The 144,179-nt window shown below is 41.3% G+C and overlaps 7 protein-coding genes and 2 long non-coding RNA genes across 12 annotated transcripts; 6 read left to right on the top strand and 3 right to left on the bottom strand.

Moving 5' to 3' along the window:
• The first annotated feature begins 5,445 nt into the window (after positions 1–5,445).
• Positions 5,446–6,107, top strand: LOC142948189 (uncharacterized). The gene is made up of 2 exons (XR_012953461.1): positions 5,446–5,785; positions 5,859–6,107. It is a non-coding gene; the product is annotated as an uncharacterized LOC142948189 (long non-coding RNA).
• Positions 6,108–7,991: 1,884 nt separating this feature from the next.
• Positions 7,992–11,470, top strand: rtn4rl2a (reticulon 4 receptor-like 2 a). The gene is made up of 4 exons (XM_076090691.1): positions 7,992–8,129; positions 8,644–8,870; positions 9,053–9,286; positions 9,506–11,470. The coding sequence occupies exons 1-4, from the start codon at positions 8,072–8,074 to the stop codon at positions 10,364–10,366; spliced, it is 1,380 nt and encodes a 459-aa protein (XP_075946806.1). The 5' UTR covers positions 7,992–8,071; the 3' UTR covers positions 10,367–11,470.
• Positions 11,471–32,341: 20,871 nt separating this feature from the next.
• LOC142948576 (uncharacterized) lies at positions 32,342–36,956 on the top strand. Its single transcript, XM_076090690.1, has 7 exons — positions 32,342–32,488; positions 32,607–32,732; positions 33,811–33,909; positions 34,014–34,796; positions 35,009–35,151; positions 35,958–36,067; positions 36,159–36,956. Exons 2-7 carry the CDS (start codon positions 32,627–32,629, stop codon positions 36,295–36,297), a joined length of 1,380 nt encoding a protein of 459 aa, XP_075946805.1. The 5' UTR covers positions 32,342–32,488; positions 32,607–32,626; the 3' UTR covers positions 36,298–36,956.
• Positions 36,957–38,515: 1,559 nt separating this feature from the next.
• LOC142948679 (calcium-binding protein 1-like) lies at positions 38,516–55,538 on the bottom strand. Of its 3 annotated transcripts, XM_076090813.1 has the most exons (8): positions 55,479–55,538; positions 54,824–55,006; positions 43,523–43,744; positions 40,724–40,754; positions 39,693–39,827; positions 39,465–39,574; positions 39,198–39,345; positions 38,516–39,011 (listed from the first exon to the last, which is right to left on the bottom strand). In XM_076090813.1, exons 1-8 carry the CDS (start codon positions 55,536–55,538, stop codon positions 38,986–38,988), a joined length of 915 nt encoding a protein of 304 aa, XP_075946928.1. In that variant the 3' UTR covers positions 38,516–38,985. The 3 variants fall into 3 exon arrangements, with proteins under 3 accessions (XP_075946928.1, XP_075946929.1, XP_075946931.1); XM_076090814.1 differs by lacking the exons at positions 54,824–55,006; positions 55,479–55,538 and adding an exon at positions 44,053–44,100; XM_076090816.1 differs by lacking the exons at positions 43,523–43,744; positions 54,824–55,006; positions 55,479–55,538 and adding an exon at positions 44,053–44,100.
• Positions 55,539–59,595: 4,057 nt separating this feature from the next.
• On the bottom strand, positions 59,596–71,927 carry LOC142948572 (prostaglandin D2 receptor 2-like). The gene is made up of 7 exons (XM_076090688.1): positions 69,116–71,927; positions 68,696–69,018; positions 68,199–68,281; positions 67,441–67,607; positions 67,143–67,338; positions 62,160–62,242; positions 59,596–59,945 (listed from the first exon to the last, which is right to left on the bottom strand). The coding sequence occupies exons 5-7, from the start codon at positions 67,242–67,244 to the stop codon at positions 59,717–59,719; spliced, it is 414 nt and encodes a 137-aa protein (XP_075946803.1). The 5' UTR covers positions 67,245–67,338; positions 67,441–67,607; positions 68,199–68,281; positions 68,696–69,018; positions 69,116–71,927; the 3' UTR covers positions 59,596–59,716.
• LOC142948573 (von Willebrand factor A domain-containing protein 7-like) lies at positions 66,243–75,658 on the top strand. The gene is made up of 17 exons (XM_076090689.1): positions 66,243–66,425; positions 67,214–67,350; positions 67,469–67,613; positions 67,827–67,920; positions 68,214–68,342; positions 69,399–69,585; positions 69,719–69,888; positions 70,131–70,243; positions 70,368–70,484; positions 70,593–70,766; positions 70,881–71,013; positions 71,160–71,312; positions 72,125–72,217; positions 73,432–73,703; positions 73,870–74,003; positions 74,419–74,578; positions 75,278–75,658. The coding sequence occupies exons 1-17, from the start codon at positions 66,243–66,245 to the stop codon at positions 75,656–75,658; spliced, it is 2,775 nt and encodes a 924-aa protein (XP_075946804.1).
• Positions 72,800–87,786, bottom strand: LOC142948575 (uncharacterized). Its single transcript, XR_012953528.1, has 8 exons — positions 86,678–87,786; positions 83,284–83,450; positions 83,112–83,202; positions 80,660–82,989; positions 75,252–80,440; positions 74,425–74,590; positions 73,398–74,017; positions 72,800–72,814 (listed from the first exon to the last, which is right to left on the bottom strand). It is a non-coding gene; the product is annotated as an uncharacterized LOC142948575 (long non-coding RNA).
• On the top strand, positions 86,679–90,595 carry LOC142948571 (uncharacterized). 2 transcript variants are annotated; one of them, XM_076090687.1, is made up of 4 exons: positions 86,679–88,115; positions 88,455–88,579; positions 88,887–88,995; positions 89,258–90,595. In XM_076090687.1, the coding sequence occupies exons 1-4, from the start codon at positions 87,851–87,853 to the stop codon at positions 90,421–90,423; spliced, it is 1,665 nt and encodes a 554-aa protein (XP_075946802.1). In that variant the 5' UTR covers positions 86,679–87,850; the 3' UTR covers positions 90,424–90,595. The 2 variants fall into 2 exon arrangements, with proteins under 2 accessions (XP_075946802.1, XP_075946801.1); XM_076090686.1 differs by having other exon boundaries at positions 86,681–88,115; positions 89,252–90,595.
• A 1,988-nt stretch (positions 90,596–92,583) lies between these two features.
• On the top strand, positions 92,584–97,077 carry LOC142948570 (uncharacterized). Its single transcript, XM_076090685.1, has 5 exons — positions 92,584–92,767; positions 93,385–93,652; positions 93,752–93,894; positions 94,013–94,112; positions 95,629–97,077. Exons 1-5 carry the CDS (start codon positions 92,681–92,683, stop codon positions 96,831–96,833), a joined length of 1,803 nt encoding a protein of 600 aa, XP_075946800.1. The 5' UTR covers positions 92,584–92,680; the 3' UTR covers positions 96,834–97,077.
• Positions 97,078–144,179: the final 47,102 nt, after the last annotated feature.

Here is a 144,179-nt window from a genome sequence, read left to right as displayed (position 1 = left end):
ACATTACACCTGGAGTGAAGTGTTAATGAGTAAATGTACTTACACGTAGATACATACGCAGACACAGGTGAAACACGTACAGATAATCTTTGTGGAGCGGATAATGACGGGAAGCAAGTCAGTGTGAGAAATCACACTGTGTGAGAAGCAGTAAAAGAATAAATCGATCAACTTAAGCTGATCCACTTACAGAGTGCTTTGGCTCTGCTATAATCATGCCAGTAAAGACTCAGATAAACAAATCAAACAGATGGAGAGACAGACTGAGACGGAGAGGACGTTGAAGAAAATCAAACACTGCAACAGAACAGAGGAAAGAACAACAGAAATGCTATTTGATTCGACATAGAAAATAGGGTACGACCTGATTCTGATCCCGTCGATCAGAGGATTAGTGATCACCATCTCCCTCTTTTAAAAGCAAATATTAAAATGACAAAGCTACCAAGAAGGGACTGTGTAGATTGTCTCTGCATAATGAGGAAAGCACTCTGCTGTGAAACACATTTGTCTCTGTGGGAAACGTTCAATGATAAAATCAAGCTATTCTGTGGGGCAGAATAGCTCGTGAGCCTCGTGGCTGAAGGACCAACTGCTGTAATCGCTCTAAAATACAATGTCCTCGAACAAAACTAGGGTTTCTGTGTGACCTGGCCTTTATTTATTTTAACATGTTTTACATAATATATAATATAAAACTGAAGTTGTTTTTATATATGTTTATTACATTGTTACTGAAGAAAGACCTTCTGTATGGTTCAACAATATGACGCAGTTTCTAGGATGGGAAGAAACGGCACAAATATTTAGAGAGGAACTGAATGTCTACGGGGAAATCTGGAAACCATTTTATCAGAACTGACTGTAAGATGTGGTCATAATTTATAATTATATATATATACAGTATATATATATATTGTTTTTCATGTATGCCAGATTGACTGTTCTAACGTGAATGATTGCCTGGATTTATGGTCAGAAATTGTGGTCGGCTGTTTTTCTAACACTTCCAAACGTTGCTTTTAAAACATCAGTTTTACTGTGTTGTGAGCAGTATTTTGTGTTGTTAAATGTAGCTGAAACAACTCTTGACTGAGACTGCTGTGATAGAGCTTCAGACCCTTGGACAGTTTGCATCTCCCATCTTCAAGATCAATAAAGACACAGTGTCGGCCCAGTTTCATGGAGAAAAGGCGTCCCATGGAGTTTCTCTGTAATCAAACAAAATGATGTTTTCATTCAATGCTACTCACTGAAATGCATTGTCTGTATCCTTGAGACCTGACAATCACGTTGAATCATTACCTACAGGAAAAACAAATATGATCTTAAAAATGATTTTCTAAGGATTATTATTTCGCATTTACCTTTAATGGACAGTGACTGTAGAGATACACGGGATAATGGCTGAACTCAAACCAGGGACATTGTCACATTGTTATTACACAGAAACGTGGCTATTTAATACATAAATAAATGGATTCTGCTATGCACCTGCCTGTAGATATTACTTTACGTTTACTTTCCCATGTTTTCAGGTCATATTCAGTTAGAAATCGTAGACCTTATAAAGTGAGTGAGAGATCTGTACATGGAGAGAGAGTGTGGGGAAAAAGCTTTTCATGTTTTTGGAAACGTGCAAGAGCTGTGAGAGGACACTGAGCACATAAGCTATGAAGATATGAGTGAGCGAGTGAGTGAGGGATGGAGTAGGAGGAGAAGGAGGGAGAGTGGACAATATTGATCTGAACACATGCAAACACATATGGCTAAGTGTTATACAATTCTTCTGCTGGTGATAAAAGAGGAGGACAGGAAGTTGCATTGACCAAAGAAAGCAGAGTGAGTTCATCTCACTGTTGTTGAAAGGCTTTTACAGGAGAATGCACCTTTATATATAATATGTCACAATGTAAAGAGGTTATTAGGTTCATCATGGGGAGTCTGTATTATGTATAGCCAATTGTTTGCTTATAAAGCCGTCTATATTAATCTACAAAGATATCTGAGACAAACTAAACTACCTCCACAGCGGGTAGTATTCCAAAATATTTAAATGCAGAATAAAATGAAGTTGCCATAATTAGTGGGCTTTCAGATTAACCCGACGACACCATCTCCATCCAAAACCACCGAAGATGTTATACAACAGTTTGTCATATTCTGTAAGAACTTTGCATCTATTTGGTATTTTCTTCACCTTGTGGTCATCTGGGAATAATTCAGTATCATCTCGCTAACACCCTGCTGTTGTTTCCATTGGTTGTTTTAGTCATGTGACACAGCCAGGTCATAGTTCAGAGATTCCAATCAGAAAATTCTTGAGTTGTTATGTTGCAGCTGCAGCTAGCTTATCCTTTCCTTCCTCTGTTTGTGCCTTCCAAAGCTTCACTTGTAAGTTACATTTACACCAATAGATAATTAAGTACACAAATGTCATGTGATGTATTCTGTTAAGTTATATTTAAATACTGTAATACCTTTAGTTTATCTACATGCGAACACTTCCCATGTTGAACTAGCTGTGAGTAGCTATGGTATTTCCTTTTAATGGCTGTTTGATATCTTTCCTTCTGCATTTATGTCGGTACTGTTTCTATTAGTGTTTTAAAGCTGTTGAAGTTCATGCACATTATTTACATGTGCATGAGTGTATGCCCCGTGTACCCAGACAGAATCCTGACTGCAGTGGCCTGTTTGAATCTGACCCACAGCCTCTTGGTGCATGTCGTCCCCAATTCTGTCTCGTCTATCTCATGAAGGCAAAAATGGCCATTTGTTTTTATTTGGCATTTGTACGCTATCATTTTTATTTAGTCTTATAAATAACGTTTAAATAGCATTTAGTAATTGGTGCCATCTTTCTGCATCATTTCAGTTAAAAAAAAAAATCCTTTCATGAGAATGACAACAGCGGTAAAGATCATTTACTGCAGCCTTCAACTTTCTCTTGAAGCCTGTTAACTATTTGTGGATTTGTGTACAGACACACACATTATGGAGGGAATAGTTTTCACAGACCGAATACTCTTCATAGTAAACAAAGCTTCCTGTGTAACATCCTGTGCGGCTTTAAAGACAACAGAGTACAGGCTCAATGCACAACATGTGAACAGGGGCGTCTGTAGGGTCCAAAGATCATGTGGCCCTGTACAGTGCTCTTCAGAGGAAAATTCATTTTATTTTGCTCAAAAAGTTTCTCTTGGTGAATAAAGATAAATCCTTGAAAAATGCGAAATGTTAAAGTGCTCTTAAGAAATATGAAAATAATAACACAAAAGTGATGACCTCATCCCTAAATGGCTGTCTAGCATATTAGAAACTCAATAACTTGTTGCCTTATAAGAAGATAAGAATTAATTACTGTTCCTCTTCTCTTGCCATTGTTCTGCAGACTGTGTGTCAGTGTGTGGAAAGAAAGCAGCAGTTTATGGTCGAGCGGAAGTGATGACGCCAAGGGACAGAACAAATGAAAGACACTGGCAGAAAAGGGAGGGAGCATATGAAGACAAAGAGAAATGCGATGTAGGACAGGGGAGGTGAGCTGAAGAATAGCACGAGCGTCTTTGTCGGTGACAATTAGACAGACTCTGAAAGATGCTACATGTGTGAGTAGTAGATGGGCCGTGCCAATGAGAAATGTGTTACTAATATGACAGCCTGGGTCACCATCCAGAAGTACATGTCCTGGTTTGCTTTGTCTCCCTGGTTATGTGCGTGACACTACGCTGCCATGTGCTGTTTACTTCAGAGTATGTCTGCGTCTGCATTCATCTTTTACTGCATGCACGCCACACTGTCTGTTGTCCTCCTGTCCTTCCGTACCTCATCATTAGTGTCGCCCTTAGGGGCACAAATACACTGAGCGTCCAAGTTGTGCTTTGTGTTGACTAATGAGATGAACCGTGAACATGTAAAAGCCATTCCCCGTCACTGAGTGACCTTATTAAACCGACAGCACTCCAGGATATTAATAAAGAGAAGCAAATGTTTTCAAGCCAATGTGAATTGTGCAAAAGGGGGCTGCAGTTCAATAACAGGAAGATATTACCTTTTATTTAATAGCTTCATCACAGGCCAGAGTACAGAGGGATGTGTGTTGTTACCTTGGCAACAGACACACCTCTACTACAGTACCCCATCGCCCTCACTAACACGCTCTCCGACCTGCTGGCAGTGTTGACGGAGTTGATGTCACGCGGGAAAGAATTGCGCAGCCACACTTGCATCAATGAATCCAGGAGGCTAATTTACATCAGCTGATTGAAAATGCAATCAGTTTATCTCCGGTTGTCTCACAACACAGAGAGAGAAATAACAACTGTGTGTGGTAGTTGGTGCAGTGACGCACTCCTCAGTTGGTAACTTACAGTCAATAAAGTGAAGGACAGCAGGATGCAGACAGAGGGACAGATGATGACAGACGTGCAGATGGACAGATAGGCAGGCAGATGTGCAGGAGTGGGTGCGGCCCGGGGAAGTCTCCTTTTTTTTTCTGTGTGGGGATTACACAAACACAACGTAGCTATCATCACACTCATTGAGGAGACAGTGCCCACACAGTACCGCAAACCTGCTGTGTGGGTGACTGGCACAACACTGATTGACTGACACTCAGTGGTGGCATTTAGACAGAGTTGCGCCTCAGCAGGCAGGAATGCAAGCACACGCACTTGCACATGCAGCTGGTACTGTGGGTGTGTGTGAAGGGGAGGCCTGTGAGGTGTTGGTCCCGGATGGCCAGTGGGCACCAAAGCTCGTCCACAAGTCCAGATAAGGACAAAGCAGGAGGTGTGAGGGAACAACAACACATACCGTGTCATGGATCCCCTCAATTACTCATTTGTTTATGATGCCTGTGGCTCAGTTGGCTTCATGCAAAATGAAGCTTGTGTGTACATGTGTGTGACATGTGACTATGTTGTCCCTTGTATACTCATCTGTTGAGCCGCCTGTGTTACAGTATTATGAATGGGATCACTACTGTTGTCTACCTCATTGTGACTCTCAATCTGAGCAGCATTCAACATTTATTTTCAATGTCAGACATTCAAAAAAAGAAATATTATCCGAGGTCGACTATGCTATTTTTCTCTTCTTAGTGTTGCTTGTCTAATCTTAAACTAACTAAATGCTCTTAAGAAACTGTGCCTACAATTTTGAGGACATTTACAGCTCTTTATAGCCCCTCCTGTAGCTCTTGGCGTAACAACAGAGCCTACAAGACCAAACTAACCGATGATCGATACAAGCAAGTGAGTGCAATAAAGCAGAAGGAAACAGGAGAGCAAACAAGTGTGTTGTAAATTGTTTGAGTGCATGTTTACTTTTATTGTGAAGAGCATGAAAACGGAAGTGATTTTACTGTGAAGAGACAGGAAGTAGCATGATACGTGCTTCTTCACGACAACAATGATGATGATAAGTGAAAACCTATATGTCAGGTGCAAGAGCGCGGTCTGTTTACTGTAACAGTTGTTATACTGCAGTTTCAGGAAGTAAAGTGTTCCGTTCAAAACCAGATGCGTCTTGGTCGTCAATTAGAAGCTCCACTTCACAACATTTTGGTGCCGAAACCTGGGAAGTCATGACTGTGAGACTTTAAACTTTATTGAACATGTCCTGTTATTATTAATAAGAGTGTAGCCGGCAATGAAATGTCCCTCCTGGGCTACTGTGGAGCTGGGTAGGCCTTAGCCCCTCCTACTTCCCAATTTGTTTGTTCCACCATAAATAGCCATACCATGAGCTGCGTCTTTCCCTCTCTCTGACCTCCAGGCTCTCGGTAGGTGTGAACTTTAGCTTTGTAAGTGAGACATATTTGCCATGGGTTTCACCCTTGTCTTATTTTACTCTAGGTCCAGCTCCAAAGAGACTTCCACTTCCCCGTCAAGCCCTCCAGATGGGTGTTGTGCAGTGAGCAGGCAGGAGACGTTGACTGCCACTGCTATTTTGTTTAACTTATCAATTTAGTTGTATTCATGGTTTTGTTTTGCTTGGTTTTGCCTCTATTATAACCTGTGCCAGGTATATTAGATATATACCTTTTTATTGTCTAACATATTAAATTGTTGTTTGTTGCAATAAATGTTTTAATCTTGGGGTAATCCTTGGTCTCAGTAAGTCATTCACTGCCACATGTACCCTTAAATATAATCTGTGGGCTTTTGAGTGGTTTGAGCCGGTATTAAAGGTGCAGTGCACGGTAAATACGAAACCCAATCCGGGCTTCGTCGTGGCCCGTGGTCACAAGAGGAACCATATCCCGTTTTTTTTTCGGGATATGCGGTTGCAATCTCTGACTCAAGCGCATCCGTCTCCGTTTTCGTCTTCAATGCCTTTGTCTAAGTCGAATAAACTTTCTTCTCTCGTTAACAATAGTGTTATCAGCTCATGGAGTCTCTCACAGTGTGCAAAACAAAGAGTACCATTTTCGAGAGGCCTTAACAGCTGATGGCATCTTGAAAGCCTCCCCAAGTCTCAACTAATCATTTCTCAGAGCATATCCTATACTTCATTCTAGTCCGTATACTGTAGCTGCGGTTGCTCCTGCTGGTCCTTTGCATTGCTGTATGTATTTAGAGCGATACTGATTACGGGTCACTGGATAATGAGATGAAAACATCTACAATATAATGCAATACAATACATTAGCCTTGCAAATAATACAAACTTGGTTTGTTTATTAACTCAAACTTGAGGCTTTACAGTGCTCCTGTATCAAACTAAAGTGTTTCTAATATTTTGTCCACCCTATTCACAATGGAGGAGCAAATCTTTAGAAATACGTAATGAAAGCACCACGCCACAAACTGAACTTCAAATTGAAATATATTTCAGGGTCAATACAATTAAAAGTGTCATAAAGGTATAACTATAGTTAAACTAACATTGTACTTCACTCAGTCCATTAAAGTAGTAAAGTACTTCAAATTACATTCAGTCAACGAAAAGGCCAATGACAAAGTTGTATTCATCACACTGTATCATTGTCACAAAACATGCTATCCTGCTGTCTTACGGCTGGTGGTTTAACACAAGCGAGGACAGCTTGAGGCACACACACAACAAAACAGACTTGAAGTGCTGTGCATCTGTTGTGCTTTGCTGTCTTTCTGCTTTCTGGCTTAATTACTAGCCTCTTTCCCCCATTTATAAACCTAATTAACAATAGATGAACAGGTGCAATAAAACCAGAGAAATATGCCTGCAATTGACAAGTCCCATTCAATTCTACAGATTGTGTTAAAAGTGATCCAAATCGAATTAAATAGTATAAAAAAGTGCATTTCCATCGGACCACTCTTGCCTTGTTTAGCCACTTATATCTCATCTTTAAATAAATGATCTCAGGAGCTATAATTGTACAAACAGCGTAACTGGACCATGTCGTATTTAACCTCTACAAAAAAATACTACTCTATCACAGTTGCTTTGAATGACTCTTCTGGCACCGAATTTTCCAATGTTGACTCATAATTCGGGGGCATCCTGCTTTCCTAAGGCATAACCATCTAGGCCCATTTTCTGTATCTTTCTGTCTGCAGCGCTCCGGAAGCATGGCCATAACAGTCTCTGAGAGAGCCAGCCAGGAAACGAGCTGTGCGCTCTTCTCCTACTCGTTCTCTGCTGCTCCACAGTCATCATTACCAGGCACCGTGCCTTGCCCCCCCCTCCTTCCTCACCCCTCCCTTCACTGTTTCTACTTTTACTCTCTCACCCTCCCTCCTTCTATGTGCGTCGAGAAAAGTCTCCTCCTCTCATAGTCTGAGCGCACGTCTCCAACCAGTCTTTGCGCGCGTACAAACTCTCCAAGAGAATCCCCACGGTCGGCCCTCCCCTTTCCGTTTTTTGCCGCCCTCATTCATTCATGACCCCGGATCGATGACGTAGGAGATTCCTTGGTGCCCACTGCCGTAGGCAATAACGGGATGCTTGAGTATATATGAGACACTGGTAGCCACCAACCGGCACACTCTCAGTCGCTCCGACTCGGGAACCAGGGCATCAGCGGAGATAGCAGGCTTTAACTTGCCCTCTTAGGCTAACTCGCTTTGGGCTTTGGTTCAGGATGGACACCTCTTCAATTTCTCGGAGCCGACGATGCTCCATCATGCGCAACTGCAAAAGTAAGTTTGTCTCTATATTCTTTGGTTTGGGATACATGGACGCAGACATAGATCTAGTGCAATGCTGCTTTTCATAAGTTTTGCAACAATTTCTAAGTTTTTAATCCCAGAAAGCTTGCTAAAGATAAATGTAACATCGACTTTGATATATGATTGGATAAATGATTAAAATTAGAAAGGAAAACAATGTGCGACTTAAATGGTTTAATGTGAAATGGAATATAACAGGAACTTTGTATTAAAGCAAAAAAAGAGCTGCTAAGTTTTGACACTTGTGTGATTATGCTGTGCGTAAAGGTCGGTGCGTAATGCCGAGACATAAACTTAAGTTATTGTAGAAACACGCAGCTGTAAAGTTTAGACAGTTGAGATTTAATGCCAACCGAAAATACCAGTGCAGAAGGCTCAAATGTACACGGGTTTGCACTCAATATGCTGGTGTGATAAATGAAAACGGATGATTTCAGCACCAGACAGCTCCCGCTCACCTCCCTCTCTCCCTGCTCTCCTTCAGGCGGTCTCTCCCTCTGGCTGGTGGTGTGGCTGGTCCTCGGCAAGCCAAGTCCGGCATCGGCGTGCCCGCACCTGTGTGTGTGCTACCCGACGCCCATGACCGTGAGCTGCCAGGCGCAGAACTTCACCACCGTCCCGGTCGGAGTGCCCTATGAGTCGCAGCGTGTATTCCTCCAGAACAACCGGATCACGGAGCTTAGAGTTGGCTCTTTTGGCTTCGGGACTCAGGTAAGAGAGAGTGTGAAAAGAAAAAAAAAAACCTTTTGCTGGAAGGGAAGGGGAAACGTGAAGCTTAAATTGTAGGCATAGAAAAGTTTTATTGCAGGATGATTTTGAAATGTTCCACATTTACAGTTAATATCAACTAAGAAGAATAATCACCGTTCAAGTCATGTGTTTATTTGCTTTAGGTGCTGTGGCTGTTCGCCAACAACATCACGTGGATTGAGGGAGGGGCATTTAGTGAGCTGAGGGACTTGGAGGAGTTGGATTTAGGGGACAATCCCAGCCTCCACAGGCTGGAGGGGGGAGCCTTCCGGGGACTAGAGAAGCTCCAGAGCCTCCACATGCATCGCTGCCGACTTAATGCCCTGCCCCATGACATCTTCCACAAGCTTTACAGCCTGCAGTTCCTCTACCTGCAGGTAGGAGCGCTGGAGAGACATACATAGCATGCATTTAACTCTGACACACAGTTGGCACACACGCACTCGCACACAAACGCACACACACATATGCACAACGAAACACATGCAGCCACCCACACATACACACATCTTCACAATCGTCCAGTTACAATTATTACAAATGATGTCTGTTCTTTTCATGCTAAACCCCCTCCCTTCCTTGATTTTCTTCCTCAGGAGAATAATCTTCACTTCCTGCAGGACGACATCTTTTCTGACCTCATCAACCTGAGCCAGCTTTACCTGCATGGCAACCGTATCCGCACCCTGTCAGAGAACGTGTTCCGCGGACTGGTCAACCTCGACCGCCTTCTCCTTCACGACAACCGCGTCAGGCAGGTGAACCGTCGCGCCTTTCGTGACCTTGGTCGCCTGACCATGCTCTTCCTCTTCAATAACTCCCTGGCTGAGCTACCAAGCCAGACCCTGAGGGACACTCAGGGCATTGAGTTCCTCCGCCTCAACGCCAATCCCTGGTCCTGCGGGTGCGAGGCCCGCGCCCTGTGGGAGTGGTTCCGCGAAGCCCGTGTCTCTTCATCGGAGGTGATCTGCGCCTCTCCTTCCACCCGCCGCAGCCAGGACCTCCGCTTCCTTCGTGAGATGGACTTCGCCCTCTGCCCCCTGCCAGACCCTGGCTCCATCGCCGGCTCCACCACCACCACCTTCAGCACCAAAACCCGCTGGTGGTTCCACAAGAACAAGCCCCAGTCATCAACGAAAGGTCTCTTTGAGAAATCCTCAGAGACTGTCAAAGCTGGTTTGTACGGGAAAGGCCCATCCACAACCACCTCAGTAGTCAAGTACGAGTTGGGGGAGGAAGAGCTGGCGCTGCCCAAACTCGACGAAGAAGAGTACTGGGTAAACTACGGCAACGAGGACTCAGGTGTCACCCTGCGATGCGTCGAGCTCGAGTGTCCACCTGACTTCGACCTGCCTCCTTCTTCCTCCTCTCCCTCATCCTCCTCGCCGTCTTTTTTCACATTACTAACCCTTTCCGTTTTCAGCCTCTGCCTCAACCTACACCTGCTATTCGGCTGAATTTAACTCTTGGTACGACATCCTTTCCCTTTCCAGCCTGTTTTAAAGGCTGTGAGGATACCTGTTGGACTCTACACCCCCTTTGCCCGCTTTGCTGTAAGCCATTCCTCAAGGAACAGCGAGGGAGATAGGGGGACGGTTAGATTCTGAATCTACCACCTACAGGGCGTAACACTTTTCCGGGCTGATAAGAGTTCTTCAGCGAAGCTCAAATATATCGACAATACTCTACAGGTATGGCTTTCTGTGTCTCACCTGTATAGTGTCATATTATGATTCCCTGCAATCAGGGCTACGAGGACTGAGTCCATCACTAATGTCAGTGCAATTTGATAGCAGTCGTGAATGATGTTGTCAATTTTGTCACTTCAACTTAGTTATAATTGCTATTAGTGCATCCAATTAACTGGCTGCTAATACAATTACTGTTAGAATCAGTGCTCAGTAATGACAATACTGTAACCACTTAAAGTGTCATGTAAATAGGTATGTATTTTTGTGATATTTGATATCTGTGGTCCACTACAATCACTTTCATCTTCATCCAGGAGAGAAGGCTAGTGCTTCTACAGGACAGAGCACAGTGAGGTTTACGATGAAACAGAGAAGAAAAGACAATGTGCTGTGAGGCTGGGAGGGAGGGAGAAGAAAAAAAGGAACGCAGGAGGGATGTCAACAAAGAAGGAAGGGAGGCAAGGATATGAAAGGGAGAGAAAAGGGAAGGGTTGTTCCGAGAACTAGCATTACAAAGAGGAAGAGAGAAAAGGAGGGAGGAGGGGGACAGTGTCCATGCAGCAATAAGAAAAGAGGCAGTTAGAATACAGCGAGACGCTGTAAGGACAGTGCTGGCAGTAGAAGCAGCAACTTGCAGGAGATAAGTAATAAATCCACTCATCCGTGGTTGTCTGATCCATCCAACTCACACCACTGCACCATGTTCTGTAAACATGGTGTCGTTTGAGACAACCACAGGGAAAGAATGCTTCCTGTCAGGAAGCTGGAGATTTGGGTTTTTGGATGTCTTTCTGTGACATATTGATATACTGTGTAAAGATTGTTGATTTGGATGCAGATGAAGATCTTGATAAAAAAATTCTCAGAATATTTCTTGAATCATGCTTTTTCTTGGGGCAATATTTGCAGAACTTACTCAAAACCAATATTTAAGGTTCTTTAAATGGCCATTTTGTGTTGAAAGCAAAAGAAAAGAAAAAATTGTGGGACAAAACAACTAAAAACAAGAACACATTGTGACCAAACCGTGAAAACTGGAAGGACTGGCCACATAGACCTGATGTCACAGTAAGAGGTGTTCAGAATGGCTCTTGCTGTGATGAGTATCTGTCTTTGTGTGTCTGTAAGGATTCACAAGCTGGCACCTCTGCAAAAGGCAAATACGTCAGTAAGTTTGTCACTCGACTGACTCATCGGTGGGCGATGCCAGATGGACAGACGTGGTGGAAATTGGCTGACTTGTAAATACACTAAGAGAGCAATTAAAGAGTCTGGTGATTGTCAAAGCCAGAGGGAACAGGAGACAAATTAAGACTGATAGACTGCCATGCAGACAGAATGATGGAAACATAGTGTGAAGCGGTAGAGGAGTGGGCTTAAAAGTCAAACCTAGCAGGGAATTGGTTAATGCTGAGACTGCAGAAATAATAACAAGAAATGTTCTGAGCGAGCGAGCAGCGGAAATAGTGTGAAAAAAGGGAGGAGGGGGAATTACCAAATATAGGGATCCGCTTTCTCCTTCAGCAGTGGTTATTAATCTTTCCCTCTTCAAAGCATGTGCCCACATTGCCATAGGAAGCAAGATACAGTAGGGGTGCTGATGTATGGCAACTCCTTTTTCTTTTTAGATATGCACAAAGATTTCCAAAAGCTTCCTCCATCACTCAAGGCCAGATATAGGATGGAAGGAAAGGATCCGTAGCTCCAATAGAGGTGATGACCGTAAGGCCGAGATGTAGTAGGAGTGAAAGAGTAGGAGGTAATGTTAGAGGTACACACACACACACACACACACACACACACACGGAAATATTCAGTGGCATCTCTCTGTTTAGTCTCTTATTGAGTTGTATGGAGAAGGTCAAACTGAGCCCATGGCCATGACAGTGAGGTTGCTGTCAGATGACCAAAGTGCCAGTTATACCATTTGTTTCCTTGTTCAGTTCATGTTTTGTATCTGAGAAAGAAGTCAAAAAAATATAGGATAGATTGGCTTGTTTAGTATTTATTTTTACAGTAAAATAAAGAAAAAAAACTTCATTGACAAATGCAACATCAAGAAAGAATGAATTCATACTTGTTTTAACAAAATGTGTATTTGTAGCCGTTTCAGTCTGTCTTGGCAATTGTCCAGTGAAAGCAATCAAAACACACACACACACAGACACAGACACAGACACACACACACACACGCACACACACACACACACACACACACACACACACACACACACACACACACACACACACACACACACACACACCATTATGTAAGTCCTCCAGGCAGTTGTCCAGCTTTCTCAACTGTGAAACTGTTGAGCTGCGAAAAAAAGGAGAACAGGAAGTGTGGAATTGAAAACTGCACAAGCACAGAGATTTCGAGCACATTGACCCTGTAAGTTTCAGTGCTCCAACGACATGAATAACACCTGCTCTTGCCAACTATAATTGTAATTAAATATTGATTGTTGAGCATCCCATGTAGATATTAAATTATAAAGATTTTAACTAGTTGTTTTTTTAAACACAGTTTGATCCAAACTCACTATGCCACAATCTCTTAAAACTCTGATGTAAATGTGATTATTTCTGCCTAAAAGTAAAGAGAGACTTGATGACAACTTGCATTGAGTTTTACACACATGGAACCACCAGGTTCACATTGTAGTACTCTCATGTGCACATATGTACATCGTAAAGGTTGTAGTCTGTTGTAATCAGCATTCCTCTTTGTCACACTAGTCGTCAAGAGATGCCTTCTTAACGCAATCCCAATGTAAGCAAAGGGGGAAAATCCACTGTCCTTACTCTGTGCAAAAATGCATTCAATAATTGAACCGAAGCTACTATGAGGCTTTTGCAGTCTGACTTAGTCAAATCAAGAGGATACTTGTGGTGCTGGACCTTCATAGAGTCATGTAGCTAGCATGTCTTCAAACGCAATAGCAAATTGTTACAATGTCCAGGTTTTTCGTAGGGACTATTTATTCAGTAGAAAGTAGTTCTGATGAAAACTGTTATTATGATAGGGTGAGGGTTAGGTGATATTTTCAGTTCATTTAGTGGTTAACAAGTAACATTTGATTTTGTTGTTGTCAAGGGAACTTTACATCCTGCCTAGAGTGATTGGGCAGGCAGGTAAATATGCTAACACAATTATTTGGCAGGCAAAGGACGATATATGCTAAAAGAACATGTTATAAAATTATGGGACCAAATCCTTACAAATTTTCACTTTGTCAAACAGTATGTCTGTACCAGACTTCAGTCTGAGCAGACGGACAACAAAGCAAACTGAAAGCTGTTGCATACAAAAGTCACAAGCTCTCACACACACACACACACACACACACACACACACACACACACACACACACACACACACACACACACACACACACACACACACACACACACACACACACACACAGAGCTCACTCAGTGGACTCTCAGCTTGTCATGCCCATATAAGGATGAAACAAACCCATCAAACAGCTCGTCCTCCTCATTCCAATTGGTCTCAAAGCATTTGTGTGGCAGAAGAATTCCATGACGCACCTTCTTCATCGAGTACATATAAACTGTTTGGATTCGATTGGACAAATTCCATGTCACTCACTCAGACACAGTCGAGGGCGGGATGTGAACGTATCTGTGGAAGCTACAGTATCATGAATATGAATGATTCCCAGTTTATTCATGAGAAGACCGGGAGCCCAACAGAGATGAGAGGGGGCTGGTTGCTGCGAGCTTGTTCAAATGCGTCACTACTTTGTCACAACTTGCCTCCACCTGCTGCGCCATCATCCCTCTTTATTATTTTCTCTCTCTCCCTCCCTCCCTTACACACACACACAAACATATTCACAACCGTGCAAACAACTTCTCACTCTCTCATGCACATACGCAATTTGCATGTTGTTCACCCTGTTATGTGTTCAGGAGTTGATTTTTGCATCCTCTCAGACGCTTGTATAAGAAATCTGACATCTCTTTCACTTTGTGTCACCAGGCCTCTGCGTTCTTGCTTTCACACACACCCTCATTCTCTAAAGCGCCCTTGACGTCATGTCCTCTGCTCTCCACTTGCAATCTTTTCAGTTTGTCTTTCTAACATATATCCTCCAACATGAGCCGACAAGCTCTTCTGATTCATTGATTTTCATTCACCAGTTCACAGAGGAAACTAGATATGTGTCACTTCTATCCTCACATTTGTTATTTGCCTGTTTGGTTGGCTTAATTATGTCTATGATCCCTTTCTACATTTCTTTTTAATTGTGTTTTCTTTTTAAATTATTCACATAATTCCATTGCAATTTCTTCAGGAAGGAGCCCTTAGTGCACACATCTTTTTCATAGTTCTCCTTTTGTTCTTTTTCAAAGTTGGTAGGAATCAAACTATTTTCCATATCAGAGAGATGAGAACAAAGGTTGGTTGCTGCAACAAGCAACATGAGAGAAATTCTTTTGATCTGGTGTGCAGCCATGAAGCACTGTCGCAGTTGGTGCATGTTATTTCTTGTTTATGCAGGTGAATGGATCCATATAAGGACATATGGACACATACACAAGGGGTGGATAGTATACACTTATAAACAACACCTGTCCAATAAAATGCAACTCAAAACAACAAACAGCATCTTAGCTATTCAGCCCTATCCTACAGATAAAAACGTCTAAAATAACTTACCCAAAATGAATCAGAAATAGCTTCTCAACCATAAGGCTTAAATGCATTTTTCTGGTCTCCTTTTAAAGGTAAGGAGCTAAGGAATCTAAATGAATCCACTGTAAGTAAACCTATTTTCTATTACCTTTTCAGAGTAAATGGAGATGCAATAAATGAAGATTTTAAAGGCAATGTCACCATTACAAATACACTAAAATACAACATTTATGATACAATTCATAAAGATCTACTGAGGCGGTCTCCACGTTTACAGTCTACATGTTGATTGTTTTACTTTAAAACATGAAACATATAATAACATAAATCTTCCAAAAACATTGACATAGTAATTATCACAATGAGTCAATATTTATATATGACCAAAGAGCTCCATGCTATAAGACAGATACATGAAGAATGCCAGGACTCTCTGCTTATGAGATATCCACAGATATAAGACAGAACACAGAATAATATAAGGCTTGTTGGTGAAAGTGCTTCGGCACAGCCACCAAGTTGTAATGAACAGTCAGAGCTCCCACCAATGCAAGTCAGTCAAACTTAACTAAGATGGATGCTGACTCACTTGTTGACGAATAAAGATAATTGGATAAACCTGTTCATTCCTTTGAAAGTTGCTCAGACGGGTATTAAGTGAAGAAAGTTTGACATACAAGTACAGAATTCAGGTGAAAATACCCGGATCTTCCGGCGATCTTCCCCATCACTGGCGATTCCTATTGAATGAAGGCTAAGACACAGTCTTGAGCTATAGAGGCATGGCACATGCACAGTGTTACTGGAGCTGCATTGTTGGAGGCTTACAGCAGACGGTGCTGTAAAAAAAGGGATGGTGTCCACTCAGTTGCTCTTTGGTTGCGCTCAGCCTGACTTTTTGGTATGCTCGAATAGATGGCGGCCGATATACAATAGAACATTTTAAAATAGAAAGCATTTGTTTGACTATTCGTACGACGTCTTTTACCTCTCCTTGATCACCGGGCCCATAAAGCAAGTGCAATAGTGCTTCCTTTAACCCTGGTCTGTCCAGCCTCGTTCACATGAACGCAGCGAGGTAATAACTTTGGCTGATATGCTATTAGTTCATTTTACCACCTTTAGAAGCTGATGCTTTAAATGAGAGCTATTCATGTGTTCTTAGTGGGAAGTTGAATTACCTAAACAAAATGATCAGCTGTAGTTAAACATTTTGGCAAGAACATAGATTTATATGAAATGTGAAGTTTGACTGCTTTGTTTCAACGTTAACAGCAAACACTGTGTGTTCTTTTTGTAACTATGCCACAAGTCAGGCTTTAACGAAGCTCGTTATGTTTCTACACTCTATGGTGATATCTGACGTTGTGTGTGATGGTTATTATCCCACCCACAGATACACATGCGTGATTGTGTCTAAGGCCATTTACTGTAGTGTGTGTGTAACAAAAAGGCAGAAAAGGGTGAAAAGTCATTCATGCCAATATGGGATGGAAAACAGAGCTCGCTGTTGACAGAATGAGCTGAAAATGAGTATTTGTGTAAATGTGAGGGAGACAAAAAGATAGCAACAGAAGAGGTGTGATGTTTGAGTCATGTACTTGGATCTCTTCGCAGGCGAGAACATTTGGAAGGCTTAAGTGTGCAAGCACAGACACGTGCAAACGCACCCTCCTTGGCAGCGCTTGGCGTTGCTGGTGACGTTACGCCTTGAGAAAGGCCCACTGGGAGACAGACGTTCCTCATCGCATCACACAAGCGGGATCCATGCACATGCGTGCATCCACACACGCACTTACAAAAATGCTAACAAAATACTGTTACTTGCATAAGACTCGCCACATTTTCTCAAACCAGGTGGCCGCAAAATATCGGCATGTTTTCCAAAACATAAGCATTTGCATTTCAGTGTGTATTTTTATGTTTCTGAGGAGATCAGTACGTCATGAACTCTGCTGTGATCCTGTTCCTTCTGCAAATTTATATGAATATATACAACATATATACATATATACATATATATACATATATACATACATATACATACATACATATATACATATATATATACACATATATATATATATATATATAAATAAATAAATTACAAAAGTCTACCCTTCTACAGAAGTATTGACGTGCGCAAGAAAACACTCCACACAGAGGGCTGAGTGCACCAAACACACGCATATGCTAACATGTACCAGCACAAACACAAAGCAAACAGATGGGACACACTTGTATACAGATGTCTCGAAGGGATTCTGACATCATATGTCTGGTTGTCGTATGAAGTGAGATGAAAGTGAGTGGATAGGCATAGGACACAGGAAAGAACAACAGCAATGGCCTGAAGAAAAATACAAGTAGCGAAAATAAAAGGAGAGGGCAGAAAGGGGAACAGGACAAACTGAAGGAGAGTGAAGAACAGGCAGACCTAGCTGTCCAGCTCTTGCTGCCCCTCACATGGTATCTTCCTAGCTGCAGTAACTGTGACTGTTACATTTTTTACAGGCGCACATGAGCTACAGCGTAGCCTATGGCGTAGCTACAAAGCCTGTGCACCTATAGCACCTAGTTGTTGGTACGACGTAACCCCTTAATTAGGGCTGTCACAATGATTCAACTTTAACTTTGTTTATTGGTCGTTTTGTCCCATTTTGGCAAAATAAATTACACTTAAAATATGAGCGTAAGGAGGTGGAGAGTCAACTGTATAAATAAAATGATTTAAGAGACACTGGATTATTAACATGATACTATCAAAACTGTATTATCAAATGTCATTATTTAGTTTTTAAATATCACTGTTATCGGCAATGCTGGTATATCGCAATAACACTACCCTTAATACAGAAGTACCATGAATGTGTAAGGCCCTGAAGCTGTTTTTTCAACATGGAATAATCCTGACTAAATCCACAACAGTCTAAGTAAAAGTTTCTCAATATGGAATTCAGTTTATATCTATTGCCTCCACAGACTCTCAATGTGGCGAAAGCTAAGCAGGCAGCTAGCAGCTAACGGTGCTTACAGCAGGGATAGTGCAAACAACAGCAACAGTGCTAACAGTGTTTACCTGAGTGTGAACCGCTGTGTGGGCGCTACGCTTGGGAAGGCGTTCTCAGCGGTAACTGCCATATGAGTGCAGTGCAGAGCAGCGGCCATTAGAGCCACTGAGACACAACAGAGAGACTCACTTGCACTGGCATGCACGGTTACCGACCCGGCTACAGTGAACGAAACACAGCGAAGGTCAGATAACACACAGAGCGAGAGCAAATTTTTTTTTTTAAATTCACGTAGAACCATGAAGCTAATTAGGAAAATCATTTTTCGGGCCTTTGTGGTAATAAGAGGTATATTACCGTAAAGGCCCTGTTGCCTGGGCACACCTCGGGTTTGATCAGGACAATGAAACATGACATAGATAGACAAGTTATTGTGAAAGACAAATTTCACCCCTTTCTCCCGAATTGGATACAGTTATTTGGAAATGAACACATTCATTATTTTGAGGAAGCGGTGGTTTGTCCCACAGTCAATCATTTATTGGCTAATGTTGATAACTGCCACAGGCTGAAAAAGCTCACAGAAAATATTTCTGGAAACTAAGATAGAGTCTGATCTCTCTCTCATATAATCATGATACAACACCAATACATCAGCCCTCCTCCCCACAGTCCCCAGTCCTCTGTGTCCTAATTTACATCTGTGTCTCACCGATTAAAACTGTCGCAGACCAACTACATCACAAGCCTTATCAAAACACCTCCACCAAAATCATTGCCTCCTTCTTTCTCTGTATTCAAGTCCACGTTTTTCAGACTCACATGGAGCCTCTCCACCTGTTTTCTCCTTATCACCCCTCTTTCTTGTATTCTGCAGCACAGAATGAAACAGTACATCTTCCCACATCTTTGTCTTTCTCTCTTCAACTCCCTCCTTTCTCACCCTGTTCTTCCTCCTCTTTTTCCTTCTCAGCCTCCTCTGTCATTCTCGGGTACGTTCTGCTCTGTTCTCTTCAAACGGTGATGACTGTCCGTGTCACAGAGATGTCACCTCATTCAGCAGTCATTTTTACTCATCTTTGTTGTTTCTTCATTTTTTTCCTCTTGATTCAAACAAACATTTTATTTATAAATTGAAAGAAATGTCTGGAGGTGCTCACCAGACTTTTTAGGTCCATCAAATTGCAATTTGTGGTGTTCATACAGTCATTTGTAAGCCTTTTGTCCGCAAATAACCACATTATTATATCCTTTTCTAAAAACTTAAGTACCAGAAGATAGAGGTGGGACTAAGTCACTGTTTGAAATTGTCAAAAGTAAATCTCAAATCTTTGCACTCAAGTCCCAACAGAGTTTTGAATCCTAAACAAGTCATAATGCCTTACATCTTCACCAAATGTACTATCATTTCAACAACAGTGTAAATTGGTGCTCAGCAATGTGATTTTAGTCCTTTATGGTTTTCTCCTTCAACTTGATTGGATGATTTAGTATTGGCTCAAACAAAGTGCATCTTGGGACTTAAAGGTCAACATGCTGGGAATGAATAGCGTGAACGTTAGTTAATGCAGTAAATGAAGGGGAAATACATTGATTCATGGTGGAGATGATTGTCTATGTTCTTGGGGTGGCAGCTGGAGTTTCCTTCGACAATTTGATTAGTTTTTTTATGGTCAATCCCCCACATGAATACATGAATCACTGGTCCATGAACACTTAGATCTTAGATCAGTAACACCAGACAAAATGTTTGCAAATAACAAGAGCAACAATGCAAACTCATGTGAAACCACTCTCAACAAAACAAAATGTCCTTTGCAGACAAGTTCTGATAATCAAATGAAAATCTTAATACTGTTCTTCTCTACGTGGCTTGATAGATTTCAGGGTTCATGGAAAAGTGTCTGCAAACAGCTAATGCTACAATTTTCTTCTTTTAAAAAACAACGTTAATGCTTATTAGTGCTCAGTATATCTGAGCTTTGTAAAACAGCAAAGTGATGTTGGTTCTCTCTCTTATCAGGAGAAGTGTCCATGGATTGTGATAGTCAAGATTTTTACCATCCATTTTTTCACATAACCCTCGAAACACCACAGGAAAGGTGGCAAGGTCTGACTATAGGCTCACTGAAGGCCAACTCTATCAATATATCGCTCACATTACTTACTCGTGTTGTACTTAACTCAATACCAATTTTCCTTTTTATTAAGACAAAAAAATGTCGACAAAATATGCAATAATCACATTTAATAAATTACAGCGATAACTCATAAAAATACTTTTGCTCATAGATGGGCTTATAAACTAATTTATATATAATTAGACTGTAGCCTAACCAAACATAAAATAAAAGACCTGGTTTTGTTGAGACTGGCTGTCTATCGATCTCCTTCGCTGCATTTCAGCTCCCTGTACAGCGCCTACACACACACACACCTACACCTACACACACACCCACACACCCACACCCACACACCCACTAAATGTTGATGCATAATATAAAACAACAACAAAAAAAACAGATGCATTTGAATACCGAGTTGGACGTTGATTTCCATGGTGACGGTTGAAGCTTGAAGGACATGTACTCAATTCTTTGTTTCATATTTTGAACTAGTTTCCAGTCGTTGCATGTAGCTGTTGAATATTGTACAAAGAAGCACACTTGTGCTTAAGGGTGGGCTAAGATGGGAGAACAACCTCATCCTGGTTCTAATAAATCACAAGTCAGACTGGGACTCACCAACAGAGACCGGCTTTCATTTTCAACTGTATCACAAATCACAAGAGAGTGGATACTCATGTTGTCCTCAGTATTGAACCCTTTGATAATGTGGCCTGGTAAGGATACAGCGAGAGCAAACATGCCAAAGAGTCTTAAAACCAATTGATTGTATTGTTGTATCATAGACTGCACTGAGATTTTTATGGCGAGAACATAAAATCTAAGAGCAAGGAGTGAAACCTGGTCAAAGTATAAGCACCGAAACACAGCTATCTAATTGGAATAACACCAACAGGAGCTACATCTTTTTTCTCTGATGGGGGGTGAGGTTGTACCTCTGACAAGCTAATAACTTTAGATATGACTGCAGCACTCCAAGGGCTGTGTCAACCACCAAATGGTTGTATCTACTGGTTGTTCTTGATGCATGCACTGACGATATGTTTTAAATGAGTTTTAAATGCAATCTAATGAAGGCAACATAATGTAATCAAAATGAAATGTATATTTGGCTGTCAAGGGCTCACAGAGTTCATATCCTGTTTCTGATGTTGTATCTGTGGTTGCATTTGTGTAAATGGAGGCAGAGCAGCGTTCGGACATACGTTTTGAGAGCCTGGGGATGTAATTGAGTGTGTAGGAGGAAATGTATATAAGCAAATTAGTGAAATCATTACAGGTTGCATGAGTTATGAAATAGAATACTTACACTGCATGACAACTTCCACAGAATGTTTGTCAGACAAAGAATTGCTTGGTTGGAAGAAACACTATTATCTGTGATTGTCACGAGGCATGATGGTGGACTCCAACGCAGACCAGAAGTAGAGTGAAATGGAATTTAATAAAACACTTAAATCAGAACGTGAACACTACAAGAACACAGGGAATCTAGGGACGAGACAAGAGACGAGGGGGCAAATCCAGCAGGACGAGGCAGACGTGGGAAACCGGGAGCAGGACAAGACAAACAGGCGGGTACAACACGATTGTACCCGCCTGGGGCGATTGTGGCTAAGTGGATAGCAGGGCCATCTTTCAATCAGAGGGTTGGCGGTTCGAACCCCGGCTCCGACTCCGCTAGTCGCATGTCGATGTGTCCTTGAGCAAGACACTTAACCCCAAAATTGCTCCCGTAGCTGTGCCTACGGTGTAGAAATGTGATAGACTCTGAATTGTAAGTCGCTTTGGATAAAAGCGTCTGCTAAATGACTGTAATGTAATGTAATGTAATGTAATGTAATGTAACACAAACAATGAGCTGGCAGTGAGTGACTGAGAGACAGGGGTTTATAAGGTGACTTGAACAGGTGAGGAGAGTTGTGCTGATGAGGGAGAGCTTGATTACTGATCAGGGACAGGTGAAGGGAGTTAGGCTGATGCTGAGGGAGTGAGGAGGGTGAAGCTAAACAAAGACACACAGAACACACGAGGCAAAGCCTGATCGTGACAGTGATACTAGACTCAGACTAGATAACAACTTTAAAGTTGGCATGTGGCTGGTTCATAATAATATTATCAATATTGTCTCTTTGTGCTCCAAGTTAGGCTATATGATAATCTATGTTTCTCAGTTTTTTTTCAGTCTGGCAATGCATCACTGTCTGCTCATGACTGTAGCCTACGACAGAGCATTTCATTCATTATTAGGTGTCTGCACTGAATACATTAAGGGCACAACCACGCTTTCATGTTATAATGCTTTTATTTTACGTACATGTCTTCAGAAGCTTCGAGGCACTGCAGAAGTGTCAGTCATTACGCATCACTTGTGGCTGAATAGCCCGCAACCAGTGTTTCGCTAGTGTTGGGTGAGGGAATCATGGCTTTTTGGTCAGCTGAAGTTAGTTTTATTCAGTTTTTGTGGCTCAACTTTTTTTCTGGACATTTCCTTCCACTGATTTGGTTTGGACAAGCAGGCAACCTCCTCCTCGATGCGTTTCCGCCCTGATGGCTCAACTTGGCACATAATGGCTGCTACATTACTGCCACAACAAGGGAGCTGGAGCGATAGATGGGTTGCAAAAGTGAGTTACCCTGCCATGCAGGTTGAGTTAGCTGTTATGATGTACCCATGGTCACTATGCAGGTAAACCCAGGCATCATGAGCTTTAGTCTTTAGGCCTTGTCTTTAGCTAAGTAGGACACCTGCCCTCAAAATGCAAATCTCTGATTCTGTGTCAAAAATCTCTTACACATGACCACAAACTACCTAAAATAAGGTAAGATAATCCTTTAATAGCCCCGCAGTGGGGAGATTTACAGGATTACAGCAGCATAGTGGATAGTGCAAACAAGACAAAAAACAATGTATCAAGTCAAATATTATAAATAAGTAATAAATAGTAAAGAATATTAACGAAGTAAAAATACACAATAACTAAAATATAACTATAACTAAAAACTACAAATATGATATATACGGACAGATTAATTGTTGTTGTATTGCACGGTGACTGCACGATACCTAATAGTTTACATATAATAGATAACATAAACACTGAAATATGAGATAGGTGTATATGTGAAATCCATTTGTGGTTTGAAATAGCGTAGGGATCTGGTAATGTCTCACCACCAAAACTACTTTATTGATGTAATCAGAGCAGTATAGGTCTCACGTCTTGTTCAGTATTTTTACAGTAGCTGTCACATTTCTTTCAATTGTGGCAGGTTGTAAAGTAGCTTTGTTGTAAACGTTTTTACTAACATTACCACCAAGATCTTTTTATTGTCAAATAATGAGAAAATCAAATCAGGTAAGTTCAGTGAAATCAGGACAGCAAGCTGTAAAGATTTTATTTGCCTAGCTCCTTTTAGCTAAACATTTATTTGATTTGAATAGACCTGATGACTATACTGATATTTTACAAGATGTTGTATTAATATGCAAATTAAAGAAGAACAGATCAAATTTTGACTTTTTACTATTGAGTCAACAAGAATATACAAGCAATCCGTAAACTATGTTAATTACAACGGTTGACTCCAATCTTGTGAGCGGTAACCGGATACGAACCCCCTAAAGCAAGATTGATATAGTGTGCCTTCTAATCCAATGTGCTGGAGTCAAAACTATAAAAAACACATCAAATTTGAGGATGACTAACGCTCACCAGGAAGCAGGAGATGCAGCAGCAAGCACAACGTTACCAGAGGCATGGCGGGGGAACAGGAAAATGACGGACCAGGACAGAGGCCCCCACACTGTGTAGCCCACTCAGCACAAATCTGAACAGCCTGGGCCACCCCGGGATTTGACTCAGTGCAGCACTCGCTAACAAACATAACAAGGACAGTTGTTTCCCTGGACTGTAAGTGAGAAAACTGCCTCTACTCTGAAGAGGCTATGATCCTGGCTCTTGTCCAGTTCTCTCTTCCTTTCCAGGCAGAGCAGAGAAATTAGCATAAATGACTGAAGTCTTAAATGGCTTCAACGAGTTCACTACCTCCTGAATCGCCTGGGGATACGGCTTTGTTTTGGAGTTTTATCGAACAGACACTTTTCTGCTTTTTTCTGCGTTTCTGTATTGCCTCAGCAATATGGTCCTTACTGAAACAACCGTAATGGCCAAACAGGCCATGCGAATAGTCTGGACCAGCAGGACACTGCACCTAAACTGTTCTCATTCAAAGGTGTGGGTTGTGTAATTAGATTTTGTCCATATAAATTACAGTGTATTTACATACTCTGTGGGAAGGTTTTATGGATGGCAGTGCCCAGTTTGCATGGTTCACATTTTAATATATAAAGAAAATGTTCTCTCATATAATCAATAAATGAGAGAACAATCAATACAAACTGCTATCATTCATGCCACTGCAACTCAAGGATAAATAAATGAGAGCAAATGTTAATGTGTCTGGGGATCACATAAGGTGGATGATCAAAGCATCCATCCATGCATCAGTCAGATGCTTCCATTTATTTTTACTTCATAAAGGAATCAATTAAATTGACAGTTGATTCTGAATGTTTATTATGGTAATATAAATACTTCATTTCTTACAAATTGTTTAAGTTGTTTGATTATTGTTTGTTATGAAACTCACTGATATGTTGTCTTTTTATGCAGTTCAACAGAGATGGAGGTCCAATTTGTGTTTCACCTCATCTCAGGAGATTTATTTTGCCATGTTGATGTAAACATTACCTAGCTAGCTACAACATGGAGTGACTTAAAATTCACAAAACAGCTAATGCTGTAACCTTATCGAATTAATGATGTGCATATGTAATCCATTTTGGGTGATATGTGTGGGTGTTTTGATAAATCATAAATATTTGAATGGCCATACGAATGGCCAAAGGGGGCAATTGATCATGTTCTTTTAGATATAACTTGTATCGCTTCAACCTAAACCCAATCTAAACGAGTCTAGAACCACAGCTAGTAGTTAAAAGAGCCAGAGAGAGTAAATTTAGTACGTTAGCTAGTTGTCAACCGATTCAGTAACTATACAGTGAAATATGACAGAGAAAACATGAGGAAAAACCTAGGACAGTAGCAGGTCTACAAATGCAGGCATAATCTTTTTATTATGTTAGATAACTGACCAATGAAAATTGAAACATAGAAGAAACAAAAGCGTCACTCAAGGGGGGAATGTGGGAGAAAAATGTATTTGTGTCTTGAAGTATATTTGTGTAAAATTAATCATATTCATAATTCGAAATGTACCCATGTATATTCACATTCATACTGTGATATTGGCCCGTATCATTGTCATAGGTTATTCACGTCACTGAGACAGGGAGTCTATAGCGGCCTTGGAGCCCGGGTAAAGATAGAGGGGGGGTGAAGCAGATAAAAAAGTAGAGCAAGATTTCTAACGCAGGGGAAGAACGGGAGCCGGTCGCTGTGACGGTCAGCCTGAGGTGGAATCAGGAGAAGACGAGTGGGGAAGGAGACTGTGGCTAATCAAAAGACCCTCTGTTATGACTTGTCTGAGGTGCACAGTGTAACTTGTCTAGGTGAAAGTTCAGAGGAGGAGGAGGACATCGCCGAAGGGGGGGAAGACTTAGGGTAGAATGGAGGTATAAAGTAATGAACAATGCTATTGTGAAGTGAGTTGACTCCGGACAGCTCGGTTTACTTGTGATGCAAACAAATCTGCCTGAACTGAAGAAAATCCAATCTCTCTTGTGTTCTGTGGGTGTTCGTTACTGAGTTCCTAATAGTGAGATCCTGTCTCACCACGAGTCAGATGGAGAACAGTTACTGAGCCAGTGTTAGGTAAAGTCAAAGAAGCGGCTCATAAACAGGAAAAAACCACAACACTGCCTGAACTATCTGAACTATAAATGACATCAGAAACTGACCTTTACTTTAATGCCAGATTGAACACTTTCGTATCTGTGAGTTAAACATGCAGCGAGAGCCAGCAGCCTGTTAGCTTAGCTTAGCACAGAGACTAGAAATGGAGGGAAACAGCTAGCCTTTACTTCGTCCGAAGGAACCAAAACGATGCCGACCAGCACCTCTACAGCAGGTTATAACTTGTTTGTTTAATCCGTTAAAAATTAATTCGTAGGACAATATCGTTTGTTTCTTCACAACAGAGAAATTCTATCAATAAATTAAAAAAAATTAAATTATTGTTGATTTTGCCTTTGCATGAATGCTAATCGAAGAATATGGATAAATAAATTAGAATAACTGTGATAGTGGTAATATGTATCATATCATAAGAAAAGTGAGTGTTGAAAAAGGTGTGTGGGAGGCAGCATGTGCTCATAGTATGTATATTGCAAAAAGGAACGAGAGATGAAGACGAAGAGAATATGTGTGGGTGTATTTGTGGTCCTGTATTCTTAAGGGAGCATGTTAAAAGCTATATACGGTTAATTAGTGAGATACAGTTTAACATTACTGAGAGATGTAGCTTCATGTTTATAATTGTTGCTTTTATTATTATACAATCTCTATCTATATCTCTCTATCTCTGGTTTTAGCCCTTCATTCATGCTTTCCTCCACTCCAACATTTGTGTCTGTATCATTTCTCAAGTATCACATCCCAAAGGCGTCATCGCATGTTAAAGATAGAATCCAATTGATCCCACCCTTGTGTCACATTTGGCATGCTTGGTCTTGTCTGATGTAGACTGATTCTTTTTGATCTCAACAGACCTTTTGAGTTCTCAAATCAGAAGTGAGTCACTTCCCGCTAGTTTCCCCGTCTCCTCCCAGCCCCTTGCCTTCTGCCTTCTCCGCCACGGCCTATTTTCATACTGCAGAAATTGTTAGAAAATGACTGCATTGAATTAGCTACATCCCTTTTCGGGGCTCATGGATAAACCTTTGTGTCTTAGTCTTAAACCTTGAGCCAACATAGAAGGAGTTGGTGTTTGGGTATGATCTTTGTTGGACTGATTGAAAAACCTGCTTCTATCATTCGCCAGTGTAATTCTTTAAGAATATGAAATCTAGTGGTGGATTAGGAGTTTCTCTGAACCATTTGTTGAATTACACACCAAATATGGTGTGTAATTCATTCTCTCTTATTATTGTTCTGCTATTATTGGCGCTACTCCTGCTATTATTACTCTCATATATATCTCAATGTTTTGAACTTCTGGAAAGTTCTATGACATCCAGGATAAACACACTTGAAAGAAGCTTTGGGTGTGCAACTGTGGGTTTGCACGTGCCTCACATATGTTAACATATCAGTGCAAGTAACACGACAATACCACACAGTTCAAATGAACAGACTATGTGATGAGCTGATCACGTTTGGTGAAGAAATGAAGCTAAGACAATGGACCACAATGGACTGACGTTCAACACTAAAATGAGTTTGATCTGGTGTTAATGTTGCTCCTGGGATAACACACACGTAACGTTACTGTTAGTGTTACCTCAACTGTTCACTGTCTTGAACACACGTCGGTGATTTCTGGTCCGTGCTCCATTTTGATAATCGTCCCGTTTGCGGTCCTACAGTCAGTTTCTATAATAGCACAAGTAAACACAAGTTAGGTTACTAACGTTACATCTCCTTTATTCCGTGATTAAGCTATCACATAAGAATGGCCGTCTGAACATAAAGATTAGGTTAGTGAGTGTTTTCTAATCCTGCACAGCCAAAGTGTTTGAACCCAAAATGTAGACTAATATTCTTGTATATGTCAGACAGTTTAATATAGTGTAAAATCAAGGCATTGTCACAGACACTAAAGCTTGTAGTCCAGTGAAAAATATAAACTTCTATCATATCTTGTTTCTTGTAATTGTAACACTACTTTAAATTTCCATTTCATCAAAACAAGGCCTCAAAAGGGGAAATAGTTTCTGCAGGTGAAAAGAAAAACGTTTTATCTTTTTATCGGTTATTACTTTGAAAGTTGTGCTTTCAAATGAAAGCTTTGTTTGCCAAAAGTCATCTACAAAAGTGCAACATTTTAAAGTAAGACACAGTGTAGCTTTAACTTGTCCATACTGGCTGCAACCTTGGACAAGAAGGCTTTTGAGCTCTACAAAAGGATTGTCATTTATTTCTTTTGGTTTGGTTTATTGACAACATTTTGATATATTTATGAATTACAACATTTAAGACTTTGTGGGATTTAGAATAATCAATGACGTCCTTGACTTATTTCCATTTTTGGGAGAGGCTACAAGGCAGTGTGTGGATCCAGAAGCACTACAGATCATTGTAGAAATACAAACCAAAATAAACAACTCAACCAGCATTGTCACTCACTTAGTGATAATCTCTGACCTTTCTATGCCTGTCAAAGGCCAGGTTTTCCTTGACACAATACATGTAATAATGTCAGACTGAGAGACTCACTGAAAAGGAAAATGTGCATCTTGTGAATGATTATTGTGATAACAAGATCAAGTTCGTTGTGGAGGCCAATTGTCTCTTGTTGAAGTGACTGTGTGAAAAAAATATAAAATGGATTATGTTTTAAACTGAATGATTTTCCTTTTGTCACATCCTTTATTAATGTTGTTCATGTTGTGACACTGCCCTCCACTTTAGACTCCTGTCTGTGGGTAGCAGTGCTGGAAGGCAAAGTGGTGGGTATCGTAGCAGCAGTCAGCCAGCAGAAGCCAGGAGGTGCTGTTGAGTTGCAGCGGACGTCTGTTCAGCGGAGCTGTCGGCGGTGGGGAGTCGGCGTACACGCCCGCGGCCCACCAGCTCTACCAGCGTCTGGGATTCCACTGTGTGGGGTTCACTAACGGGTACGTCACACCCGGTAGAAGATGGTGCTTACTGGAACGAATCTTCTACAGGGTCCGTCATCATCACTACAAACTAAATGTGCAAAATAGCAAGATCACTGAAAATGGAAAACACTGACTTAGTGGGAGTGCAGACGACTAAACTGAAGTAACTCAGAAATGGCGGCAGATGTCGTCTGTTCAAATGCTTATCTTAATCTTAAAGCATCACTGAACTTGTTTGTGCAGAGTTCAGCATGGCTGACTTTGACTATACAGTCAGTGGTTTACCTCTATCTCATACCAACATTCAATTGTTGTTTCTTTTAACCATGGCAACAATCTTTCTTACCCTTAAAGGGACAGTGTGTAGGACTTTGGCATCTAGCAGTGTGGTTGCAAGTTGCAGAAGCCTATATGAGTTTTTTCATTTGAGATGCTATGTGATGAAAGTTCAATGTGTGTGTAAGAAGCAATACATTTTTATTTCAGTACCTTTTAAATTGTAATTGATTGAGTTTTGATTCAGTTTGAAATGCCTTAATATGACTCTATTTTCAAGTATATAATATATATTTATATAGCATGTCTATGAGCGCACTGGCTGGTATTAACGGGGTAGTTCAGCAATGTATTTAATGATGTCTGTGATTGTCTCTGATGCTTTAAATGCCTTACATGACAAATTAAAAAACATACCAAATCAAAGCAGCAGAGGCCAAGATATTATGACCTAGCTCCAAAGAAAATGTATTTCCCGTAACAGCGTCTTTCATTAGACCCCTTTGCCACCTAAATGTCCACTTCTTTTATACCCTACAATGCATGTTTTTACAGTAACAACCTTGGATGGCTCCTTCCAGAACCACAGAGGACATTATATAGCTGTTTTCACAGTAATGCACTCATTGTGATGTGTAACCTTGAAATTAGTGCAGTGCCCCTTTTAAAGATGCGAATAATTTGAAAATGAATATCTCATTTGCACGGCTTTGCTCATATTCATAAAACCTGCAGGCTTTCTATTTTAAGCCTTTACTCTGTTATCAATCATTGTAACATTCAAATGAACCACACAACTTTTATCTCTGGGTGAACAATACTTTCTCTATACTCCATGGGGAGTTCATCTCGGTTTTTTCATGATTCTCTGTCTGAGGCTCTTTCTCAGATATCAACCGATCTTGAAAACACAACTGCTCGTATGAGATAATAGAAGGCTGTAGCAGTTGATCCCAGCTCTAACAACTCCTCACTTCCTCTTAGTTTCTTTTCAGTTGACTTACTCAGCACCAAGATCCTCAGCACCTGAGGGAAGATGCCATCTGTTATGGTACTGTAGCTTTCATTTTATCCTCCCAAGTCCTTATAAAGGTACACAAATGACCATTAACACTATATAATTGAACATTTCTACAACTTTCTATTTACCCCCATAACAGTTACTATAACTAGCATTTAACAATTCAGTTCAGCTGAATTTATTTGAAATGTTTTGTCCCGTGGGAGAGCCTTTGCCTGCAGCTAGATACAGAAACATATGAATATGCAAATGAGCACACTCTGAGACGGACTAACTGTGGATCACGACAACATCCAAGACCTTCTATCCTGAAGGAGATATACTGAATTCATAGAACACAGTGTAACGCTTCAGAGCAGGGGTCTTCAACGTTTTTCAGGCCAAGGACCCCCAAACTGATCGAGAGATGGAGCAGGGACCCCCGACTATATATATTGTATAACATTGTGTTTTATATTAAATGGGCCTAGTACTGTGTATAAACCTACCTCTTTATTGTGCATTCAATACTAAGCTATTCAAATAATACACCGGTTCATATATTCATGTTTTTATTTTAAACATGTGCAAGGTACAGTGAGCAGGGAGGCCGTGCCACTGCCTTTCATAAACACACCTTGTCAACTGATACCAATGCCAATATCAACATTGTCTGTCAATTGCATGATAATCATCATACAACATATTCAGATTGACGTTTTTATTTTAAATATAAATGTGGAAACATAAATGAGTGATGGCCTATTAGTGCCACTGCCATACATAAACATACCTGTTATCTTTCATACAATACTGAACTATTAAAATAATGAACACATTCATGTTTTTTGGTCGAGTTACAAAACCATCCATTTTCGTTCATAACAATGTCCAAACACTTATAATAATATACTGACCTCAGCAGTTGTGGAAAGGAGCTGCAGTGTTTTAGCAGAATATCTTGCAAAAATGATTGCACAAGGATTTGTGGGGGAAGTAAGTGTCGTTGTTTTTTCATTTTGTTTTTCAACGGTATCTTCTTCTCAAATAATATTGCATCCTCAGTCAATCACGGGGAACCTGACAGAGTCAGCATGTAACATGCGGCCTCGTGATTGTCACAGCAGCGATAGGGGCGGGTCCTCCTCTTTGTGTGCAGGAGGCCTGGAAGGACAGGTCCAGGCTAGTCTCGTGCTGTGAGTGAACCGGTGCCCAGCTTGAGAGAGATCCTGTGTGTCGCTGAATGTGTGCATTTCTGACTGAAAGATAACATCTTCTGCCTCCATGTATCCATTCGCTATGATATGTTGGATTCATGTTAATGTGCATTTAAAGACATTTACAAAAAATATGAAAAATTGTCTAATCAACCAAAAATGTCACGACCCCCTATAGAACTATGTAACTATGTTCATTTGAAAGTGCCAGGAAACCTTCAGTGATCTCCTATGTCCATTTGGGTGCACAAAGTCCATGGTCTTTGCAGAATTAATGAATTTGATGAAGACATTTCTTATTTTCCTCTAATACATTTTATGAAACATAAAGCAGAAATTTTATATAAAAATGAATATGAATGGAGACATCCTGCCACTGTGGTCCAGGGTGTTCTGTGGGATTGAGTTCGGAACGGATGTTTTGCTGAGAATATAAACTGGAACAAAACTTGAGTAATCGAACTGACTCAGACTGTTCCCCAGTATGATGATATGAAATCTGCATGTTCAGCATCTTTGTGTTTTGTGAAATCTGTTCTTCCTCATATACGTTCATGTCAGCATGTGCTTCATGTTGTGAAATTGGCAAATAGTTGCTGCTGCTCTATGTAGATCACGCCAACTGAAAGTGCTTTATTTTCCATGATCTCACACAGTCGTCTTAATGCCCTCATGACCGAGGAGGAGGCAGGTTTCTTCCCCACTGAAGACAAGTGTGAAGTTACCCTACAAGGATTTAAAGTCAGTGTGGCACTTATTGAAGCAAGTGTGATGCGTTTGCAGGGTGTAGTTACAGGAAGTCAATAGGTTAGGTTTTACTCTCCAAGATTTCCTTCATATTTCCAATTATTTCATTGTGTCATGATCTTGTTTCATTGTTTCAGAATCTAATACCACTGTTTTTTATTTTTTACTAATACTCTAGCTCATGAATCAGATGCAAAGATGACTGTCGAGTACCGCTCCTCTACAGTGACAAACATGGACATTGACAACAGTAAAGTTGGCTATAGACAACTTTTAGGAGATGGCAGCAAGCTCCGGTATTCAGGTAAGAAAATAAGAACTTCATTCCAAAGGATGTGACAATATAAATCATATAATCCATGAGACAATAAGCTCAACAGAGCTTTAAATCATTTTTCTGCACACTGATTTGGATTCACAGCCAGCAACTGTTTTATATATTTCACATTCAAAGCTCTGATCAACAGAAATCAGAAATAATATCTTATAATAACCTTATATTTGGAAAGGCACACTTCTGAAACTTGTAGTTAAAGGTCCAATAATACATTTATTGGTACATCAGAATGAGCGTTAATTACAACATTCAGACTTTTAACAGTTCAACCTTTCATCTTATAAAATTGATATGGTGAATGTGTATTGCCTATTTACTCAGCCAATATATAACAACATTAGTGTACATTTGAAGTCATGTTTTTGGCAACAGCTAGCAGTTGCAGCAGCCAGGCAGATTTAAGCAAAAGATTTAAACAAAACTTTATGAGGTAAAACAAATCCATGATTACTTCTTTAATCCAAGTGTATTACTCTTAAAACAGGACATTTTGGCAGGATGTAGTGGAAATACTGAGACAAAAGAAACTAAGCAAGCTACATCTACATAACAATAGTACTACCATGAAACCATAAAGGAAAACTGTCATCCGTCAGTGATTATGGCAAAGTGTTTATATTGAGGTATATATCAGGTCTATGGGAAAAGTTGCAAATCACTCAGCCGGACTTATTAATATAGGATTTATACAATTGCTGCATTATTATATTGCAGATATTTCACTCTCAATATTTTTTTCCGTAACCACTTCCTGACTGTATCTGTAAAGATAAAGTTACGATACAGCCAAGGTTGACATGGTTTTCCTCTGGTTTGCTAGACATTATTCAACTTTCATTTGATTTATGTTGGAATCTGTAATCTGTTTTTTTCAAAAAATAATAATTAATGATGTGTATTTGTAAAATAATTAATGAGTCAGCGCTTTGGCTTGAAACAAATGTTTTCTATAGTATTTTGCAACACCACTCGATATTGTAATACAAATGACGACAAGTTCCTGAGAACACTTCATTGATTTTAAGTTTCTGTTTCTGTCTTTCAGTTTATGCATTGAGAAACAGCCCTTTCAAGGCTGCTACAGTTGTTCTTGGGCTGCTGTGTGCTCTCCTGTTGTTTGGGGTCATAGGTCAGAGTGTCCACTGTGAGCCTACCTCTTTGTTTTCACTATCAAATAGCCACGTTTTAGAAAGTTTTCTGATGTCATGGTAAAATCACTGACTAACCAATATCTCTCATCTCCCACAGACCGAAAAGTAGAGCAAGACCATAAGAACAACCTAAAAGCTGCGAGTAACGAGAAAGAGAAACTACAGGAGAACCTGAAGAAGGTGCAGAATGATGTAAAAAAGCTTGAGACTAGCCGTAGTCTGTTAGAGCAAAGTAACAAAGTCTTATCTACAAGGAAAGAGCAAATACAGACCAATATCAGATTGCTGACAGAAAATACAAACACACTTCAACTTAGCCAAAACACGTTAAAGGCCAGTAACAGCGCTTTCAGCAAAGAGATAGAAGAGCTAAAAGCAGATATAGACCTGTTACAGAATAACAGCAAAGCTGTAACTACAGCAAAAGGCGTGTTACAAGATCGATATGATTCAGTTTTGAAACGCAAAAATGAGGTACAGGCCAGTTTTGAATCAGTGACCAAAGACAAGAACAATTTACAGAACAAATTAAATAATGTAACTAGATCAAGAGAACATCTGCAGTTGAGCTACAATGACTTGATTAAGAAGGTAGAGCATTTGCAGGTCAGATACAACTTATCTAGCAGTGAGAAAGAGAAGATAGAAAGCAGTCACCAAAGCCTGACAATATCAAAAGACACTCTGCAGGACTCTTGCAACCTACTGTCAAAAGCGTCAGATGAGCTGCAGGTTTCTTACGCGTCCTTGGTTCAGGAAAAAGAAGAGCTTGAAAGCAGTTGCAAAAATGCAATTGTGGAGAGAGACCAGTTGAAGGCGAAAAATGACAACCTGACTGCTGTACAGGCAGAGTTGGACAGACTGAAGAAAATAGCCCCAGGTAAGCGGAAAGTATTAAGACAAAAGATATATGTTTCATATAGCAAGATGTTTTCCAGCCTGGCAAAATGCATTTGGCCTTCTTCTTAAAATCATGCTGGAAAAAGCTGGAAGGTCCAGTGGCATCTAATCACAACTCACGACAAACCATTTTAAAAATGAAAATCATTGCTTTTAAACACTTATTGATCAACACACATTTTGCATTTTCAGCTAAGAAGTGCCCCACTGGCTGGACAAGGTCTCAGTACAGCTGCTACTTTACCTCGGTTGGCAAAAGTAACTGGACTCTGGGCAGAGACTACTGTCAAAGCAAAGGCGCAGATCTGGCTGTCATAAAAAGTCAAGAGGAAATGGTTTGTTTAGCTGTTTGCATTTGTCTGTATCTGCATGACTGTAAGTGTCACCATAGAAATTGTCATAGAAGCACACGGGACAAATTTAAGTTGGTTGCAATCTGCAACCCTAAACCCACTAAATCCTGCACACCAGACCTTTAACACTGATCAATGTGAAAGGTGTCACTCATAGTGATTAAGCCACAAATAAATATCACCATTCTCATTCTACAGCTCGCCTCAGCTCCACAAAGATGTTAAGCTTCTACCTGCTCATTGTTTTGATTGTACTACCTGCAACTTCGCTGGTTTGGTTCAGTTGTCCTTAAACAAAAGGAAGTTTCGGCATGATATTTTTTTAACAACAGATTTAGAACAAAAGATTAACAACAAAAGTTTTAGTCACACTTCAATTTCATACAAAGTAACACTACTGGAACTTGTAGTAAAAGCTGCATTGAGTGCTTTTTTGGGGTTTATCTGGGCCAGTGGAATCATTTGTAAACGCAGCATTGACATAACCCTACAGAGTTTATATGGCAAAAGTGTTTGGACACAATTTATACACAGCAACCTCAGAGTCTTTGACCACGCTACGATCTCCAATATTCCCTCTCTTTTATCTCTGTTATCTCCACCAACTCCTTCATTCATTACATAATTTCATCCATTGTTAAAACAAAAAGAGTTGCAAGAGTTGCAATTTATTATTGCAACTATTTGTTCTGGTTAACACAAGCAATAATATACATGACATAACTGGATGTAACTGTATTTGATGAAACTTCTGCAATAACTTTATTTTTATGTTTCTTCCTTCATAGCTCTTCATCAATGGCTTGTATGGAAGTGACAAAGAAGTCTGGATTGGATTGACTGATGGAGGAGTAGAGGGGCAGTGGAAATGGATAGATGGGACACCAATGACCACAACGTAAGAAGCTATGCTCAAATCTCTTGGAACCTGTGGGGACAGGGTAGAGTAGTATGTATTCTTATTGTGGATGTCTCTCTGTGTCCTGCAGGTTCTGGGGCAAAGACCAGCCCAACAGCTTTGACGGGAGGAACCAGGACTGTGTGGAATTCTGGCACAGTGCGAAAGGGAAGGGCACCTGGAATGATGAGATGTGTAACATAGAACAACAGTTCATCTGTGAGATGTAGTATGTACAGAGGTGTTGAGGTCTGGCTAGCCGTGCTGATGATCATTATGTATCAGTGTAATCCTAAAGTATGCATATTGGACTGTTGTAAATTGGAAATAACAGAAATATCAGACACAATTTGTTTAAAAATGTATATTATGTGACCAGTTAACACACAATGACTGATGAGTATTATGAAGTTAAATTTAGCAGATGGCCTATTTTGTGCTGGTGCAAACTGTCTTGGTAATGTAGAACCAGCTTGGTTCAAAGGGGGCTGGGATTTCCATAGATATATTTACATGCTGTAGAAACAATTATGTGATATTTGTGGATTTATGGAATTTGAGCTTGCTTTCAAATGTGTCCTCTGGCACCAGGCACTGGTCTGCCCAAAGCTAAAAGCGAGGCAAACATGGTGAGAGTGAAATATCTCTTGGTTTACTGGTGTTGGCTATTTTGCATTCAGTTGTGGCTTCTTGTGTGACCGGTGCAGGGAGTATGAAGGTTCACACATAATCTAACAACCGTTCAATCTGTATTCTATATAAATTAACAGATGGAAAAAAAGCTGCTTGCATTGCAATTAAAATGCTTTTTTTGCTTATTCTATATTCTTATAAACACATTTCAATGTATATTCATGTAAACACAGTTTGAATAAAATAATTAATCTTGTGCCACTAATTTAATGTATCATACTAATAGTTTACTCAGAGTTCATTCATATGCTCCAGTAGTTTGGAGCATATACCTAAAGCTATAGTTATTAGAAGGATATTGCTATTTAAGAAATAAATAAATCAGAGTATTAGTAATTACCTGTGTTGGCTCTCCAGCAACACTTTCCTTTGTATGTGTGAAATTGTGAACAAATTCCATACATTAATCAGTAGTCACTAACGTGATCCAGGTTATGGATTAGGTTATGGGATGTCATTAAGAAGTATTAGTGTGTAAGGCCTTGTTACGGGAATACATCACCCCAAAAATCCCCATGATCATTTATCAATTTCTCACCCTGTTTCCTTTTCTTGCATGCCTCCAAGGTGAACGAAGAACTCAAAACTGAGAAAAGTCTTAATGAACAGAAGTAAATGGGGGCCACGTTCATAACAACTGCAAAACTATATCAAAACATATGTTCACCAACTCTCAAACAACCTGCGCAGTGTAATACAACCCTAATGTATCCAGCTGTATGCTCACTTCATCCCAAATGTTTGCTAAAATCTTACTTTTTCAAATACTACAGCATAAACAGAAGGCCAACATCACTAAGAATTTACATGTGATGGAGTTTCAGACACTCGCAGCTTCTACATTCGTCTGGTTTGGCAAAGAAATCCTCCGATGGCTCAGCGTGAGACTGCACATGCATTGAAAAGAGACTGATAGCGGTGGACCTCAAAAAGTGCCAGGAAAGAGGTCATCTGACACATTTGATTAGCAATTAGATCGATTCTGGAAGTTAAGATACAGGAAATTGATGTGAACACAGAGAAAGTGAAGCTGAATAATTTCAGGGAAGCACGTCCCCATCACCAAAATGCGAGTTCAATTTTGATGGAGAAATAATACAGGAAAGGTATTTGGTCAATAAAAACTAGTTTATTGTCATTCTTATTCACTTCTGTTTATCTACAATGCATTTCTTAAAATATCTGACCTCTCGAAGACTGTAGAATTAAAACATTCAATATGTATATATGATTGCATAAAATAAACATGTACTTGGAGACAGTCTGTCGATTAATTTCTACCCGTGAAGGAAAACAGGACATAAAGTGTATAAATGTGTAGCAGACTGCAAAAATCCACCCGTTAGTGTCATCAAATATGTATCAAAAAGATATTTGACACAAAAAATGACATCTGCAATAATTTAATTTGCCTGTATTGGCTGAATATCATGGTAAAAGTAATTGCTATGAATTACGTTTGGACAGAAATAGGTATATATAATCTCATACTTTTGCTATCTACACCAATAATATCACAAATTCACAGTCCGAATGGTTAAAATCAAGTTTGAATTTAAGGTTTTAGATGTGGCATTAATGAACTTGTGAGAATAAATCCTCAAATTAATGAGTTATTAAAACATTCCAGATGCAAGTCAGATAATTTAGTAAACTGCATATTTAAAGGGTCAGTTCACCCAAATAAATAAATCTTAAAGGGGCAACACGACACCTAAATTTAGGATTAGAGTAATCCTATCCCTAACACACACACACACACGCACGCACGCACACACACACACACACACACACACACACACACACACACACACACACACACACACACACACACACACACACACACACACACACACACACACACACACACACACACACACACACACACACACACACACACACACACACACACACACACTTGTTGCTGGTTTGGGATTCTCAGTACAAATATTTAGTGTAAATTCACCTCTAAAGAGAAGCTTTGGTTGAACTGTCCCCTTGCTGAGTCTTCACTCTATAATCTCTCATTACATGTTAAATACATTCACACAACAGTAACACATTAAAGGGATTCTCTTATACTTGAGAAATGGTGGAAGTAACATAAAACTGAAAACTACAAACCCTAATAAGTCTTTGTACATCAAGAAGAATTACAAGAACATTAACAGTGTGCAGTCTGGTCCATGTTGTGTTTATGCAGTTGAGTGAGGTTTGGTGAAGAGTCAGCGAGACATCATTCGCACAAACTCTGTGGAAAGAAAAGATGTGTTGTTACTATTGGTTAAGAAAAAGGATAGTGTCACCATTAAGTGTATTCTTTCTTCCACCATCTCCTTTTACTTCTTTCCTTAGCCTGAACATCCACCTACTAGCTTGATTGAAATTCACACTCTGCTACCTTTCTGTTCCCTTACCTAAAGTATCAATCACTCACCTTCAAAGTCCACCTCTCCGTCCCCATTGAGGTCAACGTCTCGCAGGATCTCGTCTATCTCGCGGTGGGTCAGCTGCTCCCCCATTAGCTTCTTCATGGCTTCCCTCAGCTCTCCAAGGCTGATCTGACCATCGCCATCAGAGTCAAACTGGGAAATGAAATCGATGGGTTTGAGAAAGCACATGAAAAGAAATGCATCAGAAGTGAAAGTTGGGGAAAGGGGGTGGTCTATTTGGCTGTAAGTTGATAATAAATGATACTGCTTACCTCTTTGAAGGCATCTCTCAGCTCCTTCACTCCAATCATATCTGCAGTCTCAGCGAGCATCTTGGGACCCATCAGTTCAACAAAGTCCTCAAAATCCACTTTGCCGCCACCTACACAGGGAGGAAATAAGTACGTACAGAAGACACTGTTCACAGATCTTTTTTGTGTCTTTAACAAGCAAGCAAATGAATGACCAGACTGATAGGTTAGGAATCGCAGATCACTCACAGATCTGCTGGCTGAGTTCTATCAATTCCATCTCCGTCGGCATGTATCCCATAGTCCTCATGCACTCGCCCAGGTCCTTACAGCTGATGAAGCCATCCTTGTCTTTGTCAAACTCCCTGAAGGCCTCACGCAGCTCTGCAGGGAAGATGTGTGAAGAATAAGTGCAAGAAAGACAGAGGTATTGCAGTTCTAAGTGTACTTGTTATGTAAAAGCCCTGTATGTAGAATTCTTTACACGATTGTCTTTTCTTTCTAATTGATCTGATGGTTATGTAAAATCACTGGAGAACTCTTTTAACTGCATTATTACCGAATAGAAAGAATGAAAAACACTGCAATAGGGTTTTTCCACAGCCTGACAACCCAAATCTGTTCTTATGAATGGCTTATAACATTGCTGAACTACCTTCTCATTACCATTATAACTTATAAGACCTTTATAACAGCTGCCTTATTTGAAAGTCGTACCCTGATGTTTTTTTTGCGAGTCTCCAAAGTTTTTATGCATTTCAATTTAAATGAGATATTACTGATTACATTCAAAGGACTGACAGGCCTCGCCCCAAGTTATCTATCAGATCTCTTGTTGTTCTGTTTTTATTGTAAAGCAATTAAATCATATTTACTGTTGTTATTAATATTATTATTATTATTATTATTTTCATTGTACTGAGTTTCTACATAAACAAATAAAAATGTCAAATCACATATTACATTTGTGTGAATGCAGAGTGTGAAAGTCTGAGCCAGACCTGAGGGATCAGAGAGTTAAACAGTGCTTAAACGGTCTATATTAATCTTTCTCTTTGATTACTAATCTTATACTTTGATCTTCCACAGTTCAAAAAAATTCATCTCTGCTGGTTCACATTCAATTGTTGGGCGAAGTCAGGAAATTTGACCTATACAGTAAAGCACCATTTTTCAAATTCAAACAGAAGGTTTGAGGTTTGATAGGAAGAAAAAACTAGAGAATGATGACGATGGAGTGAGAGTGAGGATTTTGAATTAAGCTTTTGATATCTCCGTACCTTCCATTTCCTCTGGTCGTAGATCTCTGTCCTGCGGTGGTGAGGATAGAAGACACACATACAGAGAAATGGACAGTCAGTCAGGTCACAAACACACACTTTAAATCTCATGTGTCTTGTTCCGTTTCTCATACGCACATTTGTAAAAACATCCAAAAAACATTTTTTTAGTTCTTCAGCTTCTAGCGGTTACTTCGCTCGTGTGAAGCATTTTTGTTCCATGTTCAATCGCCTGAGCGGGGATCCTATTGGTGGATTATTTGGGTTTTGATCTGAGTGACCCAAATAACCTTTTTAGTCGATCTGCTACACAAGCTTATGTCCAATATCTGGTGGAGAAGCTTTGAAGGTCTGCTGTTCATATGCTCCACGACAAGCATTCAAAACGCATCATAAAAAACTGCTTTTCTAAACACACAGAAATAAGGCCTGCCCGTCTGTTTGCACACACACATGCAACAAAGCAGATGAAATGGCACTTGCAAAATGGGGCCAGAACCTACATTGTTTTTCGAAATGAGTTTCAACAGGAGCACTTTTAGCTACAGCCATACACAAAAAAAACAATCGACATTATATTTCGAATTGGCCTTAGCGTGTGGTGGCATGAACAAAAGGTAATGCCAGGGCACGTTTGTTCACAACATGCTCAGCTGCAGGAATAATACAGGCCTGGATTAGAGGACGCAGGGGAGAGAACAGTGGCAGGGAGATTACAGCTGTAAATTCTATTACAAATCACAAAGGATTAATGTTTTTTCATTTCCCAATCTGCTGATGCTGATTTTTTTCATCTGCATCTGCACTGCTATTCGGCCAGGACTTGATTAACGGACCTTAACACACCTGTGCAGGCTCAACATGCGACAAACACACCACCTACCAATTTGTCTTTTTTGCTAAAATGAGTGACTGTCAGGTTGAGCCAAGTTCAGGCACAGAGGAAAGTATGCAAATGTTTTCCTTGTTGTTCCCATGTTTTTTTTAGTTTTCGGCTTTCATTCCCAAACTATTAATACCACTGAGTGCTTATTAAAGTTGGTGAAGGACAAATGCTGTGGCTTTAGGAAGGATTCCAGTAAGTCTATCATGTAGCAAAATCTAGATGCCACCAACACCAAAGGAAAGAAAGAGTGTAAATGAGAACTAGAAGCTGTCTACTGTGCTCCTGAGGGACTTCAGTTTACCATTGTAGAGAACAAAGGGGATTATGGGGGATTAAAAACCAGTAAATGCTTTCAACCTCACACTATCCATCTCATAGACTAATCTGTGTACTCTATTGAGGAATCCTGTCTCTTTCCTCCATCCATGACTGTAAGTATTAACAGAAAGTTGTCCTACAAGTGCAGGACTGTGGTGACTGTAGTGACAGATGCTGTTGGGTTTCTGGATGCAAGAAACTTCTAACACTGATCATTATCAACAACAAGAAATGTAAAGCTAATTCGAATGGAATTGAACATATGGAAAACAACGTTCTGGTGTATTACCGCTATTAACTGGATGGAGTGTGGATTGGGAAATGCGCGTACGACTTGCACCAAACCGGTACAAGTCCGCAGCTGTCCGCTTTAATGAAACGCAATGAAATGAAATGTCCTAAGCTTAAAGCCATGCTAGTAGCTTTGTGAAGCTGTACCATATACACATCTTTGAATAAAGTCAGCATGTTAATATTCCTCACAATGACAGTATTTACATGCTGATCTGATTAAATTAGCTTAAAGTATATTGGACAAATATTTACTCCCCTCTTAGCTCAGCTCTTGGTGTCCACTAAGTCCTAACCCTTTTAAAGTTCATCAGAGTGATGAGAGAGAACCAACAGAGTCAGGCCAGAGTCGTAAAACCAAAAAAAATGAGTTAAAAGACGTTGAAACACTCGATAGAGCTGCGATAGAGCTAACATAGAGCTGAGGGGAAATGCAGAGTCAAGTGATTATTCGCTGTGGGCGTGTCATTGAGCAACCCCTTTCACACTATATATACTCACTGTGTCCGTTCATCTCTACAGAAAGACATTAGCTCTCCATGGCCGTAGACAAGAATAGTGTCAGTGGTCATAAGACTGTTTCAACTTTTACATTGAATTACATCCAGTCACCAAAGCAGGTCAACTACAAAATACAGTAAAATAATTGAGTCTTATAATCAAATTCATCATAAATCAATTATATTTCGCCCGTGTGATGAGTCACTATTGTTACATTTTGGATGCCATGTTGCTTTGTCATTATAGTACAGTGTGTTATATTACCTATTATAGCTTGTGACTCCTGTAGGGTGTACAGTATCTGGAAGAGGTCCCTTCCAACAATCATTTCTTTCTTCCTTTGTTCCAAGGTGAAAAACATATTGTAAAATAATTTATGGTTGAAAAAAGTTTGAACCTTTCCAAGGTTATAATACCAGTTTATTTCATATCGTTTTTCCCCCCACGATAAATCATATTATGCAACAAAGGTCATCTAGCACAATCACATAAACTCTGATGAAATGTGGTGATATGGGGGTATATATATATATATATAGTATTGATGGGGGTTGACACTCACAGGGTGAAATTATCATGGAAAGGCTGTGATGATGTCACGCTGAACTAACGGATGGCCACAGCTTCACCTTCCCTTGAACAGGCACTGTGAAAACGGATGGATAAAGAGATTCATGAGAGAATTTGGCTTTCATAATGATGTACTGTGTGTGCATGTGTGTGTGTGTGTGTGTGTGTGTGTGTGTGTGTGTGTGTGTGTGTGTGTGTGTGTGTGTGTGTGTGAGTGTGAATGTCATACATACAAGCTGGCTCTGTGCAAAGCCCTGTCTGAGGAAGATACACGCAGGCCCCACTAAGTTGTGCAGCATGTTGCAGTTCTTAACCAGAGCGCACAGGGGCTCATCAAAGTCCCGCTCGCTCCCTCCCTCATCCTCGTCATCCGTGTCCACCTCACCTGCACCACCCAGGCCCCCCAGCATGGCGGCAGCCAATGGGGCGCTGCTTCGTTCTATGGGCAACTCCCCCTTAGAGGAGAAGAACAAACTGAATTCGGACCCAGATAAAATTACCACTTATATTCATTGCAATGAAACTAGCTAATTCACACCTGTTTATACTGTTATGCTAAACATAAGTCAAATAAAATATAATTTAATATGTTAAAATACAAAATCCATTTGAATGGCAGTTGTGTCCGATAGGACAGTTGTTTGCAGCTCAAATGTAGTTTGGACATTGTCAGATGTATTAAGCATTATCTTACATATCTATCAGTTCAAACTCTTTGATAAATTGGTTTTTCTCAGCTCAAAGGAATTGAATGAGTCCTTACCTTCTTCCTGTTACTGTTCTTTTTAGAAGCCTTGTTTATGTTTCCCATCTCCCTGCCCTCTTTTTCCCGTGTCCTCCTCCTCCTGTCCCCAAACTTCTGCCCTGTTTCTCTTCCTCTTTCTCTCACTCTCTGGTCAATTGTCACATAAAAGTCCAAAATCCATACTCAATCCAATGCATTCCATGGGGCAACGTCTTTCCCACCCAGTGAGGCGAAGGCAAATGTTTCCACTTGCACCACTACTCCTAAAAGCGAAGGAGGATCCCTGTCAGTGCTCGTGCTACAATCCAAGATCCTGTTGGTCAAGTGAGAGGCAAGGTATATATTGTGCATTAAATCCTAAACTCCTCTAGGTTGTTGAAAGGCTGTCATGATGAGCTTTGAGAGGTGTAGTGTGATATTATGGAATAGCAGCAGGGTGTTGGAGATTGACGGGGTGGGGTGGGAGAACTGGGTCATATCTGGGCTGAAACAACCTGCTGCCGGATTTTGGCTCTGATTGCATGACTCGACCATATTCTCCCTCCCTTTCAATCTCTCTCTGCCTCTCTCTCTCACACAAACACACACTTTTCCCCACCCATTTATCCGTCAGCCCCTCTCGCCACGGGTGATCCCTTGAATTTGACCCAACTTAATCTAATCCATCCCACCCACCTTCCTCTCCCTGTCTCCCAAACATCATGCTTATGGTCTCAAAATGACTATTCTGGCAGAGGCAGAGAGAGAGAGAGAGAGAGAGAGAGAGAGAGAGAGAGAGAGAGAGAGAGAGAGAGAGAGAGATGAAGGGGGAGGGCATGGTAGAATTATGGATGGAGAGTTGGCTGCCTATTTAATCCCTGGCATTTTAGATTAGAGGGAAAGAGTTATGTTGACAGGCGATGGGACTACAGGCTTGAAGAGGGAGGAATAGAAGAATAATTATACTACGTTAATGTACAAAACAGATCAATGTACTTCCAAGTCACTTCTGCAACATGGAAACAAACACAACAATGGAGCGAACACACCTGTATTTTGAGAATGGCCTCAAATATAAGACGGAGACAATTAGCTAGCACACCCCACGGCCCCTCCGCCCCACTCCCCGCCGCTAGCAGACTACTTCACCGGGAGGAGAGCGCGCTGGAGCTCCGGTGAGATGGACCGTCAGTTAGCGGCTGTAGCAACGGCCAAATGGCAGCAACATCGCGTTTGCTGATCCCAGACCGGCCTGACTCCCTCGCAAAGCAAACTTTCTGTTGCTGCTCCTCCACAGGTTAGAGCCAGAGCTGCCGCTGGTTGAGTTTGAGTTGCTACAGCCACTAACTAGAGGTGCGTTGCCAGAGCTGTCATAGGGACACTAAATGAATTTGCGCGAGAACACAATAGTTTCTTAGGAAAACACAAAATTATTTATATATTTTTTACACGCATCTACTTTTTTTCTCCCCCATGAACCCTAAGGGGCTCCGCACCAACCCCACTCTATAAAATAATAACACATATATATGTTTTTTGAACGATCACTTTTTATTCAATCATTCAACTGTTGTAACAGTTATATCTTCTTTTATATATATTTTTCCCCTGCTTACTTCTGATCACATTAACCCAACAGCTGAATGGAAGATCTGTCTTGACCAGCTTTGCCCACTAAGGTTGTTTGTCATCAACCGTAAACTTTAGCAGACATCATCCCTGCGTTACTGGAAACAATTGAGAATTTTGAAAAATATCTAGTGACGATTTTTTACTCTTCCTCCTTGACAGTTTAGAGGGAAATATTTTACTTTTTACTTACGACATTTATCTGACAGCAGTAGTTAGTTATGCTAGATTATATATTTAAAGTCACTATTGGTAGAAATCCTATGTTATCCTATTGCATATTTCAAATTAAATGAATATAATAATTGTTTGTTTGTGGAAAGGTTAGATAATTCTGGTTCCCAATTCATTGGGATTCAGGTCAGTAGGTCAGTGGGAAGGTAGAGGTGTGGATCACTGTCCACCACAGATCAATATTCATAAAAAACACCAGATGACCCACAGAAGGGACATTTCACATCATGCACACAGTGGCTTTAACATGATAAATGAAATAGAAACACAGATTTTTTCTGGCAAAAATCATAGTTCAAATATCTTGACCACCCAATACATTTTAGGTAAAATATAACATTTTTTATTGTACATTTTTTGTATTACTGCCTCGCCGCATTGGAATCACTGCAGCAGGCTTTGATACACGTGAGCTCGTGGACTGTATGAATCTGTATGCTGGTCATGTGATGCTGAATGTGTGCCAGAGATTAGCAGCAGTGTAAAGCCAATGCTGAGCGCCTGCAGCCCTAATCCTCTGGGGTCAATTTAGGAGAACTAACACATTTTTGGTGTCTCTCTATTTCTCCATATCTTTCTATGTGACATGTCATGTTTCCTGAGATTCACCTTTTTACATCTCACACATTACTACTTCTTAATTATGTTTAAATACTGCAGCCTCCTTTTCAGTGCAGATTTCTTGTCAATCTTTTTTTCTTCTGACTTCAATATGACCTGGGCAGGTACACACTATAAACTAAACTTGTGATATGACAGGCCTTTACACACTTTTTAAGAAATTCATCAGATGCTTTTGCAGAATACAGACATTTATCCATGAGCGTCTTTCTGATACTTCACACTGCCAATGTATCACCAGCAGAGTGCAGCAAAGCTCAGTTTACTGTTACAGCAAATATGAACTTGTGCTCAGCTGTAAAGCTTATGCACCACCACTAGATGTCAGCCTCCTGCCTTGCTATCCATTTCAGTTACAGGAATATTTGTGCATCTTTTTGTTTCTGGATAGGTCACTGAGCAGAAAGGTAGACGAGAGATACGGCAGGGTGGAGTAGTGAGATGTTGAACCGGATTTCATGGCACAATCACTGAACCTCAGCTTCACAGACGTGATTCTCCAGCTGAGCCTGCACTGTGACCTTTCTATGGACTTGGGGGAATTAAAAAAAATAAATACACTGAAAATCTATTAAGTAGAGAGGACAGAGAACGATGAGATGATTTGCAACAAAGGATTTGGACGCACAGTGTCTCGGTTATATAACAGTTTGTGCCTTAGCCCACTGATCTAGCTGGACACCCACCAGACCAGTATTGGAATCCTCAGTCCTGTAACGTTTTTTTGATTCCTGCATTGTTTCCCATCATATATTTTACAGACAAAGCTTAAGATTCATTTAATTGGAGTCTTCTTTTACAAATACAAAGGGAAACAAAAAGTAGTAGTAAGTAGGCACATGCACTTAAAGCAGATCTATGCACACAGAAAGAAAAAGAAAATAATCAATCAACAGCCCTGTGTTTCAGCTATGAAACCCAGAACAGAGCAGCTGGGTGAGAAGTTGTGCTCTATCCCTCGACAACAGTAAGTACACCAGATGCCTGAACAACGAGGATAGAAGACAACAGACAATCCAGTAAACAGCATGATGGACACACTCCAAAGTCAGGACTTTGCATGTGATGCAATGACAACAGCTTTAGTGTTGGTCAGGTCAAACATTTTGGTTGAGATGGTGTGCGTCCAAGTGTATTTGCATGCTTATATATGCATGTTGACACACAAACACACATTTATCGCAAATGCTTCGATCACTTCAAATGAGGCATACAGGGCCTACAGATGAAAATATACAGATACTCTCTTTAACCAACCATAACTGAACAGAATGAAGGCAGCTGGGCAGACATCATCAGATTGTGGCTATAAACGAGTTACAGCCAGCACAGATAGTATCCGTGTTATCACTTCAAACTTGCATCTACTACGAAGTATTTACCATAATCCGAAGTCAAAGACAGGTAACAATACTACATATGTGCAGAATACTGAGCGTGTTTGACGTCAAACATATAAAGTGCTCATCCCCTCATTCAATCTTTGTCCGTATACTCTCCATCATCTACACATAATGAACAATGCCTTCTGACCAAATGATTGTACACCGTATATCTGCTAAGAAATCTGTGAGGTGAGTGGCAGGGAGTGGGATCAAGCTGAGGTGGATTGAGCTGAGCCTGCGGAGTTAAGATTGGTTTGACTTGCCACACTGACAGATAAAGACTGCAACCACTTGCCAGATCCACATTTAGGAGAAACAACACAACAGGGCATTCAACTGTTGACATAATGACTGAAAAAGACAAACACATTCTGAATATCAGCTCTTTCTACATAGGCACAAACAATGTATATATATTTAATAAAAGCACTATATTTCAAATCATAATGGTAATCGTTAAAAGGGTAATTGATGAATGATAAAAAACACCTTTTACACCTAAGTGTAATACGAGATGGTGATTAGTAGTGATGAAATGACAATTATCACTCAACTTTCTAGTTTCCTTCGGCTCTACAAAGCGTTTTAGCATCTTTCAGCTTATTGTTTTGCGGCCCACAGCTTTACAATGTTGGTTTCCTCTCACTGCTCTCTGCATGAGACGCACCGAGCCTTCAACTAACTCCAACGTAAAACCATCTGCATCATTATTAGATGTTTAGAGCAACCAATGTGGTATAAAGAGTGAGAAAGTCCGCTAAGGTTGGGGCGAACAAACCAACAGACGTGCCCTGCTCACGTCCCATGTGAAACCAAGTCAACATTGACTTATTTCACTTTGCTATTGTTACGTAACCTAAGTCGGTGGCGTTAGGTAAGTACGTAAGTTACGTAACAAGTGGATTTAGTAACTAGCTGGTGAACATAATGGAGCGTTTATTAAGCTAACAAGACAAATGAATGAGATCAAAGTAGAGCTAAAAGGAGAGTTAATATTCATCTTGTCACCAGATATATAAGTCCAAATGAATGCTACAGTTGCTGTGTCTACTGGATATTCAAATAAGTAATTGTTTGCTAATATGTCAACGTTGTGTTTACAGCTTGTTCTGCTGCCCCCAAGTGGACAAACACAAATCTAATCTAGTCCAACTGCTGAGGAAGAGGAACATCGCAGAACGCATTCAGAGCCAGTTCTGTTTCAGACGTGGACGCACTATTTAAATATTTAACAGCTGTTCAGCAAATAGTCTTTCAATTTAATACAGAAACATTTTAAGAGTGAGACAAGGAGGGGAGAGAGATGATAAATACTATATTATTACTTTATGAAACCTTTATCGTATCTGAACTTAGATCAAAACCCAAGACAGAATAGTTCATTGAAGAAACAAGTGATGGTACAGTCAACGGAGCATTTCAATTATACCTTACATCACTTCACAGACTGCAACCACATATGGCGGTCTCGATTGTCCCACATTCCCTAATCTCATTCTCGCCCACTTACCCATTCCCAAAAGGAGGATAATGGCTCTCGCACCTGTCTAGATTTTGTTCATGCATTTAAATATGACCTAAAAGTTCCCAGAGGTCCTATGGATTAGAGATTCTCTGCAAAAATAGGACGAAGGGATAGAAAGTCAAAGGAACATTGGGAGTGCATGTTCTTTATCTCCATCCAGGAGTATAGGACTCAACTGTTGCTGCTAAGCGTGCCATCGTGGTAATGGTTCAACTAACCCTCTTTCAACTCTGTCTACTAAAGCTGTCATGTTTTCTGTTCTCGTTGCATTGTATGCACTGTCTACAAATACAGACATTTAACAATACAGACATTTAACAATACAGACATTTAACAATAGAGTTCTGTAACTCGATGTGTTTTCTGTCAAAGACTGCAATACGAACTCAATCTGTTTTCTAGATATGTATTTGTTTTTACTTTAAAATGTAGAGGGCAATTCTTATAAGTTTCAGAGCATGATGTACTTTTTATATGACAAAGAATATTGAAAATGTACCTTTATGAAAATGTATGTACATAGTAATCATTTGTAATTAAAATTCATGTAATCAAAGATTGAATGAGAGATCTTGAATTCCACCAACAGAATATGTGGAAAACTCTTTCATGTGATTTTTGTGGATGAAACGTGAATGAAACAGAATCTTTTTTTTATTTCAGTGGACAAAAGTGCATTTTGTGCAACGATATCAATTCAGTGGAGGAATATCTGAGAGTCAAGTGTGCCTGACTGGCAAATTGACAAAGGCTAATTTATAAAAAGATTAGAGTTTGTATAAAAGGATTTGTGATAACTATTTTACATGTGGTAGGGTTCACCCCCGTTCTTATTTTAGTTTGCACGCATATTCCAGGTTGCCTTGATGTTTCTGGTTGCGAGTTGCAATTCATGTAGTTATTTAGAAGTCAGATCTCCTGCTCAAGTAATTACAGCAATAACACAGTGTAAAGATATGAAATATCTTTGCACTGTGTTATTGCTGAAAATATCAAGTCCAGCCTTAAAAATGTAACTTTAGTCAAGGTGCAGTAAACTTACACATTATGAAGAAAGACCAGAGTGTGAGTTTGAGCTGCATTTTAAAGAGTTATTTAAAGAAAAATAAGTTTTAAGGTTTTTGTGTTAAAATGATAGTTAAAGATAAATAACATTTATTCAGGACCAGAGCTGTGAAGGTGCTATAGAAAACATAGGGTTGCCTAGTCAGAGAATACTTCTACGCGTAATTCTGGAGGGCATGTACAAACATGTTTTTCTGTTTCATTTGAACAATGTGTTGCTCTGTACAGTGACACTCTTAATTAGCTTATCAAGCAGGTGGACAGCTTCATGGCTCATGTGTCCACTGTATTGGTGGTGAACGTCATGTCACTTTCATGCAGCTATAAACAATGTTGTTTATCAGCTGCTAGCTGGAGTTTGACTTTTGATTTTGAAATGTTTGCATTTAAAGCTTTTTCATTGGTGAAAACAGTGATGCATTTTATGAATCAGTGACAGATGACCACCTAAATGCAAACACCAGTAAAATACAACATGGACAAAGAATACATTACTTCCGAGGCTTAATTTTTAAGGACGTCGCCAATGCTTCATTAAACGAGTTCAGACAGGAAGACTATACTCTCGCATGCCTAAGCCCATAGCTTATTCACCATACATCTGCCATCACTCCTCATGCAGGCACACTCATTATTTCCTGGCTGTTATTGTTCGGGGCTCATATCAGCTGTCTAGATCAGCTGGTCTCTCTAGCCAATAGGACAAGGACACAAGGACACCGTTAGCCTATCATCTGGCTGCTGTCTCTCTTTAAATATGATTGTGTCTCTACCTTCAGTTTGTTCAAGCTGATGTTACGCAACCCTCCACCTCCCCATCTCCGCCCAATCTTCGCAGATTCATCAACTTCATCAACTCATCATTCTATCAGCCTCATCAGCACCACCACCAGCAGTGTCCGGACTCCACGGGGGGGATTTATATTGTTGCCGCTCAGGGCAATCACAACTCGATCACAACTCTCCTCGTTGAGTTCAAGCGCCAAAGAATTTCTGTGTAACTCATTAACGCAGCATCTGTCATAATAAATGTTAACTACTAATCATCCACTTGTCTCTCCTGATTGAAATACATTCACCAGAATATCCTGGATTATGTGGTAGGGAGGGCTAAAAGCATGCTTCTCTTCAACTCCCAAATTTGGGCAGAAAGGTTGAGAAGACTTTGAAATGGGAGAGACATTGTTGATCTGTTCTGACATATTGACACATCTTCCGCCTATTCAACTACCATAATGGACAAATGCAAGCAGCGTGCATCAGTTGTACAGAATGACTCAAACTTTATGAAGACATCTGAAATGACAAAACAAGGCGAGTACATAAGCCACAGACAGAAGGAGTGAAGGAGTGAAGATGGAGCTGCTATCATAGCAAATATACGTTAAGATTCTGAGTTAGCAGCAGCAGTATGTTCATTTCATAAATACATCAACTGCCATTCACTTGCCCTATAAAGTGACTGTAATGTTTGACTGCAATAAAAAAAACGCTCAACTATCTTGCATAGGAATATTCAATTTGCCTGCTCAGTAGTAACTAACTGTTACTAAATGTTACTAACTGAGTCATAAGCCATGTTTTGCATTTAATAGTTAGAAATGAAGCAGAGTAATTAAACTGCTGTAAAACGTGGATTAGCTTGCCGTCGCTGTGAGTCTGATTAAATCTCTCACTGACTCTGACTGAGCCATTAATTTACAGTTGGATGTGCTGTATCTGTCAAACACATTCATGCTTGTCAGCAGAAGGACATCTGGTGCGTCAAGTGTACTCTTGAGTGATGATGTTTAAGGGATGTACGTCTAACCGACTCTTGTCCTCTCACTCGTTTAAGCTGTAATCTCCCTTTGCACCGCAATCAATCTCTCTCTTTCCTTATGACATCCATCCATCCTTCTTCCAGCACTCCCTTCTTTCAGTTTCTCATCATTTGTTCCATCTGTTGCTGAGTGTATGGATGACTCATCTGAGCAATGAGAGCTATAGAGGGTATGAACAGAAAAGCAGAGGAAAAGGATAAACACAGAAGCAGCAGCAGAACTCTCACTCTTCATGGTGGAGTTGATGAATTTCTTGTGATTGTTCACTAAGCCCTGTGCCCTATTGTGCTCTCTGCTTGGTCTGAAATCCCACGACTCTAAAGGCCCGTTGCTCTGAGATTACACTCTGTGAACTTGAAGTTCAGTGACTGCCGGCCTACTTTCCAGACCCTGTTATATATTGCTAGATTTAACAGATAATCTTTAAATTATAGCAGAAATCACAATGTATGGCTTGGTACGACTCCCCATGAAATATGTTTCATTTTGGCCGATATTCAACTTTAACAGCTTTTCTGTGAAAGTAAAATAAACAAAAGTGGGAGTTAGTTTTCAGGATAATGGGCCATCGGACTGAGGGCATGGCACCTTCTGCTCTTACACACAATATATGCAGTTAACAATGATAACAAATAACAATTTCAAAATTCTCTGTATTTTTTGAAACAATGGATTCTGGATTCAAGACAGAAGACAAAAAACAGCTTCTCGTCTCTAGCTGAGAACTCTCGATTTTTCTGTCTGAAATGAGCTTTTGTTGGGAGAGTTTATCAGCTGTAGCTTGCTAGCTTAAGTTAGGTGTCGCTAAATGAGGCCCATTAATTATCTCTTCAATATTCATAACAAATGGCTTAAATTACAGATTTTATATATCAAAAAAAATAATGAAAACACATTTGATACAGTTATAAAAGTTCTGTGTATGTGCAGGTGGTTAGGTAGCTAGATCTCGATACCTCATAAAGCTATGGTAACTTATCTCCAAATGTTCCACCCTGTTAGGTTTATAGACCAATTCAAAACCAGTCAAGCCATAAGGATTATTATTTTCCTGACAGTTAGACATGTTTCTATTCCTAAATAAAAGAAGAAGAAGAAGCTCTCACAGAATACATCACTGATGGATTTTGAAACGTATTTTACCGTTGAAGCCTTAATTAATGACCATCTTGGGTCACTCGGCCCCATTCTCACAGTGACTCCACTGATCAATCATCATGAATTTCATCATTTAAATGAAGTCATTAGAGAGATAACTCTGCTGCCTATTGTTATACAACAGTTCACAAACATTAAATGTAGTTGGATATGTTCAGGGTTTTCAATGGATATTCATTTCGTCATGAATGATTATTAAATATTGAGAGGGTTAGGGTTGAGTGCTAATACTAGGGCCAACCTTGGGAGACTGTCATCATGATATTTATGTAAAAGCAACTTGACCAACATTTAAACTTGCCATCCTATTTACATACAGAGCTGCGTGCTGAGAGGGGCTGATAAGTGGAACAGCGTAAAACTGGTAGCTGGACTCTGTGCCGATCACATGCCTGCCTTGCATGTGTGTGCGCCAGGCGGCAACTTCCGGGTCTAAAAATTGAAGCCAATGCGGATGTGCCTTAAACTTACATTCTTTCTAATCACCAGCAGGGGGCAACTCCTGCTGGTACAAAAATAAGTCTGATTTTTAGAAAGAAGAAGAAATGATCCTACTTTCCACTTGATTTGACCTCAGTGAACACTGTAAACATCATGTTATGGTCCCATTAGAGTGAAGTAGACAATGAATCAGGGTATGTTTTAGTGCGTGGCTACCTTGTTACTGACAGGTCGCGACCACGACGTTGTCCTGTCTGGGTCTTGTCTACATTTTCGTCTCACAACTTTAACCATGTCACAGTGTGTTTTCAGTTTGTAAAAGTTAATTGAGATATTTTGATGTCTTATACATAATTGGGTTGAACTTAGCTCCACACTCTTGTCACTTCTGGTTGCAAAAATACAAAATAATGGCAAAAAAACAAAATGGTGACGGCCAAAATGCCAAACTCAAGGCTTCAGAACCGTAGTCCATGGACCAATAGGTGATATCACGGTGACTACGTCCACTTCTCATATACAGTCTATGGTGTTTGCACACGAGTACAAACAAAATGCGGACCCACTCATCTGAACAGGTCTCCATATCACTACTTGTGGTCAACAACTCCAGAGGGTACCTTCAGATGAAGTAACATATGATAACTTGCAGAGCTTTGTTCACAGGCCAAGCAACGGTTATGCTCATAATGTGCTCATAGCTATAAACTCATTCACTCACTTTCATCTTCAATGACTCTGGAATTTCATTCATTTATGTATTAATTAGCGGATTGTCTGGCTGAGTTTCTAAGATGCCTATATGTCTATTTTTTAGGCAGTACTCAACAGGACATTTTCAATATAGTGTACGTGTGTCAGTCAAACACATGTTAACAACGCCACATGAGACACCTGGGATACCTGTAATCTCCAGTTCAGTGTCTTACCTGTCCGAAAACTGAGTCAAGGATGGGTCGCAGCTTTCTCCTGTCTCCGTCTTGCAGCCAGACGTCACCGGGCTCTCCCACGGGGGAAGATAAACTCGAGGTCTTGGTCTTAGGCTTTGGAGCCCTCTTTATGCTAGCTGAACTCCATCGCCTTAATGATTCGATCTTCTTCTTTATGGATCCCTGGAGAACGGAGGATGAACAAAGAGGTTGAAATAGAAAAATTGTCTCACATCACAACTGAAATATATTTAACTCATTGCACACTGTGAGATTGAATTCCTGGAAAGGATGGTATCGGAAAACGTTGAGGTAAAGAAGCTGCAGGTAGACTTACAGCACACACTACCGCACCTATTGGTGGAATTGCATCCAAACAAATAGCATTTAACATTAACATACATGTACCAGCTCAGACAACAACAATTGATGAGAATTATCAGTTCTTACACACATAGTATTGCTCTAAAATGATATTGCTTTTTAATAAATAAAAATAATTCCATTTTTACAAACAAATAAAGTAAATCGGGTGTCCATGCCAGCCAGGCCTCAGGAGACAAACACTAGTACACCACAGTGTATCATGTTGAGTGTGTATGAGCACAAGTGGCAGGATTTAGGACACAGCAAAGGCATATATATGTCCACTGACCTTCTTAACTAACTTCCCCTCTGACGCCTCCATGGATGATATGCTTTTCGCGTCAGTCATCTTTGCAGCCCAGGTTGCACACACAGAGACGTCCTCTTTCTCTCCGTCTCTCCTCCTGTCACACTCTTGTCCACAACTCCTCTTTATCTGTCCCTAGAGCATCTAACACTGGTTGATAATCTGAGGCGTATCTCCCACTGTTGTTGCTCCTCCTCTCATCCCTCCCCCTGTATGTCCTGCATGCATATGATACATGCAGGACATACAGGCATGCACTATAGTACTATACATATATATATATGTACATTATTATTATAATATTATAGTTATGTTATTATCTATATCTAAATGCCAAATATCAATTCATCTCTTTTGTGTACGTGTTTGGTGAGTGTATACTTTAGTGTGTATTCTCTACTAGTCAGCATCTGTCAGCAATAAGTGCTGCAGCAGCGCATTAAATCAGAATCAGAATCAGAATCAGAACCATTTATTGCCAAGGAAGTTTGCACCTACAAGGAATTTGTCGTGGCGGTTGGTGCGTAACATTTAACAATAAACAATAACAGTAAACTATCAGCAATCAACACAGTGCGAGAAATAGAAACATATTAAAATTTACAATAAAATATAAAATAAAGTGCACAACAAAACAGATAACAGGACTGTAAAACAAGTGAAGTGTAAGTGAAATGTTAAAAGTGACGAGAGTGTTTAAATAAAGAAACAGGGATGTGCAGGGGAGAGCCCAGAAGGAAATGTCCTGGGGATGACAGTCAGTGGGGGACCCTTTAAACCCTTTAAAGCAATACTTACAACCCCTCCCTCCCTCCCTCCACCCACTTTCTCTCTTTCATTCTCTTTATTTCTATACCAACTGTTTTTTAAAGCGCTTTATACGACCTATCTGCCTCTATCGTTTTCAGCATCTTAAGTTGTCAATGTTAATTGTTCTGCTGTTTCATTATCTTTATCCTTCTCTGTGTGATTATGTCTCTTCTGTAGTTGAGTGTCAGTAAACCTCTTTTCTTTACTGCATGTTACATTTCCCCTACATCCACTTATCACACACTCATTTAGGGGCTGTACAAAAATGATCTACACGGGAAGGAAGGAAAAAGCAAGACCACGAAGTTATTCATATTTGTGTTAGCTCCTCCCTGAAAAGACTCTCTTGCTTCCCTTTAATGACTCAATATTGTAGTGGTTTAACTCATTTCATCATGAGTAAGTTGAAGAGTCAAAGCAAAAATAATTTTCAACGATGTTGCCAAATTTGAATCACATCTTAATTGAACTTAATGGAATGTTTCTCTTTTTTATGTTGTAAGAGCCGCCGAATGTCATGCTGAACTTTGATTATATTATGAGCTAACGTTAACATATTCATTTATTTGTTCTTTATTAATGACTTTTGGTAGAGAGATAATGTGCAATCCCTTATATCCATAACGATGCATGATTTTTATGTCTCTCAAATCCCCTCATTTCAAACATATTCTTGTTCTGAAATCCTATTATTTGGTTTCACTGATTTTAAAACGATTTAGTGAAATGTACACAGGATGCATGTGGTGACACTTGTCTTTCCTAAATTCTTCCCTCCTTCCTCTTTTTTCCCCCGTTCCTTTTTCTTTGTCGATTTGAGTGCACTCGGCCAATTTCATAGAGAATAGATGAAACAGAAGGGGAGAAACGAGAGATAGTCCCAAAGCCAGAAAGAGCCAGAAAGATAATCTGAATTGAATGCTGAGAGGAAAGTGGAGCTTTGTACGTCAGTCTGGTCCGTTAGGATTAATCCTGCTCTGTCTTTATACTCTGGATCTTCTCTCTCGAATATTCTCTCCAAATTACAACTACCTCTAGTAATCCCACGTTGCTGTGGCCTACATTACACCTCAGCCTGTGTGTGCGTGGGCGTGTCCGATTGAGTGTGATGGAACCAGACAAATGTGGCAGTGTTTAGACAGTCAATGAAATTTAAAACAGATATCAGAAATGATAAAATCCAATCACTCAAAAAGGTGGTCAGACGTTCAAGAGTTCAGATATAAAGTGCACCTGGATTCCACGATCTGGAAAGCTTAATCCTACTTTTCATTTCATGTCTGATTACGTAATCAGTGTGATACTGCTCTCTGGTGGCTGAAATCTGCATAGCACAAAGCTTCAATATGCACTAACCAAAGTTTATGAGCCATTTGCTTACAATTCTCCTCACTCATGTTCCATTTGAACACATTTTGAAATAAAAAACATAATTTAGTGCAGCAACATTGTTGTGTTTTCTTTCCTATCCCTTTATTCATCTCATGAGCCTTCACAGGTTGGATTTCTTTCACTTCTATCTAAGTCTATAGTTTACTGTGAGGACAAACAGGGCACAAAAATCAAATAACATCTTTACAGACTTTACTCACAAGCCTTTTACAGGAAAAGGACTGAATTGAAACCAAACCAGACCAATATCTGTGTCCATACAAAATACATATCATTTTAATACCAAAGTGTACAGTACAGACAAACAAAAATATATTTAATACATGTCATTGAGTGAGCCCATTCAATGCTGTGCAAAATATCTTTGACACCACTTAAATGTAGTCAAAATGCAAATATTGGAGTTTGTTCCTAGATACATAATATAACATGAAGAGTCTACAGCTTTCAGCAATGCTTTTAGCTAAATGCTACCATCCACTAGCTAACATGCTCACAGTAATAATTCCTACATGGGGATGTTTAGCAGGTTTAATGTAAAATTTGTTTTGCAGATGCTCTGTCATAAAGTGTAGGAGGAATTTAAATGAACACCTGATGAAGACGCTAGATAGAAAGTTAAGGGCTCACCCAGTTATTACAAATCATCCTGGAGGGGGACATAACTGTCTGTACCAAATGTTATGCTTACCCTTACGTTCTAACCTGTCCAATGAAAGTTAAGGCATCCCTAACCTCAACCTCACAAATCTCACCATGGTACTAGATAAAGAGTCGGCGGCTCACCAAAGCTACAATTCATCCTGTTTGGAATACATCTTAAATCTTTACCAGATTTCACTGCAATCCATCCAATAGTGAAGGTATTTTAATAAAAAACACAAACGTCAATGTCATGCTGGCACTAGAGGAAATGTTAGGGGACAACAAAAGTCAATAAGATTCATCACTGGGTACCACAAATTTCAGAAAAAATTTCATGACAATCCATCCAATAATTGAAATATTTTAGTCTGGACCAACATGGTGGATGGACAAAGCAACAGATCCAAATTGCAATCCCTAGAGCCAGCTCCTAGCATGGCTAAAAATACTCTACATTGTACTGCTAATTCCTGTTCCACATGCTTTTTTTGTGGCCACAGCTTTGATGTGTTAGGTTTTAGCTATTATCCAGTTCATCTTTTGTTTCTTGTCTTGAATGCTCAAATGAGTGTCTTCGAGGAAAGGGCGGTTGACTGAGGTAATTGAGAGGGTGATTGTGAACCCTTTGGTGACCCTGGCGTCGCAAGGCTCACATCTCGACTGCTCTTCCGTCTAATATGAGCTCTTAAACTTCTCCCTGGTACAATCAGTAACCCCCCTCCCTCCTCTACCAGACCGTCAAACACTGCTCCCAGACTCGTATTCACACACATAAATTGGGACAGCTGAAGGCATAGAGAATGGGGTTCAACACGGGGTTCAAGAATGAAAAGGTTGTGGCCAAGGGGAGCCCCTCCTCCACCAGGTCGAGATTTTTGAGCCAATACTGGGCTGTCACTTCAATCACGCAGAGGATGTGATAGGGGGCCCAGCACAGAACAAATGCTGCAATCACAAATGTCACCATCTTGGTGAAGCTCTGGGACAGCTGACTGTGATTGGTCTGATTAGGGGTAGTGGGGGAAAGGGTGGCAGGTGTCAGGGATAAAGATGGATCGGAGGCCCGAGGCTTGAGAAAGATATTAGTGTTTTTTGTGCTTGTAGGGGTATTCGTAGTTCTTGATGCCCCATTTTTGTTGGACGCAATCAGTGCATCAGTGAGCCTGCTGGAACTCTGCTTCCTCCTTCTGCTCCTGTTCCTCAGGGTGAGAACAATTTGAATGTAGCTCCCTGCAATGACCACTAGGGGAAACAGGAACGCAAGCAGCAACTTGGAGATGGCTGTTGCTGCCTGCCTGACTTTGCAATCTATTTCCAGAGATGATGTATACAAGGCAAAATTATGATAGCACAGTTTCCTCCCATCCTGTTTCTCAGTCACTGAGCGGAACAGGCAGTATTGTATTAATGGCGGCCCACAGCCATCCCAACACACACACCTTCCAAGCTCCTGCCACTGAGCGATGATTCTGGCTCCACACCGGCTTGGCTGCCAGAAGCCAGCGGTCCACTGATATGGCTGCCAGCAGGAAGGCTGACACAAACACGTTCAAGAAGAAGATGGAAGCCTGTGTTTTGCAAAGTAGGCTGCCGAGCTCCCAACTATGTGAGGACGAAAGGTAGAAGGTGAAGAGGGGCAGCGTCAGAGTTGCCAGGAAGTCAGACGTTGCCAGGTTCAGCACCCATACAGAGGCCACTGTGCGACGCCGCAGGCAGAAGCCCACCACCCAGAGGATGAGGGCGTTCTCCAAAATTCCCAGGCAGGAGACCAGACCGTGGATGCAAACCATCACCAAGTTGGCCTATGTGTTGTTGTTGAGTGTATGCTCCTTCATCCTCTGTAGCAGGGGACAGATCAGCTGTCCCCCTGAGGCATCTGAGGTGGGGGTCGTGTTCGACATTGGTGCTGAACTTCCACCCGCCGCTATGAACATATCACCCCGGTCCTTCGCAACCTCCACTGGCTCCCGGTCAAATACAGAATAGACTTCAAAATACTACTCACCACCTACAAAGACCTAAACAACCTGGCCCCTCCCTACCTTTCAGACCTCCTCCCCCTCCACGCCCCAACCCGTTGCCTCAGGTCCGCCGGTGCTAACACTCTGAAGACCATCAGGACCAAGCGCCGGACCTGGGATGACAGGGCCTTCTCAGCTGCTGCACCTCCCCTCTGGAACGCCCTCCCCATCCACATCCGCGAGGCTCCCTCCCTATCAACATTCAAGCAAGCCCTCAAAACCCACCTCTTCAACCTCGCCTTCACCCCTTAACCCCTGCACCCTACCCTCACATTCCGCACAGCTTCTCCAGTTATTCTTTTTTTTACCAAAATGTTCTGTTTGTTTGTTTTGTTTGCTCCTCTGTCTTTCTTTTTTTTGTTTTGTTTGTTTATTCTGTTTGTCTTTGCCCTGTAAAGCGTCTTTGGGTATTTTGAAAAGCGCTATAGAAAATCGATTTATTATTATTATTATTATAATCGTCAGGCTTGTTAATCTTAATTGATCAATTACAAATCTATTGAAAAAAAAATGTATAAACCTTACCTTGAAAATTAATAAAACCTTATCAAATGCAATTAAGTTGATAATTGTAAGAAATTAAATCAACAACATGACTGACATGACTACAGGAGATGAATCTTCTTGAACAGTATATTAGTCTTGTCAGCAGAAGACTACTGTGCTCTGCTGTGACTCATATTTGGTACAACAGTCTCCTATGGTTAACTTTTATTTTTTTTAATAACAAGAGTAAGAAAGACATAGTGCCGGGGCATTTCATGTATGATATATTTACATCCTGTGCTACAGCCTTTCAAGTTGCATGACACACTAACATAATTGGGCTACACATACAGTTGAGTATCACGCAATACACTAAAAACACCATAATATACGGGTGTATACTTTTTCCTTTCCTATTCCTCATTCTCTAGTAACCCAATTGAGAAAAAAAACATTTACACTACACTGTCCCTTTGATTCAGACAACATGTCCAATCCTGTTGCTGTGGTCTAAACACATACCAGCTATTGGGCAACTACACTTGCTTAGTTAAACAATACTGTCAGAGAATGCTTGAGAACTCAAGCAGATACTAGCTTGCCAATCTGCCAATAAAGTGAAAGTTTTTCAACCTAATAACGGAGGGTATCGTGGCCATTAAGGCTAACATTCGCAGAGAGAGCTTCCAGGCTGCCAGGGAAACACTGGGCAGAGTCCTTCATACACTACAGGTAAGAAGGGTAGAAAGAAACTGCTGGCTATAGAAAGGTTAAAGGGCTGTGTGAGGAGGAAATGGAGTAACAGAGAGAAATATATATTGGACGACAGAATGGTTAGGTTAGACAAGGCAGAATGAGCGAGGAAGGAGACTGAATAGAGAAACCATAACTCTGTCTATGTGTACGGATAAAAGTGTGAATGTGTGTCTTTCCATTCACTGTCAGGACTTCTACAGCCACAGTAACTGGGTGGAGCTGGGATATACCGAGCCATACATCAACCTCATACGCCCAGACCTTCCTCTGGAAAACCTGGCAGGTGTGTGTGCGTATGTGTGTGTGTGTGTGTCAAACACATAACTATGGACATATCTCTGTGGGTTGCGTAACATGTCATAAAGTAGACTATATTTCTGTAAATAAAACTCCACCTGGGAGCATATCTACAGGCCAAAGAGCAGAGTGTGTTGTTTTGTTTTGCCATGCTATGGTCACAAAGAGTACTTCATTCTGATTGGCTGCTGTGTGCGCATTATTTTCAGATAACCAAAGAACAACCTAAATATTATTAATTGTGGATATTGTGTACCTTTTGCTTGTGTAGATGTCAACACTGCCACCTGCAGTGACTGTGCCAGTGGAACGTGTCCCAATTCCATCCTGCCCAACATCCTGAAAGAAAAGAAACTCACATCAGGCTATATGGGAATCTTCTCAGCTGCCAAGCCCAAAGGTATCAGTGAAAGACATGTCTCCAAACCATATTCAAATATTGTTAGCACTGGAGCCTGTGCATCACGTTTTAATCACCCTCAAGGTGGGAATAAACTTGCACAGCTAGTCAAAATATGTAAATATTCATGAGACCATTATTACCTGTATACACGACTTGACAAACACCATGATAGAAGAAGAGGGATATTTTGTTTCCTGATGCCCAACATAATTTAAAACAAGTTGCAGTGAGGAACTTTTAACTGGTTACGATAAAGTCTCAATTCAATAGTGATGCATCTATATGACCTATATAAGTAAATGAGACCATCTGCCAGATGATTGGCTATTTCTATATATAGTTATTCTTAATACTTGTGATCTGGGCGACCTGGTCAGATTCCAGACAAAATTATGCGTGTTCACCAGAAAGTGTTACGACTGAGTTCCTAAGTGAGTGAAATGACCCCAAAGTATCTAGTGGCTTTCATGATAAGAGCTGTTTGAATTGTCTAAATGCTTAGGAAAGGTGCTTCAATGCTTCTTTAGCATCGGATACACTGGACCTTCCTTTACCAAAGGAAAGATGAGAATGCCGTCCCACAATTATTTGCAGTGACAACATTTAAGGTGACGCACCATTCGGCCTTCCATGAAAACAAAGGATATGCCCATCTTTAACAATTATTTTCATACAGTCATAAACTAATGGGATTCATGTTGATGAATATGAATAGACAGTGGCAACCCTTTCCTTTTTATTTTATATGTATTTATTCACTTTAAACATGCAACAAATAAGTAAAAAAACAAAACAATACGAAATAAAATGTAATAGTAAATATAGCAAACTGTCAAAGCTTAAAATCCTTTCAAGGGTGCGTTTGCACAATCCCACGTGAAGTATTTCATGTGTTGTAAAGCCACATTTAAATAGTCTTCAATGTACTCACAATACATTTCCATGTCACATGTAGGGTAATGAAGAGCTGCTTCTATGACTGCTGTGTTTAAGTATCTCATAATTTCGACTTTCTATCTCATAACTTCGACTTTCTATCTCATAACTTCGACTATGGGGATATTTTTATTATCAAGTCTAACTTTTCATTTTTTTTCTTTTGTTGGTGGATTCGCGGGCCACATAAAATGACGTGGCGTATTCGGCCCGCGGGCCTTGAGTTTGAAACCCCTGCTCTAGATTGTTATAGGCCACAGGTCACCTATGGACAGCAGATTTTTTTCAGATTCATCAAATCTGTGCAAAGCTAATAATTTACCTGTCAGGGCCTCATGCTGCATGCAGCCATGTGCCTGTCTGTTTTTGGTCAACAGTGCCAAAAAGTAAGCGAATTGCTTGAGAATGCGCAGTCCATCGTGTATTTCTACATATACAATATGTGAGACAGTTTTGGGGTGTATGAAAGCCATTTTTGACATAGTTAGGCTGCTGCTAGCTGCCAGCCTCAAGTCTTTGTTCTAAGCTAAAACATCAAAGAGCTACTTCAGTATTGAATGCACAGAGATGTAATTGATAAAGTGTTCTTAGTTTGTCGTTCCTTCTCCCCGTTCCACTTTTTGTAATCTGTTTGCTCTGATCTAACATTCCTTTGCTCTTTATTGTTCTGCTTTTGTCTCCTCGTACACTCCTTCACTTTCTATTTAACCAATTTTTCTGCACATTTCTCTGCCCCATGTCAGCTCCTTTCAAACATCAATATGCTTTCTTTCTCTGCTATGGCTCTTTCCACCCTCTGCGCACTTTGGACCTATACATCTGGGGATAAGGGATGAGGTTTAGCTGGCCGCCTGGTTTCTATGTCAAAGGATTTTTAAGGCTGGGCACTATCGGCATCTTCCAGGAATGTTCTAAGGAACAACGCCTTTAGGGTTGCTGGATTAAAACACCTCCTGCCCTGTCCACATTTTTCTGGAATGATAACATTCGTATGTGCGACACTTGCAAATAAGCTAGGGTGTTCATAAAGTAAAGTAATTTATCTTTTATTACAATTTTACGTCAATCAGCTGACGAATGGCCTCGTAGTCCTTTCTGTCCTTCATGACAATCACAGATGACTGAACCATCACAATAAAAGCACAACAGTTATTTGTATGAGCTACTGGGACTGAGAGATAGATTAGCACATGCTGGAAGTCTCAACGAATGGTGTCTAAGAAGGAGAGTAAAGTGGTTAACAAAACGTATTTCATATTTAATTTTGTGAACCTCATCTTATTTTTGAGAGACTTGTTGAAAGCAAATGAATACTGTGTTTCTCAAAGGTTGTAGGAATGTATAGTCATTTCTCAACTTGTCCCATCTTTGTTTGAACCTTCACACGGTATGGTAATCTTGGAGGTTAATGCATTACTATTATTTCAGTGTGTCACTGCACTCAGTACAGTGGGTCCTCAAGGTGTGACTAGGATTTATGATTTTAAAATCATGACATCCAGGTCTTTATGAGGGAAACCAGATCACAGCTATGTATGACTGATAAAGACATGACGAGAAGATAGCGCGCACACACGCACACACACTTTTACATGGTCAAGTCTCCTCGATCACATACAAAGTACAATACATATACTGTATATATAGCAGCTATATAGAGTGGTGGTGGGGCTGCATGTCACACTTCTCTAAAAGTCATTGGAGTCATCACAGCTGAGAGACATCAAGGTATGTTTGTATTTTTAAAGTTTAATTTTGTTAGTTTAATTGACAAGGTTGACCATTTTTCCAGATTGCTGAAGACATTTAGAAGTTTTTGAAACATTTTGAAAATGTTTTCATAATGTTCACAACTAAACATTTCTAAGTATATAATCAAGAAGTACTACCCTGAGCCTTCACTCAGAACTTATTGTATTCATACTAGTTTGTTGCACTTATTGTATTCATATTAGTTTGATGCACTTATTGTATTCGTATTAGTTTGTTGCACTTATTGTATTCATACTAGTTTGTTGCATTTATTGTATTCATATTAGTTTGTTTCTGTACTTTTGCTCTGGTTTATGCTCTTAGATGCTTGTTTAAAGGAGATGCACTTATGACTTCTGATGACTAGTAGTCTTATTGTAAGTCGCTTTGGATAAAAGCGTCTGCTAAATGACTGTAATGTAATATAATAAGCAGTACCATTTATCATATTGTGTACTTCTTTTGCTAGGAAAACAATTTCATGCATATATTTAAAATCAAAGTGATCTTTTCCCTTGTTTTTCAATTAAATGAACCCGTAGTCCATTGCATTGTTGTAAACTACCATTTACTTTTGGTACATATATTATATATAATATAGTATTTTATCAAATTCATAATTTTATTTTTATAATTTAATATATATATACAGTATATTCATTTGGAAACCATTGTCCAGCTCACTATTTGCAAAATCACTGAAAAATCTGTGTGAATAGCAAATAAAGGACAAAGCAGAAAGTGCGATAATACGTTTGATGGGGAGTGGCTGCATCAGTGCATTCTTCAAGTGTGTACTAAATGTGTGTCTTTGCCTATGAAATCTGCTTGCCATGTTCAGTTCAGTACATTGAATAACTTCTCTGCTAGAAATTATTTTTCTGTGAAAAACAACAGGATGCAAAGACAAAGCTCCTAAACATCAGCATATGTCTCTTATTATGCGTTTTCACTCGCCATCACCTTTACATAGTACAGTACCATTTTGTAATATGAATAAACAAATCTCTTATATGGCTCGCTTCTCAAGCATTTTCCTTTCAGTCTATTCTACAAAAGTAGATTTCAATAATCTGATTCTAACGTGTCTTCTAATATATCGTTCAGCAACATTTGTCAATATAAGCATCCAAAGTCAGAACTCAAAGCAGTTGAATCACTTGAATTAACAGTCCTTTTTTCTCATGCATCATTTAACCAGCCTGATAACTGATATCTATAAGTGTTCTCCCTTCCTATAGATTGATCATGACTTCAGTGCTGAGCATTACCCTGCTGACTTTGGTCCTATCAGGGCCATTAATGGCCTTTGTCCCCATCGGGGGAGGGGCGTCCACTCATGTCAGCATTACGGGGACAGCTCTATTGCAAAAAGTGACAGAGACATGTCGGGCGGTGGCCGAAGCAGCTGGTCATGAGTTCAAACCCACGGTACGATGGAAGATAACAAACTTGCAAGACGGCACAAACATAGCCACAGACAACACACAGAAACACATGCAAACATACTCACGTTCAACTTCATTTCAACACATTTGCATGTTAAAACACATACACTGGGTACGTTTTTACTCTACTGTGCCCCTTAATATTTTGAAGGGAGAAAACATCAGTGTACTTTTTGCATTTAAACAATATTGAAGCTGAGAGTTGCTTATCAGAGTTATTTTAAGTAGAACAGCAGTCATAGGCTCATTGTTTAGCCCCACTAGTGGTGTTGCTCAAGGGATGGGACTTTCATCGTCTCCAGCAGATAAATCTTCCAATCTTCTTATCTTCTTGTATTCTTATATTCTTATATCTACCTACAGAGCGGGTCCTGTTAACAAAGTGTGTATGTTGCACCGCCATGCAATAGCCATACAGTACATGCATGGCGGTGCAACATACATGCCATACAGTACATGCCATACATGTACTGTAACATTGGCTTTAGATAAGGCCATTCACAATTTTGCGTTGGCCTCAGTAGTTCTACATGCTTACTGGCAAAAGGGAGAAGTTTTAGTTGGTGGCAATCTCAAACCACATTACTGGATCCTACACACTGGCCCGATAACAACCTTCCCCAATCACTTTGCCTTAGCGCTAGCTTTGCGCTTGCAAGAAAATAGAGCTCTAAGACTTGTTGTAAACACTTCATCATACCCTTTGTGACAGAAAGTGCTTCACTCTGGAGCTCCATACTGTAACCTCGAGCCTTTCACCTCTGGCTGCAGGGCTCGTCTCCTGAGGAGTTGGTCCAGGCATGTCTAGGTCCCACAGCAACAGGAGAAGTGTCTGGTGCAAAGTTTCACTCTGCTCTTCAAGAGATCTACACCCAGAACGGACTGGTAGACCGTGACTTTGTCAACAGGTTGGAGAAAGATCAGAACAACTGTTATTACAGGGCAATGAAATTTGGGACTATGTGCACTGCTAAGCTTTAAAAATGATTTGCTCTTACAGTTATTACTTGTGAAAAACTCTTTTAGTGCTCCACACCACTTCAACTCAGAGGCCTTTCTGGAGGGACGTGGCCTAATCATGGAGGGTATCGTGGCCATTAAGGCTAACATTCGCAGAGAGAGCTTCCAGGCTGCCAGGGAAACACTGGGCAGAGTCCTTCATACACTACAGGTAAGAAGGGTAGAAAGAAACTGCTGGCTATAGAAAGGTTAAAGGGCTGTGTGAGGAGGAAATGGAGTAACAGAGAGAAATATATATTGGACGACAGAATGGTTAGGTTAGACAAGGCAGAATGAGCGAGGAAGGAGACTGAATAGAGAAACCATAACTCTGTCTATGTGTACGGATAAAAGTGTGAATGTGTGTCTTTCCATTCACTGTCAGGACTTCTACAGCCACAGTAACTGGGTGGAGCTGGGATACACCGAGCCATACATCAACCTCATACGCCCAGACCTTCCTCTGGAAAACCTGGCAGGTGTGTGTGTGCGTATGTGTGTGTGTGTGTGTCAAACACATAACTATGGACATATCTCTGTGGGTTGGGTAACATGTCATAAAGTAGACTATATCCATATTTCTGTAAATAAAACTCCACCTGGGAGCATATCTACAGGCCAAAGAGCAGAGTGTGTTGTTTTGTCTTGCCATGCTATGGTCACAAAGAGTACTTCATTCTGATTGGCTGCTGTGTGCGCATTATTTTCAGATAACCAAAGAACAACCTAAATATTATTAATTGTGGATATTGTGTACCTTTTGCTTGTGTAGATGTCAACACTGCCACCTGCAGTGACTGTGCCAGTGGAACGTGTCCCAATTCCATCCTGCCCAACATCCTGAAAGAAAAGAAACTCACATCAGGCTATATGGGAATCTTCTCAGCTGCCAAGCCCAAAGGTATCAGTGAAAGACATGTCTCCAAACCATATTCAAATATTGCTAGCACTGGAGCCTGTGCATCACGTTTTAATCAACCTCAAGGTGGGAATAAACTAGTTGAATATGTAAATATTATAAATATATATTTATTAATATATAAAATAAGAATATTTCACTTCCTAATGACTAAACAGGTTACAGTAAGGATCTTTTGACTGGTTCGGATTTCTGGTCAATTCCATATGCATCTATATGACCTACAAAAGTAAACAAGACCATCTGCCAGATGATTGTCTATTTCTATATATAGTTACTCGTAATACTTCTTAATATGAAATCAGACAAAATAATGCAAGTTTATCAGAAAGTACTTCAGTCCAGACGCCAGTGGGGCCTCCTTTATCACAGACAGACCCAGATACGCAGCCTTCGACCTGCCGTTGGAAGCTCCAGGGGGAGGAAACTGATTTACTGGCTTTAGGAAAATAATATTTATGTTTGCTAGAATGCTGATTCATGTATGTGGCTCAGTCGAGTCCTACACCCTGAAGTAATAGAGTAATAAGATGAGGAGATTGATACCATTCTCACATCTGTCAGTCACTTCCTGGAGTCTTGTGATCATGAGGTTTCCAGGCAACCAGCAGAGACGATAGGAAGTCACTGCTCCTTGCCAAGAAGTAGTTCCGTACAACTGCCAATGAAACATCATTGTCACACTATGTTTTTGTACGAATTAAACAAATGAGATGTAAAATGTTAATCAGTAAGCTTTATAGGTATTGGGTTACCTTTGGACAGAGCCAGGGTAGCTGTTTCCTCCTGTCTCCAGGCTCATCTGACATTCAAGATGCCCCAGATGTTATTGGGTTTTAATGACGGATTGAAATCCAGATGCAACTATCATACAGCAGTTATGTACCTGGAGTACAAAACAAATATGATTCAATTCTGCCATGGACTACAGTCTAACCAGAAAAGCACACTTGAGTACATGACAGGCACAAGTCCACTATGAATAGCAATTTGAACCATGTCCCAGTTCAACCGCCTGTCCCTTCTGCTCTTTGCCAGGTAAATGTAGCCATGGCGGGGCAGCTGACCTGACTAGCACAGCAGAACCTCGCGGAGGCATCAGCAAAGATGAGCGACGCTCGGACAACGTGGCCCTCCACAACGCTGCAGTGAATGCAGCCACAGACGCCAGCCTCCAGCTGCTGGAGGACATCCGGTTAGCTGCTGGGGACAATGACTTTCTGAGGTATGACGTTCAGATATCTCCATCTCGAATTGATCTAGACTCTCAAAGTTTTACTTAATGATTTCACCGTCCAGACAGGGGGGTGATTCAGTTTACCTGACCTTTAATTCTCCACTCTCTCTCTTTCTCACAGAATGATGGGGATTGCTCGCTCATCCATCGTGTGTTTTGTTATTGACACCACTGGCAGTATGTCAGATGACATCAAGGAGGCCAGGGAGGTCGTTTACGAAATAATTGACAGCAAAAAAGGAACGCAGGACGAGCCATCCGAGTACATCCTGGTGCCATTCAATGACCCCCGTATGGACTCTTCTACCTTAGTGATTATCTAGAAAATCATTAGTTGTCTTAGACCCCTGGTGGTTTGATAATGCCATGTTATGCAGTATATCTAATGCTTGGCCACATAGTTGTAACACTAGTTAACAATTAGTGTATGATCTTATGTAATGTAGAGATACAAACAGTTACATTAAGTCAAAAATACCTTGAGCCACAGGTTAGTCTTGGCACTTAGCCCCTTCTCTGTGCTATATATGTAGATTTTGGACCTCTGATCAAGACAACAGACTCCGATACGATGAAAAGAGAAATCTCTAAGCTCAGAGCGAGCGGAGGTGGTGATATCCCTGAGATGTGCCTGTCAGGACTTCAGGTACTTATACAATAATCTTTAATAACTTGGGTGGCTGTTGATGTTCCAGATATTTTTCATGAACCCCTTGAATACTGTGGTGATGCAGAAGGAACTGAGAAGGTTGATTGTCTTATTTCTCCAGTTGGCTCTCACCGGTGCTCCTGACTCCTCCCACATCTATGTTTTTACTGATGCTCAAGCCAAAGACATTGCCCTCAAGGCCACTATTGTTTCTCTCATCAGGAGCTCCAAGTCAACGGTAAATACTGACCAACACCTAAAGATGCCCTGTGTTCATTCAGTTTACTTAAGTGAATTTAACTTGAAAGGCTGGGGGTTTAATCTCCACATTTAATGATTTCCACAGGTGTCATTCTTTATGACCGGGCCCAGCAGGAGGAGCCGTCGTTCCCTCCTTGCTAGCTCCTTCGAAGACTACAAGGACCTGGCTTTGGCCTCTGGAGGCCAGGCCATCCAGGTGTCTAAGAGTCAGTTGCCTCAGGCCACAGACGTCATCCTTGACACCTCCACTTCAGCTCTGGTAAAACTACGCAGTTCTAATAGTATATTCTGTACTATCTGAAGCATGTAGCCTTCAGTGGTTGGTACAAAAGTGGCAAATCATCTGGCTCTTCTTTTTTCCCTTCTCTCTCAGGTGACAGTTCTTCAGCGAGCAAGGAACCCTGGGCAGAAGGAGATATTTCCCTTCATGTTGGATGAATCTCTGAAAAATATCACCATCTACATCACAGGGCAATCCATTACTTTCACGCTGACCAACCCTGCAGGTAACAAATCATTTTGATTTGCAGTGTTTGCACCGGTTTAAGACAATGTAAATGCTTGACAATCATTGGGTTTCTTTTTTTGTCCTGCTGAGAATATGATTGTGATACATATTCATGAATAATGAATGAATGACATCAATTTCCAGGTGTGAGCCAGAACCACAATGAGGCCAGCGGTAAACTGGGGACCATACGCACAGTGGGCAATCTGTGGAGAATTCGTCTCCACGCTGACAACAAATCAGGGACCTGGCAGATTAACATAATTTCCAACAAGCCATACACACTTAAAGTCACAGGTCAGATACTCTGTTCATTACACATGCCCTTTCTGTACAGATGTGCTGGTGAAATTAAGTGTTAAGTGCAAGAAGACACTTAATTTGTAGATTAGAGGAATAGTTCAACATTGAGAGATAGACTTATTTGCTTTCTTGCCGAGAGTTAGATGAGACGTTCTACACCGCTCTCATATCTATCTATAAGGCTACAACAAGCAGCTTGTTAGCTTAGCTTAGCATAAAGACTGGAAATGATATGAACAGCTAGCCTGGCTCTGTTCCACAATAGTAACCCTGAGTGTGCAGGGCGACCAGTGAAAACTTTAGGAAGTTACTGCTCGCTATCACAAAATAGTCCTGCTCATCAGGAACAAGTTATGTTTTTTACACTTTACTTTTTGTAAAGATCAAACAAACAAGCTTTTGCTGCCTTTGGACTGAGCTAAGCTAGCTGTTTCGCCCTCTTTCTCGTCTCTGTGCTAAGCTAATCAGATGTTAGCTTCATATTTACTGAACAGACAAAGGATTGATCTTCTCATCCAACATTTGGCAAGAAAGCAAATAAAAGTATTTCCAAAAATGACGAACTATTCCTTTCAGGTAATCTCCCGTATTTGCACTGATCCAGATTGTATTTACTTTCTTTTAATCAGTGAGATATTTCATATTGTTTTCACAAATGTTGGTCCACGGAAACCACAGAAATTAATTCAGCTTCTAATGTCAAAATAATTTAACACAAATTATTACACAGTTGTTGGTCAAACATAATTCTGTTTTTTTTTAATATTATGATCTGTATTTACTGTAAGTCGTGCTTGTGTTTTAAGGCCAGAGTACTATCACCTTTATCTATGACTTTGTGGAGAGCTTCGGGGGACCTCATCCAGGCTACGCAGTACTCAGTGGGCGTCCACAAGCAGGTACAATACATTCAATAGAGCAATGATGGTGTAATTAAGAGTCTCTAGGAACTCTAGGATACTTGCTAGCGAATGTTTATATCTTTTAATGTAATTATATTTTCCAATCTTAAAGATGTCTCATGGGACAATGGGTGGTCTCTGTGCAAGGATAGCATCATCTAGTGGTGAAAAATAAGTGACAAGCTTCTTGTTGCGTAATGGTCTAGCTCAGGCAGGCAGAAAGATCATCTTTAAAGCTCCTATTCCTAATATAATATTATCGACAAAAGATCGCATGACTACTTGTTTGTAAAATAATGAATATTCAGAGATAATAATCACCTGACTCTGCAGTCCCCCTCAGCTCTTTTAGAGTTTTAGCGTCCTTTCTCAAACATAACTAATAACAGAGTGGATGTTGGACTCACATTTGCCAGATGTACAGAAACACGGCTCTGAACAAATGCTAAATCTTGCACTTGCTTTGTGTCTGCTGGGTGTGTATATTAGCAACTGTTTGCTAAAAAGTTTGCCATAACATATGGTGACCAGATTTCCTGGTTTGTCCATGATCGGACCAGTTTCAAGCTGGGTGGCCCGAATCTCCTCAAATATCTGTAAAACACAAAAAAGTCCCAGTTTTCTCCACAATTAAATTAAATTATTACCTAATTCAATATCAAAACATAAACACCTTTTGACAGAAATCAGTAGACTAACGGTTAGCTCTCATGCCAAAGAGAAAGGTTAAGAGCTACAGGGGGCTTACTTCTTTATTCTTAAAGTACCGGGCATCAAAAATCTGCACACACTGCAAGAGTAGCCTACTATTTAGATCACACACGGTGGAAATGTCCATATGAAAAATCATATTCAGACGGCAAAACACATGACGTGCATAAGTGCTTTCATATGCGCATGAACGTTCGGTACACTTAAGGGTCCCGGTTTGAAAATATGGTCACCCTACCGTAACAACTTTATAAGGTGAGAACATGTCTGATTACAGCCGGGGTCCACTGCAAGAAGAAATCCATTATTGCTTAAAATAAGACTTATCTGAACATTTTAGGCCCAATCAAACATGATTGTTTGATGATTATGAAGCATCCTTCCAGCCCCCATTCCCCAAAACATCTAATGTTTTGGGGAATGGGGAATCTATGAAAATGAATGTTCCTCATGTTTTTGTCCCTACCTTACATCTGAACTTCTGTCTTCTGGAAACCCAGGCCAGCCGGCCACTCTGATGCTCTCAGTAATGGGTAGGAAAGGTCCGTCCTCGATGACCATTGGAGATGTTGCCCTAGTAACTGTGTCTGGTCCTGAGACTGTTAGAAATAGCACAACAAGTGACATGGGCAACGGAGACATTCTGGTGACTGTTGACGGTGTCCCTGAGGGGGAGTTTGTGGTCATCCTTAAAGGAACTGACAAAGTGTCAGGCAGTGAATTTCAGAGACAGTCTACCACCCAGATGTCCATCTCTAAAGTGAACATCAAGGTTGGTTTCTTCGCTTCCTGTTCATATCCTGTGTACACACTCAAGCAGGTTTTGTTTTATTTAAACTAAGATGAATGAATATAAACACTTTTGTAGTATGTAAGAACAATTTCACTCTTCTTTACCTGTTTTGTTTTTTATTCTTTCACTTCCATTTTACATTTAGGCTGTGGTGGACAGCAGTATGGAGCCAGGAAAAACCTTCTATCTCCCCTTCAGTGTCATGACCAAGGGCTCTGGTGGTCAATACTCCATCAGCGCCAGAAACGACAAAAGCTTCCCCATGTCCAACCCAGCCAGGTGAGGAGAAGCACCTAAGAAATATTCGTCTGTTAAATATCCTTATTGGTACTGACACATCTCTAAATGTACCCAGTCCTGCTGCCTGAAGCTTGGGGCAAAGTTACATCCGAGTGGAGTACCTTTGTGCAACCCCACCCACTAGTTGGAGTGAAGGCCACAGTCAGGCTTAAGGCAGCAGTATGCTCTGTTACAACTGCTCAGATTAGGGGGCACCGTGTCCAACTATTTCTGCAATTTTCCGGAATCAATGATCCGACATCTACACCCCATTCACATTGTGACTGGTCATTTGTGTGGAGGTTAAAAGTAAGCTGAGTCTGAACTTCCTCTAGCGTGGATTTAAACTTTTAATAGTATTCACAGTAATAGCTCCTTTAATCACAAAGTGTATTTTTCTGTCTTCTCTCGACAGTCTCACCTTGACAACTGGACAATATGCTAATTCTACTATAACCATCACGCCACCTGCCGACACACCATCAGGCACTGACGTCACTCTGACTCTGGAAGCCAAGTTGTCCAGTGGTGTTGACTCCAACTACGTCGTTTTGAGATTCTCTGTTGTTAACAAGGTAATCAGACACCTGTTGGATTACACAGATGGAAACAGTGAAATAAACTAGTGAAGAGAGTGCTGCAGGATTGAGTGCAGAAACCCAGGAATGAGTCAGCATTATCCATCTTCTGGTTCCCTTTCTTGTTTTGAATGGATTTTTGGATAGATGCCTGGAATAAGTTCTGTGGTTAATACAGTTTAAGATTTTTTTTATAAGTTTTGTTTTACCATTTAAATACGTCAGTAAATACCCGACTCGTGAACTTTGAAGCTTTTACGCGGCATAAAAAGGCGGTTACTAACAATTGGCTAAACGAGAGTTCAAAAGGTCATCAAACTGACCACCAGTCTGCCTTTAGCTTCGTGGTGGTGACGTGAAGTCATGCGACCATGGTCTGCTGTTCCTTTGTGAAGATTACTGAATTAGACGTGTAAGTATCATAAACATATGTTTGCCACCGAGTTTATTTTCTGCAATAATCCAAAAACCAATGGAAAAATCCCATTGTTGAGGGAACCAACCTTCCAGGTTGGCCTACAAAAATACATCATCACCGCAGCACTCTATTACAATGTTTTTGAACATAGAGCCACAAAGATGGCTTTTACAGATGCACTTCTTCAAAAGGTATACAATTATTCACCATATCTGGCTTGACCGTTGCTGTGATTCATGAATTAAATAATACCTTTCGTTTTCCTCTTCTCGGTCCAGATTACAGATTTTGTTCCGCCCTTGTGTGAAGTGGTTCACGTGCTGGCTGATGATTGCCCTCAAGATGTGTCTCAGTGTGAACCTTTCCAGTGGGAGCTGGCGGCCACCCTTACAGACGGAAATGGTACCGGAATTGAGAGCGTTTCCCTGCGCCAGGGCAGTGGAAACTTCACAACCACTTTTCTGAGTGATCCCATCATTCAGGCCAACTACACAGCATCCTGCTGCTCGCAGATCGTTGAGTTTATAGCTGTAGATAAAGTTGGAAATGTGGGCAAGTGCTATCACTCCATTGTACGCTCTGCAGGCCCTCCTGCCTTAACTGTGTCGCTGCCACTGTGGTTGTGCCTGCTGGTATCTGCCTTTGTAACAAGGTTTTGAAGGGATTAAGTTAGGTTGACTTTACTCTGCATCAGGTATTGGATAAACCGTTTTATTAAATCGGTTTTAAAAGGTGGTTATCTAATGCTCAGATATCCTGCTTAAATAAAGGTGAGCACCGATAAGCAAACAGATGAATGTATGCTTATGTTTTCAGAGATTTAATATTTCTGATAAAAATAAAGAAAACATTTAGTTGTATAGTTAAATATTTTTCTCGTGTTTGCAATGGGTTAGCTAAAGTTTGAGCATGAAGCAAGACTCATCTTTTAAACGCATATACTGCCAAAACAAACATTTGTCAGTTATCTTTGATGGACAGATTTTTAAGGAATAAGCATTTAATTTGTTGCCCAAAGACAACAAAAGGCTCCCTTTTCAGGGTAACATATTTTTTTGTGTAGTGCATAGTATACAGTTGGCATATGGTGGGTTCTGATATTTTTCCAACAAATCAATAATATTCAAAAGGTAATGGGCAAATGGACCTTCTCTAAATAATACAATATGTTCTGTAACATTCCATTCACCTCCACTGCACTATAATGGGGGCATAAATGTGTTTCATATACCTTTGGGAGAAACAACCATAGTGAATACTCATGTCGGTTGCAACGTGTTCATCATTCTAAATACACATCGCCATGTAAAAATAAAGGCATTTTAATATTAACCTAGAGTGCATTGGATTGTTTTAATTCAACTCATACGATGAGCCCTTCACCAGATGGAATGAGCACAGTACGCCTAAAGGATACGGACACGAAGTGCTTGTGTTAGTTGTTTTGTTCAACACAATAACTGCAGGTTATTATTCTACACGAATATAAAACTAATCACAGCTGTATGGCAAGTATCAAAATTGAAAAAAAAAAAAACTTGCCAAGTATTAGAATAAATGGTGCACTTGCCCTCAAAATAAAGTTATCCTCAACAATGCATTGCGTAAAGAATATTCTTTCATTCATTCGGTTTTCAAATAATATACATTTTCTGAAATGGAAATGTTCTTACTAAAGAAAATGACCAAGTAGACCTACATCGGCAAAAATGATTTCAAACAATAATATAAGTTTCCTGACAAAAGTACACAGAAGGGGATCAGTTTGACGCCTCTACATTTATTACCTCTTTTCTCAAATGACAGGATCAAGAAAATATACATCTCAATAGCACTGAAATAAACGTAAATTCAGAATATTTACAAATTCTTACGTGGTTTGATGTCTAAAACTGTTTAAATGAAGTTAGCGCTTTTAGAAAAAGGAAAGACAAGATGGAAATAGGATTTACCAAAGCAATGACATCGATTCTGTCGCTTGTAATACAGCAGAATGTTAGACACAATGACAATATGAGACTTCTGCTCAGCTCTTTAAACATTAAACATTATTGCACAACCAGTACAATAAATCCTCGTTACCAGAAGTGAAAGGCAATGTCATGAAAAAAATGCAATATAATGAATCGTAATTGCATTCATACGATTTACGTTTTTAGAAGTAAATAACAATACTTACAAATACTTCTTATGCATGTTCCAGCTGTCAGAATGTCACTTTAACGTGGCGAAAGGAGGTGATCTAAACGTTTTTGATAATAGGTATACGCTACCATTTAGAGCTTGGTAGTAAAACAATTCAAGCGATATCACAACAGCAAGAGATTTGAACATATCTGCTGGGGTTATTCTAAAATGATGACAGTAAAACTGTGTCATGCAGATGTTTGCACTATAACCCATATCCAAAACAGCTGTTTCGTGTACATCATAAAGGCTATATTGAGGTTAGTGTCAGATTAACATTTGCATTTCTAAATTACGCAACAAAATCTTTTGATATCACTTGTTCAATCAACAAACTAGAAATGAATGGTTGAAATGCACCATTAGTCTCAAGATCACATTTACTGAGGACATGACTACTTTAGCATGTGTGTATTCTTAACAACCGACCAAAGTTTAAGACATTGTCAGAAATCTTCATTCACGTCTCCAATATGCAATGGGCTTAAAGTGCCATAAAGAAAGAATTAAAAAAATAGATTTGTTCTTTTGATGCACAGCTGTGAGACTTATCACTCCGAGCATGGAGACAATAGGTTTAGCTTAGCATAGCAGAGAAATTGGGAGCAGAGGGAACTGGCAAGCCTGGCTAAGTCCAAGGCCTCCAAAGCTCTTCAACGAACATGTTTTGAATGATTTTTTTAGTATCTGGATGCCTTGTACAATTTAAAAAAAGTTTTACAGGTGCTGCATCCAATCTCCTCCCTGCTCTCGTTCCACACACGGAAGCGTGACATTGATACTAATCTTCTCATCCAACTCTCGGAAAGAAAACAAAAACGCTTATTTCCTAAAATGACAAACTAATCATTCGAGTCTTCATAAAACACAAAAATCGCACATCATGAAAAATAAAATGAAATGAAATTCTCTATTTGCATTACATAGCAAAACAAAAAACAAATCCTCATCAGATTCTTTTCACAAAAAGCAGTCTCACTTTACAAGACTTTAGATCTCTCTCCTTAATTACATTGACATTCTCACTGGAGCAGGGTGGCAGCTTGGATGTCCATCTCTCATAGTACTTTATGTACATTTTTTACATGCTTTTTCAGGTGGCCTGACTGTGTGAAGTTCTTGGGACAGTGGGGGCAGGAATGAGGTTTCTCCCCTGTGTGGATATACTTGTGCCTTTTCAGGTTATTGAAGTCTAAAAATCCTTTCCCACAGAATGGACACCAGTGTCTCTTCTCCCCATTATGCCACCTTAAATGCACATTTAGTTCTACCCTCCTTGCAAATTTCTTTTCACAGAGGTTGCAATGGAATGGTTTCTCTCCTGTGTGCATCCGTATGTGGGCTTCCACATCTCGTTTTGTGAAGAACCCCTTGTTGCAAATCTGGCAGATAAAAGGTTTAAGCTTCCTGTGCACCATCTGGAGGTGTTTGGTGAGGCCGAAACGGTAGACAAAGCCCTTCCCGCACTGCTGACATATATGGATCCTACCATTGCGGTGCACCCTGCCATGCCGTTTAAGACCTTTTGAGTCTGGGAACCTCTTCCCACAGAGCGTGCACGAGAAAGGTCGCCGACCTGCGTGGAGACTAACATGGCTTTCCAGGGCAGCAACGCTGCTGAGGACACGGCCGCACTCGCCACACTGGTTCTTAAGCAGTCTCCTACCAATGACTGATAAAGGCTGTAATGGTGATACAACAGGTGGTGCTGAGACAGGTATAGGGAGGAGAGAAACACTGGCGGGGAAAACGAATGCATGATCGTGCAATCTAAGTGATAACGGCGGCTCTTTCTTTCCCCCTGCCATGGGTGCTTTACTGGCTGAAATTCTAGGAGGAGTCCACACCGCTTTAGCTGTACATTTCCTCACAGCCTCACAGCTCTCTGCTAACTGGCCTGGTTTTGCTCCATTCAGCAATTTTGATTGACTAGAATTTGTCAATTTAGCTATTGTTTTGGCTTTTGCCAACTTCTTAGCATCCACCACTATTAATTTCTGTTTAGGACCAATACCATCTTGAATTAATCTGGGTTTCTTAGCAGGAGTGGACTCCCTTGTCTTTCTAGGACTGACACAATCTTTAGCCAATTTAGGCCACCTAACACTTGAGGAACCCGTTTCACTCTCAGTGTTTTTATTGCTAGCACTGTCTGTAGTTATGCTATACCTAGGACTGAAGGAATTGGATTCACTTTTATTCATCTTACTGCTAGAACCATTTTTAGGTAAGGTACACCTCCTACGGCAAAAAGAAGATGATTCATCAACAGACACTTTAGTTGTAGTACCATTTTTACTTAAACTTGACATCTTTTGACGCACAGATTTAGCTTTTTTAGGAATAGCACCATCTCTACTCAAACTAGTCCTCTTAGGACTCAAAGAAATGTTTTTGGTATTTTTAGAGCTAGCCCTCCGAGGACTCACAGAAGTGGACTTTGTCTTTTTAGGGTTTGCACTTTCTTTAATTGAGCTAGACATCCTAGGACTCACAGAAGTGGACTTTGTCTTTTTAGGGCTTGCACATTCTTTAATTGAGATAGACCTAGGACTTACAGAAGTGGACTTTGTCTTTTTAGGGCTTGCACGTTCTTTAATTGAGCTAGACCTCCTAGGACTCACTGAAGTGGACTTTGTCTTTTTAGGGCTTGCACGTTCTTTAATTGAGCTAGACCTCCTAGGACTTACAGAAGTGGACTTTGTCTTTTTAGGGCTAGCACTCTCTTCCATTGCTGTAGACCCCCTACGACTCACAGAAGTGGAATTTTTAGTTTTGGAGCCTACACTATGTACACCTGAACTAGACTTCCTGGGAGTCACAGGAGCAGATTTTCTAGCAGCCTTAAACCTTCTAGAACTGATAAAAGACGGTTCACTAACATTCTTCTTCGGTCCAACATCCGCTTCACGTAGTCCAGATCTCCTAGGACTAACAGCAGTGGGGTCATTAGTTGTCTTTTTAGGAAATGCAACATCTTCAACTGCTCCTGGGTCTTTTGGGCTGATGGGTATAGGTTCTCTAGTTGTGTCTTTATTTTTTGGACTTACATTCTCAAGCCTACTTTTTTTAGGGTTTACAGTGGGGGTCTCTGTTGCTGTGCATGGTTCTGAATTAGTTTCAGTTCTTCTAGCTTGCAAGCGAGTTTTGAGATGACTTCGGAGTTGGGCTACAAGGGATTTTTTTTGTAACCTTTTCTTTTCACTGGTGCTGGTCTCTGCAGCTATGGCCTTTACCGAGTCGTCAGAGGAGACCTATAACAAAAAGCATCATGACAAATTATCCTTGAATATCTATACCATCAATGAGTTTATGATTAAATTAAATGAAAACTAGAGCACAACATTGTTTATAGTCAAAAAATAGTTAAAGAATATTGCATGGTTCGTTTTTCCAATATTGGGCAGCCCTAGTGTAAATAATAGTGCAATTATATTTCTTAACAGACTGAGAAATGTTGACTACTATATTACCTGTTTTGGTTCTTCCGGTACAGGTGTCACTGCCAGCTGCGCCAGGAACTGGGCTTTAGACATTTGCAAATGAGGATCAGATGTGTCCTTGGTGGTGATGGGGGTTAGATGTATTAGGGCAGCCGATTCTTCCTCTTCCATAGGTGGGTCATTAGATGATGCAAAATCTTGCACTGCAATGCTGATTATCTCCTCATCAGAATTATAAGTAGGTTCACCCGCTGTACCCTTTAGAGCTGGTTGTTCAGTCTTGTTGATGACTTTTGGAGAGTTCTCAATGACTGGTGTCGACACCTTGGATGGTGTAGATGGCCTGCTGTCAGGAGAGTCTTCTTCCAAAATGACGCAGTTTTCACAGGATAACGATGCCTTCTCTTGAATGTCATTTGGCTCTTCTGACATCTGAGAGGTATTTACAAGCAACACAACAGAACTTTCTTTTAAACTGGGACAAATGTCAGTGGATAACACAAGCTTCTCTGATGGCCGTGTTGATATGACAACAGATGAAGGTTTCTCTTGTGTGGTATCTTCTTTCAAAATGGATTGACTTTCAGGAGATCCATCTGTAGGCAGTCTTGAGACTAAGACTGCTTCTTTGGCCGATACTGGAAATGGGAGCCTGGTTAATCTGACCACAGCAGAGAGTTTTTGGTTTACAGTCGGTGGTACAACTGGAGACACAGAGGTTGGCACTAGCCTAACTGACATGTTTGAACTGGAACAGGTTTCTGGAGATGCATTTACCGGTTCAGAAACAGAGGCAGTTTGTTTGGGAACGTTGTACAATGTTTTATACTTCTTTTGAGACGATATTGCGGCTACTTCATCTAAAACTGTTTGTGTATCCACAGAAATGCTTAACTCCTGCGATGAAGGCGATGACACCATAACAGCAGCTGATTTTGTGGACTCTTGCGTGGCTGTTGGAACAATTGTCTGTGACTGACGTTTACTTGATGCCACAGCTGACGCCTGTCTCGGAACTATAATTGTTATTTTTGGACGTGGTAAAGTCTCTGACTGCAGGTCAGTCAAGGTGGTGGTTGACTGTGACGGGACAACAGGAAGCGATTTCCTGGACGTAATGTGTGTTGTTTTTGGAGGAACAGAGGAAAGTGGAGGTGTTTTGAGAAGTTCACTATTTTTCTGTGCAGCAACAACTGTTGACACAACAGTAGGAAGCTGGGTTGGTGACAGTGCTTCTATTTTACGGCGTATTAATGAGGATACTGAACCTGGCATGAAAACTATTTTATAAGGTACCGCCTTAACAGGTTTGCTGGGTGCTACCGACGTTATCAGAGGACGGGGGGGAAGGTGCTGCTGCAGTGACCGTACACTTGTTGGAACTGCAGCAGTTAATGATGTCGTATTGGTTGGAGTGACTGTATGCTGTTGTTTTGGCAGGACAACCTTGATGTGGGCCTGAGCTTCATTAGTTACGGTGGCATCTGATGTCACAGGAGCGCTACCAAGTTTCTCTTTTGTAAATTGTGCAGGCTCTGCTGGGATCTCGTCCACGGTCTCTAAAGTACCCACACACTGGGTTTGAGGTGGTGCTGCCATTCGTTGAGAAGATGTCACTGTATCTTCAGCTGTTGACTGATTCATGGCTTCAACTAATAGTATTGCATCCTGAAGAGTAACAGAGCTGCGGCGTTCTCTGGGCTGAACATTTGGAGTGTTTAGTGTTTCATTTGCAGATGAAACGTCAGTGAATGGACCCTTAATGGCCCCTTTTTCCATTTCCGTGGAAGGTTGTTGAGATTCAGATGGTTTTTCCTTTTTAGAGGAACATATTTTACTTAAAGATGCTTCTGAAACAGTGAGAGAACCAATTTCTTTCACTGGACGCTGCAGATGTTTAGCTTTCTTTGGTGGCCGTCCTCTTCTACGTTGTACTGACAACTCAGGCTGGCGACTAGCCTCACTTTGTGTCACACTACTTTTTAATTCTTCACACGTTTTTCCTTTCTTGAGCGGTGTAGGCTGTGACAGCTGTTGTTCTGTAGATTCCACATCTGCATGTTGCTGAGCGTCAGCCTGTTCACTTACTGACACTTCAATCTCTCTTTGACATTGTTGGTGTTTCACCAATGGTTGCTCTTTTTCAAGGGATTCAACCTCTGATTGATGCTGAGCAACTACCAATGGGAGTTTTTCCTTCTCACTGACTTCCATGTTGTCTTTTATTGCAGCGAGTGAGAGGACTTGTGAATGCTCTAATTCAGAAGATTGGTTCTGAGCTCCTTGTAAACCGCTATCCATTCCCAAATAGGGCAACTCCAAGATCCCTTCATTTTCAGTTGCAGAGGCCTGTGGTGAACCTAGGCACAGCAGTGAGAAAGACATGTCATAGGAAACAAGAGTAACAAACCTTACCAAATTTTGTAAATCTTGCCTATGATCAAACTTTAGTTGGGAAAATAAGTCTCTTTTAATTCCTCACCTGCTTTTTCACTCAAGACTTGCCCACAGACAAGGGCTTCATCTTCCTCTTGCTTCAGGACAGACTGCTGAGAAGAATCATCATAAGAGTCCTGCAAAGGGACGAGAAAAAGTTAATTTTCATAGACATAAATGGGAAAATAGGTTTGTTGATTGTGAAGATACACACCCACCTCCTGTTTGACAAGTATAAAGGTCATTTGAGTAGTTCCCTCTCCATAGGTGTGGTCCTGCAAACTGTACTCCATCTGCTCATAACTGCATTCTTGCTCTTGGTTTTGCAATGATGAGTGCAGCGGTTGACATTGCTCCACCAGCGTTGTGCGGAGAGGAACAAGGTCTGTAAACAAGCATACAAAAACTGGTGATTTTTAAGAATACAGTCCTGAATCTTTATAAAAATAAAAAAGGGTTATAACTCTGTTAATAAATGTGTTTGGTCCGACTCAAGGTAAATACATAGAAAAGAAGCGTGCTAATATACAAAGAACTAGCTTGCATGATCTTCTCTGACAGCTCAAATATTGAGTAGACTGATGAAACAAGGGCCAGGTGCCAGACATACATACAAAATAAAACATGAATTCATTATTTCACACAAAAATGTTACTAATAAAAACAGAGTGCGGTAAGATGGTATGTATAATAGGGGTGTCACGACTTTTTTTCCTGACCAATAGCCGACCCCTCGTTAACAGATCATTAACCGTTACCCAACCAGATAAGTGCCTTGATGCAGGGGTGCTGCGGCTGAAGTGCTAACAAGCTGCAGATTTGTATCCATTTTGACGGACAAACTCATAATTAAAAGGACAATTTAAAATTAAATTCTCTTGGTTTGGTGATGGATCAATGTAGCCGGGAATTAGCTTTGATAATCGCATCTCAACCATCTCAATGATGGGCGACTTTTTACCCCGCTTTGGCCGATCAGAACAGCTACAACAGCTCTGAATTGCTGATGTAGTCGGACAACACAACGTAAGAACCACTTGAGTGTAGGGCTGGGCGGTATGACCAAAAATGCATATCACGGTATTTTGTAAGATTCTGGCGGTTTCACGGTATTTTTTTTTCTGCGTTAAAGCATTAATTAATTAGCGCCGAAAAGAACCGGCCAGCGAGCGGTGAACAGCTGTTTGTGTGGCGTGTCTTCCGTTCCGTCACTTCCTGTTTCCTTCACCTACATTCCCCTGGGTCCTAAGCCCCTCCATGTACCGCTTCTTATCACGTCTATGTACTAACGTACATTTATAACAAATACCACACATATTACAGTAATCAGCGTTGCATATGTGTCTGACCAAAATACCTTTTGTTGTTCAGTCTTTGTTCATCCTGCATCGCTCTTTTCTGTTCTTTAATGTAACGTTACTGGAGCGACAGAGCCTGTCCCAGCTGTTAGCAGACTGTTGTTAGCGAGCTTTACCCAGCATGCAGTTCCGCGGGATTTTTTTTTATAAATGTACAATTATTAGTGTTACAGATTGTTTATGTGTCACAAACTGTTGTGTCGTGGTGTTTTGTTGTTAAAGAGCGTTAGTTGTGGGTTGTTAATTGTTGTTATAAAGTTATAACCATGACTAGGGGTCCCTCTCAATACACTTAAGACAACTAGCTCCGTCCGTAGCGCGCTCAGCGGTGAACAATATATTTTGCTGCCTGTTGAAGAGCGACAGAAGTTGTTTCGGCTGTGCACCGGTATGACGGGATATGAAAAATTCATATCATACGGGAAATTGAAACCGGTATACTGGTTGAACCGGTATACCGCCCAGCCCTAATTCAGTGCATGTATTCCTCCCTCGATTAAGGGGACTATTGCAACTCAATGTGGCTAGTTGGCAGTGGCTTTCATTTCAAAGATACACATCAGTACATACGCTTGGTCAATACACGAACACAAGCCTGGGGTCTCATTGATAAAACAGTGTGTAGGACCCACACTAAATGTTTGCGTATGTTCAAAGGAGGAAATATATACGTTCGGCAAAAAATATTCAGATTTATAAAACCTTGCGTACGCAGCCAGTGCGCAGTATCCTTTTATAAATCCCAAACCAACCTGTAGATGTGCGCAGTTGGTTCAGCCTTCCATCTCGCCCTCTACACTCCCACATTCAACCATAAATGGTCAATGCAAAGCACCGTATGAATGTTGATGCATAGAAATGAGCTGCTGATCAGTGGGTCTTTACGGAGAACCACGGAGACTACCGAGAGGAAGAACACTCGTTATCACTCAACTCTTCCATTGACACAGTCCAAACAGTGCCAGAGAATCTATTGTGCAAAGTAACACATCACAAGTCTCACCGTAGTATTTATGTTTTCAGCAATCAGACTGATTGCTTACAAAATAATCGTGACAATCGGTGGTATCCACCACCCTGGGTAATTAATTAATTTTTTATATATATATATATATATATATATATATATATATATATATATATATATATATATATATATATATATATATATATATATTCTTGCATCTGTCCCAATGGATTAAACCATAAATGAATCAATAAAGTCGTGTTCACTGCAGCGATTTTACTCTCAGACACTTTATGAAAACCAAGACTGCACTCGGGGATATGTGCACAGTATTAAACGATTATTGCTCTTTTCTGCATTTCTTTAACGCTAGTTGACACTATTTTACAGCCGATGATAATTCCATAGTGTCGGTAGTTCGGTCTTTCCTCTGCGCTCCTGGGTGCAAACCGCGCTGATTAAATATTAAACAAAATTTGATTTGAGGTTTGAGTTGGTTTATATTTTTTACAAATGAAACGTGCTTACAGTAATGGCTCACTAGCACAAATAACACTGCTTTTAGTCCCCCCCCCACACAATATATTGCTTCTTTAGAATGAGTGAGGACATCATAAGACACAATACTAGCCTGACTGTGTAACACACTGTACACACACCTGCCCATAGAAATAAGTAGCCTATCAAAACACAAACACCTCATTCCCCACGAACGAGATGCTACAAACTGAAACAAGTTGCATTGTCTTTACACAAAAAGCTACATTGTATGATCGAACCCCGCTACAACACAAATTAATTTGACATAGCATTCTTTAAAATGTGTCATGCTTCTTCCATTAATATATTCCTAAATATTGATCACATATTTAAATTTTAGATGACTTCACTCCATTTTAACACGAAATGGATGTGAAATTAGTCATGAATCTAAAGCATACAATTAAAATAAGAAGTCAATGTGGTATTGTAGAGTTGATGCTGTTTGTGAAGGGTTCAGTACTGTACAGAACCATTACGACCCTAACCCAATAGTGTGGTTAGAACACACTGTCCGAAGCTGCTAGCCAAGATAGCATTGTATGGTTTCCCTCCTATTTCTGATCCCACGCTCGATCAAGCTAAGCCGCGCTAACCTCACCGCCACATCAGTAGTTATCAGCTGCTATATGTATCCCGTATGACACGAATATACTGCGCGTTTGCGATAAAACATCACATAGTATTATCAGACCATTAACGTCGCATTGTTTGAGACGAACAGGCTTGTTGGGTTGCACAACTCACCACATTGAACAGCTCGGTCACGTTTCTCAGAGCCGTCGCTAGGCCCGTGGAGAGGATCCCTCTCTCTGCTGTGAACAGTAGGTTGGTTTCTCGCATTCTCAAAATGGCTACATCTTATTTTGAGGTCCTCGTTCTCCTTCTTCACCCGAGATATTTCTGCCTTCAGCTCGTCGACCATAGTTTCGAAAAGTTTCGTGGTCTCCGCGATTGCGCTCTTGAGCATACTCTCCATGACAGAGGAGTACTTTGTCTGAAAATCGTCCGCCGACATTTTGGTATGATTTACCGTTCGTCTGAGTTTAGGTATGAGTCCACTTTTACGAGTACATTTACTGTGTCGTTATTAAAAAAACATGGCTTTAGGAGCTAACTCAACATGGCTCCTTCCCGTCGTGGCCAGCGGTCTCTCTGCTTTGTGTGACGCACTTCGACGGAAGGAGGGAGTTGAGCACATATCCGGTGATCCACATAAATGCCAAACTGTTTGTTTTATATATAACTAAATCAATTGGAAAGATAACAATAAACTGCTACATGTATGAGATATTGATTACTATTAACGCTCTATGTGCAATTATTGACCAGGAAGCGTCATTCTTTAACAGACACCCATGCAGCTGAAACGCTTAAGATTGTCCCAACTCACGACCCGTATGTTAGATCTCGGAAGTACGGTTGTTTGCGGAATCAACAGGAAATGAAAGCCCAACGGCATTTTGTAACGTTGGATTACAGCTAAGAAATTAAATTGTTTTTTTGCTACCAAACCCACCTTAGACTAAACATAAATTATATGATGGTTAACGGTGGTTCTTTTAAGTTTCAGATAAGTGCGCATCGCATGGGTCGGAATCTAGCTTTATCTAACTAGCATTCACAACTAGTGCAGCAAGCTAGTTAAGCTAATGTTGACATTACAAGCAAGTCTACAGTTTGATTAACTTCGCGTTTGGTGTGGTGGAAGTAACCACACGGTCATCGTGGACCAACCAAAATACGCGTACGGCTTGTTAACCGTTACCTGGACTGAAAACCGAGTTAAAGACAGAACTTAAAGAGACCGACGTTAGCTGTGCCCGACCACTGCCACTCCGCTGCAGTCTTTGCCAGTCGGAAGTTGCTGCTTTTCAGTGCACTGAAATTAAAGGACTGTTGTCACACATCATTGGCACAATGGCCGACACAATAGTCACGTTTCAGTCCCAGCTTTCTGGTGTCATGGAGACGGTTTTCAAAGCTGCCATGTATGAGATCACGCGGCTGGTGGAGGACAGTTTTGTGGAAGAGGTAACGAGGTGCAGGGAGCAGGTCGAGTCCCTGAAGAGGCGACTGAAGTGGTCGGAGAGTCGCCGTAAAGACAGAGAGGGAGACAGGAGGGGACGATGCCTCGACTGCGGAAGAGTCGGGGTGTCCGGTGAGGACAATCTGTGTGCGACAGGTGAGTCTGCTGTTACTAATAGATACTCAGCCACTATTAATTACCAACATTGATTTTGTCACATGGGGGACTAAACTTGACTACATACATGAGCTCTTTTGGAGTTGAATTATTTTAAAAATTATAGCTGATTAAGTGATCATACATGTAAAAGAAAGTAGACGTTTTATTCACACTCTTCATTCTGATCAACTGTGCCTCCAGTACCAGCAGGCACAGGTTCTGTAAATCAATCATGCTGCATTAAACTGGCCACTTGAGGGCAGAGACAAACAGCTGTAAACACAACATTGACATATTATCATATAAAAAATATGTTTTCCCTATCTTCCGCTGCAGAGAGAAGTCTGAAACAGGAGAGTCTGTTGCCAGAAGAGATAAATAGCTCCCGAAGCACTGAAGGAGGGACACCTAGTCACGAAGAGACGAGACCAGAGGCCCACAGTGCAATGGCAGCACCACAGGTAGAGGGCAGCTTGTTGCACTCTTTTAGCTTCAATAAATTGGATTGAAATGCTAAAAATGTGTTTTTGTTTTAAGGTTTGTAAGCACAGTCAATGGAAATGTTATTGTTGTACATTTCTCAGGACTTAAGTAATATAGTTTAAAACCTCTGTTATATTTTTCAATATTTCCTTTTTTTGTGTAACTTAAATGCTGGAGAGTTCAATTTGACCTGCCTGTTAAACTGCTGCCACGCTTCTGGTTTATCTTAAGGGGAGTAGAGTTAAAACCTGTTGTATAAATGTCGTCTTTGTACTTGTCTGCCAGTCTCCAGGTGTACGGGGTGAAAAGCTGAGTAGGCTGCTGAAAGAGGAAGCCCTTCAGATCACACCGGAAACTAATGAGTCCCAAGAGAGATGGGGAGTCAATTTGGATGGTTGGTGTCTTTATATATGCACACATTCAGCAAAGCTATTTTTAAGCATATTAATATCATATTGATTTTCAATCACATAACATGAGTATGTAGTCATTTCTACAGCACTGGTTTAAAGGAAAATTGTACACCAGATGATGGAATTCCTAAATACTTGCTCCAAAGTCATTATTTTCAGTGTTCATATGGTAATTGTGTCATTGTAGTCCCTGTACCCAGAACTGTTGGAACATCTTTTTCTCCTCTCATTGATCAGAAACAGAGGCATCAGGTCTGCCGGGGCCCAGTAAACGTTTCAGTGACCAGAAGATCCCAAAGAGTCATCTGAGCTGGGGAGCTGGCTATGACCAGAGGCCAGAACCAGGCCAAGATGGACACTCAGGTGACCCATCTGAACCACTTTTCCAGAGCAGGTATGGTATGGAAGAATTAGGTGGCTTTGGCAAGACTGGCTATGGAGACTCCAATATGATAGACATGGGTAACTTGGATGGGTTACAAGGATCACCATCCCAACTGGGTGAGGATCTGAGCTACATGGGGCACTATGAGGGAGATGTGGAAGCACCAGAAGGAGCCGAGCATCAAGATTACCAAACAGGTGCTGCACGAAATAGAGGGGGCACGGTCGGTTCACCTGCCGGCTCTCCCACAAGGACAAACATTCATGTAAGTGGAGAGCTAAGCTGTTTATTGATCAATGAAGAAGGTTATCTACAGGACCCGAGTATTTTGTACCCTGAACATGTGTCTAGTGATCCAGGCGGCAGGTTGAACTTCAGGGGCCAAGGCATTCGCACTGACCCATCTTTAGACAGCACAGAGGATATGTATAGACCGTCAGATGCATACAGTGATACCTTAAACCTGGGAGAGAGGCTGCAGCATCAGGCCGGAGGAAGAGGAGGAAGGAGACAGACCTGTAACCAGTGCTCCATGTCTTTCCCTGATTCAGCCTCACTAAAGGCCCACAGGCAGACACATAAAGGCACCGGACAAGTGCCACCGTATTCCTGCACCCAATGCGGAAAGACCTTCACTCAAGCCTGTAACCTCAAAGTCCACCAGAGGATCCATTCGGGGCAGGGACTCCACCTCTGCAGCCATTGTGGGAAAGGTTTCCCTTCTTTCTCTGACCTAAAGACACACAAGTGTGGCCAAACAGGTGACAAACCTTACTGCTGCACTGTATGCGGGAACAAGTTCAGTCGCCTCTGGAATCTGAAGTTGCACCGGAGAATTCACACACAGGAAAAACCTCATCGGTGCACCATGTGTGATAAGAGCTTCACACGGGCAGACATATTGAAGGTTCACCATCGTACCCACACGGGGGAAAGACCATACTGCTGCACTGTCTGTGGCCTCAGCTTCAAACGCCTGGATCATCTGAAATCACATCAACGCAAACACATAACGGATCTATAAAGCTAGGGACGTTTTGTGGAGAGAGCGTCAGAAATATTCTGTTTTGGATTTAAAAATGAACGTTTTAAATCGTGATCCTTCAATGTTTATTTTTTCTTCTCTTCAATTCCAAGCCCTTTGTATTAAAAAAAAAAAAAAAAACATTTTGTTTCCATGAAAAATGTCAGACAAAGATGAAATGCGTCTTTATTTGTACACATTTATTGCTGCATATTTTGGTTAAGTAAAGTTTAAAAAGGGCAGAGTAACATTGTCCTCGTGATTACATTTCAAATTCAAAATAAAATTTAAAAAAAGTCTGTCTGTTAATGTTTTCTTTAAGATTAAATAGGTTTTTAACGGAGCGGTGTGTAGGATTTAGTGGCATCTAGTAGTGAGTTTGCAGATTGAAACTGAATGCCCCTCTGCTCACCCCTCCCTAACGTGAAAGGCTCTCTAGAGCCGGTGTTTGCTTTGTCCGTGCTGGGCTACTGTAGAAACATGGCGGACTCCAGAGAAGAGAAGCCGCTCCTTATATCGATATGAATGACTCATTCGAAGCTAACGCAAACGATTCTTCATTTTAGGGGATTATAAACTAATGAATTTTATTATATCGTATTATATTCCATGTCTGCCAATTAATCTTTCTAAATCATATACACTGTTCCTTTCATCAATGAACTCACTTGAAAACGTTATTTTTTTCTTGAAACAAACTTTGATTTGACATGCAACTCACTTTCGTGGTGATTTTTGTCATTTTTTAAGCAACTTTTCTTTGTTATAGACCCTGTTACTGCAGATGAGTGTGTTAGTTGAGACACAGCAGTGTAGCAAAATCAAGAGTTTGGAAGATAAGGGAAATCTAAAATATGAGTGACATTTCAGTGGTTTCTCTTATTCAGTAGAGGGTTAATCAGAAACCCCCCTTTTGCTAGAAGATTGGACGGTGGTTGAGTAGAGAGAATGCAGTTTAGATGGTCGTCAACGGTCTAGCAGGTGTCAGAGAGGTATCTTCATATCTGCCCTCATCTCAGAAAACCACTAAACATAAAAGTGGTGGTGGATGTTTAAAAACATTCATCAGAGCAACTTGTGTGTGTTGCCTAATCCAAAAAAGGTTCTGGATTTGAACCTCTATAGCTGGGGTCTATCAGTGCGCAGTTACATGTTTCTCCCATGGTTGTATGGTGTTTAATTTTTACAAATATGTAAAATGTATTTTCTTATTTGTGTTATGGTCTCATAACGAGTTGGTCCCCAGTCACCGTGTTGTGACTTTATACTAAATGGTTTCCTAAATAGTTTGCGTGTGTCAAAACATAACTTTTGCTATTTGGCCAAGAACATTGAATAAAAAGTAATAAAAAACTCTCAGGCTTCTGCCTAAATGTCATAAATGGGAAGATAAATGAGTCTGATTATAGGCTTATTTCACAGCAGCCATTTTGACGTAACAGGGACATAATTAATGTCAATGACTGCACCTGTTTACCCTGCAACTACATGTCAAAATGCCTGCTGTGAAAAGTACAACGTGAACATTTCCACATAACCTAATATCAAAATGTAGAGGCCCAGTTTTTGATGTGGAAGTATGAAATACATATAGTATCAAAAACCTTTATGGAAATGAATGAAATAATCTTTGATCTCCATATCAATCATAGGCATGATATATCTTAAATTTGGTTAAACATTTGTAATGTCACTTTTCTTTGCCTCCTTTCGATGAAGCATTTTAAGAGAGCCTGGTGAGATACATAAGACGCATTCCTATCTTAAACAATGAGTTTAAAATGGACTGCTCGTTTTCACTTTATTAAAACGTGTTTTGTCATTCACAGACTTGAGGTACGTATGGCAACAACATTGGGACCAGGAGACGAGGGAGAGACACCTACATTCAATTCAGAGTAAAGTGAGCAGTGTGAGATACAGGGGAGGAAACAGGAGAGAAGAGGTCACAATATCAAGATAAAGAATAGGGCACACTACACATGATAGGGAAGCATCCAACCGGTCTCTGTGAGCACTGCCAGGCACCAGAGACTGTACAACACGTTATCACCTCATGTATCAGACACAACTCAGAAAGGAGGGGCATGCTGGGAGAAATGCAAAGACTAGGGATGAGAGGAAGAGAGCTGAATAATATAATAGAGTGGGGATCTAGTAATCTGGGAAGAAGGTGCTTTACAAACTTTCTGCGAGCAACGGGTCTGATGGGGAAAGTTGAGTAGCTGGCAACATAGGAACTGACTGAAACCGGAAGATGGCAGTAATGCAACAAAAAGGATGCAAGCTGCCGTTAAACACCACAGAAGAAGAAGAAGAAGAAGAAGAAGAAGACAGACTTCAGGTAAGGCCACCGTACTGCGTTGTGTACGACGTCACGAGCAAAAACAAGGAGGACCACAAGCGATTGTTGGAAAGCTAACTGGGTTGAATGCTTATGGACATGCATTTTCTTAGCTAAACAGCGGTCACTCGCGGAATCCATAAACACACGTGTAAATAGATCAACACGCGAGGCTCGACTATGGTTTCCATAACTTGTTGTTGTGTAATGTCACGGTTTTTTGACGTGTTTACGCCGTTAACGTTGGCTAGCATACGAATGCTACCGTTAAGCTAAGGAGCCCCATTAGCTTGCTCGGTGAAAATCTGAATTTACATGAAGGCTGTTCGTATCTGTAAATAGCTCGTTGGGCATCGCTAGTCCAGCCTTTTAACGTGTATAACTGAATGAATATATGTTTATTGTTCATCCGCGTTGCCTGGAATACCCACACCAAGACGTGGATGTAAAGCAATGGTGTTACGTTACAGCGTAAACAACCTGTGGTAGCTTTTTCCGAGAGCAAATATTATATAGGAATCTATTTTTCCTCACAAACACGCGGAATTCCGTTATAAGACACGAGACCCTGACGGTCAATCATGTCGGACCTGGACACCCTCATTGTAACTTTCCAGACCCAGCTGTCGGATGTAATGGAGACCGTAGTAAAGACAGCCATGTACGAGGTCACCAGGCTGGTGGAGGACGGCTTCTTGGAGCAGATGCAGCGCAGGAACCAGGAGGTGGAGTCCCTGAGGATGCAGCTGCGATGGGCTGAGACCAAGTTAAGTGACCAAGGGGGGAAAGAGGGACGGAAAGCTGGGAGGTGTGTCGACTGTTCAAAGGATGATGTGGAACTGTCCAGTGATACTGAAGAAGAAAGGCCCACAGGACAGCAAGATGGTAAGAACAACCAGAAAGATATTAACACACACACACACACACACACACACACACACACACTGCGGTATGTTTTGCTACTTTAGTACCTCTGTTTCCCAGACATGTTTGGGGGCTGTGGTGTGAAAGAAGAAGGCGACTCTGTTGAAAGGTGGTCAATACGCTGCACACAGGAAGTCATTCCAGAGTCGACACAGGCAGAAGACAGTCCTACGTCCACGTTCAGTCCTGCCAGGAAGTCACCGGTGGGTTCACAGGACTCTTTCATTGCAGAATAAGTCAGTGATGTTTGATCAGTATTGTTCCTAGAGTCGTACAAATAACTGAAACCATATTCTCTGATATCTTCTCTGTGCTGTTCAGACGACAGAAGATGATGATGTGTTGCCAGCGCTGGATGTGAAGGATGAAGATGCCTATAAGCCATCTTGTTTTTCTGTGCATTGGAGCGGTCCTCTTGATGGTGAGTATTGTGCTGTCTCCATTGTTTGCTTTGCATATTAAGTTTGAACATTTTAATAAATAAGAAACTTAATATCTTACACATTTGATATGACTACTATCAGCACTACTACAACAACTATTACTATTAGAATAAATCATAATGGGACTTAGCAAGTATTAAAATGATTGACCAAATAAGAAAATAAAAAGAACAATGATTAAGGAGGTGTTATTACAAATGATGAATCAAATAAAATAGTATTTTCTTACTGCAGTGAAGCTCCATGACTGACACTCGTACCACTTCACATAACTACTGTATCACACTTCATTTGAAATATTTACTATTCAAAAAGCGCAGAATTGAGCCACATTTGGCATTTTTTTCAATGATGTCATTGGTGCAAAAGAAAAGTGGTGTGTGGATCTGTCATTCCTCCAACAGTAGAGGTTCCACTGTAGCTGGCAGAGCTCAGCATTAACCTCACTGTGGCTTGTGAATAGCTTAATATTGTCTCATGTAGACAGTTTCTCCAACGTATGTCACACAAAGGTGTCTTTACTGAGAGTACCTTTGTGTAAATATAATATATATATAATGAGTGTACCCATCCTCTTACACGTACTTACTTAAATTCAGGGTACAGTAAGAAACATGAATAATAATAATTATAAACACATTAAACATGTTAATAAGCGTGTTACACTTTTTTCACCATCTTTGTGTTTGGGATTTTTTTTGGGCCTAAAATCATGGATGACAGAGAAGTCCTGCTGAGCACAACGTCTCTAAAACGATATAAAATCAAGAGCGCATGGCATCAATGCTTCTTCAACTACTTAGCACAGCCGTTGCTAGCTAGCAGTGGTTTGTTTGCAATCTGGCATACCGGGACAAATCCTGGGGGGCCGACGCCCCGATGTGCTGGTAGACCCTCAAAGATTCCATCAAGTTTTTACCGGTCATGCGGTCCTTCCTGTGTGCCATGAGAGCCTGCAGCATGCGTGTTCCAGTAGAACGTGTGCTTCCTTCAGAGGCTCCACTGTGGACGACTCCTTCACTACTCTTCATGGGTTTAATTTCACAGCTCCCGCAAAATGACTCGTTTCAATATTAGAATTGAATCCGTTTGGTCCGATAACATCTGAAGAGCCGTATGATTCTATTGTTTTATCCCCATTCAAGTAAACATGGGACTAAACCTGAGGTTAGCCGGTTTGTGCGCATGATCTGTCCATGAAGCATTCCTGCAGCAGTGAGATGGGCCTTCAGGGGACATGCCACCAGCATTTCAGAGCAGTATTGCTTATTGTTTCATGATTGTGTTACTTCATTTTATTTATTTCATTTTGTTTTGGCTTACCTGGAGGGAAGAAACTATTTCAGTGAATGAAGTATTATGTTTTCAGGCTCTGCACCTGATTGAGCTCAACATGTTAGCTGTGGCAGCAACCAACCTGCAGTCTGGCAGACCAGTTGATAAAACAATGCAGTTGAAGACATTAATATAACTATGATTTTATTCATTTTCTAGGTGTAGCGGAAGCTGAATCCCACAGCGCTACTGAGAGGACAGAGGCACAACCAAGCCAGCCTCAAGAGAACAGTGAGACACTATTGAGGGATGTTATCAAGCAAGACCCGCAGATCTCTGCTGCATACGTCTTTCCTGAAGAGCAGGAGGAAATGCACATGGCCACAGATCCATCTTTACTGATGGACAGTGGGTGGGCTGGCATGACTGTCACAACAGCTGGTTTACTGCAGAATCACAGACTTGCAACAGAACAGGACTGTGATCCAGTCAAAGCTGAAGGTCCTCTGGAGCAAACCCAACACGAGCTGTCCAACTGTGTCACAGCACATGTTGATGTTCTGGTGACCTCAGATAGAGATCCGATCTCATCCTCAGCGTCCCCGAACTCAAGACTGCACTACAGTGATGCGTTGGGTGTGACTATCAAGCAGGAGGTTGTGGATTCGGATGTGTGTGTGGAGAGTGAGCCTAACAAAAAGAACATGACTAAGTCTAGAATGGCATCTTTCTCATGCTCAGTCAAACAGCACAGAGGGAGTTCAGAAGCACTTAAGCACAACCGCATCTCCCACAGAGCCACTGTGCAGGAGGTTATGAAGCTACATTCCAAAGTGGGTACAGGTTTCAGATTGCAAGCTGCTATACAGCACCTCCACAGACCCATGAAAAAGGCCCCTCACACACACCTGAACGCTGCTAACGCCGCACTGTCTATAGCTCACTCTCATGCTGCAAACTTAAACCCCCTCAACAGACCTGCATCCACATCTAAAGCGTCTCCTCCTCCTCCACTCTCAGTGCAGCGAGTTCACCTGGGCGACAAACAGGCCGCAGCACATAATCGAACTGGTGTCCCGTGGGTCAGCATCAAAACACACCCGTCTGCAAACTCCCTTTGCAGCAACCCCTTACCCCATCCGGACTCTCACCCTCACGCTGGCCCCAGGCACCTCCTGCGCTGCGGCCAGTGTGGGAAGTGCTTTCCCCACCCCAGCAACCTGAAGGCCCACTTGCAGACTCACACAGGCGAGCGGCCTTTCTGCTGCTCCCTCTGTGGTCGCAGCTTCACCAAGCTGAGCAACCTCAAGGCCCACCGACGGGTCCACACAGGAGAGAGACCGTACTGCTGCTTGGCCTGTGGCAAGCGCTTCACCCAGAAATGTAACCTGAAGCGCCACCAGAGAATCCACCTCGATGGATGATGATGGACAGCCAGTGATACAAGGACGAGTATGGTGTGTTTCCTTTAGATTAAGATGCTGCGGTGTTTCTGTTGCAATGTTCAAGATGATTTAAGACGAGTGATTGTACCAAGGTGTCCTGTGCATTCCATAAGGTTCATCTCGTGTCTTGTTGTCGTGTTATGAAAGGATGAAAGGCAGTGTGAGTCATGCAGAGATGGGTCAGTTGTCACTTGATCAATAAATATTTATTCTCTGAATTCAACACATGATTCTGCTTATTGTGCCTTTGAGCACAAGCACACTTCCTGTATACGGATCAGGGCCGTATTCATTAACCTGCTCTTCACTTTTACTCACGCTCACAAACATAAATGAAAGTTATTCATCGAATTACTTCTGTCTTGAAAATACTTCTATGAAATAAAACAGCTGAGCTGCAGAAGTCTCTAAACTTGGAGTAGAAGAGGTGAGCACGCGTTCCTAGACTTCTCCCATCGGCCCAGACCTACGATGAATAACATGTTCGTGGAACCGCAAGAGTTCACAAATGTGTCACTTTAGCCGAGTATTGCATTTAAAAGGACATTACACCACTTTTCAGTTTATTTGTTTTTCTTATTGTTTCCATTATTATTGATCCTCACCATGTGTTCACATGTTACCAGTGAGTTAGGTTCACATGTGCTGCGCGTAGTGGATCAAAAAAACAGTTTTTCTTAAAAGGCATGAATTCATATTGATTTCACAATCTCAACAAATATGATTATTTAATAGGCAAATCACATGACAAAAAAGCATCATTAAAAAAAGGAAACATTGACACTGATTGGCTCCTGCTCCAAGCATACATGTGCTCTTACACTTAACTTTAAGTCATCATAATAAATAACTACATTTTATTTATAGAGTGCTTTTCAGAGTTCTCAAGTAGAAAGTAGCTTGAACATGTGTCTTATACTTCACACTCAAGAACTGATTTGCTCATTAATTAGCTATTCAGTGGTAAATCCGAGCCGGTCATGTGACAAGAACATTCAACATTAAACAATTTTAAGACGTTTTTTTTTCCTCCAATTGAAAGTTATTTTCTTAAAACTTCAGTATGATTCTGTTAGAATTGCGTAAACTGACAGCAGGTGACGTCTGAATTTATATTCTGACTGATTGTTTTACAACAATAGTGTAGTGCCTCCATTGACCACGTGGTGTCAGCCTTTCACCTAACAGTGCAAATAGAACGAGAGCAGATATTGTCAGATGAAATCCGGCCTTTTATCTGGTTGCTAATGTATTATTTGGAATAGAGAATATAATTCCATTAGAGCAACAAGTCACAGCTCCTGCAGTCTGTAGACACTGTTTTAGTCTCTGTGCTCGTTACATATCTCATGTTCAGGATTCAGCTTGATGTGTTGTATCTGTAGTTGGAGTCGGAGCAGCACTGTGCAGGTGGTACAACAGATAACATCTTCAATGTGAGGACAAAGCTAGCAGAGGCTAAACTCTCTCAGAGAGAGAGAATGTGCATTAAAGCAGGTCTGTTCTAGATGATATCTTTTCTTTTTGATGTTTGAACCCAATAACGAAAAGTTATCTATGAAGAGCAATTGAGAAATGCCTATTTAGCTGAATGTGCAGTGAGAACCAGACGGGCTGTGGCAGCTTGTAGGTTCTCAGTATAGATATAAACACTCTCCTGTATGTTAGCCAACATGCACCTTGTGTCTGTGCTAAAACATGAGCTGCAGAATGTGTTGAGCTCATGTGAATCTGTGAGGTTTCTACTGAAGATGATTCATTACTTAAAAAAAACACACACACACACACACACACCCCTCAATTTGCTTTCATTTCCCATTCCTCCTCTTCTCCATAGCCTCCTCATTTGGTCATGAATCATGTTCTTTCTACGGAGGTCAGTGAGTCATACGCCTCACTCTGGCCGCTGTATTATGAGGAATAAGAGAGACTGATTCTGTGGATCTGTTTGTCGTAAAGCTACTTCAAGCTAAGCTGCTGTTAAAAAACAACATATGTTTCCATTGAAGCCCAAAAGCAGCTGAAATAGTACATGACAGGAGCAAAGGAGGAGGTCATGTGATGTTAGAAGAGATCTACATATGTCATGTGATGGATTGGTCAACTAAACATTGGATTTGATCACAACAGATACTGTTAGTCAACACAAGAAGCATGATCACAATCACTCCCTAACCTTAACTGCATGCTTATAATTGCAACCATGATGCCAGCGGCCCCCTACCTTTAATAAAGTAGTCCTTTAACCATAATGTTTCCCAAACCTTAACAAAGAGCTTATTTTAAGCCCAAGTAAGACCACCCAAGTCTTCATAAAGCTCCTGAAAGGCACATGTCTTCCTGCCGATAGTGCTGTGAGATGATAAAATGCTTCTTTGTCTGGTTCAAGAGGGCACGGACAAAAGTGTAGTCGTTTCATTCGGAAGTCTTATTGGAAAATACTTCGCATTTATTACAGCCATCACACAAGTGAACCGGGAACAGACAGCTGTGTGCTATAGAGATGTGCAATATTCTCATCCCAACCCATACCCTCTGCATATGGTGCACATGAACAACATCTTTCTGGTGTGATGTAACAACACTCACAAATATAAGATATGAAATGAAATAGAAATATGGGGTAAGAAATACTACTCCCCTGCTTTCACTAAAACAGTAAGACTCCCCTCCTCCCAGCAAAAATACAAATGATAACACGGTAATCATCTCTGTATAGTCCCCAAATGACCTAAATGCTGTACTTGTTAAGTCCTCCACAAGAAGCCAGAGTATTCCTTCACAATCAAGACTTATTCTGGCCTCAGGTCTCCTGCTGCTTTTTTAATATGTTTAAAATGTGACATGTGCAGCTCAGCACTGTTTTTATTCTCCTTTCATTCAGCGGCTGTTAACGTCCTCCTGAGTTCTGAGCTGGGAGAGACAAAGGAAAATGAGAAAAAGGGCGGAAAGGAAGTAGAGAGAAGGAGTCAGAGGATAATGGTACTTTCAATAAGAAGACAAGATAATTACAGTTGCTGGATAATTCCCATCTCACATTTATGATATCACATGGACTTGTCACCCCACACTTACATCTTATTTTTCAGATTTACAGGGCAATCAATAGTATGAGCGGTGCATGACTGGACTCAGAGAAGAACGTCTCTTCCTACTTGAATTGATAGCTATACTTTAAAAGAAAATTCTTCTTTTCTCTTCCATGTCAAATCATTACAATATTAAATTCAGTGCTTACGGGGTGAATGTGGAAGATTTATGCCCAATGTTGCAAGGCCTGTGTGCCTTATTCATAACACCTTCATATTTCATAAAAGCAGCTCAGAAGAAATTGAACTTTGATGTTTTCATTCTAACTTGTATTCCCATTTTTTTAAGCCAACTAAATCCATTAAGAGGGTTTAAATCCTTGAGCTTCACCTTCTCTCTCTGTGTAAGAAAACATTAGTGCTGCAAGCAAGTCGGCACTACCTCCTTTGTTTGTCGTGAGAAGAAAAGGAACCGTATCTAAAAGACATCTAGACAAAACCCAGAATGAGCTCCTCACTTAGCGCTTCTACTTCATCAGACCTTTCATGGAGACATATCTCAGCAGGATGTGGAGTCATGTTGAGACACACTTCAACATTGTTCTCAGAGAGCCAGCTGAGATTGGTGACAACACTTTATCAGTTTGACTTGAACGTGGATTAAGAAGTTGGCCAGTTGGTGTGATTGTAAGTCTACTATATTTTATAGGATTATTTGAATCGATTTGTTTCCCATCATCACTTTTTCTAATCCCACACAAAGTGGCTTCAATTTGGGGCATTGCAGTGTTTTGATTAAAAGAAACGGTGGGGGCCCCAGCAGGATACATCTGTCAGTATTATATTTACATTTGAATTATATAACTAAATAATATAACTAATTGTGAGGGACATTGGTACCAGCAGACAAAGACTTGATACTCAGAGAGGTTTCTAATAAAAGGTCTTCACTTGAAGGCAGTTTGGTAGACAGAGAACAGGCAGAAGTCTCAGTAAAATGATTGAGTGGTTCATTAACACCAGGAAATACACATGGAACTTGGTACACTCACTAAAACAACTAAAACAACCTGGCACGGACAAAGCTGAGCACACAGACTAAAAACACAATGGAAGGAGGTGGACAGCGAGGGACAGGTGAGATGATTCAGGGCGGGGCAGACAATCACACAGACAATCACACAGGCGGGAAACACACAAGGGCAGGAAGTGAAGTATAAAGGTGAGTTCACCAAAATAAAACAGGACATGATAACTGAAATCTGTAAAGAAGGAAACATCAATCTCCCTCTGATGAAGCTTTATTGTTGATGAGCTGCTATTATAACCCCAAGAAAACGCAGTTTCATCCTCTAAAATATTGTTGTTACACGTCTTCAATAAACAGTTTCTCATCTATTAACTCTTTGTATTACTACTCTTATGCTGCTATTCAGTTGGTTTTAAATATTTAATGCAAACTTATTTTTCTGACGTAACACCTTATCTTTGGTTCACGTTTTCTCTTCTTGATCTGCTTTGTTGCACTTAGCGCTGTTTCACCGAACCTCTCTTTAGGCCAAACAGCTTACGGTACATATTTTCTTAGATACATTTTCTTCAGAGTGATTTATTCATTTTCTTTCTTTAGAAGTATCCTCGTTTAAATAAGACATTCATTATTGTTAACTATCCCAGCAATACAAGGACGCTTTTGTGTATCCTCATGCACCTTGAACAAGAGATTACCTTGTTTGCAATGTCTTGAACCCTTCATTGATTCCCACTAAACCAACTGATCCTTTTAGCATTAGTGTTCTCTTCAAACCTTTGATAAATGCTGCTCAATAGGTTTCAAGAGGAAACTCTCAGCTAAAAGTATTTAGTGGCATTCAGGAGAACTGCTCGTGTAAAGATAAAGTACATTGTGAATATGTTCCCTTGACACAAATAAGCACTCCACTCTACACACAGTGAACAGGACCGAGAGCAGCCACTTGACATTGGAAGTTATTTATGAAGAATGAATTTATTTCTGTCTCTGCACACATGTGTGTTTGTGTGTGTGGAGAGAGAGAGAGAGAGCGAGAGAGAGAGAGAGAGAGAGAGAGAGAGAGAGAGAGAGAGAGAGAGCATATCAGTGGAGTTCACACTGTCTTTGTCAATGGACATGCACATCTTTCGTCACTGTGTGTGTGTGTGTGTGTAATAATAGCTGTGCTGGACTCTTCCCCTGCCAGTCTCACAGTTTGACGTTTGTTTGTCCTTCAGGTCTGGCAGAAGCTTCTGAAATCACAGAACCTGTCTTGCTGTGTGTGTAAGTGCACTCGCAGTGGACGCACAAAGTAACAGAAAAGCATCACCTTTAATCCTAAATATTCGTACTTGTCTCACATAATGACGACGAATATATTGTTTCAGTCATTTGAAATGCTTTGCATGTGTGATTTATGATACACTTCTCCCTGAAGTACTTCCTGGCATGGAGCAGAGCAGCACAGGGTCAGCCGGGTCCTTGTTAACGAAGCCTTAGGAATGAATGTGAAGGCTGCAGTGTTTGCTCTCAGTAGTAATCCCATTTCATTTTGTCCTTGAATATGTTTGACAATATAAAGTCAAATTTATGTTCAGACAATTGCATGAATGTATTATAAATCTGCATGGCTAGTCTGACGTATTATGGGGGCGTATTACAGAACAGCCTCCCCCCATGCTGCTACCTTGATGTGGTGGGGAGGCTTGCGTGCCTCAATGACCCTGTGAGCTATACCGACGGGGGCTTAGGTCCTTGGCAGGTTTAACCATGCCGGGCAGGTTACGGGTGAGGGGTCTGACAAAAGGCGACACCTGGTCCTCCAGGTTTGGGGGTTGGGCTCAGGGTTAACAGCTCTGTCCTGTAAAAAGAAGTATTGTTACGGAAACAGCAACAAAAGTATCAAAAGCAACTAGATGTGATGGGTTTCCAGGTGTATCAATTGATGCCAGCATGAATGCCAGTGGTCATAAGGAAGCCACTGACAGGAAGTTGGAAGTTCTTCATATCAAGCACAAGCTGATATTACAAGAACAGCCTTACATTGGACACCAGAAGGGAAAAGAAAAAGAGGCCGACCAAGAAACACACGGAGAAGAACTGTGGAGAAAGAGATGCAGAGCCTAAACCACTCATGGGGCACCATCCAGCGACTCGCCCAGGACAGACAGGAGTGGAAGACTTTTGTTGCTGCCCTACATGCCAAGAGGCATACAGGGAAATGATGATTACAGAATCTCAGATCTGTGCAATCACCCTCATGTCACTTCTTATATACTCAACGGACATGACACAACGTCCTAAATGATTTGCCCACACATCCAGAAACTACCAAAGCTCTGATGCTAGAATGTCACCTGGTCCCATGTTTTTGTGTGAATTAGTTTGAGGCCTTTAAATTAAACATAACCTTATTCAGAAAACAGAGGCGATGAGGCTGGTTTTTTATATTTTCTTACTGTTGTCACAGCTCGGTTACTTCTATCTAGCCTTTTCCTCCTTTCACTCACCTAATCAGTTCATTCAGTGGACCTGCCAGTCACACTCACCTCATCAGCTCATCACTCTCACCTGCTCACTCTGCCTCTTCACTATTTAAACCCCTGCCTCACACACACTCACTGCCAGATCGTTCTTTGCTTTCATGCTCAACTTTCCCGCACTCACCCATGGACTGATTCCCTGTTGCCGACCCTGCCTGTCCCGGACTACCTCGCCTTGCCCCTGCCCTGGAAACTTACTCAGCCCTTCTGTCCTTGACCCCGAGAAACCTGTCGTGGATTCTGCCAGAGAATATTCTGCCTGTCGTGCGTTGCTAATAAAGAACTCAAATCAAACCAGTCCGGGTCTTGTCGTACTGCTCCTGGGTCCTAACTACACCCGTAACAACTGTCAACCAACCGCAATGTCTGATCTGAGCTATATATGATCTGAGCTCTATTGTTGCCCAAATGCTATTAATGAGCAACACCGCTGGAATAACACGTTCCTTCATCATGATGAGCATGGGCCCTCGAGTTGATGTGATTTAACTCGACCGACTCACTTTGGTATCGCAGCTCAGAATAGTCCCCAACAGATGTACAGTTTACTCCTGTTTGAGTGACATGTGTTATAAACCTCAGCGGCCACCTGGAGGATAAGTTGCCCTTGTTTCCTCCAACCCGTTTTCTTCCTCTCACCTCTTTGACCCTCTCTCCCCGTCTTCCACCCACATCCCACTGTTGTTGTGGAAGTACTTTGTGTGAACAATTATTGCTCAAACGCGTAGTGGATCAATGCATTTATTGTTATTGTGTTGCAGCACACTGCTTGTGTGTGCTGGTAGCAGAAGCACTATGAGGATCTGGAACATTGAAAATTGCCACTCTGACTTGTCATTTGGCCTCGTTTAGCTGTAGGCTCATACCCGCCCACACTCCCAGAAGACAGCGGCTCCTGTCGCCGCCGCCATCAGGCAGCAGCTTTATTATTCTGTTTAACTACTTTCTCTGTCTCCCTGTCAAGAAGCTGGAAATGCCACTTGTGAGTGATTTTTAAATATATTTACACTTTTAGAGAGTGGATTTAATGACTTTCATGTCTTTTTTTTCTCTTTGGCTTGACAAGTGATTTAGTGAGTATCTGTCCGCACACTATATTTATGCATGTTTACATTTCTTCATGGACAACAGCAGCAATGTTCATGTATGGTAAAAGCTTTGTATTCGATGAAACTATTCAATCTATGTAAAAAAGAAAAGAGTCTACTTCTTTTACCATAAATGGACATCGGGACCAATCTGTGCAGCATTTCTTTGACCAAGACATAGAGTCAACAGCTCAGCTCAAAGCGCTGTGAGGCTGTGCTTTGAGCTGATATCAGCATGCTTACAGCAGATATGCTGTTTATACCATCTTCACCAGCTCAGTGCGGCACATTAGCATGCTTGCATTTGCTATTTAGCACGGAACACAAAGTACAGTTGTGGGGAATGCTGTTTGCTTTGGAGGAATTTGGTCGTGAATTAAATTGGAATTTTGACTAGAAGGTGGAACTAAATGATTAGTAATTCCAAACACAAGCAGAGATGTCAACCTCAGTGTGGTGTTAGAAGAAACAGATCACCAACGTCCTGAGAATTCATTCTGTATAAGATTTTGTGGCAATCGATCAATCATGGCAACAGTTGTACCAGACGGTGTTGCCTCTAGTATAGCCTCTGTCTCTAGAGACGTGGCCAATGATAAGAAGGTTCTCAGAGTTTCTTGGGCAGTATCATGAAGGCAGCCCTCTGATAATAAACTTAGTAAATATATATAATTACTTATGAAAACACAAGAGGACACATGCAAGAGTTATTCATCTGCCGGTAACTTCCTGGAATAAGGACCACACCTCAAGAGGTTTGCTTGTGAAAACCACAGCAAACCTATTTCTGTCCCCTAACTTTCATTATTACAGGATGCACTTCACTAAACATCGTCTTATTGCTTTCCAGCTGCCAAACTCCATGAGAGAGGTGAGGAACTAATACTAATGTTGATCCATTCATCTGCGTTGCCTTCAGTTATCACCATGTGCTGAGAGCAATAAACCAAGTGACTTACAGACTTTACACACGATATACATTCTGATCTTCTCAGCTGAGGTTATTGGAGCCTTTTGCGTCCCGAGCGGAGAACTGCTGTCACTACTCAGAGCTGAGGAATGTATTATTTCACACCCCATGAAACTAATAGATTTTAGGTTGGCCCCATGTACTGTTTGTTTTTATTGGTATTTCAACAAACGTGTCGTTCCTGTCCAACTTAGACTGGAATACACACAGCGCCACAAATCAAAACAGCTGCTGACATCAGAGGTTCTATCGGCCGAGATGTACCTCTGAACCCGTGCTCCCTTAGCGCCGTGCGAGAAACTCACCTGCTCACAGTCCTGGAGGAATCATTACTTCTGAAGAGAGCAGCCAACAATGGAGGTCATTAAAAGTTTATACCACTGAAACCAAATGTGATAAACGTGTCCTGTAACAGGTTGCTGAGAGAGATTGAGAAGAAAACGAAAGAGAAGGAGCAATCTTCAAAGAGAATCGTTCACATTTGTTCATTAAAACCTTTTCTAATCGTTATTGCTGAATCTCAATCATACACTTGCAAGAATATAGCATCACTTATCAACCTGATTAAAGAGAAGATGAGAAAGTGAAGTGTCCTTCATATGAATTAAAATGTGTTGTTGAAAACCTATTATCCTTTGAGCCGAGGCTTTCAAAGGCTTCATATGAAATGCTGTGATCAGCAGCATCATACTGCTGCTGATACAATACATGGCTGCATCAGTAGGGGGCAGTGTTGCTCCATTGAAATGTGTGAGACCGTCAGCCTTCGACACTGTGTTTAGATTGAGCTAAACACAGACACACACACACACACGCACACACACACGCCTCTGCTTTTTTCTGACTTACTCGAGAGGGAACAGAGCAGATGGAATGAATCCCTACAAGGGGCAACAAGCAGTAAGAAATGTCAAACACACACTTCCCTGTGAGCTTTTCTCTAAGTGAAGTGAAAGTGTAGTTACTTTTAATTTCTTTCTCTCTGTTTTTCAGTGCGTGTGTGTGTGCGTGGGTGTGTGTGTGTGGTCACAAGTAGGATGAACTATGTGAGAGGACATGTCCGTATGTGTGTGTTATCAGTGTCAGCCAGGATGATTTTGCTATAGCTGCGTAGTGTTCATTTACTGTCTGGCTAAAGTACTGCGTACCTCTCTCTCTCTCTCTCTCTCTCTCTCTCTCTCTCTCTCTCTCTCTTTCTTACCAAAACCTATTAGGTGATTTGTGGAAGAAGGACAAAATCCAAGGCTACATTTCATGTCCCTGGCTAAGCCTGCTGCGACTATCTGGACAAACTATTGACGGTGTCAGAGGCAGCAGACAGAGGTCTGTCTCTCAGTGTACTGAGGGAGTGCGATAGAGAGAGGGAGACAGGGGCTGGAGATGGAGGGAGAGAGACAGATCGGATTAGCTGAGTCGCAGTTATTCCATTACCTTTCAGAGTGTCTGTATATGCGCACACACAACACAGTTCAGTTGCCACACTGTATTTGGCCAGAGACTGCACATTCTCCTTGCTGAACACAAATGAAAAAGAGAAGAAGAGAGGAGGAAAAAAGTGCAATGGTGAGAAAATTGATTGAACAGCCGCTCCTTTAATTGCATTCTGAGTTCTGTGAGCGCTGGAATGAAAAGTATCCTGGGATGTCCTCTGACGATTCTGTCTTTTGAGTAGCTTAGCAGCATAATATTTAATAACCCCTGAGTAAACACTGGGAGGAATTGCTCAATAAATAATTGAAGCGAAATTTATAAATAATTTCCCCTCTTAATCTACTCCAGTGCACTGCCGCCAGTTCCCCGAAGTGATGCTCATCCCTCTGGACAGTCAGCAGGTCTAGCTTGCTGCCTCATGGGGGCGCTCTGGTTACAGAAGCCACCTCCTCAGGACTACCAAATTATATATTTTTATATATATATATATATATATATATATATATATATATATATATATATATATATATATATATATAAATAAATAAATAAATAAATAAATGTGTTATTCAAAAAAAGTGCTTCTAAGAAACAGGCCCCAACCCTCTATTAAAATCCTGTTTTTGAGAAGACTACTTTTGTTATCGGTGCTGTCTCAGATTTCTGGGCGCTTTCAGGAAATGAGAGGTTTTGTGCCGAGATGCTGCACAGCTCTACAACCTGCTCCTGGGTCTGTACAAAATGTACAAAATGTCAGGCAGTATATTGAAGCAGGCCTGTTTGACTTTGGACTTGGGTCGAGGTGTCCATCATGTGTTCTAATCCCAAAATCACAATTAAGTGATATTACACCTACTGTGTGTTCCCTTCCTCCATTCCTTCTCATTTCTTTCTTGCCTCATCTCTTATATTTCTTCCTCCTTTCTCTCCCTAATTCCCTGCCTGCCGGTAGTAGCCTTGTATTCAATTAGCAGCTGTTAGCGAGAATAAGTGGGGGCTCATTATTCATTAAATGGATCACGTTTAATTGCTCTGTGCTAATCCCAATAACCATCTCACACAGTTTAGTCGGTTGTCACTTTCTGGTGCGACCACAACGTCAGTTTTCTTTGACATGAAGTCGCCGATGAGGCTGTGGCTCTGTTTGTGCTCATGACCCAACATTTTTAGGTTCAATTGTGGCTTTAGAGATCAGTTAGAAAATAATAACATGGAGACTTCCAGGTACAAGAATGGACGACAGACATATTCCCTTTTTGCTGATCACTGACATGGTCTACGTGGAGCCCCTCTGCTCCCCTCTGCTTTTCTCTCACTGTCTTCCTTCTTCTCTATCTCTTCAACCATCGCTTTCTACTTTCCCATCTGTTTTTCATCTTTATCTATCTCCCTCTGTGTCCTCCTCCCTCACCCTCATCCCACAGTGGATACAAATTATACAGGGTCCAAACAATGGAGGATGCAGGAGATGCTGACACCCTGAATGGCAGGGAGGACAAGCAGAGGCAGGACAGATCCTCCCTCCATCACTCATCACCGGAGAAAAGGAGGAAGACTTGGACACAGATGTGACGAGAGGAAGGGACAGAGAGAGAGAGAGAGAGAGAGAGAGTGATGTGGAGGGCTGAGAAGGAGAATGAAAGGGAGTGAGCAGCCACCCAACACAGTCATCAACTCCCTTCCATCAATCATCTTTCTCAGCCCAAAGGCTGCCACTGCTTCATCAGCATCAGCTCTTTCTACATTATGTGCGTGTGTGTGTGCACGTTAATGAATATGTGTTCTTAAAAGTGTGTGCAGGATTGTGTAGATGTGCATTGTGTGTGTGTGTATGTATGTGTGTCTGTGTGCTTAATTGGCCTACGCAGATACTATACTTGTCTCTGTACTGTTTTTGTAAATATACAGTCAATGTGAATAATAAAAGAAGATAAAATATTATTATCTTGAATTTAAAAAGTTAAAGATCTTATATCAGTCTGTGGTAACAAGTGCTCTGTTTGGGGGGGGGGGGGGGGGGGGCTTGGAGGTCAACAGTCTTAAAGCTGTTAAGGAAGGCCAGCTAGTTGATCCGGTTGGAACTGGACAGTGTGGTGGAGAGGAGGACGAGGGACGAAATCAAAGTAATCTTGGATTCCCTCTCTGCAACAAGCTGTGCAGATTGGCAGCACGTTGCAGAGCAACTTGATTTCACCCCCAACTTGTCAAATACAGACGCAACAAGGAACCCTTTAACGTATGTATGAGATGCACCGGCTCTCAACTAAGGTTAGAGAAGCTGATGTAAGAGCAACTGATGTAGTATAAGAGCGAGAAAGTCTGCTTATGGAGAGAATAAACACAGACTTTCACCCATGAAGCCACTGTTCATGTCCTGTGTGAAACCAAGTCAATATTGACTAATTTAAGCTTAGTTTTGTTACTTAACTTACAAACTTAACTAAAGCCGCGTACTTAAGTTACGTAACAAACAGACTTAAGTTACGTAACAAACGTAGTTTTTTTGAACCTGGACCATAATTTCCGCCAACCTAAACAAAGTAGTTGTGTTAGGTAAGTAAACTTAAAAACTAAGTTAACCTAAGTTGGAAGTTTATTTTGAAAATAGACTGCATGTAATGAGAACGAGCAGAAGCTGTACATTTCCTGTTAACATGGAAGCTTATTTAGAAAAGACATGCTGCATGTAATGAGTGGAAACTGAAACAGACACTAGAGGGACCTGAAGGACGAGATCAAAGTCTGGGAGTTGTTCCTGCTCTGAGTCAAGAAGAAACCAGAAACCATTTTTATTGTCATATATATATACAGGTGCTGGTCATATAATTAGAATATCATCAAAAAGTTGATTTATTTCACTAATTCCATTCAAAAAGTGAAACTTGTCTATTATATTCATTCATTACACACAGACTGATATATTTCAAATGTTTATTACTTTTAATTTTGATGATTATAACTGACAACTAAGGAAAATCCCAAATTCAGTATCTCAGAAAATTAGAATATTGTGAAAAGGTTCAATATTGAAGAGACCTGGTGCCACACTCTAATCAGCTAATTAACTCAAAACACCTGCAAAGGCCTTTAAATGGTCTCTCAGTCTAGTTCTGTAGGCTACACAATCATGGGGAAGACTGCTGACTTGACAGTTGTCCAAAAGACGACCATTGACACCTTGCACAAGGAGGGCAAGACACAAAAGGTCATTGCAAAAGAGACTGGCTGTTCACAGAGCTCTGTGTCCAAGCACATTAATAGAGAGCCGAAGGGAAGGAAAAGATGTGGTAGAAAAAAGTGTACAAGCAATAGGGATAACCGCACCCTGGAGAGGATTGTGAAACAAAACCGATTCAAAAATGTGGGGGAGATTCAGAAAGAGTGGACTGCAGCTGGAGTCAGTGCTTCAAGAACCACTACGCACAGACGTATGCAAGACATGGGTTTCAGCTGTCGCATTCCTTGTGTCAAGCCACTCTTGAACAACAGACAGCGTCAGAAGCGTCTCGCCTGGGCTAAAGACAAAAAGGACTGGACTGCTGCTGAGTGGTCCAAAGTTATGTTCTCTGATGAAAGTAAATTTTGCATTTCCTTTGGAAATCAGGGTCCCAGAGTCTGGAGGAAGAGAGGAGAGACACACAATCCACGTTGCTTGAGGTCCAGTGTAAAGTTTCCACAGTCAGTGATGGTTTGGGGTGCCATGTCATCTGCTGGTGTTGGTCCACTGTGTTTTCTGAGGTCCAAGGTCAACGCAGCCATATACCAGGAAGTTTTAGAGCACTTCATGCTTCCTGCTGCTGACCAACTTTATGGAGATGCAGATTTCATTTTCCAACAGGACTTGGCACCTGCACACAGTGCCAAAGCAACCAGTACCTGGTTTAAGGACCATGGTATCCCTGTTCTTAATTGGCCAGCAAACTCGCCTGACCTTAACCCCATAGAAAATCGATGGGGTATTGTGAAGAGGATGATGCGAAATGCCAGACCCAACAATGCAGAAGAGCTGAAGGCCACTATCAGAGCAACCTGGGCTCTCATAACACCTGAGCAGTGCCACAGACTGATCGACTCCATGCCACGCCGCATTGCTGCAGTAATTCAGGCAAAAGGAGCCCCAACTAAGTATTGAGTGCTGTACATGCTCATACTTTTCATGTTCATACTTTTCAGTTGGCCAAGATTTCTAAAAATCCTTTCTTTGTATTGGTCTTAAGTAATATTCTAATTTTCTGAGATACTGAATTTGGGATTTTCCTTAGTTGTCAGTTATAATCATCAAAATTAAAAGAAATAAACATTTGGAATATATCAGTCTGTGTGTAATGAATGAATATAATAGACAAGTTTCACTTTTTGAATGGAATTAGTGAAATAAATCAACTTTTTGATGATATATACATGAAATTTGCCTTCTGCATTTGACCCATCCCTGTGTATAGGGAGCAGTGGGCTGCCAATGACAGGCGCCCGGGGAGCCGGGGGTTCAGTGTCTTGCTCAGGGACATTGCGACACGTCCCAGTCGAGGATTGAACCGTTGACCCTGCGGTTGCCAGACAACCCTCTTAACCCAGTGAGCCACGGCCGTCCCCGGGTCGCGGGTCAGAGGATGTTGTTTTCTGCACAGATCGTGAAGCCCCTTGAGGCAATTCTTTTATTTGTGATACAGGTATGTATGAATACAATTGGTGTGTAAGTTCACTGAGAGAAACAAACAATCAAATTCCTTGTATGTGTTCAAATGCTTGGCCAATACAGCTGATTCTGGTAGAACATAAAGTTCAAGCCATGACAGAAGATAATCCACCAAATATGGATGTTGCTGCAAAGAAGTTACAACTTCTAAAACGTGGACGCTTCACACACATCTTCAACCCGGCAGCACATTATGACACAGTGAAGCTGACCTTTTGAATATTTGTCAACACTTCATCATATTATCCAGTAGACATGTATATGAAATGTTGTCACGATGAGTAAATCAAACATGCTTTGTGAGATCACAGTGGCCTTGACCTTTGGCAACATTCTAGTCAGTTCATCCTTGAGTCAAGGTGGATGTTTGAAGAAATCCCTTTTTGATTTCATAATGGCACCCTCTTGTTTTGTCTTAATTTTTTACGAAATATAATTTGGTTATCTGTCTATATAGATTGAATGCCAAGAAAACACAATAACCCGGCGGCCTGCTGCAAAAAGTTGAAAGAGAATAACAACCTTTTGAAAAAACACTTCACAACCCGACGTCTTGCTGCGGGGGCCAATCACGTAACCAGCGATCAACGGGCAATGCACATCAGATAGATCAATTAAATCAGGGTCTCTCTAACTCTCCATTTAAGTGACACTCCCACCAATAGTTCTTTTGTGAGGATGGGGAAGGAATGACCCACCTTATTTTGCCTCTGATTGGCTGACCCTAATATTCTTACCCTAACTCTAACCAATGTAGGCCAGCTTTGCACATGTGCCACCACCGTAATAACTGACTTGGGGTGAATGCAGCCTTACGGTCTCACCTTGGTAGCATGCCAGCTGCTGTCAATCAAACATAGACACCAGCATACACTTCCGAAACTCATTACTTCCTGATATCTTTTCACAATAAAAGCCTACATATAGAGGGAAGGCTGCAAGACTTTTATTTAAAAGAATTCTAGACGAAGTTACATTCATGATGGTTTTACATTGGAGAAGGTGAAGTGGAATGACCTGACACTTTGGAAAAGGACATTATACGAAAGGTAAAAATGGTGTTTTGAGTTTGCATTGACTGTGGAACACGGGACATCAGAAACAAAGGCTTCTTGGGAAGTTTTGAGATGAAAAAAAATGTTTTTTTAAAATAAATCAATAAATCAAACGCTCTGACAAAAAGGACATCTGTGGCTGTTCCAGGACTGTAATACGTACCTACCTGCCAGGCTGCCACACTTTGCCCATGCAGTCATTGCGCATCACCTCAGTCTTTCTACACTGGGCTTCATGGTTTTTTCGATTGGACAATTGTTTTTTAAACTAGTTTCTCAGGATTACCAACCCGAGATTTAAAAATTTAATAAGTATTATAGTTACTATTTTAATTACTTCATTGAAGTAACTTATGTAAACAAACTTTCAAACTGGGCAATCAAGCGTGATATTCACTGTACAGTAATGTTGGAGCTCTTTTATCCACTATGATCATTCGCAAAACAACAGAATAAATGTCATACAGGCAACAATACTGTAATATATTCTGATTCAACCACTTTTGAATCACCAACATTTTGTTTAGTAACTATATTTAATTACCTATTTTTTTCTAAGCAACTGATTACAATTACTTTATATTATAATTTAATTACATAACACTGTTACAACAATACTAATCAGTTTGTCCAAGTATCTTACTTACTCTTGTGATCATTTTTTATGTGCTGCGAAGTATACCCAAAAGGGGTACCTGAATCATCAATGATACAGTACGACTGTATGTCTGTGCATGAAGTATGAATCTAGAGCCAGCAGATGCTTACTTAGCTCATCAGCATAAGGACTGGAAACAGCCTACCAGCACCTCTAAAGCTAGTTTGTACTGGCCGTAGTGAAGCATGTGCACCTCTGAATTCCTAAAACTTGTCGCACACACTGTCACTGCTTGTTCACTGATAAACGCACTATTTACATGTCTGGGGATTATACAAATCTACACTTGAGTATATATTTTGCAGCCAAATCAGATTGTTGAGAGGATATTCAACCTTTGTTTCTTTATAATGCATGTAATACTTAACTTGTTTCTTTACAGGGCTTGTGCAAAGGCAATGAAGTAGTCCATGAATATGAGATATGACTTTACAGATAGTTACAATCCCTCCTCGGCATTGTGGAGGTTCGTTTATGTCTTTTGGCCTGTTACACCTACAGTCTATGGGTTACACTCAAGTGTCCTTTTGATTCGTCACAGTTATTGTTTTGTACCCTCTGGCATTTCAGAGAATAATGCAACGAAAAGCACACAGAGTATAAACGCCTCCACGCATGCTCGGAGGCTCGCGCTACGGTGCAAGCGCGTATAAACAAAGCTTCAACTAATTAACATCGGTGTGTTAATTGGTTGAAGTGTTTTGTTTTTTACAGGTCAGGGAATTACTGAAACTATTTCATAACATATAATTGTTAGTTCGTAAAATGTAGTGGTCCTGGTGGGTGTATTCTTTTTACCAGAGCCAGACTACCTGTTTCAAAATATATGCTAAGCTATGCTAATTGCCTGTTGGGTGTTTGTTTGACTGTGCAGTAAAATAACACGTTGAGGCTCCGAAGGGGGTCTGCTAACAAACAGCAAACTGCACAGTGAACACACAGGCACCCTGTGGGCTACATGTCTATCAGACATGTTGGCAAATCACTTTTGAAACTTGTGACCTCAAAGAAATACCACCTTTGACTGCAGGAGACATAATTGGAGATTCTTTTATCTATAGCTTTATATCTAAAGAACATTCTTGTTTGTGATTTGCTAGAAGGTGTTAAAGCTTTGATGAGAACCTCAAACATGAACCACTGTCGGTTCACAAGGTAAAACATTATGCAACCGGAGCAATGCTACTTCTGTTCCGTGCCACATTAACATTAACAGTGAACTGGTAAAACAAACGTAACCGTAGTTAACAAACCTTTGTTTCTTTTTGACCGTGGTATAAATGTGACTTTAAGTTGTCCTGATATAGAATACAACGCTACAACATATGCCCGTTATTGTCAGACATCAAGACATCTCAGTCTAACTGAACCTAATCCAGACATTCTGGCAGTTTTGTTCAACATTTTGGGAAACACGCTGATTTGCCTTCTTGTTTAGCACCTCAGAAGCTCACAGATGAATGTGCTTCATCTTCTTTGTTAAATCAATACTCAAATAGATAAAAAAACAACAAGTTGTGTTTTTTTTGTTATGAACTGCTGAAAATATTACATATAAAAGTGAATAAGTAAAATGTAATGGTGCAGGTGGGCTTATTATTTGCGGTGCCAGACGAGCTGTTTCCTAATGCATCCATATGCTAAACTAACTGATTGCCTGCTGCCCTGGCTTCATACATACAACGGATAAACATGAGGGTAGTATTGATCTCCTCATCTAACTCGCAGCAAAGAGCCAGCAACAACAATGCCAGATTAGCCTAAAATGTACCCAACGTAATGTGACATGGCAACCTCTCTCCCTACTCCCTTTAATGAACCGAAGGGAAACGTTTCTTTCACTTTTTTGGGACGACATTGGATTTACCAGTTTTGCAGCTTCAGTCATTGCTTTGTGACAGTGAGGTGTGTAATTAATTACAAATGTGTTATAATTAAGGCTGAGTATGTTTTACCATCATATTGTAAACAGCTAATCATAATGGCGGTATTAGAAGGACACTTGGATAAAGCCCAGCCAGGCTGACATTTCCATACAAACTCAACTTAACCTTTTTCTTTCTTTTCATTGCTTCCTGCAGCTCTGCCACCTTGTTCCTTCTTCTCTCCAGTTGCCTTTGGCACCATATTACTAATTGTGCTTTAGGAGCATGATCTAATCTGGGCTGGAAGAATTATTCCAAGCTTTTAGTACTTGTTTATTATTTAGCCAAATGCCAAAACCAGTGAGCTTTCATTCACACCCCGATGTAGGTGGTAGTCCTTAAGGGTTGATCAATTCTAGACTTTACACATGCTTACTTTTATTTATTTATTTATATATTTTCTGCTTTGCTGGATGCGACCTCAGAAATCTCTATTTCCTCTAAACGTCTTGATTGATATTTAGTATGAACGCCCTTCTGCAAGACTTCTCCACTTCATTATTTGTGTTGCCTGCTCAAACCTCTCCACCCATTTCAGACAGTCAACAAAAAGCCACACAGCCAAACTTCGCTTAACACTCTCTGCTCCTCCCCCCCCCCCCCCCCCCCCCCCCCTCCCCTTCTGAGGAAAGGGCAAATGAATGATGCTCACTGTATCGACACACAACTTTCCCCTCTCTCTCCTCCCTCTTTGCTAATGAGCAATGCTAGCTCTATTGACCTACTTGTGGACTTAAAGGAAATCCAATCACAAATGCCTCAGGTCGCTTTCCTCCCACTTTGGGAGATTAAAAGATTCAATTCTCCCTGCCTATCCACACTCATCATCATCATTTCTCCTTCCTCTCCTTTTGTCTGTTTGCTCCGCTGCCTGCCCCTCCCCTGCCCCCCCACCCCGGCCTGCTGACTGTCGCTCTCTCTTTCCCTGTCCTTACCTAACTAAGTTTCTAGTTTGCTTTTACAAACTTGCTCTTTGTCTTTCCCATTCAGACGCGAGGAGAGCAGAGGAGAGGAGAGCAGCCGTGCAGATAATTATCAGCAGGAGACAATAGAGCTGAGGGACAGTCTGATCTAGTCGGCTGCAGGAGGACAATGAATCACTGGCCACAGCACATCTGCAAAATGGACAAATATGCACAGAAAAACACACAAACACACTCACACACACAAACATCAAACATGCTCATGAGGTCATGAATGCAATCAGATCCGTGCACTCACTCACACTCTCCTGTGATACACAAAAACACATGTTTCTCGGCTTCATCGAGTTATTGGAATTGTTGTGTGCTAACCTCCAGTAGCCCATCCCTCCAAACACACAGAGCACAGAGCCCATGCTGTGATTCAAATGGCTGCAGGGTGCTGAGCTACTGTTTGCTTTGCCTATAGCCAGGGTGTTTGTTTGGTTTCATGCATACTGTGCAGTAATAGAACACAGTGAGGCTCCAAAGGGGGTCTGCTAACAAACACCAGACTGCACTGTAAAAAAACACAGGCTCTCTGTGGGGTACATGCGATATTAAGATGCAATACATGCAGCCATGTTTGCGTAGGTGTGCACAGACAAGATGAAAGCAAGTTTGAAGCCATCAAGTTGGCAATTAGACGTATTGGCATGTTGAATCCGTTTTGAAACTTGCGTAATTAAAAGTTCAGAAGGTAACTTTTATAAAAAACGTTTTGTTGTCACATTGCAGAAGCTGTCACTATATCCTGACAGTAGTACACGAGACAGATAATCTGCTTCTTCCTCCCCCTAGTCCTCCTCTGCACCCCAACGAAAACTACCAATCAGAGCCAGGAGGAGTGTCTAATGCAGTGTCACTCACTGTTCCTCAGGTGAACGGCTGGCTAGCTAGCTAGCTAAGCTAGGGCGAGGGTTAGCTTGTCTGTCTCCGGAGCTACCGTATGCTCTCCTCCAGGTGGAGTAGTCTCTCTACATCTGATACCGACACACAAGGCAAGCCTTTAGCGTCTGTGTGAGAACACCAAGACACAAGTAACTACAATGTAAAACCCCATGCGTCATTATTAGACGCTCAGAGAAAATGATCCAGGAGTGTAATAATGTATAATGCCCGTTTATCACCAATATGCTCAGGCTATGAATGTTATGATACGTGGAATTTGTCTATTTAATAATATTCCCAGCTCATGTACACGTCCTCATTGAAAATAAAACAAATGTGATTTTTATTCTCTAGTTTAACGTTATGCAAGGAATGGGATGCTTCTTACAAGCAGCCTGTAACTTTGGTGAGTCAGAGTTGGAAGTGAAAGAAGGCGAGAGAAAGAGAAACACATGAGAAATGACACAAGAAGGGCAAAGCTTTCCTGACTTTTCATTTGATGCTGATGTTTTCTTTTCCCCCTCCACATTTGTCTGTCTGCTCATGCAAGACAGCTGCAATAGCGAATGGACCTTTAAACGCAAGAACAATCAAACCAACCCTTTAGTGAGACGAGTAAAACAACAATAATGTGATAGTGAGATGGGTAAACAAGAAGAAAGCGAAGGGAAAGTGGATTTTAAGAACATTGAAGTGTTTATCTACAGCCTGCAAGTCTGGAACTGAAAGAAGGAAGGTCTGCAGGTGAATGTGCAACAAACATACTCCACATTTTTCAAAAATAATCAAGCAACTATAATTCATCTGCAGTAACAATTGATCAAGTCTACAGGTAAGATGCTCTGAAATGGCTTAGAAGACAAACCCTGACCCTCTTAATTCCTTGAGACTTGCACTGGGCCCACTCATTTTTATAGCTGGACTTAAAAAGTGAATACCATCAATTACTTGTGTCAGAGCAAGAGCTTCACGTCTCACCCTTTTGACAAGAATCCTTCCTTTGGCAAATTAGTGGCACGGACAGCACGATAAATGAGATTTATGGGGAACATCCACCACGTCTCTCTGAGCTCCTCTGCTGTCCTCTCTTCTTTATCATCTTCTCTTGTTTTGTCCACTGCTGGACTGTAAGATTGTTCATGTGCAATTGTGCTCCCCAATCAAACTGCCTGTTCTCATCTCTTGTGTCCTTTGTGTGTGTTTTTATTTATTTTGAGTTTTGTTGTTTTATTGACGTCGGCGGCCCTCATCTTCTGCTAGAATGTTCTTAATTTGACTGTGTGTACGACACGTGTGTGCGCATGTTCTTTTAATACTTCCTGTTAAAAGACATAATAGTTTGGCCATAGGTCCACGCTTTGGGAGTTTTTCTTTATTTTACTAGTAAACAAAAATCAGTATCAGCAAGTCATTTAAATGTATTTTGTTCCAATGGCCTGTGTGTGTCTTAGTAAATAACTGTTCATGTGAAGGAGGTGTTTTCCGAACAATGTGACTAGAGCATCATGTTCAATACTATCATCAGCATCGATTCATCTGCGCTCAATGTCCATTGCAGTAAGAACGTGTTGAAGGTGCCCAGTACGACTCATTCAATAAAGAACAGCCTAAAGTGTTCTTTGCAAAGATTCAACAAGATGCTGCTGACAGATGCTGGTCACAAAGTTCGTCCTTTTGATGATTTTTAAAACCTACTGTGAGTATCCCATTTCACTGCATTTCCAAAATCATATACATTTGGTTAAGGTCTAAAGGTATTAGAGTAAAATAGATACTCACTGTCGTGTTCCTGGAACCATTTTGAGATGATGACACATTATCCTTCAGGACATCTCTATCTGTAGCCACGATGTACCCATTTGGTTTCATATTCACGTTGTTGAAAGAAAGACAACCTAGAGTGTTGCATTCAATTGACAGTCTATACTTTGTCACCGTATCTGTTTGTGATTTTCATGGACAGAGTTTGTGTAGTCGAGGTGTAAAGGGTTAGCTTCTGATTGCATCTCTGTTCTTCGCTGATTATATACCCCTTTCATAATCTTTCCCTAACTTAAATCAAGAGCCTTTTGTTGCCACTCCTGGACATCAGGATGGATGTCTCCAGTATCAAAGTCCTGCATCTTATTACATGGGAACCAGATGAATTTGTGAGCATATCTTTTATTTGCTCTAGCAGATGTGTCTTGTCCTCCTCCACTTGGGCCAGATTTCCAGCGGCCTGAAACGCGCCAAACACAACTGTTTATCTAAGATGGAGCATGTTTGAGACGAACACCGTAAAGAGGAGAACTGTTCTTTAGCAACCAAGATGGCTGCAGCCGATGTAGAACTTTGTGTGGAAGCTGTTATACCATCAGTACAAACCGGATAGTATAATAAAAAATCAACTGCATATTTCAGGAGAAATTAGTTTGCCGTGCTTCCATCAGGATATGGCAAATGTTTAATATCAACTCATAAAGTACCAGCTCTACAGTCTGCATGCTCGAGTCTGTTTACTTTTTTCGATTGCTCCGGTTACATTTTTTTCCCACCATATCCGGCCCTATGATGCCATAATTGACTGGTATTACTCTGCTGTGATTGGCCAACTACTCCGGACTGACCGGGTCAATGGTCGCTCAGCGCAACTTTACATATTAATAACCCGATGATAAAGCCCCTTGGAAATCAATAATGAACTGAGAGGTTAGCATTTGCGTTTTGGTGACGCTAGCGTTTTGTACTGTTCAAATCCCCCCCCATATAATTCTGTGAAGTAAAATAAATGAGGACTTCTCACTCAAAACAACTTTAATACTAATACTAAGCATATTCCAGGCAGCAATTACGTTTCCCTCAAAATGTATTGCAAACATTGAAATAGTATTATATATACATTATTTCAAGGCGTCAGACTGATGGAGGCAATGTGCTGGAATGTTGTGGTGAAGGAGGGAAGCTCAGCCTGAAATTAAAGCTCTAAAATGATGCTCCACTAGAACTAGAGGCAGAGGAGCTCAGATAACCAAAGGGACAGTTCACCCCAAAATCAAACATACCTATTTTCCCTCTTACATGCAGTGCTATCTATCTAGATTGTTCAGGTGTGAGTTGCTGAGTGTCGGCCATAGAGATGTCTATCTTCTCTTGAATGCGAAGGAACTAGATGACACTTGGCTGATGAGGTGTACTTGCACAACAAGATGGTAATTGAGGACTGAGGGCAATGTACAATGTACACAAGCATCACGTGCTGTGCGTAGGGGGCAATAAAACAACCTGGCCATGGTAAAGCTGCCGCGACAATTTTGGAGAGAATGGCCCCAAAAATGCAACAGGAGCCTGAGGCAGAGAAGAGAAACATGTGTTTGTATTGTTACCACCGGGTTGACTCAGGGAGTAGCCATGTCAACGTCATGATGAAGCAGCCAATGTGTTTCCATGGAATCATTTCATTCATCTCTAAGGTCTTGGTTGGGTTGTAGCCCTAATCATGTTTTCATTTCCCGTCCATCCATCCATCCATTTTCCACCGCTTATCCGGGGTCGGGTCACTGTGGCAGCAGGCCAAGCAGGCCGACCCAGACCTCCCTCTCACCGGCAACATGTTCCAGCTCATTCTGGGGGATCCCGAGGCGTTCCCAGGCCAGCTGGGAGATGTAATCTCTCCAGCGTGTTCTGGGTCTTCCCCGGGGTCTCTTCCCAGTTGGACGTGCCTGGAAAACCTCCAGTGGGAGGCGTCCAGGAGGCATCCTAATTAGATGCCCGAACCACCTCAGCTGACTCCTTTCGACGCGAAGGAGTAGCGGCTCGACTCCAAGTTCCCTCCTGATGACCGAGCTCCTTACCCTATCTCTAAGGCTGAGCCCAGCCACCCTACGGAGGAAACTCATTTCGGCCGCTTGTAGCCGCGACCTTGTCCTTTTGGTCACGACCCAGAGTTCGTGACCATAGGTGAGGGTAGGAACGTAGACCGAGTGGTAAATTGAGAGCTTTGCCTTCCGGGCTCAGCTCCCTCTTCACCAAGATGGTCCGGTGCAGCGCCTGCTTTACTGCTGCAGCCGCACCGATCCGCCTGTTGATCTCCTGCTCCATCTTACCCTCACTCGTGAACAAGACCCCGAGATACTTAAACTCCTTCGCTTGAGGTAGGCACTCCGTCCCCACCTGGAGGGAGCAATCCACCGGTTTCCGGCAGAGAACCATGGCCTCAGATTTGGAGGTGCTAACTCTCATCCCCGCCGCTTCACACTCGGCTGCAAACCGCCCCAGTGAATGCTGGAGGTCATGATCCGAGGAGGCTAACAGGACCACATCATCTGCAAATAGCAGAGAGGCGATCCCGAGACCCCCGAAACTGACGTTCTCCGCCCCCAGGCTGTGCCTAGATATCCTGTCCATGAAGATCACGAACAGGACCGGTGACAAAGGGCAGCCCTGGCGGAGGCCAACACCCACCGGGAACGTGTCCGACTTATTGCCGAGAATGAGGACACAGCTCCTACTGCAGTCGTACAGAGACCGAATCGCCCATTGTAACGGGTCCGGCACCCCATACTCCCGCAGCACCCCCCACAAGACCCCCTGAGGGACCCGGTTGAAAGCCTTCTCCATGTCCACAAAGCACATGTAGACTGGTTGGGCAAACTCCCAGAGCCCCTCCAGTAGTCTTGCGAGGGTAAAGAGCTGGTCCACTGTTCCACGGCCGGGACGGAATCCGCACTGCTCCTCTTGAATCTGAGGTTCGACAAGCGGTCGGAGCCTCCTTTCCAGCACCCTGGCATAAGCCTTCCCCGGGAGGCTGAGTAGTGTGATACCCCGGTAATTCGAGCACACTCTCCGGTCCCCCTTTTTGAAGATGGGAACCACCACCCCGGTCTGCCATACCGGTCTGCCATACCCCTGCTGAGAACAGCCTGGGGTAAGCCCTGCTTTCCCTTCCTGAGCCGTCGGATGGTTTGCCAGAACCTCCTTGAGGCCAACCGAAAGTCCTTCTCCATGGCCTCCCCGAACTCCTCCCATGCCCGAGTTTTAGCATTCGCGACCACCGCAGCTGCAGCCCTCCTGGCCTGCCAGTATCTGTCAGCTGCTTCAGGAGACCCCTGGGCCAACCAGGCCTTGAAGGTCTCCTTCTTCAGCTTGACGGCTTCCCTCACCTCCGGTGTCCACCACCGGGTTCTCGGGTTGCCGCCACGACAGGCACCGATGACCTTCCGGCCACAGCGCCTAGCGGCCGCGTCCACAATAGAGGCTTTAAACATGGTCCACTCGGATTCCGTGTCCCCAACCTCCCTCGGGATGTGTGAGAAGTTCTTCCGGAGGTGGGAGTTAAAGACCTCCCAGACAGGGTCCTCCACCAGACGTTCCCAGTTTACCCTCACTACACGTTTGGGTTTGCCGGGTCTTTCCAACCGGTTCCCCTGCTATCTGATCCAACTCACCACCAGGTGGTGATCAGTTGACAGCTCTGCTCCTCTCTTCACCCGAGTGTCCAAGACATACGGCCGCAAATCAAATGATACGATTACAAAGTCGATCATTGATCTCCGGCCTAAGGTGTTCTGGTACCAGGTACACTTATGAGCCACCTTATGTTCGAACATAGTGTTCGTTATGGCCAAACCGTGGCAAGCACAGAAGTCCAATAACGAAACACCATTCGGGTTCAGATCGGGCAAGCCGTTCCTCCCAATCACCCCCCGCCAGGTTTCTCCGTCATTGCCCACGTGAGCGTTGAAGTCCCCCAGGAGAACTATGGAGTCGGCAGGCGGTGCCCTTTCCAGGACCCCTCCCACCGACTCCAAGAAGGCCGGATACTCCGAACTGCTGTTTGGTGCATAAGCACAAACCACAGTCAGAGCCTTGCATGGAGCATGGAGGCGACCCTCTCACTCTCCGGGGAGAACTCCAACACAGCGGCGCTCAGCCGGGGGCTCGTGAGTATCCCCACTCCCACCCGGCGCCTCTCAGCCTGGGCAACTCCGGAAAAGGACAAAGTCCAACCCCTCTCCAGGAGCTTGGTTCCAGAGCCAACGCTGTGTGTGGAGGTGAGTCCAACTATTTCTAGCTGGTATCGCTCCACCTCCTGCACCAGCTCCGGCTCTTTCCCCACTAGCGAGGTGACGTTCCACGTCCCTAGAGCTAGTCTATGCCGCCGGCGATCGGCATGCCCGGGCCTCCCGCCCGACCTGCCGCCCGGTCTGCATAGCACCCGACCCCGATGCTTGTCCCTGCGGGTGGTGGGTCCACAGGGTGCCCCGGTTTCCCTGGTCCGGGCGAGGTGGCTATAGTTAACTACTAACTAACTAACTATAGCTAACTATCATAGGGGTCGTTTTGAACCGCTCTTAGTCTGGGCTCTCCCCTGAAACCTGTTTGCCTTGGGAGACCCTACCAGGGGCTAATGCCCCGGACAACATAGCTCCCAGGATCACTGAGCCACTCAAACTCCTCCACCACGATAAGGTGGCGATTCGCGGAGGAGTATCCCGTATGAATGCAAATGTAAAATATAATGTTTTGGTAATCAAATCAGGTTTGAATAATATTATGCACATAATTGCACCCAATTAAAGTATTTATACTCAGATTTGTTCTATTTCTTTAAACCTTTAAACCATGTTTCTTAATGTCCAGGTAATTACTAAAGCTTTAAAACATATTTAACTCTCCATTTATATGCTAATTCATGTCCTTTGTATTTCTAAATGGGGTCAATGCTAAAATTGGTGGATGGAGGAGCGCAGGATTAAGAGGAAGATACTGACCATCTACAAGCAGCAGGTCTGAGGGTAACAGTACCCAGTCTGGGGGAAATGATGCTTAGGGCACCAAATGGGAAGAGAAAAGAGAGAGCAGCGAAGATCGAGCAAGCTATGGACTAAATGAAGAGAGGGAGCAGCTTTGACATTATTTTCTGATTCACGGAGGTTGAGTTCCAAAGCACAAATGAACACACGCTCACCTCCGCACAACACAGCGGGAAGGTGCCGTGTTGCACCGCTGTGTGTGTGGCTCATCACTGCTCTCAGTCGAACTGACACACCAATTGCAGCATTCTGCACACTTTAGAAAAAGAGAGCAGCGTGGGAAACGCTGGAGTACATCCACATCAAAACAGACAACGATGCAACAACCCGTCCCCATCCGAGCAATATGCCCTCTTTACATCTGACAGAGTTAAAATGGGCCTTGAGACCATGGATGTAATGCTTTTGCCTCGTATCAGACGCCAAGGGGCGTGACAAAGTGGCAGCATTTGACAACCTGAACAGGCTGTGCACCCCGCTGTTTTTGGCTCAGGATTACACCCTCATGTGGGGCTCAAACGCTGTTCTACCCAGAAACATCCGGAACAAAGCAACATAATAAGAAAAGAGAAAATACTGACAGAAGTCGCTGTAGATAGAGACGCCACCAGGATTGTTTTTGTAAGAGTATAGACATATTATACCTTAAAGCATTCTAACTATATCATGAGGAAGATATAGTACAATGTGTAGTTTTATACCTTGATGAAATGCTATCATTCAGTTTGACTTTTAGACCCATATACCATTTGGGTCTTTGCACTCATTGAATGAGTGTTATCATGTAATCAACACAATAATTCAAAGATTTATATTGTAATCTTTTATTTTTTACATTGGAAATGATTCACTGTTGAGCCTTGGCTTCGCATCAGTTGTTTCCTTCTTATCGCCTCTTAAGGGTAACTTGTGTATTTTTAAACCTGGAAAACTATTTTCTCTCGTTTGTGTGTCTCAGTGAGTATTGCGGACAACTGTTCTTGAAATTGGTCCAGTATTGAGCGAGAACGCTGAAGACGGTGCCACTCAAGGTGCTGCAGATGTGATTACTCGGGGCTATTCCTCACCATCGATGTACGTCCAAGTGCTTGTTTTTGCCTCCGACAGGTTGTGTGTCTGACAACATTAGGGAAAGGACCAGAGAAATAAGACGTCTTTCTTTGCCTTCCGCTTGATGCGTCTGGTCCTTATTGTGTCATGTGACTTGTTGCCAGAAGACAACGGTGGAAATGTGTGTGAGAGTTGGAGAGAAGAGTGCCAGTGTTGCCACTCTTTGTTGTGTTGTAGTAGAGAAAGTGTAGCTTAGTGTTATCTGAAAGATTTTCAGTGTCATGAAAGGATGATTTCGATAATGTTGATGTGACATGAGATTTCAGAATGAAAATTCTCCTTGAGTGAGACACACAATAACAAACAGACACAAGGTCACAGAAACATCTTATGTCTTTTCCATAATGTTGTCAGACAAACAATCAGAGCCGGTCACTGGAAAAACCACCACTTTGAGTGGATGTCCATTGACGGCGCGGAACGTCCCTGAGCGATTACATTGCAGTCCGTTTAGCGGCTGTAGCTGCTGCGTTCTCCAGTTCTGGACCAATTTCAAAAGTTCTTGTCCCCATTAGTCATTTAGACACAACAACATGCAAATAGGGTCCAGGTTGAAAATTCCAAACTTACCCTTTAACATTCAAAACAATGTTATGAAGAGCTGAGAAGCCTTAGCTTGCAGTGATACGCCTCCCCTTCATTTTGGTTGGATTCAAATATTTCCATTTGTGGCATGGAATAAAGGTTTGCTTGTCTTTTGATGTCCAGTCTCTGTGTCCATCAGCTGGGCTGAACATTTCTCCAGCTGCACCCTTAGCCCCTCAGCTTAGTGCCTTATAGTAACTAGCTTGATAGACAGAGTCGCTATCGATTGATACGTGTGTACAGTCCCGTCTCATGCATGTTTGTCCATCTAAAGACCACTTCAGGCCATTACTTTTTAATCCATGTGATGAGGTTTCACTGAACAGAACTGAAATGAAGATGAATTGACATGAAAACTCAATCCGTGCCTGAAGGACATTGAAAGCCTTTTTTTTCTTTAAATGTAGGATTGGGCAATTCAAAGAAAGCCTTATTAGTGAGATTGCCAATGTCCCATTTGAATCCTTGATCTCTAATTGCAGCATGGCCTTTAATGCTGATCCACACTTGCCTCACAGCTTTATATAAAGTATACTTAGCTGAACATTCTTTTTCTCTCAGTTTAAGAAATATTTACTAAACTGTATCATACGACAGAGTCTGAGCCTCAATAGGTTGTTACTACTATAATTAAATAGAATTGAACTGGCTCTGTTCCAAGAGGAGCTGCATTGTGATTATAGTTCATATTTATTAGGGGATAACGGGAAAGCTCAGTGTTGCACAAAGCCCAGTGGATGAATCCTAATTCATTTGGTGAGTCCCTGACGTTCCATGCAGCACCATCAGCAGTGAAATATCTCAAAGTCTTTGCACTCATTTAGGTACAGCTGTATGTCTAGCGTCACCATCAGGTCAGAATTACAATCAATTCAATACATTGGTTTATGAACAAATACTAGAAGAAGTGAGGATACTTCCATCAGCCTTAGATGTACTCGTTTAGTTCTAACTAGCATAGCATGCTGAGATGGTTAGGGTTAACATTGTCCAACGGAGAGTCCAAAGGAGAGTTGAGGTGTTGCAACTGGTCTAGATCAAGAGTGCATAACTTTGAAACAAATTTGACATCGTGGCCAAACGCTGGAATTATAACTTCTGGGTCCGTCTTTTGGCCCAAAAAGACTTTCCCCATAGACTCATATTGGGAAAGAGTTTTTTTTTTAACTTCCCTGTATGAACAATTGAATACCCCTCATTTAAATCAAGTTTCAAAAAGAAAATAGCCTCATCCAGAGATATTTTCCTTCCTCCGTTTGGAGGCAGGGCGGCTGGAAGGGGGGGTTACAGGTGGCGCTAGCGGGCTCGCTCTATGTATGTGGAAGCAGTGCGTACGATCCAGGTCATTTTATACTTTGTAAGTCAAACTGGATCCAGTTCTCTATATACATCCGTGGTTTGTCAGAACAACTGAACAGAGAGGACCGAATGGTGTCGGGCCGACTCAGAACCTCTGTGTATCCACAGGCTGGGCGATCTAAGTGACTGTGGCAGTGATGTCCCACTGTAGGTGTAACATGACATTGATGGCATTGCCTTTTAAAGCCGCTCCATCATTTGTAATGCTGAGGCAACAGTTCATTTCACAGGAGGCAGAGGTAGCATCACATCTCTCCTGGTGTGAGAAAACCATACATTTCACTTTGATGACAGGTTTTGAATAAGAAACAGCAGGCAGTGACACAAGGCTTTTCCCTCCTTGTAATATCCCATAATACTGAATTTTACTTTCATGCCAGGTACCATTTAGATGGAAGTCGAGAAATATTTCAAATGGGGGATGAATCGCTGTGGAGTTCAAAGGTTCCAGTGGAGAGGGAGAGACGGACGAAGATAGAGAGAGAACACACACACACACACACACACACACACACATGCACACACACACACACACACACACACACACACACACTCTGGAGGCCATCCTCGTCCTGCTGTTAAATAATGCAACTGCTTTGAGATCTGAGGGACTCCTATTATATTAAGTCTGCGTGTGTCTGTGTATGTGTGTGTGTGTGTGTGTGGGAAGCTTATACATGTGTCATTGAAGGACACAAACCTCCATCTCACTGCTTTGTAACAGTCTGCACTTTGTTAATTGGCCTGTGTGTGTGTGCGCTGCTTTTTGTGTTTCTGAAATAATTCATTATATCCAACTTGATGACTCGATCACATGTCTTTTTTGCATTTGTAAACGTGTGTGTTTGTGTGTTATTGCAATTGTGTGTAATTATTCACACCCTGCTATGTGCCTCTCCTGAATGTGTTTGTACAGTATTAGAAGTTTTATTGAAGTGTTTCACCACCAAACTTTTCTTATGCCTCTTGTGCCCAATTAGGCAGCTTGTTTGAGCCGTTGCCGTCAGATGGTTCCCTCTCTTGGCGTCTCTCTTCCCCTTCATCACTCCATCCCACCGTCCCTTCATCTGTCCACCCTGCAGTCTGAGAGTGAAGAAGGACAATAAATGAATGTCAGTTAAGCAGTACCAGTAAATGTATTGGTGCCTCTGAAGATGTGCCGTAGGTTACAGGCAGCGTAAAAACTGTTGGATTTTCAACATGACGATGGCTGATTTCCCGAAGATTTATACATGCACACTTTTCGCTCTTGTTTCTCTTTGACATTTGAGAGAAAGACTGGAGGACAAGAAGAGAGAGTGATGGAGACAAGGCAGAGAGGAGGAGGAAGAGGAGGATAGGAAAAAGATAGAGGAGGATTCAAATTCACTGCTTACCTTCTCAACTAGTCAGTAGATCTGTTGCCAGGAGAAGGAGCGACACTGATAGCAGGTTGGGTCTCTGCCACACACACACACACACACACACACACACACACACACACACACACACACACACACACACACACTGAGATATTCTATGACCTTGGTAGGGGCAAGAAACTGTACAGACCTAACAAGGACACACACAGATACACACACATACACACACATACACACACCCTGACAAGCCACCTGCTGTCATGTAAATGGTACTGCATGTTGTCGTTGACCTGTTGTAAATTCAGCAGGTTGGTTTGTTTGTGTGTGTTTTGTTGTGTGTTAAGGGAAAAAGGACACCGTACAACTCTGCCAGCTCTTTTTGTCCTCACTGAAGAGATAAACTGGAAGAATGGTGTGTGTGTGTGTGTGTGTGTGTCTGTGTCTGTGTCTGTGTTTGAGACATGGGACTGTCTAAAATCCTAATTAACGCTGCTATGTAAGGCAGAATGTGATGCAAAGATATTTCTGTAATTACAAGTGTTTGGAGTTTTTTGGGCTAAATTCATCCTCTCAGGTATAACATTTACATCCTTTACATCCTTTCAAATATATGCAATGTTAATTGGACGGCAGACTGCCTGAAGTGTGGCTTACTATCAGGAAATGGTAGAGAAGCAGAGACAGTGTTTGTGTGCTGAGTGTTCTGACAAACAGATGTTCATCAGCATTTCAGAGTGTTCCTGTGAAGCCATTAGACTGCATTACCAAGAACACACTAATTACGTAGGTGCATGGGGAACTGAAGGGAAGCAGGCGCCACACACACACACACACGCACACACACACACACACACACACACACACACACACACACACACACACACACACACACACACACGTTCAGACAAATACTGTCACTCTCGCTTAGGGAACACTGAAAAAATAAATAAATTACATCACAGTGCAATTTTAGAATCCACAAACCAGCGTGTATATGCAAAATAGATGCCCATAAAAAGTAAATCCCTATTTTAAAGTAAGTGAGTAAAACATTATGGGATGAGCTACTCACACTCACACAAAGGCATCTTTGTGTCTCTGTTGCCCTTCCAGCCACACAAAGCTATTCTTCTTCTCCCAAATCAGATATTTGCTGAAACACTCGACAGAGTCCATGAATCTGAAAACCCAACTTTCTTTGTGGTGATTAAGGGAAAATGTATGATTGTCACAGACATGGTGGGCTACAAAAATAATCAGACTCTCGGTCACCTCCACCTCTTGCTAATCTATCATTTTGAATAGCGATATATCACATAATACAGCTGTTGTCGATTACATGTAGTTTATGCCCAGCGAGCATCTTTCTGTTGAAAAGACGTTTAAAAGACGACTATGGTCCTGTTGGTTCAAAAGTGAAAGCCTTTTCACCGACTATTTGAAGACGTCGATTGAAATATCGCAGTTTGACCAGATTTCAAGGGGATTTGCAATACTAACATTTTTCATCCTCTACATTGTGCTAATAATAGTATATCGGCATTTTAGAGGCTTACTAAAAACACAGATCCACATTTCTCAGTTGAAAGCCAATATTGCAAATCCCAGTGAAATATGGTCGTCTTCAAATAGTCGGTAAAAAAACATTCACTTTTGAACCACTTTTAAACGTCTTTTAAACATCAACGTCTTTTAAAAGTCAACGGCGAAAATAGACTTAGTCTTTGACGTTTAGACCGAATTTCAACCAGAAATCAACCTTGAGATTGCGGCTGCTGCTCACTGGGTGCTGTAACACAACCTTGTGGTATAACAGCCCCTAGTTCTTCTCCTTAGTTTAAATGCATTGCTGACAATTTACGTCTAATATTACAAATGCAGTGCACGAAACTTGAACTTAAATTCTCTTTACTGATTTCTGATTCTCGTCACCCAGTTCTCTTTTCACACAGATATCACAAGACACGGTTTACCAATGAATAATGTAGCTGCTGCATGTGTTGGCTTATGAAAATGTGAAAATATGCAGTGGCAACAACACATTTGACGCAAAAATCAGTATGTAGTACTCTTTAGGTTTGATGTGGATAAAACTCATGCGTGTAAAGAGAGGTAGGACACATATGGAGCAGGAAATAAACTGCCTGTAATATGTTCAATTATGTTACTCTCCACTAAATGACTGCAGGTGTAAATTTAGGATTGGATGCACTGTGTTTTTCTTTCTGTTTTCTTGAGTGAGTAGCATTTTGTTGATTGAGTTCTGAGAGTCAAACACATACATTTGCTATTTTGTAATCATGAATTTGGTGTTTGTGTCAACTTTTCCCAAAACCAGGGCTATTATTTCCAACAATGGAGAACAACTGCAAATGAAAGAGTCTTTGATACCTTGGTTAAAGGAGAAATTTGACATTTTGGAAAACATGTGTATTCGCTTTCTTGCTGTTGAGGATAACAGAATACAACAAATATTGATACTTGAAAACGAGGATGATGATGAGTCAATATCTTAACTCTAAAAATATCTTCCAGAAACTGTTTACATGAACTTCAGGACACTAATGGTGCTAAGTGACAAACCCTCAATTTACCTATTCTGACCACCTCAGCAAGCAGAAACTGGAGTAAACATACTAAACTACAGACTGGAGGCTTATGACCCAATACACCTTATCTATGAACTTCCTTGCAACCCTCTGGCCATGTGGCAGGCAAAGCCATGCACCCAGGACAAATAAACTGATGTTCAAACTAAAATAAAATGTATTTTAATTGATATGCAGAGGCCTAAAAATAGGGCTAGGGTTTAAGAGGTTACCCTCTGGCCTTAACTCCGCCTACATGCTGCTCAAATGCTCTGCATGTTTGGAAGCACATATCTGTGTGAGCAGGAGTCGTCTCACTGATGCACACCTTCACTCCATCGTGAGGGTTTTCACAGCACAGAACCTGACCACAGACATTAATGAACTGGCAGCCAAGAGAAGATGCCGGACATCTGGCTCTGGCACATATGCATAAACTTTGTCCAATATCCCTTCTATCCTGTTTATTAAATGTTGACCCTGTTTGGCCCTCAACATAGTCCCAATTTAAGATGTTGGCCCTCTCTGTGATTGAGTTTGACACCCCTGCATATCTGCTGTATTATGCTAAAATGTGTCATTTTGTGACTTTTTTGGTTGTTGATGTGCCGCGGGATCTTTTCAATGCAACAAATGTAAAAGGTTGAAGAACACGGAGCTGAGGTATCGGCTGCTGACTGTCGCTTCATATTTAATGGAGAGGTAAGAGACTGGAAATGAAAATGAGACATGAGGCTGGAGGTGAAAATATTCTTGAGTAACCCTGCAAGAAAACCGAAAAAGCAACTGACTTTAACAGATAACATCACGGACTGTTGATGAAATTACTATTGCATATTCATACAGTTGCCTGGCAACAGAAAAAAGTTACGTCGATATCAGAGGTGAAAAATCACAGGTTGAGCCCGCTGAGACATTTTGAGTGACTGGTCCATGCAACCTGCACTCTTTAGTGGATGATGGCTGTAACGGACTGTTGTGTTGTTTGGTGGAGAGGAGAGGAAGACAGCTTCCAGGTTTAGTGTTTATATGTGAACTTTTAAAAGGTGATCTAAAAAACACAATGTGGACGGAACTCAGTTTGACACAAAACAGTGTTTTCAAATATATCTGCGTGTCCACCTACATGGTACACACACACGCACGCACGCACGCACACACACACACAGTTTAGCAAACATTGCGCTGACTTTCATTCATCCCCAGAGGGCTTTGCCTGACCTTTACTATAACCCCAATTAAGACAGAAACCTTCTTTCGATTTGGGACGCAGATCGTCTCTGGTTTGACGAGCCCTCTCTGGTCAACTGTTGTGAAGTCCAGATTCTGTCCCCAGATATGTCCTCCAGAGACAGACACAGAAAATGGCCAGCAGCCAGCAGGAGTGAAATTAGGATTGACAAAGGGAGAAGCTCTGCTGTCCCCCAATGTAATCTGACTGAGAGACATGGACTCCTTTATACCTCACTATGTCCCACCCACTCCCTTTTTCTCCCCCTTTCCTCTGCACCCCTACTCACTTATTCCCCTGTGTCCATTCTTTACTTCCCCCCTTCCCTCCCTCCTCTTCTCCAGATCTACTGCCCGCTCCCTTTTCTTCTTCTCTCATCGCCCAGCACAAAAACACACACACACACACACACACACACACACACACACACACACACACACACACACACACACACACACACACACACACACACACACACACACACACACACACCCTGCTTTCCTGCTCCTGTCTTGCCCAGCATCTGTCTAGTTCAGTGGTTGGGTCTGTGGTTAGAAGCAGTATGTGTTTTATGATCACCCTCTGAGTACACAGTGACCTTGGACATTATTCACACACAATGGATGGAGCTGTCCACGCCGGGGAGCACTGCAACTGCTGTGGGCCGTTGCGAGTGTGTGCCTCTGTGTGTGGTTTTTTTCTGGTGTGAAAGGCTGTTCAGAGAGAGAGAGAGCAAGGCAGGCAGTAAGAGTGAGTGCACCTATTTAAAATGAGAGAAAAGGAGAAAGAATATGAATTAGATTCGTGGGGTCTTATGGATGTAAGCATGTTTGTGTGAAGGAGCTACTGGGTTCTTGAGAAACATGTAAAGCTGCTGTGCATCTCAATCAAACTATAAACTACTAAAGTTTTGTTTTTTGTCCTCAATATCACAATCACGGTGAACAGAAAGGTAAGGGTGAAGCCCCTGTGCTGTATGGCCAAAAGTATGTGGACAAATGACTCCCTGGTTATTACTCAGTGTGATTGTCTGCCTATGATGCTGATCAAATGAAATGATTGGTTTTTGGCAACAAGTTTTTCATCAATGTAGATGGAGAACTAACAGCTGGGGATGCAGGGGGATGCAATCATTAACAAAAAGATATCGACCCTTTTACAATTTGTAAACAATGACGATGTACGTAAGTAAGTGTGCATGCATTTTGGCTACAAACGTATGTTCAATAGCTTGTGAAGTTATGCAACGGCATTAACCACAAATAAATAGATTTGACAGATCTGTGTGCTGTTAGTGAGTGGGGAGAATACTTTAGCGATTGGTCTAATATTTTGTGGCCAGATACAGTATATCCATGTATTTTGTGGTGAGAAAGTACGAGCACACAAGTCATTAGATGCTTACAACTATGTTATCTGTGATTATGTACCGAATGTTGAATTCCAAAATCAGAGTTTAGTGAGTTTTAAAATGTGTTTTGATTGAACGGTTTTACAGTTAACCATGTTATCTGGTGACTTAACCCAATGGGTCATGGTTCCTTGTAGTGACTGCCGCTGTTGAAATCATGAACAAAAGATGTAGGTGTCCTCACAAAAGCCTTCAATCAATGTTAAATACACACTTATCTGTATTTAGTATCTACTTAAGTTACTACGAGCGTTTGGCTGACATTCACCAGTTAACTGGTTAAACTGAAGGACCTGTTGCTCTGAAATGGTCTTGACCCTGAATCTGCTGTTGTAATATTGATTCTGACAAGTTAATAACAACAACCAGACATTGTGATGCTGTTAACAGTTTGAATTCAATGTTTAAAGCTTTCTTACTTGACTGGATGACAAAAGGGCCACTTGCATTGCAAACCTGCATATTTGTGATGACTTTGGCTGTAAAATTTTCAAAATATAAATGTGTCTGTTATGAGTATCGGCTTTACAAGCAGACTTATTTCATTCCATGATGTTCTTTCTTGCCCTGAGTAGTTTTGTTGCCTTAGCCTAACTGCCACCATTTCTACAACAAGATACTAAAACAGTACAAACGTCTGTCACTACAATGACATCAGGGGCTTTTGGCCCAACTGTAAAATAACTTTTGCACTCTAACATTAAAGCCTACAATGATATTTCAGACAACAGTATCGTCGTGCACAAAACAGACGCGTACTGTGATCTTAGCATCGCCTCTTTGATTCTTTTCCTCGTTGTATCTACACTGAAAACATAAAGACAAAAACATGAACTCTTTTCTAAATTTGGTTTTGAAGAACTTGGCTGCACAGAGCCCGAACCTCATCCCATCCAAACATCTTTGGGATGGATTCGGCCATTAACTGAGAGCCCCATCACCTGACCTCAGTCTGCTCTTGTGACTGAATGAGAGGAAATCTCTGCAGCCACTTTCATAAATCTTAGTGGACTGAGAGAATACTAATTTATAATGGAGGAAAGTGAGAAAATAAACGTATAATTGGCAGAGACCGATACAAACAGAACTTTATTGCCCTCTAAAAGGGATTTGGTCCGAAGTGTGGACATTTCGATTAAGGTTACGAGTAAGTGACAACACAGCAGTCTTAATGACACATGTCCATGAACATGACCGTCATTACACTGTATATGGATCACTAGAGCTGAAAATGTTCATCTAAGATCAATAATTATGGAGATAATATTGCATACGGGTTTCACTTTGGCCAAGATAATTGCACTGCAGAACATTTCTATTTCTATGTTTCCAACACTGGCAGTATGAGTCGTTTGTCCACCTCAGTTCATGTGCACACACACACACACACACACACACACACGCACACACGCTACCACATTCACACACACACACACACGCTACCACATTCACACACACACACGCATACACACACGCACACACGCTACCACATTCACACACACACACACACACACACACACGCGACCAGATTCACACACACACGCACGCACGCACGCACACACACACACACACACATGCGACCACATTCACACACATACCCGCCTTGTTATAACACCAATCAGTCAACTGTCAGAGGCGGAGAGGGTTTATGGGAGGTGAAGCAGCACTTGGTAGTCCATTTGGCTGCCCATATAAATGACTCATCTTTGTGTGTGTGTGGTGAATGCATGCATGTGTGTGACACCATGAGTGACTATGCAGCTTACCACTGGGGCATTCGTGTGCGTGAAATGCTTTTCACATAGCCATGTACATCTCTGTGTGTTGTCAGAGCGTGTGTTCATGTGTGTGTGTGTGTGGAAGTTACATACAAGTGTGCCTCCATAACTGTGTGTCGTAAGGCACATCGCTGTCTGTTTTGTCGGAAAGCGGAGTAGATGAAGTGAACTGCAAGTCTGTCTCTGCACCATTTGAGGTGTAAGATACCAAGTAAGAGTTGCAGACAGAGAGACATGGGCATAGGGGAAGAAGGGAGTGAGGGAGAATGGTGTTAAATAGAGATGAGGATGACAACTGGGGAAGGAAAGAAAGAAAGAATCTAACTTCTCACTGTATGTATTTCTTTGCCTTGATGCAGCAAAGTGTCTTGTAAATCGTGTCATCCTCCCTCTCAGTTGCTCACGTCCATGCCCCCTCAAACTGCCTCATCTTGATGACCCTTCTCTGAAATGGCCCCGAGCCTCAGCCAGAGGAGTCCGGCATTCAGAGTGAAGAGCCAATGCTATATAGTGTTTTGTGTAAAATGAAAATTCTTACGATTTTCTTTGTAAAAAACTCGAGCATTTTAGCTATTAATGGCCAGCATTTGCAATAATACAATACAATACAATAATAATACAATAATACACATTAAATGTTTTGCATTCTTTAATCGCCTCTCTATAAAATATGTATATTCTTTGCATCACGCCTAGTTACTAGAAAGAGCAAAAGTGTCAGTGTTGTTTATCTCATCCATCCAACACGTCATCACTACATGTGATGTAATTAACATTGCTTCCTTGAAGGGTTGCTGGTGGAGTTTGAGACAATTGTCTTTGTTAAAAAATGTAATTTTCCTTGTAAAGAGCAATTATAGAGGACTTACTTTTTTAAGTAAAAGTCTGAATTTGTGCTTCGCTGCAGTGTAAACAAAGTTATTTCTTATGTGTCACAATAAGTAATGCATGCACAGACAGGAAAGGCTCTGTTTGAAGACAATGTCTCCACGGACATGCATTTGCATATGGAGCGTGAGATCAAACAACAATATTTGGTCAAATCTGAGACACAAGGCTCTGAGCGTCTCATCGTCAGCGTGCAAAACCAAAGAGCGAACAAGGTAAGAAGTATCAAACTAACTTTCATGATGACAACTCAGACGTAATCACTGCTTAAGTGTTTTTGATACCACTTAATTGCACACTGATAGTCTCCCTGCTTTCATTATTTGGTCCACAATTAAAAGTGCAAACAATCCTTGTTGCCTAAATCTGTGTAATGCATCATTGCATGACATTTTTCACTCTGAAATCAGATGCAGACTAAAGCTAAAGCAGACTAAAGCAGACCGCGATGGTGGCAAGTGTCCGCACAGCCAAAGTACCATCACACCATCACAGAGCGCATGTTTGGCCATTCAAAGCGTCGGATGCTTTCAGTGTGTTTGGGCCTTCCGACTTTCTAACTTTTTGTTTGTTTTTATGTTTGGAATTCAGTCGTACACATCTAGACTCTGTGGACATTAGTTCACCCTTTCCTGTCTGTTGGCCACTGGCTGAGTGTGTTTCCCATTCGAAAGAAATGGTGAAAAGTTGGGTCAACTTATCAGCTATCTTGCCGCCCAATTAGAAGAGTAGAACAAGGAGTTAGCAAAGCCCAACCAAAGTTGACTCCTGATGGGGGAGAGAAGCAGGAGACACAGAGAGGAATGCTTTTTACCTTTTTCAGCTGCGAGGGTAAATACAACATGAGGTTGCTCTTGTTGATTGGTCCGAAGGTACAAGACAACCAGATGCACTGGTTGCTTTTGCCAAGCAACTTGGGAACGGAAAGACAGAGACAGGGCTCCTGTGGAGTATTTGATGCGGTAGAAGTAAAGGCATTTTCTTTGCCTTTCTGCCTCCTAAATGGTTCCCTAGGCAGGCTGAGGAGTGTCAGAGTCAGAACTAAACGTACACCAAAGAAAGGCCTCACTTATCCAAACTACATGCACGGTAATAAGTGGGTAATTGAACCCACTGTGCTTACGACACTTTCCAATCAAGAAAAGAAACTTTGAAAGAACCTGACTTTACACACACACACACACACACACACACACACACACACACACACGCCTAGTATATGTGTATTTTTTTTAGCAGGGTGCCGTATGTACAATAAGTTACCTGCCTGGCCCTGACTCACTGACACTATAGTTATGACACACTTCCAGTCTTGATTGCTGACTGTGAACATGCTGGTTTATAACAATGCCAGCATTACAACAGGGCTTAATGTGAGCTGCATAGCTTTGAACCACTGCTCCCCACCTGTATCTATGGAGATGTAAATCACAGAATATGTGGAGTACAGAACAATGTAAAGTGGGAACAGTTTGTAGAGGTTTCTACCTGAAGCCTTTTACCACCTGTGGCCCGGTGCTTCTCATTCGGACTCCTTTTGACTGCAGTGAAAGTTTATGTCTGTCTTCTTCTTCACCTTTTCCACTTGTGCTCCAGGCTGAGATTTCTACCACACATCTGTAGATTCAGCCTGTTTTTCAATATTTGAACGAAGTCATATGAATTCAAACCTTTTTTTTGATAATATTTATGGTTGTCATTTTTAAAGCAATAGGCATTGAACGCATTTACATATTAAACGTTAGAAGCAGAGCTTGATTCAAATTGCCTTCACACGCACAAGGGATTCACAGGGAACATGTGTTATCTGTCATTATTGATAACAGCATCACTGTTTACTGTTTCATGTCTTACTGCTGCTCCTTCAAATTCAAATTCTCTTCAAATAGTCTGTGAAAAAACGTTCACTTTTGAACCAATTCTTATTTTGAAAAGACACGATATGTAACAAGCACAAAGTGACCTGCCGTCCCCGACCCGTTCAGAACTGACTCTGGAGGGAGAGAGTGTCATAGTTTGAAGCGTAGCCCAAGCTTTGGTATTTGTGGAGTTGGAGTGAGAATGTTTTGGAAATAATGTGAAATAAATTGTTGTTATGAGGAGCAAAATTGAACTTAACATTGAACTTATTTTTCAATTTCAATCGCATCATGGTGTTCAAGCTCAATGTATCTGCATACATTATATATACTGTGTATATATATAGTTTATTTTACCACAGCCCCAGCTGCTCATCTGGTCTCTGCTTCATTTATCCATCATGGCATCTGCTCCATCTCCACCTCGTCTGCTTCTTGTTCAGTAAACAGCCCGACCTGTTTTTCAGCTATTCTCGAGCTATTTTACGGTATTCAGTCATTCACTCGGATCCATCATCCCTGGCAGCTCCGAGGAGCTCAGCTGGGGAGGAGCAGCAGCACGAGCCATGCCAACGGTGAGATAATCTAGCGTCTTTGTGGAAGCTGCAGCTACTGCTCCACCTGCACAAGTCTGTTGTGTGTGTGTGTTGGAGTGTGTCTTTGTGGATGCTGCAGCTACTGCTCCACCTGCACAAGTCTGTGTGTGTGTGTATGGGAGTGTCTTTGTGAATTATTAAATCCTGCAAGAGCTGATTGTAATTTGACAATTATTAACATCTGCTCGTAAACAGAGGCCAGGTCACACCATCTCAGTACACACGTTGTTATCTTGCATGGAGGTTGGTCTGTGTGTGTGGCCTAATATTTAGATTATGAATTATGAGGAAGATACAGCGGCCAGTCTGTGTGGGGAAATGTGATTATACCATGAGATATGAATTCAGTGCGTCCATCCCCTACATGAACAGATGAATTGTTGTAAATTAACGGTGGATTTACAACGGTATCTTACAGTATTTCATCATACCTGTAACATATTAAATATTCATCTTTCGCATGTGAATTAACAGTTAATGCTGTCGGTTAAACATAGCGGCAGATAACTGTAGTTTATGAGCATAATACAGCATTTTCTGTGAAGTGATGGAAATACGTTTCCCTAAGTTCAGTGAGTCACTATCCATCAACATCGTACTGTTGATTGTAGGCTAATGTTTCTGCTATGACGATAGAACATTTCTATTAATCAAGCTGCTCACGGCCCACTCATCATGTTTGAGTGAGGAGATGTTGAACGCGACTTTGGACAGCAGGGCTTTGCTAGTCATTCTTCTGAGCAGAGCCATGTGGAGATCAACCGAGGAGCCGAGGTTACGTTACGCTTCTCACCATAAACTGACGTGTCCAGTATCGTTCTGTCTTCATGACTACTGAACTTTTAGCATCTCAGATGATGTTTCATTCGGTCTGTTTCATTACATCAGGTTGCTAAAATTGGCGAAGCAAGTAGCTGTAGCTACGTTAGCTAGCTAACAGCAGAGCCAGCCAAGTAATGTTAGTAGAGATAATGTTAGTAGAGATAATGTTAGTAGAGGTAATGTTAGTAGAGGTAATGTTAGTAGAGGTAATGTTAGTAGAGGTAATGTTAGTAGAGGTAATGTTAGTAGAGGTAATGTTAGTAGAGATAATGTTAGTAGAGGTAATGTTAGTAGAGGTAATGTTAGTAGAGGTAATGTTAGTAGAGATAATGTTAGTAGAGGTAATGTTAGTAGAGGTAATGTTAGTAGAGGTAATGTTAGTAGAGGTAATGTTAGTAGAGATAATGTTAGTAGAGGTAATGTTAGTAGAGGTAATGTTAGTAGAGGTAATCGCCAATTACAGTGTCAAGATGTCATGCTGGTTACCTAACTTGTGTTCATTTGTGCTATTATAGAGTGGACTATAGTACTGTAAACCAGAAGGAACAAGACGAGTGTGTCTCTAAAACGCTGAAGAAGTGAGGCGGTCCAATCCTCTCTCACGGTTCGCTCTCTTTCACCTTCTCTTCTCTTTCTCCTTCTCTTCTCTTTCCTCTTCTCTTCTCTTTCACCTTTACGCTGCCATGCATGTCATGCAGGTCACATTTACGTGTGTGTAATTATATATTTTTCTTCTAAACATGCAGTACGTCTCGAGTACAAATGTTCCTAATATTATCTTCCTTACAGAGTCGGCTGTATAAATGATTGAGGACAAATACACTTCAGCAATATTGTATACATGAGAAATGTTGTGTTTTCTATTTTTTCGTAGTTGTGGTGAATCAGATGCAAAAGTAGCAGATTGTATCACCCTTTGTAAACAAATGGTAACATGCTGGTATATACCGAAAAATTATAGTGAAACCCAGTTATTCCACTATCACATACTGTAATCCAATACATGGTAAAATACTGTTAAATAACAGTCAATTACTGGCGTCTCTGCTGCCAGTATTTGATCGTAATTTTACGGGGAGTTGATTGAAGAGCGTAGATGCCGCCAGCGGCCTGCCGAGCTGATTCTCTTGCTCTGAGCTTCAGGTTGGCTTCTTTTATGTTTTTATTGTTCACCTTTGCATGTTCATCAGAATTCACCTTGAATATAATTTTGCATTGCACATTTGTTGCTTCAGTAAAAGGGAAGAAAGAAAACTCATCAATCACTTCATGCATATATATATCCATCATGCAGGAGGAGATGGTAATGTAGTGGCGAGGTTGAAGTTGCCAGTTTGTCGTATTTATGTGATAAAAACACACACTGTAGAATGCTCCCTCAACATGCTTTTATTTCTACTTTAGTACATTTAGAAATAGGAGTAGTAATATAGTAGTAATACAGTAGTAATATAGTAGTAATAGTATCAAACTTTTGTCTTTACTTCAAAACGTAGAAGTCTTTTGGAGGCAGAAAAGACATTTACGTGTCAGTGAGGAACACTAAGACTCACCAAACATGACGATGTACATGGGGAAATGATTTCCTATCATTGGATAATTGTTCATATTTTGAAGTTTAAGAGCTTGTAGCAACATGTAGATTATTAAAGTTCAATTTGACACCTAATAAAATTGTGCTTGATGACACAACAATTTCGAATCATAGTAATAGCGCCACCTAGTGGCAACCGGAAGTTGTAAGTTGTGTACTTTGACATCCTGCTCCTCACAGATTAATCAGATCCCTCTCAAATGTTGTCAGAAAAGCCTTAAGACCTTGATAATGCTTCATTGTGAAGATTGTAAGAAGTTATTGAAGGGTGGCGACGTGGCGGCTCGGCGAATTTCGATCCTTCGCCATGAACGAATAAACTGATGTATCTCGACTCCACATCATCAGATCTTTACCAGATTTCACATATTTGATTAGACTCCAGTCCTGAAGACATCTGCAGGCCAATTTTGAATCCTAGTGATAGCGCCACCTACTGGTAACAGTCAGTTAAAGTCTTTATACTTTGGCTTGTTTCTCTTAGTAGGTAAATCAAATCAACATCAAATTACTTCCACACAAATGTAAGAAGTTCATAATACCAGTTCATGAAGCTTTTGATGTTTCGTCGAACGCCGTTGCCATGGCGACGCAGTCTTCGCCGTGAAAAACGAAGGTAATTTTGAGAGGCTAAAAATGCTCGAAACATAAGCAAACTTAGCAAGCAGATTACAAGCCCGAAATGTAGTTATAGAATATGATTTTATTGGTTCAGAGTGGCAAATCGGCTCAATAGCGCCCCCTACAAAATTTCGACGAAGCAGCCCTCGCAGTATGTTTGACCTAGATGTATGAGATTTGGTAGGAACATGTATCACATACGGACTTAAATAAAAGTCTCTTCAGGCCATGCTCTAAACCCAACCGGAAGTCAGCCATTTTGAATTTTATATGAATTTCTAGTGTCGTTTTTGTCATTTCCAGGTGCTGCACTTTAACGAACTCCTCCTAGGGAATTAATCAGATCAACTTCAAATTTGGTCGGTATAGTCTAAAGACCTTTGTGATGAAAAGTTACTCAAAGCTTGTTGTTTCGTGAAAAGCTGTTGCCGTGGCGACGCACTCTTCACCATGAAAAATTAAGGTGTTTTTGAGAGGCTAGAAATGCTCGAAACATAAGCAAACTTGGCAAGCAGATTACAAGCCCGAAATGTAGTTATAGAATATGATTTTATTGGTTCAGAGTGGCAAATTGGCTAAATAGCGCCCCCTACAAAATGTCGACAATGCAGCCCTCGCAGTACGTTTCACCTAGATGTATACAATTTGGTTAGCAGATGTATCACATGTAGACTTAAAAAAAAGTCTTAGGGGTCCATGCTCTAAACCCAACCGGAAGTGAACTATTTTGAATTTTGTATGAATTTCTCGTGTTTTTTTCCATTTCCAGGTGCTGTACTATGAACTCCTCCTAGGGAATTAATCCGATCAGTTTAGAATTTGGTCAGAACAATCTAAAGACCTTAGCGATTAAAAGCTTTAGGTTTCATCGAACGACGTGGATATGGTGTGATGGCCATTTTACATGGTTCACCATCATCCATCAAGCTGTTGTAACTCGACTGTACTTTGTCAAAACTGTCCGAAACTTGACATGCTTGTTGACTGTCATGGCTTTAGGACTTCTGCATGCCAATATTAACTCATTGTCATAGCGCCACCTACTGATAAGCACGGACGTAAGAAGGATTCTATAATTACAGCGGCCCAAACACTGACCTTATTGAAAGGGTTTGTGGGCACACCATGAGAAAAAGACTTCTCTGATCTCAATATGTGCAAACTAAGATGCTTGGAGAGCAAAAGTTAGATAACAGTGGTTCTCAAACCATGTCAGTGGGCATTAGTATAAATGATCTGTCCAGAGCTTCTTCATGACAATCAGGTTCAACGTTACAATGAATGCTTCACACTACAATCTAAAGTTACAGAACAACTTAAAATGAAAACAGTGTTAAATTAAAGTGTTCAAGTAACAGCAAATGGCACTACTGTTTTGTTAACTTTCATGTAAGTCCAAATACAATCAGCAGGACACTGCAGGGAGTTGAACCCCATCCCAGTAAACTGACAGTCTGTTATGTTACAAACACTGAAGCACATTCACACACATTTATTTTCTTAATGATCTTAACAGGCTTACATTTATGATTGTATCGGATGTACACTCAAAACATTTTAGGCTTAAGACCTGGCAACATGATCTTGCTACGCTGCTGGTCTACGCGGGAAATATCTCACTCGTGCACGCAGTGTATGACGGCCACAGAAATGCATGGCCAGAGTCCTGCTAGTACCCTCGACGTGCGTGAAGTTGCGAGGGCCCGATCAATGCTGCTCGCAGCTTTAATTAATAAATACATTTTGTTCACCTCAAACTTCCATTTCCAAAATGAATCCCAGTGTGGAGGATGCAACTGACTGCTGTGATAGTTTTGGAAGAAATCTGTCTGATTGCTGTAAACATACATATTGCGGTGACACTCGTTATGTGTGATGCTGATGGATACACTGGCACTGCTCGAGGACTACATGCATGTAGAAATGACGAGGGAACGAGTGTTCAGGAACCCCCTCACCTGCAAGCATCTTACTTTCTGTGTCAGAAACAATCCTCTCTGTAGTGGCCGTGATCCACCGTAAGGAACCGTTGATCAGCTGATTAATTTCTGTGCATCAACATTCATGAGGAACTGTACGTTGTCCATTAATGGTGGAATGAGGGTGTGGAGAGGGCAGGATATGAGGGTGATCCACCTGCGCACATTTCCAAGTTGATTTGGGATTTATACAAATAAATAGTTGACTGGCAGGCACACGTAAAGGTTTAAAGTGGATCCTACTCAGCGTTTAGAAGATGAGACCCCTGAATACTTCTACCACTGAGGATGGAAAAAAGTATTGTTATTACAAATGATGTGGAGGTAAACATAATTGTCCACACCAAAGTGGTGGACAGACTGACTGTCAGGCATGGTAGAAAAAGCACTATGATCTGAACGGTCAACTGTTCGTCTTCGGTTCAGAGTGGAAGAAAGTCTTTGGTGACATGTAACGGGCTCCTGTGCATTTCATTCAATGCAACACAG

This window comes from Anarhichas minor, unplaced genomic scaffold, assembly GCF_050575085.1.
Source record: "Anarhichas minor isolate MPS153535 unplaced genomic scaffold, ASM5057508v1 ptg000012l, whole genome shotgun sequence".
NCBI classification, from domain to species: domain Eukaryota; kingdom Metazoa; phylum Chordata; class Actinopteri; order Perciformes; family Anarhichadidae; genus Anarhichas; species Anarhichas minor.
The sequence above is the reverse complement of the archived record's forward strand: the minus strand, read 5'-3'. Positions and strand labels throughout refer to the sequence as shown.

Coding starts and splice junctions, on each gene's coding strand:
- rtn4rl2a (XM_076090691.1), top strand. CDS start 8,072: ATGGACACCTCTTCAATTTCTCGGAGCCGACGATGCTCCATCATGCGC. Junction 8,871..9,052: donor CTTTTGGCTTCGGGACTCAG/GTAAGAGAGAGT, acceptor TATTTGCTTTAG/GTGCTGTGGCTGTTCGCCAA. Junction 9,287..9,505: donor TGCAGTTCCTCTACCTGCAG/GTAGGAGCGCTG, acceptor TTTCTTCCTCAG/GAGAATAATCTTCACTTCCT.
- LOC142948576 (XM_076090690.1), top strand. CDS start 32,627: ATGACTGTCGAGTACCGCTCCTCTACAGTGACAAACATGGACATTGAC. Junction 32,733..33,810: donor CAGCAAGCTCCGGTATTCAG/GTAAGAAAATAA, acceptor TCTGTCTTTCAG/TTTATGCATTGAGAAACAGC. Junction 35,152..35,957: donor TAAAAAGTCAAGAGGAAATG/GTTTGTTTAGCT, acceptor CTTCCTTCATAG/CTCTTCATCAATGGCTTGTA.
- LOC142948679 (XM_076090813.1), bottom strand. CDS start 55,538: ATGACTGACGCGAAAAGCATATCATCCATGGAGGCGTCAGAGGGGAAG. Junction 43,745..54,823: donor TTGACTCAGTTTTCGGACAG/GTAAGACACTGA, acceptor TTCTCCTCTAAG/GGGGAGTTGCCCATAGAACG. Junction 39,346..39,464: donor TGAGAGATGCCTTCAAAGAG/GTAAGCAGTATC, acceptor TTCATTTCCCAG/TTTGACTCTGATGGCGATGG.
- LOC142948573 (XM_076090689.1), top strand. CDS start 66,243: ATGACTTCAGTGCTGAGCATTACCCTGCTGACTTTGGTCCTATCAGGG. Junction 67,351..67,468: donor GACCGTGACTTTGTCAACAG/GTTGGAGAAAGA, acceptor AAACTCTTTTAG/TGCTCCACACCACTTCAACT. Junction 71,014..71,159: donor CACGCTGACCAACCCTGCAG/GTAACAAATCAT, acceptor ATCAATTTCCAG/GTGTGAGCCAGAACCACAAT.
- LOC142948572 (XM_076090688.1), bottom strand. CDS start 67,244: ATGCCTGGACCAACTCCTCAGGAGACGAGCCCTGCAGCCAGAGGTGAA. Junction 62,243..67,142: donor AGCACTTTCTGTCACAAAGG/GTATGATGAAGT, acceptor CTTTTCTTTCAG/GATGTTGGGCAGGATGGAAT. Junction 59,946..62,159: donor GACATCTACACAAGCAAAAG/GTACACAATATC, acceptor GTCCTCACATAG/TTGGGAGCTCGGCAGCCTAC.
- LOC142948571 (XM_076090686.1), top strand. CDS start 87,851: ATGGCCGACACAATAGTCACGTTTCAGTCCCAGCTTTCTGGTGTCATG. Junction 88,580..88,886: donor GTGCAATGGCAGCACCACAG/GTAGAGGGCAGC, acceptor CTTGTCTGCCAG/TCTCCAGGTGTACGGGGTGA. Junction 88,996..89,251: donor ATGGGGAGTCAATTTGGATG/GTTGGTGTCTTT, acceptor CTCATTGATCAG/AAACAGAGGCATCAGGTCTG.
- LOC142948570 (XM_076090685.1), top strand. CDS start 92,681: ATGGCAGTAATGCAACAAAAAGGATGCAAGCTGCCGTTAAACACCACA. Junction 92,768..93,384: donor AAGAAGAAGACAGACTTCAG/GTAAGGCCACCG, acceptor GTAACTTTCCAG/ACCCAGCTGTCGGATGTAAT. Junction 93,653..93,751: donor GCCCACAGGACAGCAAGATG/GTAAGAACAACC, acceptor TCTGTTTCCCAG/ACATGTTTGGGGGCTGTGGT.